The sequence below is a fragment of the Desmodus rotundus genome, chromosome 6 (genome assembly GCF_022682495.2).
Source record: "Desmodus rotundus isolate HL8 chromosome 6, HLdesRot8A.1, whole genome shotgun sequence".
NCBI classification, from domain to species: domain Eukaryota; kingdom Metazoa; phylum Chordata; class Mammalia; order Chiroptera; family Phyllostomidae; genus Desmodus; species Desmodus rotundus.
Genome location: NC_071392.1, coordinates 89,436,831 through 89,557,723, shown reverse-complemented (window position 1 = coordinate 89,557,723; position 120,893 = coordinate 89,436,831). Strand labels below are relative to the sequence as shown.

General features: G+C 49.6%; 3 protein-coding genes, 1 long non-coding RNA gene and 6 other non-coding genes across 12 annotated transcripts in view; 7 read left to right on the top strand and 3 right to left on the bottom strand.

Annotated features, from left to right (window-relative positions):
* Window positions 1-18,933: 18,933 nt before the first annotated feature.
* On the bottom strand, window positions 18,934-19,006 carry TRNAC-GCA (transfer RNA cysteine (anticodon GCA)). The gene has a single exon. It is a non-coding gene; the product is annotated as a tRNA-Cys (tRNA).
* Window positions 19,007-19,839: 833 nt separating this feature from the next.
* TRNAC-GCA (transfer RNA cysteine (anticodon GCA)) lies at window positions 19,840-19,911 on the bottom strand. The gene has a single exon. It is a non-coding gene; the product is annotated as a tRNA-Cys (tRNA).
* Window positions 19,912-30,378: 10,467 nt separating this feature from the next.
* ZNF746 (zinc finger protein 746) lies at window positions 30,379-50,148 on the top strand. 2 transcript variants are annotated; one of them, XM_053926441.2, is made up of 7 exons: window positions 30,379-30,662; window positions 33,534-33,833; window positions 33,956-34,037; window positions 34,956-35,069; window positions 45,557-45,748; window positions 46,237-46,362; window positions 47,436-50,148. In XM_053926441.2, exons 1-7 carry the CDS (start codon window positions 30,642-30,644, stop codon window positions 48,485-48,487), a joined length of 1,887 nt encoding a protein of 628 aa, XP_053782416.1. In that variant the 5' UTR covers window positions 30,379-30,641; the 3' UTR covers window positions 48,488-50,148. The 2 variants fall into 2 exon arrangements, with proteins under 2 accessions (XP_053782416.1, XP_053782415.1); XM_053926440.2 differs by having other exon boundaries at window positions 30,380-30,662; window positions 47,433-50,148.
* A 1,377-nt stretch (window positions 50,149-51,525) lies between these two features.
* On the bottom strand, window positions 51,526-57,033 carry LOC123480180 (uncharacterized). Its single transcript, XR_006656080.2, has 3 exons — window positions 56,938-57,033; window positions 54,817-55,005; window positions 51,526-52,865 (listed from the first exon to the last, which is right to left on the bottom strand). It is a non-coding gene; the product is annotated as an uncharacterized lncRNA (long non-coding RNA).
* A 17-nt stretch (window positions 57,034-57,050) lies between these two features.
* Window positions 57,051-81,499, top strand: ZNF777 (zinc finger protein 777). Of its 2 annotated transcripts, none has more exons than XM_053926691.1 (6): window positions 57,051-57,571; window positions 61,427-62,278; window positions 63,308-63,434; window positions 66,049-66,162; window positions 76,616-76,867; window positions 79,976-81,499. In XM_053926691.1, exons 1-6 carry the CDS (start codon window positions 57,467-57,469, stop codon window positions 81,127-81,129), a joined length of 2,604 nt encoding a protein of 867 aa, XP_053782666.1. In that variant the 5' UTR covers window positions 57,051-57,466; the 3' UTR covers window positions 81,130-81,499. The 2 variants fall into 2 exon arrangements, with proteins under 2 accessions (XP_053782666.1, XP_024420302.1); XM_024564534.4 differs by lacking the exon at window positions 57,051-57,571 and adding an exon at window positions 57,721-57,940.
* Window positions 81,500-95,401: 13,902 nt separating this feature from the next.
* Window positions 95,402-95,473, top strand: TRNAC-GCA (transfer RNA cysteine (anticodon GCA)). Its single transcript has one exon. It is a non-coding gene; the product is annotated as a tRNA-Cys (tRNA).
* A 1,121-nt stretch (window positions 95,474-96,594) lies between these two features.
* Window positions 96,595-96,666, top strand: TRNAC-GCA (transfer RNA cysteine (anticodon GCA)). The gene has a single exon. It is a non-coding gene; the product is annotated as a tRNA-Cys (tRNA).
* A 12,549-nt stretch (window positions 96,667-109,215) lies between these two features.
* Window positions 109,216-109,287, top strand: TRNAC-GCA (transfer RNA cysteine (anticodon GCA)). The gene has a single exon. It is a non-coding gene; the product is annotated as a tRNA-Cys (tRNA).
* A 1,949-nt stretch (window positions 109,288-111,236) lies between these two features.
* On the top strand, window positions 111,237-111,308 carry TRNAC-GCA (transfer RNA cysteine (anticodon GCA)). Its single transcript has one exon. It is a non-coding gene; the product is annotated as a tRNA-Cys (tRNA).
* Window positions 111,309-120,044: 8,736 nt separating this feature from the next.
* The window catches only part of ZNF398 (zinc finger protein 398), a 22,355-nt gene continuing 21,506 nt past the window's right edge, over window positions 120,045-120,893 (top strand). Inside the window, exon 1 of the mRNA XM_053926550.2 lies at window positions 120,045-120,244. Within this exon, the coding sequence (XP_053782525.1) occupies window positions 120,221-120,244 (24 nt within the window). The 5' untranslated portion in view covers window positions 120,045-120,220. The remainder of the gene's footprint in view (window positions 120,245-120,893) is intronic.

Below are 120,893 nucleotides of genomic sequence, written 5' to 3'. Positions count from 1 at the left end.
AGTCTCGGTGGCAGACAGGGTCCTGTCTCTGGCTGAGGAAAACTAAAATGCCAGGTACTCCTCCCCTTGAATATTAGGAAAACCTGTCTCTCTCTCTCTCTCTCTGCCCCCTTCCTTCAGAGTGTGGATTGGTAATATGGTCTATTGGACCTGAAGAAAATGAAAACCTAGGTAGTTGAGAGGATGCTAGTCTAGGAGCCCAGGTCACACGGCAGAAAAAGTTGAGTAAATTTTGCCTGAAGTCCTCTAGGGCTTCCTGTTGAGTTCCCATGGAACCCTAGAAGTGGCTTCAGGCCTGGATGGCTAATCTGAGCAGTTTAAAGAAAGCAAATAATTATTAGCTCAAGTGTCACTCAATATGGGCTAGAAACCCAGAACTTTCTCTGACTAGACTGAGATAACCTCTTATCTGCTGTCATGGAATACCTGAAGTAGCTGAAAATAAAGATAAAGGCTACCCTAGCCAGTGTGGCTCAGTTGGTTGGAGCATCATCCTGTAACCGAAAGGTTGCAGGTTTGATTCCCAGTCCTGATACGTGCGACCCCTGGTCTGGATGCTTGTGATCCTCTGTCCTGGGGTGAGGCCACTAATCTATGTGTCTCTCTCTCACACTGAAGTTTTTCTCTCGCCCTTCCTCTCCCTCTCTAAGAAAGCAAGTGAAAAAAATGTCCTCAAAAGAGTGGGACTTCACAAACTGTAATGTGGATTTATGAGAGCATTTGGAAAGCTTAAATTATACCAAATAACCTACTCTGAGGAACCTTCCTTGCCAACCAAGCCAGCTCCTTCTTCCTTTCTGAAAGCTGAACGGCCTGATTGAGGGGCTTTCATTGCAAGGGATCACCTCCCCACTCCTCATTGTCTCTTCATCTAGAGTGACAGAAAGACCTCAGGTGACCCGAGTACCAATTACTGAGGGAAAGACTCACACACCAGAACAATTGCAAACTAGCTAGTTTGTATCAAAGAAAACCTAGAGAACACATGTTGGTCTGGATTCTCAAAGTATTTCATGAAGTAGGAAGGTGTAATTTTAAGTAAGTCTGAATTTATTTTTATGATTGTACCCAATTAACATTCTATTTAAAATATCACAGCTACAGCAACTGGGATAAACCTGTTCACTCAGTTGTCGACTTGAACCAGGATTCACAGGAGGCCAGTTCTAAAGGCATTTTGTAGTGCTAACAACTCCTTGGTGTGGTTAGCGCTACTTGGTAGGGAGAATCCACAGCCCCAGCTGGAGAGGACTTATCACGCGTGACTTGTCCATCCGGTCAACCCTTCACCACCATGTTGAAAAATGCATGGGTGGGTAGAGCTTCCACATCTTTGAAAACATTTTAGTAGCTGTTCTCCTTAGATAGGGATGCTGGCCCAAGCCATTACAGCAGCAAGGATTCCCTGATTTCGGTGGGAACTGGAGGATCCCAGGGTGTCAGAGTTCGAGCAGTGTGATTCTGCACCCCCAGATGCACGTATGTGAGGTCTGTGCCTCAGAGAACTTGGCTGTGGTTGATTGGTCATGATCCTTGGGACTGAGAATGGGAAGCCCACCCCTATCCTACTCGATCTGCAGATCTAACACAAGGACTAGCACCATAGATTCCTGACCCCCCACCCAGTTCCCAGATCTGAATCAGTTCAGAGACCCTGCATCCCTTGGAAGGGAAATCTGAGTAAGCTAGAGAAAAGGACACTACCAAAATCTCCAACCATGGTTGTGGATCTTCCCCTTAGACTTCCCCAAAGGGTCCTTCAGCCATTTACCTGGAAACTCCGTACTGGGAAAGACAAATACCCACATATTTTAAGGCCCACTCAAGCCATTTTCAGTGGCTTTTCATAGAGACAGCCTGTCTTGGTTCATGCTTCGTACTTTTCTAAAATCTCTCGAAGGTTCACACACTCCAAATAAATAGCATCTGGCTTCTGTGTGCTCTACATCTCTTGCTAAGTGGCCCCAGGCCTGGCACTAGTGGCAATCAGCTTGGGTTCACAGCTTGGCCTCTAGGGCACCTCGAAGCCTATCACAAGTAGCAACTATCTGCAGATCGCTTTGTAGCTCATGCTGGATGCCCCAGGCAGGGCACAGGCAGCAGCTGATTTGGGGCTGCACCTTCCATGAGGGCCCAGAGCCAGCACACCTGGTGGCCAGCTTCAGCCCACGCTGGAACACCACACCACCACCTCCACTGGAGACACACTGAAGAGGTGGACTAATTAGACGCCAGAGTCCCACTGAAGTAAGTTCTGCTCTGTGGAATCAGCCCGTGTACAGCAGCTTCTCTGCTGTGGTCACAGCTAGTCCTTGCAGCCCATTGGCCTGGGGGTAAATGCCTCCCACTGACATGCCAACAGCACTTAAGGCTCAACTACAACAGGAAGGTGCACACAGCCCAAACAGGGGGCACAATCAGAGGGCCCAGGTCAGGGGAGGCTGCAGCACTGGGCCTTACAGGATACCTACCACATAAGGCCACTCCCCCAAGATCCGGAGACGTAGCAGCTCTACCTAACATCCAGAAGCAAGCACAGGAAGACAGCCAAAATGAGGAGACAAAGGAACACATCCCAAATGAATGAACAGGACAAAACTCCAGAAAAAGAACTAAACAAACTGGAGACAAGCCATCTACCAGATGCAGAGTTCAAAACACTGGCTATAAGGATGCTCAACGATCTCAGTGAGAACTTCAACAAAAAGACCAGAAACATAAAAATGGAATTAGATAACATAAAAAAGAACCATTGGGAATGAAAACTACAATAACGGAAATGAAGAATACACTAGGAGGAATCAGCATCAGATTAGTGGAAGTATAGGTTGAACCAACATTTTGGAAGACAAGGTAACAGAAAATACCCAATCAGAACAACAAAGAGAAAAAATAATTTTTAAAAAATGAAGATAGTTTAAGGGACCTCTGAGACAACATGAAGCATAATAATATCTTCATGATAGGGATACCAGAAAGAGAAGGGAGAGAGCAAGGAATCGAGAACCTATTTGAAGAAATAATAACTAAAAACTTCCCTAACCTGGTGAGGGAAATAGACATGCAAGTCCAGGAAGCACAGAGAGCTGCAAACAAGATGAATCCAAAGAGGCTGCTCCAAGACAATTCATAATTAAAATGCCAAAGGTTAAAGAAAAAGAGAATCTTAAAAGCAGCAAGAGAAAAGCAGTTAGTTACTTACAGAAGACTCTTATAAGACTGTCAGCTGATTTCTCAATGGAGATGTTGCAAACCAGAAGGAACTGGCATGAAATATTCAAAGTGATGAAAAGCAAAGAAGTACAACCAAGACTCCTTTATCCAGAAAAGCTACCATTTATTATTTTTTTCACTTAAAATCCATTTTATTCATCTACATGACAACATCTGTTGGAAGTATAATGACCTAATTTGACAGTGACATCTACCTGTCCTAAATATTTAAGTGGAAAGTGATGTATAACACAGTAATTTGTTTTTTTTAAATATTTTTGGATATATTTATTGATCATGCTATTACAGTTGTCCCATTTCCGCCCCTTCACTCAACTCCATCCTGCCCACCCCCTCCCTCCCACATTCCCCCCCTATAGTTCATGTCCATGGGTCATACTTATAAGTTCTTTGGCTTCTACATTTCCTACACTATTCTTACCCTCCCCCTGTCTATTTTCCACCTATCATTTATGCTATTTATTCACTGTACCTTCCCCCCCTCTCTCTCCCTCCCAATCCCCTATTGATAACCCTCCATGTGATCTCCATTTCTGTGGTTCTGTTTCTGTTCTAGTTGTTTGCTTAGTTTTCTTTTGGTTTGGTTTTAGGTGTGGTCGTTAATAACTGTGAGTTTGCTATCGTTTTTACTGTTCATATTTTTGATCTTCTTTTTTTTTAGGTAAGTCCCTTTAACATTTCATATAATAAGGGCTTGGTGATGATGAACTCCTTTAACTTTACCTTATCTGAGAAGCACTTTATCTGCCCTTTCATTCTAAATGATACCTTTGCTGGATACAGTAATCTTGGATGTAGGCCCTTGCCTTTCATGACTTGGAATACTTCTTGCCAGTCTCTTCTTGCCTGTAAGGTCTCTTTTGAGAAATCAGCTGACAGTCTTATGGGAACCCCTTTGTAGGTAACTACAAACTTTGTAGGTAGCTGCTTCTAAGATTCTCTCCTTCTGTTTCATCTTGGCTAATGTAATGATGATGTGCCTTGGTGTGTTCCTCCTTGGGTCCAGCTTCTTTGGGACTCTCTGAGCTTCCTGGACTTCCTGGAAGTCTATTTCCTTTGCCAGATGAGGGAAGTTCTCCTTCATTATTTGTTCAAATAAATTTTCAATTTTTTGTTCTTCCTCTTCTCCTTCTGGTACCCCTATCATTCGGATGTTGGAAAGTTTCAAGATGTCCTGGAGGTTCCTAAGCCTCTCCTCATTTTTCCAAATTCTTGTTTCTTCATTCTTTTCTGGTTGGATGTTTCTTTCTTCCTTCTGGTCCACACCATTGATTTGAGTCCCAGTTTCCTTCGCATCACTATTGGTTCCCTGTACATTTTCCTTTGTTTCTCCTAGCATAGGCTTCATTTTTTCATCTAGTTTTCGAACAAATTCAACCAATTCTGCGAGCGTCTTAATAACCAGTGTTTTGAACTGTGCATCCAATAGGTTGGCTATCTCTTCCTCGCTTAGTTGTATTTTTTCTGGAGCTTTGAAGTGTTCTGTCATTTGGGCCATCTTTTTTTTTTTGTCTTGGTTCTTCTGTTACTTTAAAGGGGCGGAGCCTTAGGTGATCACCGGGGCAGGGTAATGCTGGTTGCTGCGCTGTGATGCTGAGCTGTACGTGGGGAGGAGCCGAGAGGGAGCAATGCCGCCAGCCCCACTCTCCACCAGATTTCAGCCACTCCCTCGGCTACCCACAATCAAATTGGGCCCCTCTGGTGCTGTTTCCTGAGTGGGTGGGCTTGTGCACACTCTAGGCCCCTGTGGGTCTCTCCAACGACCTCTCCTGTGAGGCTGGGAGTCTCTCCTGCTGCCGCCCCAACCCCCATGGGCGTTTTCAATCAGAGGTTTAAGGCTTTATTTCCCCGAGCTGGAGCCCTGGGTTACGTGGTCTGCTTCGCTCCCCTCCCATTTGTCCGGTTTATCTGTGCGCGAATGTGGGGCCGCAGGGTCTGCTAGTGGTCAGACTGCCCCGTTAGTCCCACACTCCGCCAGTCTCGGTCTCCGATGGCCACGTGAGTCCTCTACGCCCCGACTGCCCGTCTCTGCCCCTCCTACCGGTCTGGATGTATGTTTCTTTTTTATCTACTTGGTGTCGGACTTCCTTGCTGTTCAATTCTCCGTCAGTTCTGGTTGTGTGAGGAGGCGCAGTGCGTCTACCTACGCCGCCATCTTGGTTCTCCCGAAAAGCTACCATTTAAAACTGAAGGCAAGTCAAAAAGCTTCCCAGACCAAAAAAACCCACAAAAAAACAAAAAAACAAGCCTAAACTAAAGAAGTTCGTCACCACAAAACAAGTATTACAAGTAATGTTAAAGGGTCTTTTTTTTAAGAGGAGGAAAAATATAAAAATATGAATAATAAAATGGCAATCTTATCAACAATTGCTTTAAATGATCCAGTCAAAAGACGTGGTGGCTGAATGGCTGACAAAGCAAGACCCTTACATACGCTGTCTACGCGAGACTCACTTCATATCGGAAGACGCCCAGACTAAAAGTAAAGGGATGGAAAAAGATATTTCATGCTGCAGGTGCCACCCCGCAGGGTCAGAACTCTGGGCTCAAACCCCCAGTGCCCCCCACCCCACCACATTTGATCCGTAGTTCCCCTCGACCAATCCTGCGCCTCGCTCCCAGTCTGTCCTCCCCAAGGCTGGCTGCTCCCCAGGGACTGGGACTCCTCTTCTTTCCCCTGCCCCCATCAACTGTCCAGCAATTTTGCAGTGCCTCTCCCCCTCTGCTTTCTGGGAGTGTAGCCAGATCCAGTGCTTCTTCAGGCTTACCTGTGGGTCTTTTCTCTGAGGACACCCCGCCAATTTTTTAACTTCCTAAGATATCAGAAATCCTGTAAATGGCATTAGCCTAAGTGTACAACTCAGTGAAATTTTTCATACTTACCTATATGAGCACATATATTTACATATACTTGTCCATATATAGGGATGTATATATATATCCATGTAACCACCATCCAGATGAAGATAGAGAACTATTTCCCGCTCCCTGGAAGTTCCCTTGGGTGGGGTGCCACTGTTTGGAAGTGAATCTGGATCTACAACTGCTGGTCTTTGTGTATGTCTGTTCAACTTTTAAACTCTGGGGAGAGGGAGTCTGATTGACATAGGAAGGTCAAGGGGCAGGGTTTTATATCAGAGGCCACTGGCGGCCACCCCTACTGGTGCTGTTCCTAACATGGGAGGGTGGTCATGAGCAGGGAAACCCCTCTAGTTGGTGTCTGACCAGAATCTTTCTGTCACCAGAACCTTTCCTGTGACCTAATTGTCTTCCATAGAAACCTGTCCTTTGACTCAGAGGAAGAACTTGGGGAGCTCCTGCAGCAATTTGGAGACTATAAAATATGTCCTCGTTGTCTTGCATCCAGACACAGAGCATCCTACAGGTGTTTGCTGGCAGCTAGTCAGGCCCTACAGGGCAATGAGAGCATAACGTGTGCCCTTCTGAGGGGTCCACGTTCAGCTCAGGGTCTGTGGCCCATCGAGGCTGCAAGAACATTCTCAGGTTGCCTTCTGTGAGGTCAAATTCAGCATCTGTCATAATTTTGTCTGAGCTTTCAAAACCCTCACTTATTTACTTCAGGGTAAAGAATTCCATTTGTTGTTGTTTGAATTTCAAATGTGATAGCGTCTCCTGGGTATTAATCCCCCCACATCGCTTAACATTGCTGGAATCTTTCCTAGTTTGTGTCTGTTACAGGTGGAAGCGAATAGAAACTTCGTTGGGGGGGGGCGGGTAACAGTCAGAAAGAAAACTAAGTAACGGGAGTGCTACCTTAGTTTTCTGTGGGGTTTTTCCCCCTAAAGCTGTTTCTTTTGAGCGTCCAGGGTTGACCACTCATTTCAGTATATTGCTGTTAGGTAGGCATCTTTTCAACCCCTTCTTAATCTTTGATTTCATCCATTGTGGTCGTTCTCCTAACGCCCTGAATTCTTAATTCATTCTGATTCTTGAGTCCTTTGCGATCTACCAAACACTATGAACCCTCTTCTCAGAAAAATGCCCCTTCTGAGGGTTTGTGGGCTCTCTGAAGCCTGTCCATGGATTGTTAACCAAATTCTAAATCTTCTGATTTTCCAAGCTGGTGAGACCTGAGCATTTGGGGGGGTTCACTTAGCTAAAAAAGATGTACATGAGGCCGTATGGTGGAAAGAAAACGGGACTGCGTCCTGGAGATTAGGGGTCCCATCCCAGCTAAGCCACAGACCAGCTGGGTGATTGTTCATAAATCATTTAACCACTTTGGGGTTCAGTTTTTTTATCTGTAAAACTAATGGGTTCACGTAGAATAATCACTTAAGGTGCCTTAGCTCTGATATTCCATTATACTTCTTGGACCATCTCCATTTCCAGCATGTTTTTCTAAAATTGGGCAACCAGAATTGCATAGAATGTTCCAAGTAGGGGAGGATATTGCTGTACTTGGTGGTGTCTTTTGTCTCTTTCATGCATCTCTTCAGTTGGTCTGCTGCCATTTATTCTTTTTAGTTTTAGTTTTAGAGAGACGAGAAGGGAAGGAGAAAGACAGGGAGAGAAACATCAATGTGTGGTTGCCTCTTGCATGCTCCCTAATGGGGACCTGGCCCGAAACCCAGGCATGTGCCCTGACTGGGAATCGAACTGGCAACCTTTTGTTTCTAAGGGCCACTGTCAATCTACTGAGCCACACCAGCCAGGGCTGCTGCCATTCATTCTGAATAGGGAACAAAAGATCAGTGCCCTAGTAGCTCCAGGACATATAATATTGTTTTCATATATGAGGGAATACTAACAAAATATTATGAAACATAATTCTTTTTGGGGGGAGTTTACCATAAGGTGAACTTTTCTTCTTTGCTTATAAAAGCTGCTTTTTCTCAATAGCAGAAATTAGGGTGAGTTGACTGACCCCTCATCTAACCCATGAAAGGTGTCTGTGGAAATTCTGGAGCACAAGTTAAGCATTGAGCTTAGCCCGGACCAGTGTGGCTCAGTGGGTTGGAACATTGTCCTGTAAAGTGAAAGGTCACAGGTTCAATACCCCATTGGGGCACATACCTGGGTTGTGGGTTCAGTCCCAGCCTGGGCACAGCAACTGATTGTTGATCGATGTTCGTTCACGTCGATGTTTCTCTCTTTCTCTTCCCTTCCCCTCTCTCTAAAAATAAATAAAATCCTAAAAAAAAAAAAAAAAGGATTCAAGCACATGGGTTCACTGCTATATTCATTGGACAGAGGCCTTTTACTCCAAGAAGCAGGTCTACCCTTGTCTAATACCTCACCCACCTCTTCTGGAGCCAGGCCCAGGGGGCTGATCTTGGGGGTCAGGGCAGGAGTGGCACCCATTTCCCCGCTGCTGCACTTCAGGTGTACAACTTTGACCTCTCTGGGGTCCAACTTCAGTGGCTTGGTGGAGGCGCCTGGTGTCGGATGACCCTGGACTCAGGAAAGCTGCATCTGCCATGAGCCAAAAGCCGAGAAGGCCCAGAAGCTGTGCTTTGCTCCTTAGAAGAGCGTTTTGTCCCCATTCAGGCTCTGCCTGTGCTCAAGTCCCCAGAGCCCTGTACTGAGCTCGCGGAGCCGCTGTCTGGGACAGACTCTGGTCTCACCAAACCTTGGTAGACACTAGGAAGAGAGACCTCTCCCTTTGCCCCACGCCCCTCTGCACCCCTGTGTCAGCACGCTTACCACAACACTGTCCTGCCGTTGTCTATCATTTCTCCCCCCAGACTGAGCTCTTTGGGGGCAGGCGTCATCCTGTGGTTCCAAGGCCTGGCCTAGTGCGTGGCCCCGAGTCATGTGCCCACTAGTATTCACCAGCAAGAAACATGGCCAGTGTTATGAAGCGGCTTTGCTCTGTTTCATCACCATAAACTTGTCCTCGGTATATCGACTGCCTTACGCCATTGCTTTCATGAGTGATTCTGAAGCTGCTGACTTTAAAAAACAGTTCAGGTGGCTTTATTTGTGGCCCACACTTATGTGCGTACTGCTCTTTCTGGGTAAAAGTGCTCCTGCCCCCTGCCTCCGTTTCCATATTCCTATCAAACATGCTTCCTCCAGTAGCACGCCCGCCCCTCTCAGGGAGAAGGCCTGGTTATCTGTACCTGCGTGAACTTCCTTAAACTCCCCTGTAGTTTTTTTACTTTGCTTTATCTGTGGACACGTCTCTTGTCTCTGTTGGGGGCTGGGATAAGCCTGAAACAGGCTGATACAATCAGACTTGAAGGTTGCACCGGAATAACAGGATGCTGCGGTCAGGAGCCATAGAAACCCCCCCCTGGACATGCAGCTGGCACACCAATCAGTGCCTTGATCACGCGCCCGCCATGCACCCCCTGGCCAATCGCAGGCTAGAGCACGCTTTGAAGCCACCTATCCACTGCACTTTCTCTACTGCCCTCCTCTATATAACTCCCTCCGTTTTGAAATAAATTTGCAGCTTGATCAGAATCCTTTGTCTTGCTGCCGTTCTTTCGCGCCTCCTGTCCCATCCCTTTTCATCCGTTGCAGGTATATCGGCGGACCCCGTTGACTGCCTCGCAGGCCGAGGCAACTGGCGCCCAACGTGGGGCCCCGCTGATCGCCTGTGCGGACCGCTGTCCCCTTCGATCGCAGCGTTTCGCCCGGCTCGCCGCCAGCGTTTCGCCCGGCTCACCGCGACTACCCGACCGCGCGCCGGCATTCCCTGACGACCCCCGTTCCCCGACAGCGGCATTTCAAAGGTAAGACCCAACCATGGGACAGGCATGCTCACAACATGATTTGTTCGTTGCTCAATTAGAAGAATCTCTCAAGGTGCGCAAGATAAGGGTTCGTAAAAAAGATTTGAATTCCTTTTTCACTTTCGTTTTTAAAATCTGCCCATGGTTTCCTCAGGAGGGTAGCATTGACTCCCGCCTCTGGCACCGTGTAGGCGACTGCCTAAATGACTATTATAAGGTTTTTGGCCCCGAGACTGTCCCTATAACTGCCTTTAACTATTATAACCTCATAGCAGACATCCTTAAAAACCACAATAATTCCCCTGACATACAGCGCCTTTGCAAAGAAGGGCAAGAAATTCTCCGTAGTCACTCCCCGGCCCCTTCAAAAGCCCCCTCAGTTCACGGCCTCCCCGACGCTCATGCTGACTCGCTTTCGCGACCCCCCTCACGAGCGCCTTCAAATTGCCCTTCTGTCTCCATCCAAATAGATACAAACCCTCCGGCCCCTTCTCTGCACCCTCCCCTTCAGGAGTTCTATTCCTCTGCTCCACCCCCCGTTTCTCAGGACTCCGGCGACCAGTTAGATCCCTCTGAACAGGCAGAATTAGAGGACGAGGCCGCTCGCTACAATAATCCTGGCTGGCCACCACTCGTGGCGGCAGTCCTTCCGCCATTCAAACCGCCTCCTTATAGTACCTCTCACGCACCTGCCGCCGCCATTTTGCCTTCAGCGCATGGCGCGTCCGCCATTTCACCCGCGGCGGGCAAGGCACCCATTACCTTGCCCCTGGCGGCCACCGCCGCATTCACTCCGCTTCCAAAGCCTTTCCTTCAAGAGACCCTCACTTTCATCCGAGATATTAAAACCATTGCCAAAGAATTCTCCGCTTTTACGATCAGTCCCCCTCCCCACGAGACTTTAGCATTCCCAGTTACTAGATCCCAGACTCGCCCAGACAGGACCGAGAACGTAAATAGTTCAGCTGCGGCTGCAGCTACCCCCCTTCCTGACAGTGACAACCCCGAGGACTCTGACAGCTCCCCTTCTGATATAGACGAAGCAGAGCCCAGTACAAGAGACACTGCGGCCCCCCAAACTTATTTCCACACATATAAGAAACTTAGTCTTAAAACATTAGAAAAGGTCAAATCTGCTGTAACACACTACGGGCCCACAGCCCCCTTTTCCCTCGCCCTAATTGAAAATCTTAGTGAGCGCTGGCTCACGCCCAATGATTGGTTCTTTCTAGCGAAGGCAGCGCTAAGTGGAGGTGACTTTATTCTTTGGAAAAGCAAATATGAAGACACCGCTAAACAGTTTGTTCAGCGTAATATGCGAAAATCCTCCTCTAAAAATTGGACCATACTTAAATTTCTTGGTTCCGCCCCCTACCAAAGCAATGAGAAACAAGCTCAATTTCCCCCCGGACTTCTAACCCAGATCCAGTCCGCGGGTCTTAAAGCATGGAGGCGCCTTCCACAAAAGGGCACCGCAACCACTTCTCTTGCAAAAATAAGACAGGGCCCAGATGAGCCATACAGTGATTTCATAAGTCGTTTACAAGAATTAGCTGAGAGGCTCTTTGGCGCGGGCGAAAGTGAAAACGCTTTCGTTAAACACCTAGCTTATGAAAATGCCAACCCCGCTTGCCAAAATGCCATCCGCCCCTATTGCCAAGGAGAGCTCTGTGACTATGTTCGCCTCTGCTCCGGCATCGGCTCTGCCCATGCTTTCGGACTTGCCATTGGTGCCGCCTTACAAAATTTTATGCCCCCACAGCCGGCGCGCCCCCCTAATCGCCTTTGCTACAACTGTAACCAACCTGGACATTTTTCCCGAGCCTGCCCCCAGAAGAGCCAAAATCAGACTCAAATTCGGATCCAAAACCCAACAGGACCTAGTACTAATAGTCCAGGAGCCCCTGCCACAAAATGCCCTCGCTGTAAGAAGGGTTTTCACTGGTCCTCAGAATGCAGATCTAAGACAGACATCTATGGACAGCCCATTCCCCCAAAGCAGGGAAACTCCAACAGGGCCCAGCCCCAGGGCCCCATTCCGGGTGTGAACTCCGGGGCTACACAGTTCACCCCCCAATCACTCCACCCACGGATCCCTGCCCTCCCAGTAATCAATCACGCCGCCACATCACAGACCTGTGGAGGGCCACAGCAGGCAGTGCAGGACTGGACCTCTGTGCCGCCACCGACACAGTACTAACTTCAGACAACAGTCCTCTAATAGTCCCCACCGGCGTTTTCGGGCCCCTACCGCCTAACACTTTCGGGCTTATCTTCGGCCGAGTCAGTTCCACCCTACAAGGGATACAAGTCCTCCCTGGCATTCTAGATAATGATTTCGAAGGACAAATCCAAATTATCCTTTCCACCACTTTAGATTTAATTACCATCCCCAAAGAAACTAGGTTAGCCCAAATAATCATCCTCCCCCTTCAACATCTTAACTCCAATTTTCAAAAACCTTTTCGAGGGTCAAGCCCCCCTGGCTCTTCAGATACATATTGGGTACAACAGGTCACCGAGGGCCGTCCCTTACTCGAACTCAGAATTAATGGTAAAGCTTTTTCAGGTATTATTGACACAGGAGCCGATGCCACTGTTATTTCTGAGTCTCAATGGCCTCGAAATTGGCCCCTAACCATAGCTGCCACACATTTGCGTGGCATAGGACAGTCTACCAATCCACAACAAAGCTCTAAAACCCTTAAATGGGAAGACAATGAAGGAAACCAGGGCTTCGTGACCCCGTATGTACTACCTAACTTGCCCGTTAATCTATGGGGGAGAGACATTCTCGCCCAAATGAAAGTAGTCTTGTATAGCCCCAGTAACGTTGCTATAACTCAAATGCTAAACCAAGGATTCTTACCCGGCCAAGGGCTAGGGAAAAACCATCAAGGCATCACTCAACCCATTTCTATTAATCCAAAGTTTAATAAGACAGGTCTAGGATATACCCAAAATTTACCCTAGCGGCCATTGACAGTCCTGCACCCCATGCAGATAAAATATTATGGAAATCCACTGACCCTGTATGGGTTGATCAATGGCCCCTTACTCAGGAAAAAACCCTCGCTGCTATTACGTTAGTGCAGGAACAGCTTGCGGCAGGGCACATTGAGCCTTCTAATTCCCCTTGGAATACCCCTATTTTCATCATCAAAAAGAAATCTGGAAAATGGCGTCTTCTGCAAGATCTCAGAGCCGTCAATAAAATTATGGTCCCCATGGGAGCCCTACAGCCTGGTCTCCCTTCACCTGTTGCCATTCCTGCCAATTATTCTAGATACCCAAACGACAGACATTTTGACAGCCACCCATCGGGCGCTAAATATTTCCAACCCTACACTAGCTCAAGATTGCTGGTTATGCTTAAGCCAAGGCACCCCCATGCCTCTAGCTGTCCCCACCAACATATCAGCCCTGAATATCACCGAACAAAATTGCACCCTCAGCATACCCTTTAGAGTTCAGCCTATGCTTTTTTACTCCTCCCCCTGCATCTATAAGAAATTACAAAATAATTCTTTTGATATTTCTGTTGGTTTTGCTAGTTTTACCAATTGTAGCCACACGCTTAATTATAGCACATCCCTCTGCCCTGGTCCAGGATGAGCATTCATTTATGGTAATAATTTAGCTTTCACTGCCTTACCTGCCAACTGGACAGGGCTATGCATCCTAGCTGCCTTATTACCTGACATAGACATCATCCCAGGAGATGAGCCTGTCCCCATTCCTGCTTTTGACCACTTCGCAGGACGACACAAGAGAGCCTTAGCTATTATTCCCCTGCTTGTTGGTCTAGGAGTCTCTGGAGCAGTAGGTACCGGAACTGCAGGATTAGGAGTTGCAGTTCACTCCTATACAAAACTTTCCAAACAACTTGTCGATGATGTCCAAGCCTTATCAAGTACTATTACTGACATTCAAGACCAGTTAGATTCCCTAGCAGAAGTAGTCCTACAGAATAGACGAGGTCTAGACTTACTCACAGCAGAGCAGGGAGGCATTTGTTTAGCTTTACAGGAACGATGCTGCTTTTATGCCAACAAGTCAGGCATCGTCCGGGACAAGATCAAGATCCTTCAAGAAGATCTGGAAAGACGACGAAAAGCTCTGACTGAGAGCCCTTTCCTTACAGCCTTCAACGGACTACTCCCCTTTCTTCTCCCTCTCCTTGGGTCTTTAATAGCTATCATTCTCTTCCTGACCTTTGCTCCCTGGGTTCTCAGGCGCACCACAAACCTCATCCGAGACCAACTTAACTCCCTTCTTGGCAAACCTATCCAGATACATTATCACCAGCTAGAAATGAATGAACCTGGCACTGACTCGCAGCGTCTTCTCCGAGAATGTCCTCGCGCATAAGCTCCTTTTTGCACCCCCACCTCCTACGAGAACAGTATAACTCTTGGCATTATACTTTACATATAAATTGTAATGGATACCGCTAGGTGCAGAGCAAAGCATCGCAAGGAGAAGCTACCCCAAAGGTGGCCCTGCCATGTCTCCTGAGAGGCAAGTTGGCTTGCATAGAGGTCAGCGCCCCAACCCTCTCCTCCGAAAAGGGTGCTTCAGAGCTCGGGACGAGCTCAGGAGGAGCCAGACCACTGCCTCCCCTAGCCGGTTAATGTCCACTCCTCACCTTAAAAATGAAAATAAGGGAGGAGATGTTGGGGGCTGGGATAAGCCTGAAACAGGCTGATACAATCAGACTTGAAGGTTGCACCGGAATAACAGGATGCTGCGGTCAGGAGCCATAGAAACCCCCCCCTGGACATGCAGCTGGCACACCAATCAGTGCCTTGATCACGCGCCCGCCATGCACCCCCTGGCCAATCGCAGGCTAGAGCACGCTTTGAAGCCACCTATCCACTGCACTTTCTCTACTGCCCTCCTCTATATAACTCCCTCCGTTTTGAAATAAATTTGCAGCTTGATCAGAATCCTTTGTCTTGCTGCCGTTCTTTCGCGCCTCCTGTCCCATCCCTTTTCATCCGTTGCAGGTATATCGGCGGACCCCGTTGACTGCCTCGCAGGCCGAGGCATGTCTCCATTAGGCTGTGAGGGCTGAAGGGCAGATGCTGTTCCTTCTGTCTGTACCCTCACCGCTTCGAAGCAGCGACTGGCCCCTAGCAGGTGTACACGCGATCTTGGTGTATCGCTGTGCCTGTCCCAATTTTTATGGTGAAAAGGACAAAATGACACAACATTAATTTCACATGAGTCTTCTTTTTCTTTTTTTCACTTTAGTGCACCATAAATCTCTTCCACCTTTTATGCCTTCCTTCCTGCAGTATCTCCCTCTCTCTCTCTCTCTTTTTTTTTTTACTGTTGCTTCATTAATTTCTTCTCTAATGCTCTTTCTTTCTTTATGCAGATTCGAGCTTCTGACCTAAGACATTTTCCTTTTCTGAGGAAATTCATGTAGGTTTTTTTGCAAGGCCATGTCTACTGGTGACAGATTTCCTTAATTTTTATTTCTCTGAGGATATCTTGATTTCTCTTTCACTTTTGAGAGATAATTACACAGGATCTAAAATTCGAAGTTGGTGACTTCTTTTCCCCCAAACTTTAAATATTTCACTCGAGTGCCTTCTTGTTGACATGGTTTTTGAAGAGAAATGCAATGTAATCATATCTTTGTTTCTCTGTAGGGAAGGGATTTCCCCCCCTCTGGCTTCTTTCAAGAGTCTCTCTGTATCTTTGCTTTTCTGCAGTCTGATATAATTTGCCCAGGTGTAGATTTTTTGGGTACTTATCTTGTTTGTTATTTGTCGAGCTCCCTGGATCTGTGGCTTAGTGTCTGTCTTTAATTTTGGGAAATTCTCAGCCCTTTTTGCTTCAAATATTTCTCCTGTCCCTTTCTTTCTCCCCCTGGTATTCCCACTGTATACTTGTCACACCTTTAGAAATTGTCCCATGCTACTAGACTTTCTTTTCCCTACTGTCTTTCAAGTCCTGTGCATGCAGTACGTGCCCCCCATTTCTACACATGGAAAGGGAAATGGTTATTTTATGCCCCCACTCAGTAACCACTTGTTACCATATTAGGGCCTGTGAACTACTTGTATTCACTCTCCTGTAGTCTCTGTCTTTCGGGGCATGGGGGGGGAGGCCGGTGGAGAAATCCCCTTTTCTCACCAAGCTCACATAAAGCTGCTCTTGTGCTGAGTGTTGCCGGCACATACGCTTCACCCAGAGACCAGATGGTGGTCTCTCGTTTTATGCAGCAAAAAGTGAAATCTAAATCCGTAACTGGTGAGCCCCAGCAGGAGCATCCAGAGCTTGGAACAGACCAGCAGGACAGCAGCTCCAAACCGCTCATGGGAGCAAAGCAAGGCCCCCCCAGAGCAGAAGGGGAAGGTGGGCTCTATCTCATGGCCAGGGTTCCAGACCAAGGCCAAGTGGAGCAGGTGGAGCTGCCCAATGGGAAGAAGAGGAGAAAGGCCCTGGCACTAGCCTCACACTGAGGCCCCAGATTCGGTGAGAGGCAGGACGGAGGCATGGAACAGTGGCAGGCTTCTGTGAAGACTGGTTCTTCTCAGCTCCCATCCTCTTTGTGGCTTTTGTGGGGGTGACAGGGATGCTTTGTGCCGTGTCAGTCCCAAGGCACAAGCGGGGGTGTCATTCCTGGACCACACGGCGGCCAGAACAGGACTGGCAGAGGGGGCCTCAGAGGACCTTCCCAGGGTGGGCTTTCAGGCCCTTCTCCTCCCCTACTGAAGAGCTTCCTCCTGTCCAGAAGGCCGTCTGTCAGCGGAGGCCCGCATGCCTGAGGTTCCCCTGCAGTCTCTGTTCGGGGCAACAGGTCAGCACTATGAACAAAAGCCGGTCACACTCGTGCACACAAACACGCACACTGGTTCCTTTAGACCCAGGAAGCTCCACCCCCTTCCAGACCCTGCTGGGTCACCATCTCCACCTCCAGGCCCTCACCAAGTCTGTCCCCAGAGGTGGCCCAGCTCCACCGTATTAACTTTATGTTGAAAACCCCTCTTCACCACGAGAAGGGGAGCCCCTTACAAGGGCAAGGGATGGAATGTCATGACTAGACTTCACTCACCTTTGCGTCCCTCCAAGTCCTGCCCCCTTGCTCAGCACAGTAAGTATTTGAGGAATTTAATTCAGGGGGCTAGTTGCTTTCTGGGTGTTGTCTCGGGGGGAGGGGAGGCTGTGGGGCCAAGGGCTTCTGGGAGGACCCTGCGGGGAGGGGAGTGGGCAGCAGGGAGAATGAGCTATTCTCCATGGGCAGGCTGCCTGCTTCCTCCTGCCTGCTCAGGATGGCAAAGTCATGGGTGTGATTTCAACACTGAAAAGGTATGTTCATTCATCTGTTGGGTGACAGGGTATATACTTGCCTAAATCTTAGACTGCAGACTGATAGATCTCTGCTTCTAATCTTTATGCCAGCTACTTACTCTTAATTGTATTCATTGACCCGCTGTTAAAAGTCTTGATCCCTGTCCCCAGGTGGGTGGGTAAGAGTGACGGAGATCAGGGACCTTCTGGGCAGACGCGAGGTTCCAGCTCGGAGTCCTTGCCTGACTCGGGAGCCCCTGGCCTCTCCTCTCCGGATCCCTTGCTCTCCCCAGGGGGGAGGGGGTCTGTTTGAGACAACAGCCCTCATTTCCATGCATTAATAGACCCAGAAGGCCTGCAGGAGCCAGAGAATTACTTAACCTTGGAAATGGGAGAAACGGGAGCAAAAAGAGAAAAAGACAAGCCAAGAGGGAGCCTGGGGGAGCGTTATAGGTTGACCTGGTTCAGAGGAAGAAACATGGCCTTGACCCCGCAGCTGTGTGAGACCTAGACCCTGAGCAGGGCACACGGGGCCCCACAGCCTACCTTACCTGGTCCCCCCACGGCACCCTCTGTTGCTGTCCAAACATACCAGGCACCTCCACACCCAAGCATCTACAGACCTAGCGCCCAGGGCCTGACACCCCGGCCCTTCGGAATCAGGGAACACGCCAAGCAGAGGTTCTGACTTGCTCCCTTGCTCTTCACCAGGCACAGGGAGGTTCGGCTTTCTCCACCAGAACTACAGACCTGGGCTGGCCTGGGCCTCTGTTGCCACCATAGGCCAAGGGGAACAGGCAAGGTCAGGCGCAACCTCGCTGCCATCCACCGCGATTCCGTCCTCTCCGTGTTTAAAGGAAGTTGCAGAGGGTGGTCTTTCTCCTTCAATGGTCTCAGAGTCCACAGACTGAAGTGGGCTGTTAGTTCCAAATGTATGAGCTTAATATAGATTCAGCATTTTTATTACATAAATTGGCCTGTGTGGGAACAGTCCTTTAGAGACTAGAAAAAAATGCAGGTTGTATAAGAAGCCCTGTGAACTCCCTTCCCGGTCAGGAATGAGCTTATACCTGATCCCAGCACCTCTGTGATGGGACCCGGAGGGACAGCACCCTGCTACGTGCTGCTGGCCTGGTGCTCACGTCCAGAGGAAGGAACAACTCCGCATCCACGAAGACCGAATCACTCCCTTCAGCAGGCACTCTCTGAACAGTAAAACAAGGGCTCACACAGCCCCCATCTGTTTATTTACCTGAGGGTAGTAACAACTCACATTTGAGTGCTAAGTATTGTTCTAACTGCTTCAAATTCTCACACACACAGAGAAACCTCTGAGCTGGTGTTATTATTAACTCCCTTTTTATAGATGCAGAAACTGAGGCACAGAAGAGATTGAGCAACTTGTCCAAGGTGCCGCTCTCTAACTCACCCCAGTGGGCATCGGGTGTTTGACCCTTAGAGTCAAAACCTGATGTTCCTGGGAACTTTGAGCTGCTCAGGTTGCTGCTATGCAGGGGACAACCCCTGCCCAGGTGGCGTTTTGTGAGTCCCTCAGTATGACCCGATTGTAGCTCTCCTGACATGCTCAGCCTCCTTCAGGACTTCACCTGCAGTTGTGCTTGGCTGGGGATGCAGGGTGGAAGGTGGGATGCTGAGGGCAGCTGAAAAGACTATTCAAAAACCACACATGAGGGGGCACCCGGATTTGAACCGGGGAACCTCTTGATCTGCAGTCAAATGCTCTACCCCTGAGCTATACCCCCTTGGATGGTAATATAACCTAATTGATACCTTTCTTCTGTGTGGTAACACTTGACTCTGCAAAATTAAGTGACTGTTCCTCTCCAGGACTGACTTTCTAGAAGCTGCCAGACCAGCTTATAATGACACCTTCCCTCAGCTCTGTAGCTTTCCTGGCCTCCAGCCCTGGGTGGGGTCATCAGAGAGGAAAAAATGAGAGAAGCTGCCTGCAGGAACCCCACCCCATTTCCCACTGCCTTTTCATTTTAGCCCACAAGCAGGCTAACCACCCCCAATGCTACCCACCTACCCGGACTTGCAGCCCTTCACCTTTCCTCCTTCAGCGAGGACAGAAATGGGCCCTCAGGCAGTGTCACAGAGCTCCAGTAGTTGGGACTTGTAGGAACAACCCTGCAAAGTCCCTGTCTCCCTTGTCAGAGTGGCTAAGCCAGGCTCTGGGCCTATGAGGTTGAAGCAGGCGTGTGAGTGAGCGCTGGTGTGGAGAACCCATTCCCCGGAGGGAAGTGTGGATGCTCTGGTTTGTCTCTGAAGGTCTGGGCCGCTCCACTGCACCACATTGTTGGGGCAGAAAGGTGAGCGTGGTCAGTTGGGGTTCCCATTGGCTGCCTGTTCCTGCGAAGTACCTGAGAGTCCCTGTCTTCTCTTTGAGGACCCAACAGAGCTGAAGGAATGAGATCTATACAGAAGGGGGAAACACCAGATGCCAGAATGAGTGCAGGGAGACCTGGGAGCGGCCACCCACCCAGAAGGAAATTGGGCGAGGTCTCTTTCAAGAAGGGTCATCATGGGCATGGATGAAAGGAAACTGGAATATGAGCAGGAAAACCAATAGTGAAGGGGGAACCCGGATTTGAACCGGGGACCTCTTGATCTGCAGTCAAATGCTCTACCCCTGAGCTATACCCCCTTACCTGTAATATACTGCTAATTAAATACCTTTTCACCTGTGTTGCAACACCCACACCTGTGCACTAAAACTCCTATTAATTCTTAGAAAGTTCTAGACATGTGAAAAATTTGCCTTACAGTAAAATTAGTGATTTTGATGCCCAGAAAACTTTGCTCACCATCTTTCAGGCTCATCGTTCTCAGTATCACTTCAAAGGCACCTGTTTGGAAACTCACTGTGTACCTTCCCTTCCTTCCTCTCCTGGCAAGCTCCACCCCGCTTAAACTTGGGCAGCCCTCTACCCCTGTCCCACCCCCTCCCCTGGGGGCTCCTTGGCCCATCTCTTCCTGTGCTCTTCCTTCCTCTAACAATGCTACTTCTTGGCTTTTGGCAGTGTCTTCACTGAACCCAGGAAGCCCAGACAAATGACTTGAGTAATTTGGCTCGAGAGGCCGCAACTCCCATCCTAGGGCCCAGGTGGCCACCCAGCTGTCCCCAGAGACCTCAGAGCAGAAGGTTAGCACAGCAGGTACTGTGCACAGGAAGCCGGACCAGAGGTGCCTCCGCTGGGCGAACGCTGGCCTGCAGCACAGCCATGAGGACCTAGGAAGCGAACCAAGCCTTGCCAGCTGACAGGAACACGGGATGGCAATGCCGAAATCAAAGGATAGAGAAAAGACATCCGCCCGAAGGGGCCCGGGAGGCCAGCCACCCTCCCAGTGCTGTCCCTCAACAGTAGGGCTAGTGCAGCTACCACATATTATACTTGGCTGAGGACCCACGGGAGCAGTAGCTGAGCAGAGGGGTCACTGTCTGTCAGCTTTTCTCACCGGCCCCGCTGTGGTCCCACGCCAGGGCCAAGAGAGACTTGGTTTCCCAGACTCCCCTGTCCCTCAGTTGGCCACCTTGCCCTGCTGTAGGAAGGTTCCTTAGTGACTGTGTTCCATCTTCCACCTCCCCCTTCTGGACTGTTCCTCCTCCCAGCTCATTCTACAGCTGTGCAAGCTCTCATTTCTGTAGTAATTCCCTCATGCAATAACACTTGGTGGCGAGGCTGCTCCGATTGAACAGTGACTGGCACATCTCACAGATTCATTGAATTTTTCATTCGTGTGTAAAACATACAGAAAATCCACAGATCATAAGTGTTCGGCTCTGTGAAAATACTCCATTCAGATTGAAAGATGGAACATGACTTGAAGGTGGATGGAAATAAGGGGTGTACACGCTTCCTTCTCTGTGTGTACACGCTTCTATAGCCTCAGCCTCAGAATCATTCTAATGTTTTACATTGCCAAAAATCAAGCAACATGTATGAGGAGGTAAAAGTAAATATAAACAAAAACCAAAGCCCTAACATTGATAACACAACCACAAAGAAGAAAACACAGTGGTAGATATTCTAAGGGAAAAGAGGAGATACTGAGTTACAATGAGAGATTGAACTCGACTTAGTAAAAGTTGTTTTGGTGTAACTGACAAAACCTATCTTTGAGTAAAGAGTATATACTTTGATATTTCGGGGATTCTGACTGAGACAGGAAATGTGAATATAGAATGCAGAAGGGCAAGGAAGCACTGTAGAGTTGGGCTGGAATTGTAAGTAGCTGTGTGAACACACGTGCCCTCACACACACGCGTGTGTGCACATGCCCCCCCCCACATCCGCACACAGGTTTCCTAACTCTGTTCTTTGAAAGCGGCTAGAAGTGAGGACTCAGATGCAGCGAACACTCCTAATGCCTGTATTGTGGTTGCTAAGTACCGTTCGAAGGAACCAGGCAGCCTTGGAGAAATGGCCGATTCCAGGGCAAGAAACCAAAAAGATAAACCACAGGACAACCTGTGCCAGAGAGTTAGCTAGAAAGTGCTCAGTCTGATGGGAACGTGCCCGCGGAGCCCTGGGCCGGCCGGAAGAGGCTCCCCACAAGCTAACGCTGGGGCAAGCTGAGCGTCAGAACAAATAGGATGGGAATGTGCTGTGTAATTCATGAAATGAAAGAATCCACAAATCCATATTAATAAGTTTCTCTTTTAATTTTAGGTGGAGAAAGGGAAGCTGTTCTTTACAAAGAAGTCCACTAAAGAAATGTGGAAGGAATGACAGAAATATAAAATCACCATTTTATAACCATCCTTGTAAAAATTGATTTAGGTAAGAATCATTCAAGTTTTGGGGAACAGGATGTAGCAAAATCTGTCAAACGCCACTGAAATTGAATAACCAAATCCAACTGTATCAATGGTAGAACAAATTGACATCATTGCCTCTCGAGGTAATGCACTGAGAAGGTCGTGTAGTCACTTTGCTAGAATATTGAACTTAAAAAAAAAATCTATTTCTTTTTTTTAAAGATATTATTTATTTACTTGTAGAGAGAGGAGAAGGGAGGGAGAAAGAGGAAGAGAAATATCAGTGTGTGGTTGCCTCTCGCATACCCCCTACTGGGGACCTGGCCTGCAACCCAGGCATGTGCCCTGACTGGGAATCGAACTGGTGACCCCTTGGTTTGTAGGCTGGCACTCAATGCACTGAGCCACACCAGCCGGGGATGAACATTAAACAACAAGGAAGCAATCGGACAAATCCTCTTCTCCAAAATTAACCACTCTCGACTTTCAACACATTTGTTGGCCTGTTTTTGAACTCTTTCTCCCAATGTTGTGTTTGGGAGATCGGGCCCTCAGGGACCTTCTGCAAAACAACTAGCTCTGACCTTTCGAGAATGTCAATGTCATGAGAGAGACTAGAACACTCGAGAGCCGCTCTAGACTAACGTGATCTGAAAACACAACTACCACACACAATACGTGAGCCTTCTTGGGGTCCTGTATTGGAAAGCAAAGGCAATCACCAATGACATTATTGGGACAATTGAGACATACCCAGGGTGGGGCAAAAGTAGGGTTACATTGTGAGTACGTAAAACAGAGTTTATTCGCTTACTATGTATTAGTTATTGTCTTATTTTCCATATGAACAACCGTAAACCTACTATGTAGAATATAGATTGTGTAGTAGATCAGTGATTTTCAACGGGTGTGCTGCAAGAATGTTTAAAACATGCAATGCCTGACTACTTAGTCAGGGGCACTGAACCTCTTTTCCCATAGATGTCAAATAGAAAAATGACGACAGCCAGCACACCAAGAGCCGCCTGGTACGGATGCCCTGTCTTGACCCATAGGTATATAGTTCATATAATAGAGTTGCATCTTTAAAAAAATATGTATGTTTATTGATTTTAGAGAGAAAAGATGAGAGAGAGAGAGAAACATTTATCGTTTGCTTCCCATTGGTCTGTGCCCTGACTGGGAATTGAACCCCCAACCATTTGGTGCACAGGACCATGCTCCGACCAACTGAGCCACACTAGCCAGGGTGATAGAGTTGCACCTTCTTGATCACGGTGCATAAGGTTGCATCTGATTGGTTAATTCTTGGTACCAGAAATCTTTATATATAATATAGGCACCTGATTCTTTTTGTTGTTCATTTTTTTTCTTTTTCTTAACACTTGATTTTTTAAAAAGTCATGTTAGAACAAAAAAAGGTAGGCAATTACTACTATTATTTTTTTTGTAAGTCAATCAAAATTACATATTTTTTATCAAATCAGCAAACATATAGTATTTTTTTTGTGAGCCATAGCATTTTAGCAGTTAATTTATGTGTGCCAGAAATGAAACGGGTTGAACATCGCTGTGATAGATGGGCAGATTGCATCGCCGATAAACTTCCTGAGTGTGCTGTGGGTAGGCAGGGGGGCGCCTTAGTTCTTAGAAAATACATGTTGAATATCTAGGGGCGCCAGGATGTCTTCAACTGACTTTCTAATGATTAAGAAAGTTGCTGGCTTTTTGAACATCCATAATCAGTGCGTAGTTATCCACAGAACATTCATGTGATTGAGATTAAGCTGAAATCTATAAGGATGGGGCCAGAACGGATATTGTTCTTTAAAGTGAGACACTGTACTTAGTGTCTCATTCTATTAACTTAGTATATTCCACTGTTTTTGAGGCCTTTAATTTTTCTCAGTGATGTTTAAGTTTCCGTAGAGAGATAGTTTTCATCTTTGATTATTCTTATTCCTCAGTAGTTGATGTTTTAGGTTTTTAAAAAAATTTTTTATTGTTATTCAATTACAATTGTCTGCATTTTCTCCCCATCCCTCCACCCCACCCCAGGTGTTTTAGTTTTTGTTATTATAGAATTGTTTGAAAATTTTCTACCTTTTAAAAAATTTCTGTCATTCCTTTCTGTATTTCCACCTGCTTTGATTTGAATCACTTTCCTTCTGCCTTAAAAATTCCCCTTTTATTCCCTTTAGTGAGGGTGTGCTGCTAACAAATCGTTTGTTCTCTGCTTGTCTGGAAGTGTCTGTATTTTATTTTCATGTTTGAGGAATGCTTTGGGGGTGCAGCGTTCGAAGTTGGCTCTTATCCTCCTTCAGTGCCTTAAGGTGTCCTTTTGTTGTCTATTGGCTTCCATCTTCTTCTGTCGAGAAGGTAGCAGTAGGTCTTGTTTTATGTTCCTCTGAAATGAATTTGTCCTTTTTATCTGGTTATTTGTGATGTTTTCTTCTGGTTTTAAGTTAATTCACTGATGGGCTTAGGCATGGTTTCCTCTTAATATATAATAATTGGAATTGGAATTCTTGCAGCTCTGGCTTGTCTCATTTCATTCGTTTTGAAGAACTATAGGCCATTATCCTTTTAAGTATGGCTCCTGCCTCTTTCTCCTCTCCGTCTGGGCTTCCGGTTACGTGTGTGTTAGACCATTTCACCATGCCTTGTGTTCTCCTTTAGGTTTCCTGGATTTTCCATTCTTTTGTCGCTCTGTGCGTCAGTACGGATATTTTCTTCTGCTTTCTCTTCCAGTTTAGTAATTCCTGCTGTGTCCACTCTGTTGTTAAACCTATCTATGGAGTTATTTATATCATAGAATTATTGTTTGATTCTTTTTTCATTGCATCTGGTTCTCTACCAAAGTTATCCATCTTGTCCTGTATTAATCATATTTAAACTTATCAATCCCAGTTAGTTTAAAATCTACGTCTAGTAACTTCACTCTCTGGCTCTCCTGTGAATTTGTATATATTGTCTGTGCTTCTCTTGATTTCAGTTGGTTTTATCTTTTTGCACGCTTGGTTGTTTTTGATTAAGTTATTGGCCTTCTATTTGATTTTTTTTTTTACCCTCACCGAGGACATTTTTTTTTCACTGCTTCTAGAGAGAGGAAGGGGGAGAGCGCGACATTGATCGGCTACCTCCCTATGAGCCCGGACACACCCAGGCTGGGGATCTTGTACACCAGGACGAGGCACGTGTCCTGACCGGAATTGAACCTGCAACCTTTTGGTTACAGGATGACACCCCAAGCAGCTGAGCTGCACCGGCCAGGACCAGGCCCTCTGGCCCCCTATTTGAAAGCCTGCAGAGGTATTCTGAGGCTCTGTAAGATGCTTTCCTCTGCCAGAGAAGGGTTCCTTTTCCCTCCCTCCGGCTGGGTGGGCGGTGCAGTAGCTGAGCTCAGGCTGCGAACCATATCCTTCCCGCTGAGACTTCGGCGTTTCCGAAGCCGGTCTAGCCCTGCAAGGGTCCAACCTGAAGGTTTGACATGTTTGTTAGGGCCTCTCTTTTTGGCAGCTGTGACTCCAATATTTGTCCCCTCGCAGTGACTCACCTGGACTTTTGTCCTTACTTCTTGGCATCTGCCTCCCTCCTCTTAAAGCCGCCGTCCATAGATCTCCAGAGTAATCTTTCCAAAGGCCTCTTTTGGTCTGTACTCCCTGCTCAGAACCTGAGTTACTCTGCACTTCCTAAGCCAGGGGTTTTCAAAGTGTGCTCTGTGGAAATTCTGTGACTCCACCAGGGGAGGTGCGGAAGAGGTTGTGCTCCGAGGGGCTTGTGAAACTCCTGCTGCCCCCAAGGTCCTGCCCAAACAGAGCACTTCCTCCCCGATCCGATTTCCACATTGCACTTCTCAGGTTTTCATGTGAAGAAAGGGGCTCAGAGCTAAAATTACTTAACAGTCCTTGACTTATAAATAGAGTGTAATTGATGAGCATGATGTGCTGGGTTATTTATCATCTGACCTCAGTCTCATCACCACACTTGAGACGTTCAGATTTCCATCTGGAAAGTTCCTTGCCCCACCTAGTCTGCCTAGCAAACTCCTCCTGCTGACCCTTCAACAGCTCAGTGCAAGTTGGGTGCTTTGAGAGGCCCACCCTGCCTCCCAGGCCAGACATCAGGCTCTTCCTCCCCTCCTCTGAGTGTTGTCCTCACACGCATCCCCTCCCCGCTGTGGCCCTTCTCAAACACTGAGCTCCTCTGAGCAGCGGCGCCGTCTCCGACCACGGTGTTAATCCTGAGCAGTTTGAATCAGTGACTGTACGAGCTTGTTTTCCTAGGATGGTTGTAATTTTAGACACTCTCTTTTATTCAGATGTGTCTATAAATTGTCCCAGATTTTTCTCTATTTCGGGTCCAAATTACATCTCCCAGACTATCTCTTAGCACCAATAAGTATCACAGAAACCTTTATTATACTAAAAACGCTGGGGTTTTTTGTTTAGAAAATATGGTCACCCTGACTACACACTTCATGCCGTCACCAGGCCGAGGATCTGGTAGGTACTCAGTGCGGACTTCTTGACTAATTTCTCCTGAGTTTTGTCCCTAGCCAAGCTAGAAGGGACTCGGTGTCCCTATGAAATATTCTAGTTTCACCTGGCTGGCCTTTGAAGTGACTGGCTTCCCCGCCGAAAGCCATAGGCAGTGTTGTATTCATCCCAAGTTCATCAAAGATCGACAGCTCAAGGGTCAGCCTCATAAAACTCAGAATCGCTTGTAAATATGAGTCGGAGTCAGTAACGAGCTTGTTTCTATTCTAATTAATAATGGCGTTGCTGGGCGGGCCCTGTTCTGCCCAGGAAGTGCTCCTGAATGTACATGGTGAGAAATCTAATTTTTGTCACCAAAACCCTACTTTCAAAAGCTGTGAAAAACTTAGTTATGGGCAAATTCAATAACCTTAGTTATTGAATTTAAAAAAATAAATCAAAAAACAAACTCTGATGCTCGTTTCCTACGTCTGGAAGTTTCCATCTTTGGAGTTAGCTGGAAGTAAGAGCTGCCTATGATTCTCATCTGATGAGTACGCCTCATCTGTGCTTGCTCAAGGTGACCCTACTTCCGCCCTGGGGAGCCCAAGCCTGGAGCCTTCCCCTCGGCTGACCCACCTGGGAGTCAGTCCTTCATTCCTGAGGCTTGAAGCTCAGGGGAGGTTCAGGGGCCCAGGGACGGGTCACTCTCTGAACTATTGTCAGTCATTGACACCCTCAGCATAGGCAAGTTTTGACATCAGCATAGCAGAACTGAGCTATGGAAGGTTCTGGAATGCCTGAAGGGCAATCACGGATGCCAGGGCTCTGACACTTCCTCCACACATTTGCCACAGGGCCATGTAGCCCCTGGCTCTCTGAAGCCCCATCAGGAGCTTCCCTCCAGGTTGGCCGAGGGTGATGCCATCGGAGTGTTTCTGCGACTGAGGCATGGAAGGGAGGGAGGGAGCAAGAGAGGGGTCTGACCACAAGTGCTGGTCCAACCGATCCCCAGGGTTCAAGTTCACCAGCCTGCTCCCCAGGCCCTTCTAGGTGAGCTGCAGACCCTTGTGACCACCCACCTCAGGAGGGTGAGGGAGGTGGAGGGCAGTGGTGACAGACCAGAGGAGAGCGGTGAATCCTTGGAACCCTAGTTCATGCCACCACCTATCACAGTCTGTTAAGATTTGTGCTGAGTAAGTACTTCATGTTCGGCAAACCTGCCCTGTATTAGGCACCAGAGGGAGAGAAGAAGAGTAAGGAACAACCCCTCTTCTCAAGAAACGTATAAGCTATGAGGTGAGTTGGGACACTATTCCTTTGTGTTAACGTTTTTTTAAAGTGCCAAGTGAATGGTCCCAATACAAAAAGTTAGGAGTTGGCCAAGACAGAGTTGGCTGCAGGCTTGATTGGGGTGGTGGGGTTGGGGGGATGGGGCTCCATGGGGGTTAGGGCATGAACAGGTCTGGAAACAGTGGGGGCCCCAGATGGGTAAGAGGAGGGGAAAGAATAGAGGAAAGGCGTGGGAGTGGGAATTCTCATGCCTGCTTAGGACACAGGCTGGGCCACAAAATTGGGAATGGTGGGAAGACCGTGGATGGAGGTGTTGAATATCAGCCCAGGGGGGTGGGGGCGGTCTTTGCTCTTTTTGCAAACAGAGGCTGGAAGGCCAGCTACCAGGGGTGCTTTGCATTGGATCCTGTCTTAGGTGGAAGGTTGGGGGAGGCATTGTTTCCCAGACTTGGCTGAGCATCAGAGCCCCACCCCCAGCCCTACCCTAACCCAACCAGAAGCTTGTTAAAAATAGACCTTTTTAATTTTTATTTTGTATCAATTTTATTGTTTCTCAGATACCCAGTCAAGCTACTGGTGCTCTTTATTTATTTTTTAAAGATTTTATTTATTATTTTTAGAGCGAGGGAAAGGGAGGGAGAAAGAGAGAGAGAGAAACATCGATGTGAGAGAGAAACATTGATCATCGCCTCACAGAGACTCCCTGACCAGGGACTGAACCCATAATCCAGGCTTGTGCCCTGACAAGGAATCGAACCAGTGACCTTTTGCTTTGTGCCATAACACCCAACCGAGAGCCACGGCAGCCATGGAAAAAAATAGACCTTCTTTTAAGAGAGCTTTTCCCTCAATACTCAGGACCCATCCTTATTTTGATTCAGTCGTTCTGGGATGGGATCCAGAAATTCGTATCCTTCACAAGCTTCCCCAGAGACTCTGATGGAGCCGATCTGAGAAGCTGCTAGGGTTGGTCACTTCTACCCCCAAACGGCCCTGGCTTATATCAAAAGCTGAATTTTTACAAACTCACATCCCGGAAAACTAGCTCTTCTCTCTGATCACTTTATTTCTGTCACAGGTGCCCGCTCCCTCCCATCAGACTCAGCACCTTCTCACTGTCCTGGAGGGTTTTTTTTTTTTTCCCCTGTGAAACGCACATGCAGCTGGCTACCTCCTCTTATTGCAGCTTCTTGACAGTCCCCTCAAATCTTCCCCTTCCTTTCTGTTCCCGCTCCTGCTACCTTTGGTCCGACCTGGTCTCACCTCTTGCTTGGACTGTTCCAGTAGTACGCTTTTGACTAATCTCTTATCCCTCCTGCACTTGCCTTCAGCGTCCTTGTCAATCCCTGGGAGCCGAGGGCATCAGAAAATAGCTGGGCCGATATCATTGAGGGAAAACACACACACGTGCAGGGAACAGACCTCCCACAATAGTTTGTATAAAGTGACCCCCCCCCACCCCCACTCCTGGGGAGACTGCACATTTCTACACTAACAATGCATCCGGGGTGACCCTTCTGGAAGTTCTGCCCAGGCTGAGGAAGAGTAAAAGGGGGGCACGTTAAGATCCTGCTGATAGACCCCAAGCCGGGCTGAAGCCTGGGGCACGTGGCGCAGGTTCCTCTTCAGGAAGCAGCCCCACGGAGAGGAAACGGAAAGGAAGTGCATCCTTGTGACCACAGGGGGGCCCCCTTCAAAGGCTCCTCCCGCCCTCCGACCCTGGTTCACCTTAGGAGTTTTTCCAATTTTATTTTTTTCTCTCCATCCTGTTTAAAAATACTATTCTTGGTACTACAAACTACTATAAAATGTTGTTATTACAAAATTTTAAAATTTGAAGAAGGGAGAAAATGTGTAAAACTGGCCTGCGGTCTCGCTGTTTAAAGACGACTCCTTGACTATGTACTTTCAAACTTGTCATTTTATATACGTATATTCATTTTAAAAAATTTTAAATGGGATCATTCTGGACTGGCGTCTCTTAAGATATCAGGAACATCTTTTCATTACAAGTTCTTCACCAAAATAATTTTAAGTGATGGTATTGTGTTCCACTGGTCGTTCCATTAAAAATATTTGTATAGGTTATAAACACAGTAGAGAGAGTTCTGAGTGGCTGCCTACCGGCGTTTACCGAACTACGTTTCTATTGTTGGGAGAATTTTTTTCCATTTCAAACCAAAGGTATTTGTGAGCAGCAGCTGCCAAATAAGCAACGACACAGTAACAAGCTCTAATCGCCTGGCAGGACCTAAAGCGGCAGGTGCGACGTGGGCGGGTCCCCGGGGGGTCGCAGGGGGAGCGGCCGCGGTCACCGGGGGAGGCCCGGCTGGTCCCAGAAGCCGGGCGATTCTTCTCGGTCACCGGGCCTCGCGGGGCGCGGGGTCCAAAGTCCGAGGCGCTCGCGAGACGCGCCCAGCGACAGGTCGGGCGCGAGGCCGGGGCGGTGACTCTGCGCGCGCCCGGCCGTTTCCGCGGGGTTCGGGGATCCGGATCCAGGGGGTCGGCGGACCGCAGGGCGGGGCGGGGCGCGGCGGGGCGGGGCTGGCGGGCGCCTGCCGTTCGCCTCTCGGGCTGCAGGTGGGGCTGTGCGGCCGCGCTGCCTCCAGGAAGCCTCACGGGCCTGCGCCGGCTCCCAGGATGCAGTGTGGACCGGCCGGGCTCTGACGGCGGCGGCGCGTCTGCGGACCGAACGGCGCGGGCCGGCCAGCGAGGAGCGCGCGCCGCGGACGGGCACGGCAGGCCGAGCGGGCGGGCGGTGCCTGCGGAGAGGCCGGAGCCGGCCTGCGTGGGGCCGCGCGGCGGCGGCGACTTCCTCCGGGCTGGGCCGGACAGCGCAGGGCCATGGCCGAGGCCGCGGCTCCGGTAAGGGCGGCCCGCGCGCGCACGGACGCGCGGACTCGGGGCCGGGGCCCAGCACACGGCGCCGCAGGCCCAGGCGAGGGGGTCCGGGGGCCGGGCCGGGCCGTCGGGCCCGGGGCCGCGGCGAGCGGGGCGTGGGGTCCGCCGGGGCCTACGTCACCCGCCGGCCGGGCCCCCCAGTCCGGGCTGAGGCCGAGCGGGGCGGAATCTGCCGTCCCCGCTCCAGAGGCCGCCCCGTGCCGAGTTCCTGCAGCGCTCTACGGCTTCCTGCCCTCGCCCCACCCTTGGGCCCCTCATCTGGGCGGACACCCCCACCCTCCCCGCGTCTCCTTTCTCTGCCCACCGCTCTGCTCTGTGTTCCCTACCCCCCAGCTCCCCCCAGCGGCCTGGTGGCACCTGGATGGTGTCCGGTGCGGCTTGGATTCCGCAGACAACCAGTACCGAGCGCCCAGCTCGCTGGGGTTCGGGCGGAAGACAGCTGCCCCCGTGTGTAGAAACAAGCACCGCACCAGCCCGGTTAGGCATGATTTTGTCCTCGCAGCAAGCCTAGAGGCACTCGCTCTTTCGTCGTACGAAAGGAGAACCCGAGGCCTAGAGTAGTTAACTTGCCCAGGATCGCACAGCTAGAAAGTGTGTGAAAAGACACGGTTGCTCTGTGTTCGGGAGCACACTGCCTTGGGACAGCAGGCAGGTACACAAGCAATAACAGGGCGAAACCGACGGAGCCCAGTGCTTCCTGCCTCGAGGTGGTGCGTGCCTGGGAGGCAGGGGACGGAGAGGGCAGGGGCCGCCCTCTGCAGTCCGCACCCTTGTGGGCCGGTGCCTCTGTGATTTGAGCTGGGCTCTTAGGCAGGGCTAGGATTTCAGGTGGGGAGGACGGCCCCGGGCTCAGAGAGAACCACGGAGGTGCCAGCAGGTTCAAGGAACAGAAAAAAGGTGCCCTTGCACCTGGGGAAAAAAAAAAAGGCTTTGGTGGGAGGCTGCGGGAGAGTTGGAAGGGGTTTGAATGCCTGGACTCCCATCACATGGTGAGGAGCTGTTGAGGGATCTGGAGTCCTCAAGCCCAGAGTTTCATGCTTCCCTGGATGGAGTCAGGTGACAACCTCGTATTGTCCAGCCACCATTTAGTAAGGAGCTGGGCTTGAGCAGGAAGTCAACCTCTCCCACCAAGTGATGTAAAGGCCCTCCATGGGGCACCCTGGCCCTGTTAACGTGGTAAGAATACTGCGTGCCTTGTTGTTTATAAAGTAGGAGTTTACTCAGAGGCCCTTTGCTGCAATGCAAAGATTGTTGTGACCGTGGCCAGGTGCCCTTGGAGGCCTGAGTGGGACTTTGGAGGATGGGGAGCTGGGTGATGAAGTGAAAGGGGAGTTCTGGAGCAAACTGACTGGGGCACGGAGAGGAGGTGCCAGCCCAGCGTGGTCTGCACAGCCTCGGAAGAGCAGGCGTCCCACACACATCCAGTCGGTACAGCTCTCTGCCTGTCCAGCTCCTCCGTCCTTTGAGATGCGGCCAAAGCCCGCCCTTAGGTTAGAGGTCATTTCGTCCGGTCTGCTCCATCCTTGACAATACTTTTCAGCCCCTGCTCAACCTCTCCTCCTGCCACTGTTTCGTGAGGTGCCTGCCCATGTGCTGGTGCTCTGGGGCTTTCCTTGGGTGCATCCACGCCAGTTCCTGCAGTCACTTTTTTATTTTGCACACAGTCACCAGCCATTTGCTCAGGAGTCACTTCCAGAATGTTGTAGTGAACCCTCAGTCCTCAGCCACACAGGGAAAAGGCGCGAATAGTGGGACCCAATCTCTGACATGAGGGTACGACCTTCCAGTGTGGTTGTGGGTGAGTCAGGTGGTCTGGCCCCTTAGGGTCCCTCCCCAGCTGCCTGTCATTCAAGGCACTGCGTGAACATTGCGGAGACGGGGGAGTCACTGCTTGGGGAAGCTCCATGTCTGCGGGACGGTTGCTGCACATGCCAAAGTCCCAACTGATGGCCTGTGTCTCACCTTCTCCTCCAGCCCATCAGGGTGTCACTGATCCTGGGGCAGCGAGAAGAGTGTCTGAGACCATAACCCTCCCTCGGGAGGAGAAGTAGGGATAGTGAGAAAAAGTCGGAAGCTCAAAGGGCCTAGGGGACTCAAGTTGTACCAAAAAAAAAAAAAAAAGTCTAACTCTTGGCTTGTGGAGATTTGCAATAATGGTGATTTTTTTAGTTTAGGGGGCGGTGGCTGGGGAGGGGACAAAATCAGATTGTCCTGTGGGTTGAGGAATTAATTATTCGATTTTAATCTTTATTAAAATGAGACACGCGCTGCTTGTTTAAAAAGCAGTTGAGCAATGCTCTCGTTTGTGCCGTTTCAGTGAACCGGCTGGGTTTTTGTTTTGTTTTGGGGTTTTTTGTTGTTGTTTTTTTGCTAGGTCATCATTAGTAGACAGTTCCTGTGTGATTACGAGGGGAAGTGCTGGCTGGGCTCTAGGAAACGTGCAGTCTACCATTTTTCCACTAAAACACCCAGTAGTGCTCAGTCACCATTTGTTTAGCAGAGTCGCCTGGGGCTGTCAAAGGGGCAGGACAGCCTTCAGAGGTCACACAAGTAGACTCCCGAGGTAACTGTAGGGTGGTGGACGCCCCCTAGGGGTCTGCACAGCGTGTTGCAGAGGCCTGTAGCGAGAGCAGCCGCCAACTTAGGTGTTGCCTAAGACCCCCAGAGGTGGGGCGATGGCTAGGCTGACACCTGGCATGTGGCATGTGGCACAGGACGTCCCTACTTTGACATATGGGCTCCCGCCTGCAGCCCGGGCCTCCCACACCTAGGGCAGCTGGGCTCCTGGAACTGGTGGAATGATTGATGCTGGTCTTCTCTCTTTGTTTCTGGAAGATTTCTCCCTGGACAATGGCAGCTACAATTCAAGCGATGGAGAGGAAGATCGAATCGCAGGCTGCCCGCTTGCTCTCCCTAGAAGGTCGAACGGGGATGGCCGAGAAGAAGCTGGCCGACTGTGAGAAGACGACCTTGGAGTTCGGGAACCAGCTGGAGGGCAAATGGGCCGTGCTGGGGACGCTGCTGCAGGAGTACGGGCTGCTGCAGAGGCGGCTGGAGAACATGGAGAACCTGCTGAGGAACAGGAACTTCTGGGTCCTGCGGCTGCCCCCGGGCAGCAAGGGGGAGGCCCCCAAGGTAAGCCAGGCACCTGGGGTGGGACGGTGGCCAGGCCTGTAAGTGCAGGTGAGCATGCATGACTCCCGAGGCTCCAGGTGCCCGTGACCTTTGATGACGTCGCTGTCTGTTTCTCGGAGCAGGAGTGGGGCAAGCTGGACGAGTGGCAGAAGGAGCTGTACAAACACGTGATGAGGGGCAACTACGAGACGCTTGTCTCCCTGGGTGAGGCCTAATACTCTTTCTCTGTTCAGTGTGGTTTGGGGGAACTGCAGACCTCTCTTTGCATGCCGGTGGGTTTTCTCCCAAGGACATAGAAATCACTAGAACCTTGGACCATACAGAGACTTATCTCCTCTTCCTAAAGCTCTGGGTGACTAAGTTGAAAGCTCCCTTCCACCCGGTCAGGTTCGTGGGATGCCAGCCCCAGGTGGGGTAGCCCCCTCCTGACCAGGGGTGGAGCATGGCTGTTTGTGTTCTCCTGCTGGGACTTGGAGTGGAGAAAGCGCCTGAAGCCCACCCATATTTGAGAAAGACTTTCTCTCTTTAGCCTCCTCTTGCTGAGCGTTGGGGCCTGGACTGTGGTGCTGCCCTGGGTCCGTGGACAATGTGGGCAGGCCGTGCTTCTTGCAGCCAGCGCCGCCTTCGTCCTCAAGACTTTGCTCCCCAAGACCGCACGGCTGCTGTGACACTCCTCATGTGATCCCCCAGAGGGGCTGGGCTCTTTCCCAGCTGGGCTGATTTCCTCTTGGGGTGTTTCAGTGTGAGCCCAGATCTGGAGGCAGTAGGGCCTCCTTAGGGAGGGTGGAGTGGGTGCCGGTGTGACGTTACAAGTGAGTTTGCAGAAACACTCAGTGTGGAGACTGTGCCAGTGTCTCCTCGCCTCGGCACAGTGGGCCAGATGGTCCTGTGTCGTGGGGCAGCGGCATCCTGCCCTCCACCCGCCAGGCGCACCTCTCTTCCAGCCCTCAGTCATGACACCCAGAAATGTCTCCCCGGGGACAGAGTGGCCTGTGCTTGAGACCGCTGCTCTGTACCAATCAAGAAATTTAGTTGCTTGGCCACTCTCGGTTTCCCAGGCTGCCTGTCCCCAGTTCTGGATGGAACCATGTGGCAAACACTAACCCTGATGTCTCTCCTCAGACTATGCCATCTCCAAGCCTGAGGTCCTCTCCCAGGGCGAGCAGGGGAAGGAGCCGTGTGGCTGGCGCCGCACAGCCCCCAAGGTTCCGGATGCTCCTGTGGACCCCAGTCCAGGTGAGGGGCTTGGTGGGGGCCTGGGAGACCCCAGGTAGTCTGACAGAAACAGGGAAGTAAAGACCAGAGAGGGTGTGGCCTTCTGAGTTTTGTCCAATATTTACGGCCTATCCCTGGTTCAGCTGACACTCGGAATAGGTCCCAGTGGGGAATCAGGCAGCACACCCAGCCTTGCAGGGGAGAGAGCCGGTGGTTCTGAATCAGGGGAAGCAAAGGACGGACTTTGATAGGGAAGGCAGGAGTGTATTAAAGGCGACACTTGATTCACACATAGCTCCCTCCAAGAGCCACATCTCATTGAAATTCCTCAGTCGTCACAGAACATTAACCCACTAGCCGCGTGTTGGCCACACTTGCGCGATGATTAGAGCCGCAGAGTGATTGAAGGTGGGTCTGGATACCAGATATCACTGTCTCAGGTTTTCCTACAGCCAGTCAGCGCCTTTGAAAGTTAAGGAAAGGACAGGTGGATGCGAGGGACAAACCACATGACTGAAGTGAGGCCCTGGCCGGGTTGGGGGGTAAATGACAGGGAGACCCACCTCCTCCTCGTCTGTCCCCCATGCCTGGGCTTCCCCTGCATCTGAGCACCTCTGCCGCTGAAGAGTCTGGCTGTGTGCCACTCGCAGTAAATGAAATGTGTCTTCCCTGTTTGCTGTTTCCTCGCGATTAGATTTTCCCTTTCCCAAGGGCAGACGGCACACAGAGCCGGCCACACTGTCAGCAGTCAGAGCACTCACTGGCGTGGCTGCCGAGGACGGCCTGAAAGCTAGAGGGCAAAAGGACAGAAAGAGGGTTGGGATGTGGGGGCTTGCCGTCTCTCAGTTGGGGAGGCAGGTCCAGGTGGGCTTGTCTGACCACATTTAGAACACATTGTGTATGGGGGCCCCTCTGGTTTGCACACCACTGTTACTGAGGGCATGGGGCCCTGGGACCAGGGTTGCCGCTGGCAGGACCCCCACCGTTCCCTGCCCTCTAGTCTCCTCCACCTTGAGCACATGGTCCAGAATCCCATAGGGCCTTAATCCCCGCCCACCCTGTCCAAGAAGCCCAGACCTCACTCACCCCCCTCTCCTGGCAGGTGCAGCCTGTCAGCCCTCCTCTCCAGCTCCCACCTCCCACCTCCCACCTCCCAACTCCCAACTCAGTCTCAGCAGGTCCAACCCTCTGGCCCAGCCTGGGCTCTGGGCCCACCAGCATCGCTCCTGCGCACACAGCCTCAACTCCCTTGCCCCATTTCTGTCCACTGTAGTTGCCTGGCCAGCTGTGACCCTGGTTAAACCTGTCTGCCCTTCGGCACCAGCTCCACAGCAGCCGAGTGTGGCCGGAGAAAGCCCCACGTGCTTGCCATTTCTGCCCTGGGGTTTGGGGGTGCTGGGCCGTGTCTCCTCAGTCCACTCCTCAGTAGTCAGAGGTCGGCTGGCAATGGCCCACAGGCCAGGTCACCCATCATCTGTTCAGAATAATTTCTGCATCGAAAAGACATGATTTAATTGAAAAACGAAACAAAACACGGTCACAGTCCTCACCACCCCACCTGCCTGTCTGCCTGCATCTGTGCCCAGTTCTCTGCTTGCGCCTGTGGCACACTGTCCGCTCTCCAGCCAGAGACCCTCCCCTCCACCCCGGGCACTCGTCTCCAGCCGGGCCTCCTTCTCAGGGACCCAGTGTTCCCCACCTGCCTCTGCTCACCTCCCCAGCATCCACCACGCTCCTTCCCCTGGAGCCCCACCAGCTTCTTTGCCCCACTCTGTGCCTCGCTCCCCGTCGCCTCCATCCTCTCTTCCCACTGTTCAGGGGCTTCCATGAGGCTAACAGTCTACCCCCTGCCTGCCCTGTCGGTCACTCGACTCCTAGATGCACTGTGCCTGCCCTCCTGGTCTCCCCCACCTCCCTGGCCCCACCCTTTGCTGTGTCCTGCCACTCTTTCTGACCTCCCTGTCCTCTTGGCTTAAACGTGACTTTCCCTCATCACCCTGTTCACAAGTGCAGCCCCGCCTGAGACCCAGGAGTCCCAGTTCTCCTTTCCTGCTCAGTTTCATGACAGATGCCTCATCGTTGTTACATGTAATATTTACAGATTATTGTGTATATTTCACATTTATTTACAGCTTCACGTATGTCTGGTTGCCCCCCCATTAGAATGTAAATTCCAAGAAGATAGCAACTTTTATCTGTTTTGTTCATATCATTCTGAGCACCTACTGCCTAGCACAGAGTAGGGACCCAGGAAATGTTTGTTAATTGTATGCTGCGTTTTGTAATTTAAAATATGTGTGTGCGTGAAAACCATTTCTGATACAATTTAAAGTCCATTTTAGGTCTCGGTCTCATTTGTCCCCTGGCTCACCATTGTCCGCAAGCTGGTGGTTATTCTCCCCACCCACATTTTAAAACTTCCGCCATGTACACGTGGGGCCATAAGCAATCAAGCATGTGGCTTTCTGTGTCTTAAAACTTACATGAATGTTGTGTGTATCACACCGTATTCTGTATTTCAGATCTGTCTCTCTTGATGCACGTAGATGAAGCTCCTTCATCTTCACAGATGCTTCATGTCCCAACAGCAGCTACGTTTCAGTGTCGTCCATCCCCCCACTGAGTGTGCTCTGGTTTTGCTTCCTGGCGCGCGGTGCTGCAGTGAGCGTTCCTGAACCTGCCTCTGTCAGTGCGCTCATGTCTCCGTAGGGAGTAGGCCCACAGGTGGAGCCTGCTTCTCTGCAGGCCACAGCCTCGCCCGTGGGCACCGAGCTGGCGCTATCGCCCAGCCCCTAGGAAGTACCTGTTTCCTTACATCCCGGCCCACGTTTCAGAATTAGATTTTTGCCAGATGAATCATACCTTGTTTTAGTTTGCTTTTGAAGCTGAGCATCCTTTCCACAGGTTTATTTGGTTTCTTCTCCAGCGACATGTCTTTGCCTGTTTTCAGCTATTGTTTTCTTTTGCTTGTTGATTCAGGACTTGTGTCGGTTCTAGACGCGAACCTTCCTTTGCACTGAGATGCCTTCTCCCAGTCTGTGCAGGTCTTCCGTTCTGTAGCCTCACGTGGAAGTTTAGATTTAGGGTCGAGTTCTCACATCAGTCCCTTCCTCTATGATCGGTGCTTTTCTGTCTTAAGATACCCTTCCCTACCCCTCCCTAGCTCAGAAGGACATCCTCCGGTATTTTCTTATAAAGCTTTAAAAGTTTCCTTTTCACATTTAAGTCTTTAATCCACCTAGAATTAATTTTTGTGTAGATTGCACAGGAGAATTTATTTTTTTTTCTTCACAAGGACATCTGATTTTCCCACAAAGTTTGTTGTCTATTCTGTCTTCTCTGCGATGATGTGTGAGTCCAGTTCCATCCCGAGCAGGCTCCCCACGGGCACACGTGGTCTCCGGGCACCGTCTGCATCCGGGCCTCTGCCCGTCTCTGCGCCCACACGGACTGCTGGGGCTTCCAGGGAGCCGCGCATGGAGCAGACCCAGCCTCCCTGCTCGCTCTTCGAAACTTCATATGGCTATTTGCGGACCTTTGTTCCATGTGAATTGCAGAATCTTTATGTCAGGTTCTCAGAAAATCCCGTTGGAACTTCGCTAGGAGTTGCACTTTATAATCTTGTTTCTGGAGAATTGCCCTCTGCCTGGCACTGAGCCCCTCTCTCCACGGGAGGCTTTTCTCCCGAAGGCCTGTGTGTGCTCCGCAAGTCCTCACAGTTTCCTCCTGAGAGTGGTCATTTGTGCTCTGAGTGGGATTTTTTCAATCAGTTACATGTTTCGAATCGTTAGTACGGGCTTTGTTTTACAGGAGAGAAGTTTCACTCTGCTCTTTAGGTTTAATGACTTGTCTGTTTCTGTTCCCTTGGGTTTTTCTGTCCACAGTGGTACCTCCACTGAGGACACTTTGGAAACGTCTGTCACTTCCTGTCTCTGGCGTAGCCGTCCGGCCGAGACCGTGTTGAGCAGAGGGGTGGGAGCTGCCGTCTGTGTCTGTGGGTGCCTCTAGAGCTTTGTCAGGAAGGACGCTTTTCGCCGTAGACTTTGAAGATTCTCTTAGCTTAAATGAGCCTACTGCCACTGCTAGTTACAGATTTTGTGAACACGTGTTATATTGGATCAACTGTTTTTTAAAAAATATATTTACTGGGTATTTTATGTAATGTGAAATTACATACAGAGCAAAATTCAGGTAAAGTTTAGGGAAGGACAGTAAAAAACCACACTCATGGCACCCAGCATAAGAGACAGGTCACGCCGGGACCCTTCCAAGACCCCATTGTCCCTCCCTGGCCCCGTGCCCCAAAAAACTCAGAAACAGATGCAGTCGGTCTCTTGCTTTACTTCACATTCCTATTTCCTGTGTTCTTATTTCTGAATCACGGTTAGTTCTGCCCGATGTTGAACTGTATGTGAATGAGGTCATACCATATGTATTCTTCTTTAACTCGCATTTCTCACTGGACGCCATGCTTTCGAGAGTCAGCCCTGCTGGTAGCGCAGCCGAAGTTCGCTCACTGTCACTCGCCCATGGTGTAGCTTCCTGTCCTGCAGCTGTAACCCGATGCATTTATCCTCCTCCTGCGGATGGGTGTTTGTGTTGTTTCTAACTTTTTTGCTTTTAAGAACAGCGCCGTTGTGAAAATTCTCACGCACGTGTAAAAGTTTCTCTAGGTGTAGACCCGGGAGTGAAGTGCCAGGTCGTAGGAAACCTGCCTGTTCGACTTGTCCAGGTAACGCCCGAGTGTCCTCGGAGGTGGGGGCCCGGTCCACGTGCAGCAACAGGCCTGGGGGTCCCCACGGCTCCTCCTCCTCCTCCGAACCAGCCCCGGGAAGGCCTTCCCTTTCAACCTCTGCCCGGCTGGTGGGGTGACGCTGGTTGGAGTTTGCAGTTGGAAGCGTGCGCTTCTCCTGATGGTGGAGGTGGAACGGTGTGTCCCGGTGAGTCCCGGTGACGGGCCACTGCTCCCGCCTCCTCTGGGAAGCACCTGTGTGTGTTTGGTCCGATTTTATTTTCGGTCGTCTTCTCTCCACTCATCGATTCGTAAGAGTTCTTTACATATTCTGAATTTAGTCTTTGTGTCAGCGATGCGTATTGCTCATTTCTGCATTTATGGTGCGTTTTCAAGGACAGACGCTTTTTACTTCAATAGACTCAGGTTTGTTTAATAGTTTTTATCTTTATGGTTTCTCCTTCTTTTGTCATGAAAGTTAAGAAATTTTTCCCTTATCTCGAGGTCGTAACGCACCCTCTCATATTTTGTGCTAAATATGTTGCCTTCTGTGCCCAGGTTGTGAATCCATTGGAATGGATTTCTGCAGCAGCGGGGCACTGGGACCCCAGATCTTTCCCTGCGCTCTTCCGGGGAACCTCTGAAATCACCTTATCAGGTTCCCTGAAAACCCAGGTGTGATTGCGGCCACATTGCATTCATTCTGTTGATCATCTTGGGTAGAGTTGGCCCCTTTACTCTGCTGGGGCTTGTTACCTCTAATTATAAATCCCTCCATTTAACTCACCTGTGACACCCGATGACGTTTTACAGTTTTCTCCAAAACGGGTCTTGCACGTTTCTTTGTTAGCTGTAGTCCTAGGTTCCTTGTATTTTGTAGTCACTGTTGTCACCAGTGTTTTCTGTCGGAGGCTGATGCGGGCTCGGAGCCCCGGGCACCACTCCCCGGGGCATTTTCTCCTGCAGCCCTGCTCCGTTGTGTAACATCCTGCTCTCTGCCCCCACCAGGGGGCCCACCACTGACACGCCTCGTCGGGGAGTTTGGGAGCAAGGGTTGGACAAGCCCAGTCTTGCCCATCCTCCTTCCCTCAGGCAGCTGGCCACCCCCAGGGGACAGGCCGTCTCTGCCGCTCTGCCGGGGACAGCCCCTGACCATGGTCCAGCGGGTGACTTCTGATCCAAGGGTCAGTGTTGGAGCCCCTCTCGCCCACAGACGAAGGCTTTGCCCTCAGTCATCAGTGGTAACGGTCGTTACCCTCACTGGGCTTCCTCCCCAATACCACGTCTCTGTCGAAGTCCACAGCAGAGGGGAGGGAGGGGTGGGTGAGGGGGGAATCACGGCGACAGACGGAGAGGACTCGGGGAACACACGGTACAGCGGACAGGTGAAGTGTTGTAGAACTGTGCCCCTGAAACCTGTGTAGTTTTATTACCCAGTGTCACCCCAGTACATTCCATGAAAAAGAAAAAAAGGTCCCTGACAGGAAAATGGTTAGTAGTGTACAGTAACACAGTTTTCTTCCATTTATCAGTAGTTCTGTCTAGGAACTTGCTGAAGTTCTCATTAATGCCCATAACTTTTCTAACAATTGTCTGATGATTCTCAAATTTTCTGAAACTATCATCATATCTAGGAGTCCTGAGAATTTTTTGTTTCTTTTCAAATCTTTATGATTTACTTTTTCTCTTGTTTTCATGCACTGGCTGAGAACTCCCAGAAAGTCCTTAAATCGAAGTGATAGTAGCAAGTATCCTATTGGTTTGTAATTTTAAGGAGAGTGCTTTTCAACTTGGCACGTCGAGTGTAATGTACAGCGTAGGGCCATCAGTGCCCTCTGTCAGGTTAGAGAAGTTTCCGACATCTGTAGGTGAGTAGATGTTTCTAACTGGAACAGCTGTCGAATTTTCTTGAGGGTGCCCTTTGGGTGTCTATAGAGACGGTGTGGTTTTCCTCCTCTACGCTGCCGGCACGGCCTTTATGTCGTGTGCTGACACTGAGCCGGCCTTGCAGTCGTGGCGCAGACCTGACGTTGTCCTGTCCCTGTCACTACGGTGCTGCACTTAGTGCTGATTATCTTGTTGGGGACTTCTGCATCTTCGTTCCTGGGTCAGGCGTGTGACTTGCCTTTCTCCAGCGGCCTTTGTCCCTTCCGGGTGGTAGAGGTAGCCGCGGGATGTGTGTCCTCTGCTTTCGTTTGCCCGGAGCATCGGTGCCGTAGGGAAAGTGTCCACTCCTTGAATGTCCAGTAGAAAACACCAGGGAGACCGTCTGGACCCAGAGTCTCCTCCGTGGGGCAGATCTCTGCCTACGAGTTTAAGTTCTTCCATAGTCATGGGACTACTTCGGTTTCCCGTTCCCTCTTCAGTCAGTTTTGGCAAGTTACCGTTTTCCTGAGGAATTTTTCCGTGTCCTCAGAGTTCCCATACTACTTGGAGTAACATTCATAATACTCTCCTTATCTTTTTAATCTCTGCCGCATCTATAATTATGTCCCTGTTAATTCTTCATATCAGTTATTGGTACTTCCTCTTATAATTTTGCTAGAGATGTACGGGTTTAATATTCCCTCCAAAGAACCAGCTTTTGGCCCCTGTAGTCTGTCTTTGCTCCCTCTTTTGTTCATTTACACTTCCCTATTATTTCCTCTCTTGTCCTTTTTAGAAGAAAAAAGGTTTTGTTGTTGATGTTTTTCTTTCCTAACACCTTGCATTATCTGCTTGACCCACTAATTTTTGACCTGTCTCCTCTTTTTAATATAAACACACGAGGTCATAAAAAATTTTCTGTAAGTACCACTGTAGATGCAGCCCATACTTTTTTTCAAGGATTTCGTTTATTTATTTTTAGAGAGATGGGAGGGAGGGAGAAAGAGAGGGAGAGACACGTGTGAGAGAAACATGGATCGGCTGCCTCCCACACGCCCCAGGCTCGTGCCCTGACCAGGAATCGAACCTGCTGCCTCCCAGTTCGCAGGCCGGTGCTCAGTCCACTGAGCCAAACCAGCCAGGGCGCAGCCCACACATTTTGATAAACAATACTTTCATTAGCATTGGGTTTCAAATATCTTCTCATCTTTTCATTGTAATTTGTCCATAGAGCGAGTCTTGGATTATTTAGAAAGTATATATATAAAAGCATAAATATATATCTTTATATATGTAAATTTTAGTATGTAAGGTGAGTTTGGGGCTATCCATTACTGATTTGTAACTTAATAGTGTTATAGTTAGAAAACTGGTGCGCAGAGAAGAATCCTTTTGGTTTCTTTAACGTGCTGCATGGCTTGAAAAGCTGGTGTTTCCCTTCTCTCTTCTGCTTCTGTCCATTCGATCGCATTTGTTAACAGTGTTGTTCAGATCTCCTGTAAGCTTTAGTCAGCAAGATTCATCAGTTACAGGAGGAGGTATGTTGAAATGCCCGACAAGGAAGGTGGATTTGATTATTTCTCCTGGAGTTCTGTCAGTTTTGCTGTATTATTTTGAAGCTATGTTATTAGATGACAATTTTAGAATTATTTTCTCTCTCTGGTCAATTTGCTATTGTGCTGTAATCCTTTTCCGCTCTTCTATGAATATTTTCCTTTTTGAAGCCTATTTCATCTGCTGTGGTACAATACTATTTTTTGACCCCCTCGTTCTGGCTTAGTGCGTCTTTCATTGTTTGACGCTGCTTTGCTTCCTTCTGTTTCAGGCCTGTCTCTGGGAGACAGCGTGGAGCCACGGCCAGAACAGCCAGGCTCCTCTGGCAGGGCAGGTCTCCGCTCTGTTTTCCGAGTAGTCCACGGGGAATGTCACAGGTTAGACGTGAGACGGGGTCTCCAGCCTGTCCTGCTCGAGCCCCAGGCCTTTCACAGTCCTCTACCCTAGATGCACGCCATCCTCTATGGCCCAGGCAGTAGGGCTATGGCCCGGAGATGCCCCGCGGTGTGCTGTGGACGATTTAGGCTTTCTTAGAGGTGCTGGCCTCTGTTTATTTTCCTTACTTTATGTCGAGGTCATCGTGCTTAAACTTTTATTGTATTCTTCCTACTTTACCCAGCATCTTTAGCTACTCCATGCGGGGAGGAATTTCTCTGCATATCTAGCTCTATGCCAGAAATTGAAAATCGAATGCCACTTGTCCATCTGTTGAGATCATTTTATTGTTTTCTCCATTAATCTGTTAACTTTGTGAGTTATGTTGCTGTGTCTTCCAGGGTTAACTTGTCCTTGAGTTCTCAGGATAAAGTCATTCGTTCATAATGTATTGTCTCTGTTTTGAAAATCTCTTACTAGGTTTGACTTGTAATTCTTTCGTTAAGAAATCTGGCGTATCTCCTTACACGGGAGATTATCCTGTATTTCTTACATCCTGTCCTCACGTGTGCAAGCAGAATCCCACCAACAGATGCTTCCCTCAGGGTTTTGAAGACATTTCTCTATCTTCTGACGCCCTGCTTGCGGATGGAAATCTGCTTGCAGTCCGAATATCATTCTTTGGTACCTTTTAAAATTTTATCTTTGCTCTTACTCCATTTCATAGACCATCGTCGAGGTTTATAATTTTTATTTCCTACTTAGGAATTGGTGTGTTCCTTCAGACTGGTCTCAGCACCTTCGATTTGGGAGTGTTCTCAGCCATTGTTTCTTTACATATTCCTCTTTCCTCATTGCTCTCTCCTCTCCTCCGATGCCTACCAGCCTGGGTGGGAGCTTTTCATTCAGTCCTCCATGTCTTTTACTTCCCTCCCATTTTTCTTTCTTTCTTTCCTTTTCAACCTCAGTGCTGTGCTGTGGGTTATTTTCCTAGGTTCATCTTCCAAGTCACCAGTTTTCTCCCCAGCTACGTTCAGTCTGTTGTTAAACCACCCAAGTTTTTCGTTTATTTGGTCACTTTTAGAATGTGAAATATATTTAGTTCTTTTTCAGATATTCCTGTCCTTGCCATAGAGATTCTGTTCCTTCCTTCATTTCTTTGACTGTTTTAGACACTTATGCCACAGTATCTTCCAGCTTTCTCTTCTTTCTGTAGTTCTCGGGAGTGCGTTCTGCTGGGACTGCCCTGCTGCTCGGCTCCTCTCCTGGTTTGTGCGTTGAGTGTCTGAGTAAGGGCCCCTGGTGGGGTAGGTTGCCGTGGTCCTCGGTCAGCCTTTCTGTGAATTTCTCAGGTGGGGTCTCTGCACCGTGTGGGAATTCAGTGTGGGCACAGGATTCTGATTTCTCGTGGGTGGCTTTCCCACCCTGGCCCTGGTCCTATAGGCTCCTCAGGTAGCATTTTCCTAGTCCCCACTGCCTAGTTGGGACAGAGTCTCGGGGTGCCTGGCTCCACGCAGGCGGCTCAGCTCCACTCTCGCCTCACTTGGACATCAAAGCCCCAGCCCCTGAGGCCGGCATCCTGTCCCAGCGGTCTCCTGGGTCACTCGGCTCCCACTGCAACACTTGCTTTGACTTGGTGTTTTCTCTTTGATTCTCGTATCTAGAGTCTCTTATGCTCGCCTAAATGTGGACGTGCGTTCAGAGTGAGAGCAGGAGCTCCGCAGGGCGGCTCGGTCTCCCCCGTGCACCAGTGGGCTAGCCCTGAGCAGGCATCCGCGTGTTCCTGCACGTCCCAGCCTCCCCACGTGCTCAGAGCCGTGCCCTGCCTGGGAGCCCCTGCAAGCCCTGTTGCCCTCGCTGTCCCTTCCTACTGGGCTCTCTTGCTGTGGGGCCTCTGAGGTCCATTTCCTTGGCCGGCTGTGGTCCACCCCAGGGCCAAGGGGCCCTACTGCTATGTGCTCACACACTCTCCCTCTCTTAGGCTCGGCACCACCCGTTCCTGCCCCTGACCTCCTAATGCAGATCAAACAGGAGGGTGAGCTCCAGCTCCAGGAGCAGCACGCTCTGGGGGTAGAGGCTTGGGCGGCCGGCCAGCCAGATATTGGGGAGGAGCCGTGGGGCCTGAGCCAGCTGGATTCCGGAGCGGGAGAGGTGTCTACAGATGCTGCCTCTGGTGAGTGGCTCAGACGGGGAGCAGATACCAGGAATTCGAGGCAGGGACCAGGGCTGGCCCAGGCCTTGGCGGATGCAGTTCTGGAAGTCCGCGAGGTGGGAGCTCTGGACTTGGGAGCTCTGGCCTGACTAGCTTAGCAGTTCCCCACCTTAAGACAGGGACTACACCAAAGGACACCTCTGGGCCCTTCTGGGTTCCGTGACGCTCTTGTCCTGGTGTTTCTCTGCCTCACCTTCATCGGCTACACTTGTGTCTCGCCCCCAGCATTGGGCATTGAGACCACCAGTTGCCTCGTATTAAGGAGAAGCTGTATGAAATGAGTTGGTGACCTGTGGCCTTTTGGTGCCTCCACTGAGACGGGAGCAAAAGAAAGCGGGGTTCAGGAGCGGTGCGGTTGCAGGGCTCGTGCAAAAAGCCAGGGTGGGGTCCCGGGGGTTTTTCTTCTGCTTCCATCCTCTGACCCACAGGCTCTGATCTCTCCACTGCAGGAGTCCACTCCAGCTTCTCAACCACTATCCCACCCACTTCCTGGCAGGCAGATCTTCCCCCGCACCACCCCTCCTCCGCATGCTCAGACGGGACCCTGAAGCTCAACACAGCGGCCTCCACGGAAGGTACGGGTGGCAGAGAGAGGGCAGGGAAGGCTTCCGTCTGTCCTGGAGGCTGCCTCAGCGCAGGCCTGGCCCTTACTTGTGAGCTGGCCCGGCCTGTCAGGTGGCGGGCGTTTAGGGGTCAGTGATGTTAGGACTCTGCAGTCTGCCCTTTATCCCATCCAGGTTCCGAGACTTGGACAGCCCTCCTTGAGCAGGTCCATGTTCCCAGCGGTTCTTTTCTCATGTTGACCGGTCAGTCCTTATAAGCTGATCCCCTGAGAGGATGTACCTCCTGCCCAGGCTCGGAGCCTGGCTCCTGGCAGGCATAGAAACAGCCAAACCAAGCCAGAGCAATTCTTAGATATTGGCGCTACCAAAGGCAGGTGTCCAAAAGCCAGAATTGGGTAGAAAACTTTCAAATTTATGTATTTCCTATTTACTTCTGTTTTGAAGACCCATTCATTATCTGTTACTTTAATAATTTGTTATATTTTAGCACTCCAAAAATGTGCTAATAGCCTAAATCCCTGATATAATACTTCAGGAAGTGAAATTCAAGTGCATTTATATAATTTTTACTGTTTCACTAATATTTTCAGCATTAGCTACCTGGTCATATATATTACATGCTTGCTGCGTGCGACAGCATGTGAGGTGCCTTCAGATACAGTATCCGGGTAACCCTCACGTGCCCTACGACTGGCGTGTTCACAGGTGTGCTGTTGGTTAAGAAATTACCCTGCAGCGCCAGCTGGTCTGTGGGAAGGAAGGTGTGGTGCCATCGCAGATCCACCTGAGCCCCAGCCCGGTGCCTTTGCCCCGCCTGTACATTGTTACTGGTGGTCAGAGTGCCTTCCTCAAGGTCATTCTCAATTAGCCTTAGCGGTCAAAGCAAAAATGGAACTCGATGAGCAGCTGCCATGGTGGTTTTCCTTGCAGTGAAGGCTCTAGAACAGGGGTGTCCTCAGGGTTTGAAGCAGATACATGACCGCTGGGGGCGCTGTGCAGAGCTGGATCCCCAGGTGAACCATTCATCCTTGCTGTGCGTGGGGAGGGGCCAGAGTGATACCTGGGCTTTCTGTCTTTCTCAGCAGATGTAAAAATTGTGATCAAAACTGAAGTCCAGGAGGAGGAGGTGGTGGCCACCCCAGTGCACCCTACTGACCTAGAGGCCCACGGGACCCTATTTGGACCAGGCCAGGCCGCAAGGTTCTTCCCCAGCCCTGTCCAGGAAGGCGCCTGGGAGAGCCAGGGCAGCTCCTTCCCAAGCCAGGATCCTGTGCTGGGGCTCAGAGAGCCCACCCGGCCAGAGCGGGACCTGGGGGAGCCCAGCCCCGCCGTGGCCCAGGATGAGACCCCTCCGGGGGACTGGCTCCTTGGGGGGGTCCGGTGGGGCTGGAATTTCAGGTGCAAACCTCCTGTGGGTCTGAATCCGAGGACTGGGCCTGAGGGGCTCCCCTACTCCTCCCCTGACAACGGAGAGGCTGTGCTGGACCCAGGCCAGGCCCCGAGATCCTTCAGTGACCCCTGTAAATACCCGGGCCGGACCAAAGGCTTTGGCCACAAGCCAGGCCTGAAGAAGCACCCGGCCGCGCCCCCTGGCGGCCGGCCCTTCACCTGCGCCACGTGCGGGAAGAGCTTCCAGCTGCAGGTGAGCCTGAGCGCGCACCAGCGCAGCTGTGGGCTGCCCGATGGGGCGGCGGGGGCGGCGGGGACCGCACGGGACGGCAGCGCCCTGCGGTGCGGGGAGTGTGGGCGCTGCTTCACGCGGCCGGCCCACCTCATCCGGCACCGCATGCTGCACACGGGTGAGCGGCCCTTCCCGTGCACGGAGTGCGAGAAGCGATTCACTGAGCGCTCCAAGCTCATTGACCACTACCGAACCCACACGGGCGTGCGGCCCTTCACCTGCACGGTCTGCGGCAAGAGCTTCATCCGCAAGGACCACCTCCGCAAGCACCAGCGCAACCATGCGGCGGGCGCCAAGGGCCCGGCCCGGGGCCAGCCGCTGCCGCCCCTCCCTGCCGGCCCTCCGGATCCCTTCAAGAGCCCTGCCTCCAAAGGACCCTTGGCCACCACAGACCTTGTGACCGACTGGACTTGTGGCCTGAGTGTCCTGGGACCCACCGATGGCGGGGACCTGTGAGGCGCCCCAGGATGGCCAGGGCGACCTCAGCCCTCTGACCCCTGAGGGCCGTGAGTGTAAAAAGTCCCGTTTCCTAACGTCGGGGTGGTGGCAGACGCAGAGGCGGGAGTGGAAACGGGGAGACCAAACCCCCAAGTGGCCGAACTGATGGCTGGCGGGAGAGAAACTGTCAGACAATACGGCTTCCGCCTCTGAACAAAGTGGACTTCTCTGATTGTGACACTGAGCACCATAGAATTTTAAGTAATTTAATTATGAAACTTTTTTTTTTTTTTTAATTCTTGAAGAAGCTGGAAAATAGTCGTAGTACCAGTTTAAACTTTCTAGCATACTTTTGGTTTCCGGAGCGTGTGTTTATGCTGTGTCGTTACCAGGTCTGACGGTGAATGTGCTGGAATGTGCTAGAAGGGCGGCGGGCCGGGGACCTAGTGAGGATAGACTGGCAGCTCCCCTGTCCCTCTGGCTCCTAGGGATGGGATGGAGGTCTCCTGGTAGCAGGAGGTCTGGGGGGTTGCCACCTCGCTCTGCCTGGGTCTGGGCCTGGGTCTCTATGCCACCTGGGAACTGAGGCCCACAGGGTGCTGGAACCCCAGCCTCACCTCTTCGGGGAGGAGGACCAGCCCGAGAGCAGCCAGCACCACTCCCAACCTGCCTCTCTGACTGAAAAGGCCCCCAACAGTGCTGGCCCTTCTGTTTCCCTGTTACTGGTCACCAGCCACCCCCACTCAGAAGGGAGCTTGACAGTGTCACCCCTTTGTGTGATTCCTGGGCCTCAGACAGGAGGGATGTGTGAAAACACAGTGCCCGGGCTGCAGAGGTGACCAGGGGGGCAGTGGGCAGGTCATATCTAGGCACCAGTGGGGCCCGAAGCGAAGCCTGGCCACCAGCCCTGCATGGGGCTGCTCTCCACTCCCGCCAGATGCTTCTGTGTCCTCTTTGTGTGGGGTGTTTTCATCGTCAAAATGCTTTCACATCGCATCTCACACAGTGATTGTCCTGTGACCTTGTGAAACACGCAGGGCAAGTCTTTCTCGTTAGAGACGAGGAAGTAAATTACTCAAAGGGGACACATCTCAGCCTCGCAGTGCGGGGGCTGGTGGGGGCTAGCAGTGGGGAAAAGCCTCAAGCCAGACACAGCTTACCCTCCCAGCGCCTCAGTTTGGGCAAGGAAAGCTTTTCGTTTTTGCCCTCTTTAGAAGATTGGTCCCCCGTGTGCATGAGCAAAATCATTGGGCCTCAGGCTCTGGCTGAGCCCCAGCCTCTCTGGTGTATGTGCCCCCACAAGGCCCGAGGGCCTGGGCCTGGGCCATGCCTGCTCCTTCTCTGCTGGCACACTAACATGGAGGCAGACACAGGTCCGGGTTTCTCCATGCTGCCACAGTCCTCGCCACGCAAGCAACCGTTCCTGTTTTGTCAAAGCTGCCGCTGGGTCCCTCATCCAAAATGGGTGACTTGTTCCCCGACCCCCGCAGAGGAGAGGCCAGGGCTGCTATTCACTCAGCTCCCCCGTGTGTACTTTTGTTAGGCGATAGACTAGTTAAGAAAATTGTTTCTATGTACTGTATATTTTGTACCTGTTTACACCTCTAATTGATATAACTGATATTTTGAAAAAACAAATGAGGAAGCGCCCTGTTAAAATAAAACCTAACCAGCACCGAGGTGGTTTGGCGGGTTCCATTCTTAGACCTGCGTATCTGGGGCTGATGTCTCTAAATGTGCCCCCCCCCCCCCCGGATGTGCGGTCAGCTCCCAGCATCCTCCCTAGGCACTTGGTCACTTTGGACCCCGGGAGTGACAGTCTCTAAGAGGTAGGAATGGGAGACTCCAGAGGAGTTTGACTCGGTGGAGATAAACTGACATTTGGAGGGGAAATCCAAACACATTCATCACTGTGTTTCGGAAGAGTATCACGGTTTATGTGACTTAGTCTCATCTCATGTACGTGGATAGGATGCACAGGGTAGGAAGGTCAGAAGCAGCGTAGAACATCACAGCAAAGACGATGCCAGATGTTTTTGCGTCTTCTCCTGGCCAGACCAAGGCAAGGAAAGGACGCGCGACACCCGTAATTGTGTCCGTGGTCCTGGGGTGAAGTCCACCCCAGGCCGACACCCACATTCCCACCACCCAGAGTTAACAATTGTTAACCCAGCCCTCGTGCCTTCTCTCACTCCCTTGCACCCATGTGCTCTGCACACCAGAACCCCTGGCCAGTTAGCGGTTCACCACGTGGATGACGCGGAAGCTTCTGGCTCGGCTGCACTTGCCAAGACAGAGCATGGGAGGAGAGGGCTCGGTGAGGGAGGGAGTCGAGTTCTGTTGCGGACAATCTGGAAGATGGGGGCCCGACACTGCTCCCAAACTTCTGGGAACCCTGGCTGGGAACCCACCCCTCTGAAGTGTCCTGCCTAGGCCAAAGCACAGTGGTTGGTCCCTTCCTGTGTTAGTTTCCTAGTGGTGCTGTGACACATTACAAGCTTTGTGGCTTAAACCAACGCAGATTCACCCCACGGCTCCGGAGGTCAGAAGGCCAAAATGAGCCCCGAGGAGCTAAAATTGAGGTGTCAGCTAGGTTGGCTCCTCTGGATCCAGAGGATCTCTGCCCCTTCCAACTTGCAGAGATGCCTACTTTTTAGCACAGAACGTGTGACCTTCGAGGTGGGGTTCCTCCCTTGTCCTCGTGTCCTGCCACATCCCCTGCGTCTCACCCTGTGGGGGACTGAAGTGTCTGCCCTTTCCTGAGCCCCGTGCTGCTCCATGTCTCCGCATATGTCCCTGCTGCAGACACCGCCCCACCTCGTCCCCAGCCACCTGGGGGCACTCCTTGCCCCTCAGTGCCGCCCGGCTGCGCCCAGTCTCTGCAGGTAGGACAGATGCCTCCCACGTTTCTCCGCTGGCCCTCGCTCAGATGCCTTCTGTCTTAGACTCTCTCCGACTCGCCTATGACACGTTCCTGGGTATGTGTATGAAGGTGTGTGTATAAAGTGAGGCAGCAGACTCAGGCCACAGGAAGGCTTTATTCCCTGGCAGCTATAAAAATGAAGTTCCTGATTTGGCGTAATCGTGAAACCTTGAGTACTGTACAATGTATACATGAGTGTTTAAAAACATTAACAGCACAATTCAGACATTAAATACACACAGTGAAATAATTTCTGTCCTTAAAAAGTTTTGGTCAAAAAGTAAAAAACGCACGTGTTGTGGATTGTATACCCTGAACACAGTCCTGATAAAAAACACCTGGAAATTCCAAATGGGCTGTGATAAACGTAGTTAAATATAGAGCTGAGATAGAAAGGAACACAGGGAAGTTCTCGTGAGCCAGAAATGAAGACAGAGTGGAACACCCACTCTGAGTATTCAAGGAGAGGCTGCACCTACCTGGAGCAGGGTGAGCAGAAGGGAGCATAGGCCTCGGGCCCCTGGAGGTGAGAAGCTGGAACTGATGCCTCTAGACAAAGTCTCTTGAAGGTGCTGTCTTCAGAAAATACTGAGCTCAGTAAAAATGCACCCCAGCTCCACAAGCTGTGTCCTCAGAGAGTGGATGCTAACACAGGCATGCAAGAGGTTTCCTGGGGAATGATGCCTCTGAAAGGTCAGAGGAGGAGGGAGGAGGGCTCTGCTGGCAAAGTCTCAGACCAGGGCACAGATCCAGCATCTGGGAAAGACGACGCAGGTCTGGGCAGCAGCTCTAACGAAGTTCCAGCCGACCGAACACGGGGTTCTAGAGCAAATGTCACCTGGCAGAGGAATCTTGTGCAGGGCAGAAAGGCCCAGGCCTCAGATCCCACCTGCTCCCTGGGCTGGGTGGGGCTGCCCAAGAAAAGCATGGCCTTAGCTAAGGCATGTCCTGAAGGCGTTAATAACTGGAACTGCCTGTTGAATCACTCCTGATAGCTGAATGGTAAGTTCTTGACTAGAAATCTGAGTGGCTTAACTCCACGGCTGCCTCGAGGGCAAAACGCTTATCTGTCTCAGGCTAGGCTCTAGGCAACAGAAGTAGACAGGACAGTATCTTCCTTGAAAATCCAAAACCACAGCCATTACCTCATGGGGCTGGGATTCAAACTTACCATTACCCACAGGGCTGATAAATTGGCATAAGAACTGGAGTTGGGCCAGTGCTTGCACTTGAGGTTTCTGGTTGAAGGGAACTCTGATGCAGGAGGGACCATCCCATAGTCCAGACCACAAGCCTGGCTCGCTGTAAGCTCACAACCAGAAACTGTGAAGCCCACAAGGAAGGAGTCCACCATTGGTGAGAACGCAACAAACAGCACGATCAAAAATCCTAGAAGTTGAATTCATGTGATCATCCAAAATAGAACATAACTGTTGAATAGCCTCCAAAGGTATAAAACGAACAGGGAAGAACCTGGAAGAAGCATGAAAAAGGCAAGGTAAACAGAAATCACCAATTTTTTAAAAAAGATTTTATTTATTTTCAGAGAGAGAGAGAGGGAAAGACAAAGAGAGGAAGAGAAACATCAATGTGTGGTTACCTCTCAAGCACCCCCCTAATGGGGACCTGGCCCGCAACCCAGGCATGTGCCCTGACTGGGAATCGAACCGGTGACCCTTTGGCTCACAGGCCAGTGCTCAATCCACTGAGCTACACCAGCCAGGGCAAAGTCACCAAATCTTAAGAAAAATCAAGATACTATTAAAACAATTTCTAAACATAAAATATATAGTCACTGAAATTTTTACAAACTCAATGGACTGGTGAAACGGTAGACCTAGGCACAGCTGAGAAGTTAGACGCAGAAAAAAGTTAGCCGGATGAAAGATGAGGAAAATACACAGAAGGAAGGACAGAGAGCAAAACGACAGCTGGAAACACACCCTTGTTACGACCACAGACCTGAAACACCTACATCTACTCAGACATTCGCGTCTAGGGAGAGATCGTGAGGACATTAGGGGAAAATTGCCATTTTTCAAAGAATAGTTGACGATCTTCAAGAATTGATGAAAGACAAACATAAAATCCTCAAATTCAAGAGAAACAGGTTGACATCAAAGGAAAAGCTACTAGATTAACAACAGACTTCTATGATGAAAACACAGAAGTCAGAACACGGGGGGTGACACATGTGAAGTGAGGGAGAGCAGCTCAGCCTCGGTGTTACACCTCCGTCCATCATCGCTCCCAGAGGAAACCACATAGACATTTTCAGAAAATAAAAACAGTATGTGCCATTCACTGAAAAACTACTGAGGACTACCCTTTGGGAAGAAGGAAGGAGGACATAAGGAGAACAGTCAGCAGAAAAATTTAGTCACCATGGGTAAATGGAACATGCATCGGCTTCATCAGACAATAAAGACAAAGTCAAGGGACACGACAAAGTGGAGCTAAAAGACTGAACAATCACACGTTAAGAAAGATGGGGCAGGATGTCAGTAAAAGCACCTCAGGGTCCTTGTGATTTCAAGGGACAGGCAGAAATATCGATTCCTTTTTAATGTTTTAACTGAAACATACACGTTTAAAATGTTTGTCATTAACTGCTAAGGGAACAGAAGCAGAATGGCTCCCAGCAGAGAAGAAAAGGGAATAAAAAAAACCTGACTAGGCCCTGGCTGGTGTGGCTCAGTGGATTGAGCGCTGGCCTGAGAAACCAAAGCATCACCGGTTGGATTCCCAGTCAGGGCACATGCCTGGGTTGTGGGCCAGGTCCCCAGTAGGGGGTGTGAGAAAGGCAACCACACATTGATGTTTCTCTCCTTCTCATTCTCCCTCCCTTCCCCTCTCTAAAAATAAATAAAATAAATCTTAAAAAAAAAAAAAGAAAAAGAAAACCTGATTAACCTAATAGAAGGTAGGAAAAAGGAGAAAGAGGCAAAGTATGGTCAATGAAGGCCACAGAATAAGATTTAAAATCCAAATAGATCTGTATTCACCATTTTATGGGAAGAAAATAAGCTCTTCAGTAAAAACAAAAAACAAAAAACCCTGTCAGATTATAAACTAAGCAAAAATTCACTCTATGCTTTGAAGTTTTAGTGTGAAACGCAAGGTCGGGGTGACGGTGGAACAACTTCGAACACACTAAAGCCACTGAATTGTACACTTTACACGGATGATTTACGCTTGGCGAAGTAAATCTCAGTAAAGATGCAATTTATTAAAAGCCAAAAGAATCCTAGATTAAAGACCTAACCGTGAAAACCATACAGGTTTTAGAATAAAATGTTGAGGGCTATCCCGAAGGCAATGGGGGAAGTAAGAAAACAAAAAAGGACAGGAAAAGCACAAACCCTGAAAAAGAAAAGTACTCGATTTGCTTACGTTTAAATATAAATAACGGTGCAACACCTACCATGAACGACGTTGAGAAGAGAGAGCGGGAGAAGATTTCTGTCCTGTGTACAGTCAGCAGCGCATCGCTCAGCTGGTAATACTCAGACACATCAAATGGAAGCTAACACCAGAAGGAGGTGGGGTGGATAACCTGTCGCAAGGTTACTCATGCACCGCAGGTGAAGTGGTAGAGTTTGTGTGAAGTAGGCTGTGAAAAGTGAAAGAGGTATATTGTCAAACTTAGGGCAACCATTAAAAATGAGGTGTAACTAATAAATGAATGGTCAAAAATAGAATTTTTTTTTAAATAATTCAAAAGCAGACAAAAAAAGAGGGGAGGTATCATCGAACACCTGGAACTCAGGAAAAACTACTAGAAAGATGGCAGAGCTAGGTGCAATCATTAATGACATCACATTAATGATATAATTAACATCATTAATTACATGAAGGGTTTGGTGATGAGACTAATATCCGGAATATTTTTTTAAAGCAGCTATAAATCAATAAGAAAGACTTCACAACGGAAATATTGGCAAAGGATAGGAAGAGGAAATTCACCGAGGAAGAATGCGTAGGAAATACGAAAAGATGTTCAACGTCCTTAATCATCAGGCAAACACAATATAGACACGGAGGGAAGTTGTGAGCTACTGGTTCACAGCCACTGTGCTGCCAAGGCTACTGAGCCCACTACCAGGGACTGTTGGCAGAGATGTGAAGACAGAACCCCACACACTGCTGGTGGGAGTGTCCCCAGGCACCCTCCCGCTGGTGAGCAGCCTGGGGAGCCCAGGGCAGGTGGAGGCGCTCCTGGCACCCAGGGTACAGGGAGACACTGGGCAGGTGTTGTGGGCGGCCAGTCTGTTTCCATTGCTCAGGGGCATGGAAAGTCCACCGGAGCTCGCTTATTTGAAGAAATACTATATAGTGGTTAAAATGAATCAACCAGATATGCTTGTTTAAACATGACCTGTATCTCGAAAACATAATGACGAATGAAAATAAAAAAGCGGATTCCAACAGGATCTGGACTGAACTGCATCACTCACACGAAACTGTAAACTACCAAAGCCAATGGAATGCACTGTTTACTGATAGAGGGAAGGAAAAGCAGCAAGACAGCTAGGAAGTCTGATCTCTGGGAAGGGAAGGGAAAGGACTGGGTGGCACTGGCCTTATCTCTATCTCTAAGTTTCCACTTTTAAAGAGAGAGCTGAGCCAAAAGGACACGGGGTCCTTCTCCTGTCGCCTCCATGCGGCTCACCCCTGACCTCCCTGGGGCCCCTTAGGTGAACAAATATATTCTACTCCCTACCCCCGGCCCCTTTAAGTTAGTTCCAGTTGGATTTTCATCACTTGTCATAAGGTCTGCCTGTACGTTCTTTTTTTTTTTTTTTTTTTTCCTTTTCATTTCCAGTTCTTGCCACCTGGAAGGTAGGTATTCCATAAATATGTGACTGAACCTGTCCAGGTAAAGGAGTCGCCAACTCCAGGTTCTACCATGCCTTTGGGGATATCTCTCGTGGGCAGAAAGAACACTCACAGAGGGGACGGAGACTGCAGCTTAGGGTAAACAAGTCTCTTCCCACTCGGCCTCAGTTTCCTTCCAAATGACGGGTCTGGACCCTGCGGGCCCCAGCACTCTAGAATTCTCGGAATTCTGTCCTTTCAGGTCACAAACACCACTCGGGCATTTCACAAAAGCACTCAACCCCCCGGCTACCCTTGGAAGCACAGCCCGCTTCCCTGGAACCCGGGGCTGCACAGAGCTGGTCACATGAACTGGGGCTGTCTTTGGTGTGACGGGTTTCTTAGATCCCTTTGTGAGCGCAGGTTTGAAAGGGTTCTGGGTTTGAGAGGAGCAGGGGATCCGGCGGGGGAAGGCTGTCGGAGCCAATCAAGCCGCCTCCAGACCCCACCACGTCGCCCAGGCTGCGCGCTCTTATTTCTCCTCGGCGCTCCCGCCTCTCGGTCTCGCCCTAGGGTGCCGGGCAGGCGAGGACCCCAGGTGAGAGGCCCGGGGGGCCCGAGGGTGGAAGGCCCGGGAGGTTCGGCCCGGGCTGCACGACGGGCCGGCCCGGGGCTCAGGGCGTGTCCGTCGCCGCCAGGCTGCTCGTTCGACACTGTTCGCTCCTACCGGCTGTAGATGGAGCTGTCTGGGTTCCTGCAGCCTCCGACGAGCCTCGGAGTGTTTCTCTTTAAACGGCCTGAGAGGGACATGCCTCCCAGGATGCAGTTTGTATCAACATGGCAGCTGCGGTGCAGCTCCCCTGCTGAAGAGGCGCCGGGACGGCAGCGCAGCTCGCAGCCGGGGCCGGGGCCGGAGCCGGGGTCGCCGCCGCGGCCGCAGAGGGGCCGCGCGCCGGCCGGGGGCCGCTGCTGAGGGCCGGGGCCCAGTTCGCGGCCGGAGCGCAGCCCGCCGGGCCGCCCGCACCGCCGCGCGCCCCGCTCCGACGCCGCCGCCGGCCTCGGCCGCTCCGTCCCAGCCCGCTCCGCACGCCCCGAGCAGGCCGGGCCCGACGGCCGCGCGAGCCCGGGCGGGGGAGGCAGGCCGGGCGGGCGGGCGGCGCCTGCGGAGAGGCCGGGGCCGGCCTGCGTGGGGCGGCGCGGCGGCGGCGGCGGCGGCGGCGGCGGCGGCTCCGGGCCCGGCCGGACAGCGCAGGGCCATGGCCGAGGCGGTGAGGGCGGCCCGCGCGCGCACGGACGCGCGGACTCGGGGCCCCGGGGACGGCCTGCGCGTCCCGGGCTCGGCGGCCCGGCCTGGGGTCTCGGTAAGGGGCAGAGACGCTGCGACGTTGGCGGTGGGGGGGTGGTTGGAGGGCTCGCGCGCCCCCGAACAGGAGGGGGGGCTGCGGGACGGGAGCGGGGCCGAGGAGCCGGCCGCCGTCCGGGCGAGGCTGCGGGGACGCGCCTGGCCTGGCGCGCACGCGGGCCGGCGGTGGGCGCCGGGGCGGCGCGCCTCGCTCCCTGCGGAGCCGGCGTTGCGTCCGTCGGGGTTGCCGCCGCACGTTTTCCGCAGAGCTCGGCCCCGCGGAGCCTCCTGCGGCCGGAGCGCGGCGCTGACGCGGCTCTCCCCATTTCGCAGAGCGGAGACACTGAGGCACAGACACCTGGCGGCGACCTGCCCTGCCTGCCCCAAGGTCACGTAGCGAGTCATCCGTGGCTCGGTGCCCGCGTCCCCACAAAAGCCTGCCTCCAGGGCCGCGGGCCTGGACGGGGTGGAGGCGGCTCTGGCTGGCGGCCTCCACGGAGTTACAGGCCTGGGCCCGGTGCGCGGCGGACGCGGCCCGTCGGGGTGGGGGAGGGGCGACGGCCGGGTGGGAGGCCAGGCAGCGCCCTGCCGAGCGTCGCCACCGTGGGGAGCTGGTGACCCTCGGACTCGGCGTCTCGGCCACCAGTCTCTGCGTGGGGAGGGTCCCCGGGCGAACCTCGGGTGTCTAGACGGATGGGGTCTGGGGAGCGGGCTCCCAAGGGTTTGGGGGCGGGTGTGCCTCTTCGGTGGGCCGTTCTTAGAAATCTGTCTGAAGAGCCCCCATGGACCTGCGCTCGGAGACGCAGCAGCCGTTCAGGGAGGGTTGCTGCATGGGAGTCAGTGCCTCGGAGCCTCAGTTTCCTGTTGTCCCAGGAAGGGGTCCGGCTGTATGGCTTTCTAAAGAGCCCTTCAGTTCTTAAATAATAAATAATAATAATAATCACCTCAGATAAATAAAAGTAAAATGAAGGTTTTTAAATGTCTACCTCCAGGCGTAGGTCTGCAGGGCCCCACATAATTCCGGGTGAACCCCACTGGGTCATACAAGACAAATGTCACAGCTCTCTTTAAAATCAGATATGTATGGCTATGTATTTTTCTGCGAATATGGCATGAACCCTGAAGACCCCGTCCTCTTAGGGGACACGAGATAGGGAGGGACAGTTAAATCCTATAAAATACAGTTCAGAAGAATTCTACTCCCCCCTCCCCAACAGTTGGAGAATACAGCTTATTAATCTTAGATGTAATATTTACTTCCTGCTCTGGGGCCACTTCTCTCTGTGTAGGGTAACCTAAAGCCCGTATGAAATGATAGGAAGGGGCTTTTCTTTGGGGGCGGGGGAGGGGACATGCTCCCTGGCCCCTCGACCCTCCATAGCCCTCCCGAGTCCGGAAATGGAGAGAGACGGTCTAATAATAGAAAGCAAAGAAATGGTCTTTTCCTTTGAGCTCTGATTAGACCAGTTGGTGAAGATGTCTTACTGTGCTGGCTCTATTTACTGTACTGGAGCTTGTTTTCATTGTTCTGGTTAAACCCCTGAGTTACTCAGGGAGACTAACTCGGCCCTGGGGGATTTTCCCTTCTTCCTACTAGTTGTAGGCAAATACCCTAATCCCCTCTGCGGATGGGGCCATCCTGTGCCTATTGTGTTACCTTACCTGAGTCTGAGGTTCCCATCGCTGAGGGCAGCCCAGTCATGTCCTCACACGGGAAGAGTTGAGAACCGGCTTAGTGGTTGTCAAGCCTTGGGGTTCAGGGGTCTGTGAATCCCTTGGCAGTGTTTGTAGAATTGTGTGTATGTGCCCACGTGCTTTTTTGGGGGGGAGGGGAGAATCTATAACTTTCACTAGGTTTTCAAAGGGAGCCCTGACCCCAGCGTTAAATAGAAATGTCTTTTCAGGGCAGGGCCTTCCACCTCCCTCACGAAAGAATCTCACAGATCTTTGTTTAATCTCCGAGCCTCTGAATGTTGGAGGTAAAAAGATTAGGTCACCAACCAGCTGCCTCAGAGCACAGATGAGGCGGGGAGGTGACCTGCAGTGTCAGCTGAAATCCTGGCCCAGGGGCCCGACCACTTTTGTGACCTTGGGCAGTTACTTAGCCTCTCCTGCCTGGGTGTCTTCGTGTGCTAGGTGTGGACCTAGGTGTGGACGACAATTCTGGTAGTCATTATGTCACACGGGGTTCGGGAAGATTAAATGAGATAACCCTTTAAAATCCTTAACACAGTTCAGGGGCGCATACCAGCTGAATACTCCTCAGCTAATTCCGACTCAGTTAGCAGCACCTCTGGTTAGCTCTCGAGCTGTTGTTGATTCATACTAACTCGATTCTTTTGCCCAAGTAAACTCTTAAATCTTTAATCCTTGGCTTAAAAATGTAACGGGGGTCTTAGTTAAGAGACCTATAAGTGAATCAGTGAATGAAGAAAAGAAAGAAGACGGAGAGAACTATGAATAGGTTTAGGTGATCTTTGGTAAAAAACTGAAGAAACATCATCAATTACCCTAATAATTTTTTCTCGTAATGCAACAGTATATACTGTTCGTTCATTCAGTGGCCATTTATTGAGCACGTACTATGTATCAGACTGGACACGAGGAATATGTTAACTTTCAAACAAGATGCGAATTGCTGTTACTTTAAAGATCTCTGGTACAGTAACTGGCATTCAGTGGATTCTTTGAAGGAAGCTGATGAGGAAATGGGCAAACATCGTTGTAGGAGAAATTCTGTTGCGTTCCAGTGAAGTTTTTGGTTGTCTGGATAGGGAATTACAGAACTCATTACGCAGATGTTGGCCTCACATCCCCAATGACAAAAGAATTCTCTCAACATGGGTGTGTCAAGGTGGGGAACAGCGACAGGGAGACTAATGGAAAACCCCCAAAGAATCAGCATTTCCATGGGTTCTAGTCCCTTCCAGTCCTGACACAAGGCACAGAACTTCAGCTCCGCCTCCAGCCCTTCTAGGCCTCCTTTGCTCATCCCCCACCTCACAAGCTGGAGGGAGGAAGCCAGACCACCAGAGCCGGACTTGCCTGTCTCGCTGTGACTCCTCTCCCCTTGCTCAGAGCAGAAACTAGCTGGGACAGCCCAGAAGGTCATGCAGCCTCTTCAGGAGGGGCGGGGTCCATACAACATGTGTCCAAGCCAACCCACAGCATAAAACTCAGGAATTTTATTGATAAGTCAACAATTCAGCTTTGATCAGAGTTGGGGAAACTTGAGGTCAACCCTTCACTCTTGGACAAAGTGGGAGGAGGAACACGGGCACCGTGACTGCCTGGGAATTCGAGTAGGAGCGGTGGGGCCGGAGGACTTACCTGTGAACTAGGTGAACACCGGCCCCCACCTGCGTTCACCTCCCCCCTCGCCAGGAGTCTGGGGTCAGCTGCAGTGCCTGGCACTGACAAAATTCTGCTCTGCTTTCCAGAGTTTTATTCTGTCGGATGCCCAGACACCTCACTGAGGGGGTGGGGTGAGTCATTACAATCCCCACGTTAGGGACACAGGACACAGGTCAAATGACCGGCGCAGACAACACAGTCAGCAGTAGGTGGGGACGGGCCTGGGAGCTAGTCGTTCTAATTCAAGGCTGGCACCCTTTCTCCTCTCTGACACCCCGACTCCTAAGAGGGTACCCATGAAAAAGAAGTTGGTTCTCCAAAGGTCAGAAGCTGGCATAACTCTCTTCTATTTGTTGTTAATGGTTTCCAATTGATGTCTGTGCACTAGGCTCTGTAAAGAAGATTCATATCCACAGAAAACATGGCTACCAATGCCCTTGTAATGTGGGTGCTTATCTTTGGTGTTTATTTTGCCAGCTGGAGACTGAGGCCTTCACTCCTGCCCTTTCCTTGACCACAGGTCCAGCAGCTCGACATGGAGACCCAACGCTCGTCGCCTCTGTCATTCCCCAGCGTTCTGCCTGAAGAGGCCCCACGGCAGGCCCCTGCCGGACCCCCCCGGGAAGCTCTGTTCCAGTCCCGCGTTCTTCCCCCCAAAGAAATTCCTTCTTTGTCCCCCTCTGTCCCCCGGCAAGGCTCCCGGCCCCTCACTCCCAAGCAAGAGACCTCCGGCCGGATGCCGCACACCCTCCAGAAGGGACCCTCACTCCTGTACTCTGCCACCTCTGAGCAAGAGACGCCGCTCCAGGGCCCCCTGACTTCCCAGGAAGAGACCCAGTATCCAGCCCCAGCTGCTGCTGAGCAAGAAATGTCACTGCTCTCTCACTCCACCCACCACCAAGAAGCCCCACTCCACTCCCCTGAAGTTCCCGAGAAAGACCCTCTCACTCTGTCCCCCACAGTTCCCGAGGCCGACATGGACACCCTGCTCCAGAGCCCAGTTTCCCAAAAGGAGACCCCCTTCCACATTTCTTCCGCAGCCCAGAAGGACACACCCCTCCCGACGGCGGAGATCACCCGCTTGGCCGTGTGGGCTGCCGTCCAAGCAGTGGAGCGGAAACTGGAGGCCCAGGCCATGCGGCTGCTGACGCTGGAGGGCCGGACGGGGACAAACGAGAAAAAGATAGCCGACTGCGAGAAGACAGCCGTGGAGTTTGCAAACCACCTGGAGAGCAAGTGGGTCGTGCTGGGGACGCTGCTGCAGGAATACGGGCTGCTGCAGAGGCGGCTGGAGAACATGGAGAACCTGCTGAAAAACAGAAATTTCTGGATCCTGCGGCTGCCCCCAGGCAGCAATGGAGAAGTTCCCAAGGTAACCCTGTCCCCACTGGGGCTCCCAAGGAGTGATCTGAATTAGGACATGTTTTAGGAATTTAGTTTAATGTAAAAGAAGGGGAAAGTGATGATTGAGAAAGAAAAAAAAATACATCAATACCCAGTTGTCAACATCGCTTTGCTAAGAACAGGGCACGTTACAGTAGAATTATTTCTCCTGTTGATAAAAGCAGAAGTTAATAGATCGGAGGAAGATCCTAGAGATCAGGGAGTGTCGGTTTAGCAGGGTGTTCAGTCCGTGATGTCCGAGAGGGCGAGAAGGCAGAGCAAAGGCCCCAAGATAGAGGTACTGAGGCTTTCCCGCCAGTGTCCATGAGTGTGAGTGCAGGCCACCACAGGGAGAAGGAGAACTCGCAGAAATATTATGTGGCTCTGTGGGGCTCAACGTTTTTATCAGTTGGCTTGCAAATCATGTCTATGCCAGTAGAAATGTGCTCTCGAGAGGGATCCCCCAAAAAACCTAGGAAACATTAGGTTTCAACATTATTTTCCAGAAGACTCTGCAAGAACTTGAATGTGGACCAAATTTCTTAATGTCCCTTTGTGCTGCTGCCCCTGGCCCCAGCCTGTGGGAAAGAACTCGGACTGTGTTCTCGGGGCCAGCACTTGTCAAATTTTGTTGTGGTCGGGAATCGCGTGGGGAGCTCACCAAATGCAGAGTCTGACTTATGGGTCTAGGGTGAGGCCCACGAGCCTGTGTTTTTAGCAAGTTCCCTGGTTGTGCTTCTGCTGCCGGTCTGCACACCATGCTTTACAGCAGGGAGGGGTTGTCCTGATGGAGGGGAAAAGGACCAGAAAAGACAAGGTCCTTATTCTGTGTGGCCCAAGCCTGACCAGACCCCTTGGTGACACCTCAGGGTTGTGCCCTTGGGCCTTTTCCCACTCAGGTCCTAAGAAGAGATGTTTGAACTCAGCCCGGAGGTGGGGGTTTGTTTCCTTGGGATTTGGCTTCGGAGAGCCTGTGACAGCCCTGCAGTTGGTCCCAGATGAGCTTGTGTGGTTTCAGGTCCCTGTCACCTTCGATGATGTGGCCGTCCACTTCTCGGAGCAGGAGTGGGGGAACCTGTCCGAGTGGCAGAAGGAGCTGTACAAGAACGTGATGAGAGGCAACTACGAGTCTCTGGTTTCCATGGGTAAGGAGAGCGCTTCCCTCGCTGGGGCTGCCTTGCGTGACATGACACTGGCCCGCAGTTCATGTGGAACCGCAGGGAGTTCATGTGGAACCGCAGGGAGTGCTGAACTCCAGTACTGCCGAGAGCCGAGAGCCGGGGAGACTGAACGTTAGCCAGCATAACAGATTAGAAAAACGCTCTCATCTGTCCACTGCCGCTCACCAGTGCAGCCCAGCTTGGGATTGCTCGTGAGGGGAGCCACTCCCCCCGCTGCCCACAGAGAAGCCACTGGGGCAAGGGGAGAAGGCAGACTCAGAGAGCAGGGGTCTTTGGCCTTTATGGTATTTTCCCCATGGACTCATGTATATTTTTAAATTACTTTGTCCAGCAAACTATTACTAAGCAAGTGTGAGGTGCTTTACAAGAATCATGTCATTGAATCTTCACGCCTCTCCATAAGGGAGCTAGGACAGGGGTGGGTACTCCTGTTTCACTGTGCAGGTGACCAAACATTGTCATTTCCTTTTTTTTTTTTTTATAGTTTTAACAAAATAGTTTTATTATGTTTTCAAACAACACAAGGATTTTAGAATCCTGTGGGTTATGTTTTCTCCCAAATGGCATACTGTTGCAATTTTATAAAATTCGTTGTTTGAATACAGTTGTCTCCATTTTCCCACCACCACTTCCCCCTGCCCCAACCTCCATGCTTCCCCCCTTTGCCTTTGTCCATGGGCATTGTCCTTTCTTGAGGGCTTATGTTCCCTACGTTCCTACCCCACTTGTGAAGAGAGGAACCTGTGACCCGGGGAGGTCCCAGGTCCCCACCAGAAAGTCACAGTTTCACTGAGATCTCTCGTATCCCAACGTCTATGGATTATTGTCGTCTTCGTTCAATGAGAGTATTTAAGGATGAAAACCTGGAAAACTATAATGTCCTATGTATCCTGTTCTCAGGGGAACTCTTTGGGTACACCAAAAAGTTTTAGAAGTATGAAGTACACTGCTGTGTACAGATCTTGATTCTTGCTGAAATTGTTAATTTTATACACATAGATCTGCTCACAGAGTAACTTTTTTCTTTCTAATTTGGTTTCTTCTATTTTAAAAAAACTTTTTTTTCTTTATTTATTTTTAGAGAGAGGGGAAGGGAGGGAGAAAGACAGGGAGAGAAACATCAATGTGTGGTTGCCTCTTGCATGCCCCCTACTGGGGAACCTGGCCCGCAACCCAGCCATGTGCCCTGACTGGGAATTGAACCCATGACCTCTTGTTTTGAAGTCCTGCGCTCAATCCACTGAGCCACACGAGCCAGGGGTCTTCTTTCCTTTTCAAAGTACGTACATACATAACTGTGAAAATTCAGCAATTTAGATTTCTTTAATAAAGAGCCACCCCCTTCCCACCAGTGCCACTCCCCAGAGGTAACCCCCCTGAGCCCACCAGCCCGCATGCTCTCTCCTCTGTTTTTGCACACATGTAAACATACACGCGACACGTGCACTCGTGCACACACAGTTTGTGGTTTGCACCAGCAGGACTGTTCACTCATTTCACCTCACGGTGGGTCACAGGCAGCTTTCCGTGTCAGCACACGTAGGCCTGCTTGGGTAGATGGACAGCCGGCGTGTATTGAGCAGCCGCTGGATTGTCCTCTCCCCGTCAAAGTGTTGCCATAAAGGCGCGCGTGCATCTATGCACTTCCGTGAGCGGTTCAGTGGCACAGATTCCCAGAAAGGGAATTTCTGCTTTCCAAAGATGGTGCACATTTACAGGAATACCACGGCCACTGCGATGGCGCCCTCCAGAGGCCGTATGTGTTTATGCAGCAGTACTCTACACTGCCTTTTTCCATACCCTCATGTTCTTCTGTTTTAGATACTTGTTTTATCTGATGACACCTCATTATTTTAGTCTATTTCTTGGATAATTAGTGAACTTGTTTATCTTTTCATGCGATCACTAGCCATTTGCATTTCTTCTCTGAATTGCCTGTTCTTATCTTTGCCTTTTTAGTTTTCACTAATTGTAGAGACTTTATATGTAGAATTATGGATATCAGCCCTTTGCCTTACATATGACAAATGTGTGTGTGTATGAATATTTCCTCCAGTGTTCTTCACCTTTTAACTTTATTTCCAAAGAAGTTTAAACTTTTTTAAAAAAGATTTTATATTTATCTATTTTTAGCGGGAAGGGAGGGAGAGAAACACTGAGAGAAACACACCCCCAGTGGGGAACCTGACCTGCAACCCAGGCATGTGCCCTGACCGAGAATTGAACTGGCGACCTTTCGGTTTGTGGGACAACACCCAACCCACTGAGCCACACTGGCTGGAGCGAAAGATTTTTAATATAAGGGAATTTATCAGTATTTGGTGTTACGGCCTTTAGATTTTATCATGATTGGCTTTGCACTTCATAAAATTTTAAACCTTTCATGCATTTGTCGTGAAAAACCTGAGCAACAAGACTGGTAGGGAACAAAGGGGCCAGTTTCCGTTGGTGGCAGGCAGTGCCCCACCACCAGTCCCCGCATGGGAGGACCCAGTATGTGCTTAACACAGGTGACGCCTTTGCAGCATCCAGTGCGACCTCACCCCATAACGTGTCTTCTTTCTTTTCTTCTGCCCAGACTATGCAATTTCCAAACCAGACCTCATGTCACAGATGGAGCGCGGGGAGAGGCCCACCATGCAGGAGCAGGAAGACTCAGAGGAGGGCGAGCCACCCGCAGACCCCAGTGCCGGTGAGTGGCTGCCGGGCAGCTTGGAGCGCCACCTTCTAGGTCTGTCCACGGGACAATGCAGAGTAGACCCTGGATGGACAGTTAGCCAGCCGTGTGCTGGAAGGCGGTCGGCCTGAGGTGCTAGGCCCTCCTTGATCACCAGGCTGATACTTAGGTTTGCTGTTGTGTTCCTTGTCTCAGGGAGTTTTGACACGATCAAGTGTCACCTCACCCTGCAGGAAACAAAACGGGAACTGAAAGAAAGGTGGTCCCTTGTCAGGGTGCCTGAGTCTGTTGGAGCCCCCCGGAGAGGGGCCCTGTCCAGGTCCTGCAACCACACAGCCGGGTAGGGACAGACGTGACCTTGACCTGAAACGTCCTCCTATGTGCGGAACAGTGTCTAGACAAGGCGTTAGATGGAGGCAGTAGAGAGGTGCCAGGTAGGACAGGCCATGTGACTTGAGTTCCATCCAGTGTCTGGCTGCCTGTGCTTGAACCCCGCTTGTCTGCTTGCCAGCAGGGTGGCTTTAGTTCCTTGGCCTTTTTGGAAGCCTTGTTTCCTCATCTGTTAAATAGGGCTGGTACTAATATCCGGGGCCCGATGTGGTGACTGGCAGGTAGCAGTGGCTCGGGAAACACCAGCTATGGTCATTCTGCGTGGGGTGTTGTCCCTTCCACACTGGCCGCTCAGTAGCCTGCACACTTACTCTGTGCTGCTTGCGTGGTGTGCAGCTCGTTTGGGGAGCTCCTAGTTTGGAATTGCCTTTGGACTTGCGTGACTCACCTTCAAGGTCGGTCTTCAGTGGAAGCAGATCCTTGTCCTTTGTAGCCAAACGTCATTGGTGATTGTGGAGGATAATCTCCTTGGGTCCACTGTCGGGTCTTGTTGTGAGAAAATGTCATGGATTCTGGGACCACCTATAAACTGGCTCCAAGGATGAAACATGCGGAGTCATGTCAGCCCCAAGGACTGAGAGCAAAGGTAACTTGTGGAGGAGACAGAACCCTGTGGAAAAGGAAGTGCCAGCATGTTTCAGAGAAATCAGTGTCAGGCCCCTCTAGGGCCTTGCCTGGAGACTTAGCTCGGAGGGAGAGGTGGGTCCTGAACTCATCTGGCAGACAGAGAAGACAGATTTACAAGGAGAAGGGAATGGAGGGTTGGGGCAGAGTGTGGCACGTGGTAGGGAGGTTCTTTTGTTCGAAGGAAAGTCTGTACCTGAAAAGTACGAGTGGTCATACCCCAAAAGAAGGGCCTTGTGGGAATGGAGTGATTCAGGGCAGAAGGAATAAGGCCGAAGCCTTGCAAGGTGAAGAACGCAAATGTGGGAGGGGTGATCTGTGGTTAAAACCCTGACATCCAGCCCTGTGTGCCAGTGTGGTTTTGTGGTCCAGCTGCTGCTTTTCTAGCATCTGTTTGAAAGGGCAGGAAGGAAAGTATTGGTCCCCTTCCTCTGCCCACTTGTCACACCCTCATCACAGATGGCCTCCCACAGACCAGGGCCAGAGTCAAGAAGCAAACAACCCAACTCACTGTGCCCTGGGCTGGTTTATCCTGGCATATGCATGTCCACGCTGGAACCTCTCTGGGAGGTGCTGGCCTCACAGGCTGCCTTGTGTGGCTGGAATGTGCCATTTGTCCCCCTGACCATCTCCAGCCACTTCGAGTCTGGGCTGGGAGGGATGGCAGGAGACAGCATGGGAACCACTGAGCCTGGGCTGGCTTTGAACTTGTACCTCTGTGTGACCCCAGAGACCCTGGCCTCTAGATAGCAGGGTTGTTCTGAGAATCTGCAGTGACCAGAGGCCTGAACATGCCCAGGATAACCTGTCCGTGTGTCTCCTTTACACTTACAAGGGTGGTGGCAGAGCCAGCCCTCAGCCAGACCCAGTGGTGTGATACCAAGGGAGAAAAGTCTAGAAAATTGAGAATCTTCATAGTTGTTTGCTTAAGGTGGGGATTGCTAAAGCCTGTCGGAAATGTTGGTGGGAAAGTAAGTTAATGATACAGAATTGGAAAATGTCGCTACAGTGTGAAGTCCAGGGTGTAAACAAAAGAGAGAAAAAATTGGATGCAAACATAGTAAAATCATATTTCTCAGTGCGTTGCAGAATTTTCTGAAGTGAGTGGATAATACTTTTTATTTAGTAAAAAAAAATTTTTTTTAAAGAAAGGACGTGTGAAGAATGAGTTTGAATGAATGATGGCAGATTGAATGTGTGTTGACTCTGTTCTCCCCCAAGTCCTTCTTCAACAAGAGCAAAGGGACTTTCAGGAGAAAAGACAAGGAGACAGCGGCAGCCAGATTTAGGAAGCCTGAAGGCAAATGGCTGGACGGTGACTGATGAGAAAGCTGCGTCTGAAATTGGCGCTGGGGGCACTGCGGGGAAACCTGACTTGCACTCCACCCCACCCGCACTCAAGACTCAGCAGTTAGTACCAGAGACTCCAGGCGTCTTTGGAAATGGGAGTAAAGGTGAGGCTAAAACAGGATTCGTGGAACATCTTTTAAAGAGGCCTTTGAAGGCACTTCCCCCTCTGTTACTTCCCCCCAATTCTGGCCTCTGCTTCTCCCAGCCCCAGAAGAGGACCAAGGCGTAGTCGCTGGAGCCTTGAGGTGAGCAGGAGGGTGTAAGGATGTGGGCACCAGGCACAGTCGAGGGTAGGGTACCACGTTGGAAACCAGGGGACAGTGAGAGTTGAAATACAGATCTTGAGATCTCCAGCATACTTCCCTAACTTGGCTCCCAAAGTGATGCTGACTTCCAGGATTAAAATCCTCAGGGCAGGATATTGTACGAGTTTTCTCAGGAGACCTTTGGGACCAGCCAAGGCATTTTCCAGCGAAAGGACCCGCAGAAGTCCTCCTCCCAGGAGGTGCACCGTCGACCGGCTTGCCCTGAATGCACCGAAGTTTCTCTTCCCTTCTGAGTGCTCCACTTTAATAAGAATGGACAGCAAAGGACTGTGAGGCATTCGGGAAAAGCCTCTCACCTACAGAGACAAAAGGGGAAAATGCAGAAAAAAACCAAATTTTGAGGAAACAGATCATGCAGAGAGGAAAACAGAAGTGTTTAAAGACAGGCCGGCACACAGAATCCTAAGAGAGATGCAAATGAATGCATCCGTGACACAAGAGTGTAATGCTTATTAAAAAAAAAAAAAATAGGAAGCAAGTCTTCGAAATTAAAAATGCAGTAATACAAATTAAAAGCTCAGTAGCAGTATTAGAAAATAGCATTAAGCACACGTTTCATAAAATAAAGCAAAAAAGGCAAATAAAGAAAATAGGGAAAGAACAAGAAAATTAGAAGATGGAAATTCAGTGACCAGAAAATGGGACTATTGGGGAAGAAAGAACAGAAAAACCAGGAAGGAGGAAATTAGCAACAAAATAATTCAAGAAAAATTTCCAGTTACACCTGAAATTAACATAATATTGTATGTCAACTGTAATTGAAAAAATAAAAATAAGAAGTAGTAAAAATAGCCCTGACTGGTGTGCCTCCGTTGGTTGGAGCATTATCCCGTAAACAGAAGGGTCTCGGCTTCAATCCCCAGTCAGGGCACATGCCCGGGTTGCCGGGTCGGTCCCTGGTTGCGATGCGTACGGGAGGCAGCCAGTCTTCCCTCACACCTGTGTTTCTGTCTCTCCCTTTCCCTTTCTCTGCAATAAAAAACTACATAAACATAAATAAATAAATAAATAAAATTAAAAATAAATTTTGCAGAGAGAAAAATCCCCAGCACCAAACGACGTGGCTTTCCAGATTGAAAGCGCCCACCAACCGCCCAGAACAATGGACGGAAATAGACCCACACCTTAGATACCGCAGCCAGAAATTTCAGAGCCACTGAGGACAAAGGAGATTTTGCAAGCTTCTGGAGAAAAAAAAAAAAAAAGTGGGTTCACATGAGGGAGCAAGAATTAGAATGGCTCTGGACTTTCAAGCAGTATTGCTACAAGATAGCTACAAGCAATATTGGAAGCTACGAGATAGTAAAGCAATGCCTTTAAAATTCTTAAAATGTAAAAATTGGAAAACATTGTCCAACCATTCTGGAAGGTGATGTGTACTCAGATTATTCCAATTAAATATGAGTGAAATTGAGACACTTCGAAGTGTTCACAGTCTCCTATGCACCCCCATTCTCAACATGGGGGGTAAAGCCAGAAAGAGGCGTTAGGAGTCCAACACAAGAGAAGTGAAGGAACCCCGCTGGGGTCGAAGCCCGAAAAGACAGCTGTGCACCTGGTGGCAACCTGGAAGCCAGGCTGGAGCACGCTAGAAGGTTCCGGAAATGTTTGCTTCAAGTAGATGAAATTGAGAAATACCCAGTGTGTTTGCACATTTTGAAAGGAGAGGTACATACAGAGCAGGGTTGGGGAAGAGGCCATGACAATTAATAAGAGTAAGCCAAGCAAAAGAAAAAAATTACAAGCTCCCGGGAAAAGCAAAAAAGGTTTACAGGCACAGAACTGTGCTTATAGTGTCCTACATGGTTCGGTTTAAAATAACATTTACATAATCTAATAATGCGAACACCTGATATCGATCCAATCAGAATGGCAGACTGAGCTGGAAGGATCAGGGATCTGGAAGAAACGTGGATGGACGGGGAAGAGGTGGTCCTCGCCGGCAGCTCTTGGAAGCCAATAGATTACACTTAAAATTGAAAATTCAAGGAGTAGCCACAGAAGTATGTTATTGAGAGTTATAAAGATAAATGACAAAAAGTCCGTTAGGAGAATCAAAAGTGATTGCCTCTGGAGGCCCCGTAGTAAGGGCTGGGGGGGAAGGATAGCTTTTTAAAAACAGGTTTTGAAGGACTGTTCAACCCTCTGACCTCTGTGCATATATAACTGTTAAAAGTGATTTTAAAAGCTAATACACCAGAATTTAAAGCATCGTACAGGAAGTGCAGCCATGAGAAGGTTGGAGAGCCAGGGGTGGGCTATCACATCTCTCCTTCTAGCTGGTGGAGAAAGTTAATGTGGCAACACCGCTTTTTACTCTGCAGTGAAGCGGAGTTTACCAAGAAGGACAAACTCGGAGAGCAAAAGCTCCACGTCATTCTCCCACAAGAGCCCACAGTTTATTCCTTACACACACACACACACACACACACACACACACACACACACACACACACAGCCTTAACGTTGTAAGTAATAAATCAGTACATACTCATTGTAAAAGAAATCCAGACAGCATAGAGGTATATTGTGGGGCAGCTTGTTTGATTTAATAATGTATCTTTGACGTCTTTATGTGTCAGACACATCAATCTGTCTTGTTTTTTTAAGTGGCAGACTACAGTGTGCTGTGCACTGACTTTATGATTTACTTGAATCAGCTCCCATCGCTGTATATGTGGAGTGTTCACAGTTTCAGTGCTTCATTGAAGGACGTTCACAAAGAGATCTTCGGGCGCTTGTCTGAGACTTACTTGGAAGCGGGTTTTCTGAGTTGAAGGATATACCCGCTTAAGAATTTAATAGCTACTAGCGAATGGCCTTCACAACTGTCTTTCCAGTTTGTACACCTTCATCTATGCAAGAAACTACCTGTTTCCCCACCATCCTTGGCAATAGTAGGTAGTATTTATCTTTTTTATTTGCCAGCGTGATGGGTAGAAAGGACAATATTTTGGTGTTTTTATCTGACTTCTATAAGAGTGAAGTTGAGTATATTTTTATACCCTTATTGATCGCTAGTATGTCTTATTTTATGAGTTGCCTTCTGCCTATTGTTCTTTCGAACTATTCATCTTTTTATTATTGATTTGTAAAAGCTTCTCAGATATTAAGGATATTAGTTCTTCTGTGTTTTATGTGTGTGAACATGCTTCTGAGTTTGTGCTTCACCGTTGGGTAGTGTTTGTGCGAGGGACAACTGTATGGCGTTTGTGTGTGTTCAAATTGAACGATTCTGAGTTGCCACGTGTTCAGACTTACCAGCGTCTGGGCTTCACAGCGAGTACGGGAATACTTACTCGGCACATTTTATTCAGTGCGCGTTACAATCACAGGTCTTGCGCCTGTGAGCTTTTCAAAGTTCCATAAAAGTATTTCAAACCTGGAATAAGATATTTTTTTGTTCCAGAAAATAAAGAGGAAATTGCAAAATATGAATCATTAAATGTCTAACTGTCTACAAATGTAACCTCACATCAGCTTCATGAATGATCAGATTCAGTGTTCATGAACAGTTGATAATTGGCAAACGAGTCACAGGACAGGCTCTCCCATCTCACGGAAGTTCTTATGGAGAAACGTGCCGGCAGAGGTTAAAAAACAATCACAAATGAAGGAAGTTTCCTGGAGCCAAACAACATCAAGGCAAAACTACAAAAATTATTTCCAAAAACTTTGTAACAGAAGAGCGTGGTTGACACAGGCCGGGCACTTGGACTGCGTTTGGACGACTGAGCAGACAGCCTCCCTGGGGCGGGGGACGTCTGAAGTCCCTCAGGACCCCGCACAGCCTGTGCCTCAGCTCAGAGCTGAAAAACAAAAAGAAAGAAAAGGCTGCATTTTTATCTAACACTAGTGTGATTTTATTATTTATGCTTGAATTTTTGATTCATCGGTAATTTATGTTGATGTGAGAGATGGGAGGGCAGATTTTTTTTTTCCTCCTACTCAGGAAGCCAGTTGTCTCGACGCCATTTCTTTAAAACTTTTGGAAAAGCTACCTTTGGTCGTAAATTATGTTCCTACAGTGTATGTATCTTCTGTCCATTTTCGAAATGGGAGAACAAATTGCTACTTATAAATGCAAGTTGGTTATCAGTACTCCTTCAAAAGTTGTTTGGTGGGAGACCTTTTTGGGGAAGACAGCTAGCTTCTCTACTGTCTAACCATTGGGGAAGATGTGTAAATGCATGGATTCAGTGTCAGAGAGGGACAGAAAAGAACTTGGGGTTTGGGGAGGAGCACAGCTGGGTCTGCTGAGCATACTTTTCGAGGTTTGGGGGAGTGGGCTCTTGAAGGAGGGGCAGGTATTGGAAGGCAGTGCTGGTCAAGCCAGGGCAGCCAGGCCACTGATGTGGCGTGGAAGGTCCATTTTCCAGGCCCTAGTCCATCTGTTCTCCTTCATACAACCCCTCAGTGAGAGTGCACAGCACATGCGCCCCCCTGGAATGCTGGTCCCCATCTCCTGCCTCCCCCACAATTACAAAGTAAAAAAAAGAACAGGTGCCTCCACCCATCTTGATCTTATCATGGAGCGGTTCTCTGAAGTCGGAAAAGCCCTCTGGTGACAAAACAGGGACGACCTCCAATGTCAGGGTACACAACCAGAAGTTCACTGCTGGGGCGGAGGAGCTGAGTTCTCTTGCAGGTTTGATCATTAGCAATACTTTGCTTTCAACAAAATTGAAAGAGAAACGAATTAAGTTGTCAGCTAACAAGTCATTAAAAACAATTTTTGAGATGTTCGCCGTGTGCTTTTCATGGCATTATAATTCAGAAGTTCAAAGAACCGGGTGATGATTCCCTAACGAAGCTCCCTCCAGCCCCTCCACATATCTATGCAGATGAGTTTACCCACTACTTTTATTTGTAAAAATGAAAAATAGGAATAGATTGGGTTGCGAACTCTGTCTCATTTAAACAGTGAACATATTCATTCTCAGATAAAGTGAACTAATTGGGGCGGGGGTGGGGGCAGGAAATCCCTATCCATCCTTGTAAAAAGATGCATTTCCAACCAGTTTTTTTTTTTGTTTTCTATCTTGAATAATTGTTTATCAATCTACAGTAGTACTAACTAAGGGTGACTTAAGCCGGGGGAGGGGTGGGGAAACGGACACTTAGAGTCCTCTGGTTGTTGGAAATGAAAGTAAAATTAATCTTCCACTGTGCACACACAGTTTTGTGGTAGATGAGTTGATCGGTAGGAGGCTTCTGAGCATGAAAACGTGTTTTATCAGGATGGAATTCTGTGGGCAAAGTGGGAATGGAAATAGAAGTTCAAGGTGGAAAGGAATGATAGAAAAATTTCAGCTGTCAAAGAAGAACTTGTTCGTGTTTTTCTTAAGCGAAGAATGGTGGGTTTTAAATTGCTGGGGTCCTTAGATTCCGTTGGCCACCTTCAAGGGCGATGGAAGAGTTTTTTTTAAAACACCAATATTTACAATACTCCAGAAATCACATCTTTTGCAGTTATGGAAGCATTTTATATGTTTTTTCAAAAGGTGCAGAGGATACGTAGTTTTAAAAGCATGTTTTAGGGAGGAGGCAAGCAGCAAAGTGTTTCAAGGAGTTTGTCAGGAAGATCTTCTTCTGATGCTGGAGTCGTGGTGGTGTTCGTGGCTTTAGTGCAGAGACAAGGATGGAGGACAGAGAAGGAAGGGACACAGCTTTGTGAAGTGCAATTCCAGGGGATTTAGGTTGGAATCGGGGGGGAGAGGGGAGACACTGCTTTTCCTGAGATCAGGGAGGGAAGTGGGGTTAAGTGGCAGCCTTGAGCTAGAGCAGGGCAAGTCCAAGAGGTAGGTGTGGACAGAGACTGGGATGCAGATGACTTTGCACAGGGAGAAGAGACCTCTGGAGGCCCAGTTTGGAGGGAGAGTACACAGCATCTGCATTTAAGGCTGGGCGAGGGGATGCAGCCTGGGAATCCTAGAGTTGCTTTGTATAGTGTGTACTCGCAGACGGGCTGAGTTGGCCAGTCAGAGAGAAATTCAAGGACTGCCGTAGTTCCTAGCGGGCCTGGTCAGTGTGCTTTCTCAGCCATGTGGATGGTCCACTTGACTCAGGAATGGCGAGGAGGATGTCAGGAGAACACGGGGGAGGTGTCATGAAGGCGGGCCTGTCGGCTTGGTCCACTGGTTTTCTGGTTTCTTCTTTTTCCTGCATTGTGCACGACCGTCGGACACACCGTAGGATTTATCCGTTGTGTTTATTGCCTTTTGTAGACGTATGAGCAGAGAGCTCCGCTTTACTCGCCGGCCTCTCCCGAGCCATCGGGACGCCGCGTCGCACGTAGTGTCAGCTCAGTAAATGTTGAGGAAGCGCTCAGTGAATGCACGGATGAGTTTACGCATTGTACGTTTATAGTTTATAGTTAACTATAGTTTATAGTTAATTGAAAAGTGATTTGCAGCTTGGAAGGGGGTTTGTGTTGGCACAATTCAACCCATAGGGGAAAAAAATAAATTCCAGGTGTAGTTAAGGCCCAAGTATGCATAATTGAACAATTAAAACCCTCAAATAAAATCTAGGAGACCAGATGAACCATCTGGGATGGGGGAGACCCTCTTAACTAAGACAGAAAACCCAGGGGCCGCAAAGGGAAAGGGACACACCTGACAATATGAAAACGTAAACGAATTTGTGCGGCAGAAGGTAACAGAGTCAGCCGACTAGTGATAGACTTGGGAAGTACTTGTAATGTTGGTAAGAAAAAATAGATTATCTCTAATACAGAAATCCAAGGACTCTCACAAATTGAACAGAACACAGTTGACGTGGAATCAAACCTAAAAGATCAAGAAATAAATGATATTCAGATAACCCTACTCCAGGAGGTGCCATGAAAGGGTCATGAGTTACCCTCCTCACCCATCCGAGTGCGGCAAGATGTGGAAGAGCATCGTGTCTGTCGCTGGCAGGGATGTGGGGAAGAGGCTGCTGTCTGGCCAGGCTGGTAGAAATGTGAATTTGCCACAGCCTTATTGAAAAGCAGGCTGCGGGTGTCCCTCAGAATTGAGAAAACACAGACGGCTTTTGACTTTGCAGGGCTGCTCCGGGAACTTGTGTAGAAATAAAACCCCGGTTGTGTAGTTAGAGGTAGGTATAAATAAACAAATGTTTATTGCAGCCTTGTCCACGGTGGCGAGAGACTGGGAAGGAAACGTGCGTATCCTGCAGGAAGGGACCGGTTGGACCCATTACAGTGCCCTCACCGGGTGCCCACGCAGCTCAGAAAGGGAACACGCGTTAGCCCCACAGAGCCGGAGTGCAGGGATCGCCACGAGATGTTTTAGTGAGCCAGGGAACAGACGGGGCTATGCACAAGGCAGTTTTGTTTTCTTAAACCAACACTGGTCAGATAATAAAAACATGTCAATGTGAATGTGTTATAATAGATAATTATATAACTGAAGAGAAAAATACTAGGTTAGTTAGAGGGGTTACCTGGGAAGGTTGTAACTGTTTAACTGTGTGATGGGAAGTGAGGGGACAGGGAAGGCAAATTAAAGAGAAGACAAGCCCTGGCTCAGTGGACTGAGTGCCGGCCTGCGAACCAAAGGGTCGCTGGTTTGATTCCCAGTCAGGGCACATGCCTAGGTTGTGGGTCAGGTCCCCAATAGGGGGCACACGAGAGGCAACCACACATTGATGTTTCTCTCCCTCTCTCTCAGCACCAACTCATTTTCTTCGGGATCTCTAAATTAAGGATATTTGAAATGTAAATTCTAGGGCAGGTGGAATGAACATGTTCTGGGTTCTTCTGTCCTCCTCAGCTCACGACGGCATCGTGATTAAGATCGAGGTGCAGACCAATGACGAGGGCTCAGAGAGCTTGGAGACGCCGGAGCCCCTGATGGGCCAGGTGGAAGAGCACGGCTTCCAGGACTCGGAGCTGGGGGACCCGTGTGGGGAGCAGCCCGACCTGGACATGCAGGAGCCAGAAAACACGCTGGAGGAGTCCACGGAAGGCTCCGGCGAGTTCAGTGAGCTCAAGCAGATGCTGGTGCAGCAGAGAAACTGCGCAGGTCAGTTGGGGCGGGGACACCAGTGGGCCAGCAGGTGGGACAGAACCCCAAGCACAGCCTCAGGTGCGTGGTTTGTGGGCATCCGTCTCCGGGTGAGGGAAGAAGGTGTTACAGCCAACCACTAGGTCAGATGGGGACCCCTCCTTCTACAGGCAGGAGAAGATCCAATGACAGTGACAGAGCTAGAACTTCCCTGTCCTGACAGGTCCGTGACTGTTGTTATGTAACACTAGCAGCCTTACCTGACTTGAAGGTTTCAGCCCTCAGAGAACATGTTTTTTAACATGACTGACTGCACTTTTCCTGGTAGAATCGAGGCATCATCTTTGTTTAGTTGTAAAATCTCAGGGTCACCATTCTGCACACTCGTGAGTGTGAGGAGAACAGTGGGGAAGTGGGCCTGCACAGCCCAGCCCAGGATGCCTTTTGTGGTTGTTTTCTGATGCTGAATCAGCACACCTTCCTGAGCAAAGCCCTGCCTCATCATCATGCTGTCCTTTTTTTTTTTTTCATTTTAAAAAATACTTTTATCCATATGAGAGAAAAACATTGATCGGTTGCCTCCCATACATGCCCCAGCTGGGGACTGAACTTACAAACTAGGTATGTGCCCTGACCAGGAATTGAACCTGCAGCCCTTTGGTATAGGGGATGACGCTCCAACCAACTGAGCCACACCGGCAAGGGCATGGTGTCTTTCTTAAACACACTGTTAGACCTAGTTGGCTACTCTTTTGTAGAGGAGCTTTATAGCTCTATTCATAAATGAAATGACCCCGAACTTTGCTTCGATCAGTCTCATCCAGTGTTGGAAATGGGATTGTACTGGACTTACCATACGAGCTGGGAAGCTTTTGCTCTTTTTTTTTATATTCTGAAAGTAATGTATAAGATAAGAATTAAGTGTGTTCCTTGAATATTTGGTAGAACTCACTTGTGTTTTGGTTTTTGTTTGGATATTTTGCTTATGTGTGAAAGTCATTAACCATGATATCAATTTACATATTACTTATATTTAGAACTATGTCCACATCCATTTCAGTTAGGTTTTTAAAAGCATTACATTGATTTTTAAGCATAATATCTATAGATAATTCCTCTGCAATTTGCCTTTCTGCACTTAGTAAAATATGGACATGATTCTTCGTCCAAAGATGTGGATCTGGCTCCTTATTTTTAAATAACTGCATGATATTTCAGAAGTCTTTTTAAACATACCACATTGTCTTTCACAAAAGAATAGTGCAAGACACGAGGCAAATTGTGAGTAGATGCTAAATTAGAGCTTCATAGTAGAAATTCCAGGTGGTCTTCTGGCCAGTCCCCATTGATTCTGGTGGAACCTGAGAAGATTACTGAGGAGTCCTTTTGGGATTTTGAGGCCTGAACTTTAGGGCCAGATGTTCCATTCTGATTTCACTGAGAAAAAACAACTCTGATGGCAAAGGAGAGTGTGAACCTTCCAAGGCCCATACTTCCCCCTTTCTTTCATAAACAACCCTGGAAAAATACCAGGGCAACCAGTTACCAACGTCGGAAGCTGCTTCCTCCTTCCCTATCTTTTAAGCATTGCGTTCCTAGGACCCTGGGTCGCTCCTGCCAAGGGTCCTAGCGGTACTGAGGCAGCGTGGCGTAATGGGCAGAGGCCTGAGCTGGGACTCAGCTCACCTCTGTTAGGACGTTAACAGTGCCTTTTATTGGAGTGGTAGGAAGTCGCAGACACGGCCAGCTTCAGTCCTGTCAGGTGAGGGCAGAGGCTAGGTGTTCCCCAAATGGCCCGCTCTGCAAAGGTCTATGACTTGACTTTACCTGGAAACATTGCCCGACATCTCCAGGCTCGGGTGCTCCCCGTCTGTGAAATGGGGATTATTCTTGCTTGACGTAGCCTGTAGTAAGACTGCGGATATGAAAGAGAGAACAGGTGTGAGGTGTGTTGAAAAAGGTCTCCTTTGCGAGTAAGAATTCCACAAATGCAGATTGTTGCTGTGTCTCCCATCTCAGAGGCGGGCCCAGAAGAGTGAGTGACTTCTTCATGTCACACAAAGTCGGTCAGTGAGACTAAAAATGGAGTCCCCCATTAACAGTGTTTAGGGCATACCAATAAGTACAAGGCACCTGAGAAAACTCAAACAGGTGTGTGTGGAAGGCCACTCCTTTTTTCTGGGTTGTAGGTCCTCCTGGGCCACAGAACACACAGCCTTATTTAGGTCCTAGAGGGGCGGAGGGAGGGCATCCGTCCGTGGGGGTGTCTGTGGCCCTTGCACTGGGGCTTGTGGGAAAGGCAGAGGAGGCCCCCAGCTTCGGGGTGGCAGCTCCCTGTGCAGGTGAGATGCCGCATGGGAAGGCTGAGTTCTCGCGCCTGGGGAGGTGCACCAGCCCAGGCTGTGGGCTCAGGAGGCACTGCGGGCTGCAGGGGGGATGGTCAGGGAAGGTTTTAGGGAGTAGAGAGGATTCGAGCCAGTTGTTCGTTGACCAGCACGACTTGGAGACGTGGAAAGGAGGGTGAGTAAAGGCACCTGAGGAGAAATGCCCTCAGTAGAGTCCATGAGAGATGGAGCCCAGTGGGATGGAGCTGAGTTCAGGTTGAGGAGACCTTGGGGAGGGAAGGTTGGCAACTTGGTGAGTCAAGACCCTTTGGATACAGGGGGAAGAAACCCAACCCCTCAGTAAAACGAAGAACTGCTATTTGTGGTCTTGGATAGCCACAGGTTCATGTGTAGGCCAACCTCAGGCACCTGGCTCTGGGGTCCCCCAGGAGGGCTCTGTGCTAGTGTGCTTCCCTGCTGGTTACTGCTCACTAGCAGCTCAGACAGTGGGCACCTGAAATACCAGCTGCCCATCACAGGGACCCATCTCCCCTGCGTCCTCTGTGTCAAGTTCCAGCAGAGGGTCTGGGCTCATTCCTGAACCAAGCAGGCATGTTGTTACATGGCCAACCTCATGGGGGTGGGTCTGCAGGTGGCAGGGGGTGTAAAGGAGGCTTTTCCCAAAGGAAGGAATTCGGGGACAGTCTGCAGTGCTTGTGGGTGAGGATGGAGCGCTGGTTATCAGCGCTAGGCAAACCTAACTTCTTGCCGTCTCTCCTGTCCCTGCCTGTCCCTGGAGCAGAGGGGATCGTGATCAAGACCGAGGAACAGGAGGAGGAGGAGGAAGAGGAGGAGGAGGATGAGCTGCCTCAGCACTTGCAGGACCTCGGGGAGCTGTCTGGGAGGTACGAGGCCAGTATGTACCAGACTCCGCTGCCTGGGGAGCTGTCCCCCGAGGGCGAGGAGAGCCCCCCACCCCTGCAGCTAGGAAACCCGACAGTGAAGAGGCTGGCGCCTGTGTCCCACGGAGACCGGCACATGAGCGACAACCGGGGCTCCTCCAGCCAGCAGCAGCGGAACCGGCGCGGGGAGCGGCCCTTCACCTGCATGGAGTGCGGCAAGAGCTTCCGGCTGAAGATCAACCTCATCATCCACCAGCGCAACCACATCAAGGAGGGGCCCTACGAGTGTGCAGAGTGCGAGATCAGCTTCCGGCACAAGCAGCAGCTCACGCTGCACCAGCGCATCCACCGTGTCCGCGGAGGCTACGGGTCACCCGAGCGTGGGCCAAGCTTTGCCTCCAAGCACGTGCTCAAGCCGCGACCGAAGTCGCCCAGCTCGGGCAGCGGCGGTGGCCCCAAGCCCTACAAGTGCCCGGAGTGCGACAGCAGCTTCAGCCACAAGTCAAGCCTGACCAAGCATCAGATCACGCACACGGGCGAGCGGCCCTACACGTGCCCCGAGTGCAAGAAGAGCTTCCGCCTGCACATCAGCCTGGTCATCCACCAGCGCGTGCACGCGGGCAAGCACGAGGTCTCTTTCATCTGTAGCCTGTGCGGCAAGAGCTTCAGCCGCCCGTCGCACCTGCTGCGCCACCAGCGGACTCACACGGGCGAGCGGCCCTTCAAGTGCCCGGAGTGCGAGAAGAGCTTCAGTGAGAAGTCCAAGCTCACCAACCACTGCCGGGTGCACTCGCGCGAGCGCCCGCACGCCTGCCCCGAGTGTGGCAAGAGCTTCATCCGTAAGCACCACCTGCTGGAGCACCGGCGCATCCACACCGGCGAGCGGCCCTACCACTGCGCAGAGTGCGGCAAGCGCTTCACGCAGAAGCATCACCTGCTGGAGCACCAGCGCGCGCACACGGGCGAGCGGCCCTACCCCTGCACGCACTGCGCCAAGTGCTTCCGTTACAAGCAGTCGCTCAAGTACCACCTGCGGACCCACACGGGCGAGTGAGCGTGCCCTGCTGCCGCCTGGCCTGGCAGCCACAACGCCCAAGCCCAGCCGGCGGGACGCCCCCCCAGCCCCTTTGCTGTGAGCCCCCCCCTTTTGTCCCTCCTCCCAAGGACACAGGGGTCCTGAGACCAGGTCGCTTGCTGCCTTGTTTACCCGGGGCCCCAGGGGGGAGAGCGTGGACCTGGGGAACCCTTTCGGGCTGTTAATTTCCTTGACAATAAAACGGATGAAACCAATCAGCACGGGGGGAGTGATTTGGCTGGCCACGTGGAGGGGCGGTGCAGGGCCACTTAGTTGGGTATAGACCTTTATAATTACCTTTTGGATACTGTGGTTCTATTTGATAATAATAGAGTAATTTTTAAAAGACGAGCGTTTCCTGTTTGCCGTTTTTGTTTGGTTTTGAAGGGGAGGGGTTAAGAAGGTGGCCAAGGGACATCACGTGCCTAGTGTCAGTGGACAGGTTTTCTTGAGACCCCCCTTTATGTGCTCATCCCCTCTGTTGAGTGGTGAAGGGTGTGCAGATCCCACCGATTATAACATCGAAAAGAGAGACAGGATGTAGGCGCTTGAAACAGTGAAGGAGCCTGTGGAAGTGGAGAAGCTCTGGGCGCCTCGGTGTTGGAGGACAGTGGGAATTCAGAAGGGAGACAGGAAGAGGGACTGGTCTGGAATGGGCTGGAAAGATGGTCCCACAGCAAAAGTGGGCGCTTCCCACAGGACCAAGCAGCCTTCCTACGTAGCTAGCATTGTGGCTGGGGAGGGGCAGGGCGGGGGCAGGGAGGCTTAAGGAAGGGGTGCAGAGGGCCTCCCTGCCAGTCTTTGGGGAAACCACAAAGGGCACCATTCTGAACATTTTTTATTTGTTCGTTGCACCAAAGCTGCTCTCTTTAGATGTGTTACATGCACGAATGCACCCTGGTTCCGCTAGGTATTCATTAATAATCGCCATCCATTGAGGCCTAGAGAAAATGTTACATTGCCCACAGAGCGACTGACTCTCACTCTGCTCCTGGGCTTGGTAGTGACCCAGAGAGAATTCAGGCAGTTTGAAGGGACAAGTCAGGGAGGCTAGCAGAGTGCCCGCCTCAGCCATAAGCACTGGGAGGCTGGGCCTCTGCTGAAGCAGAGGCTGACCTGAGAGACAAGAAGGTAGACAGACTAAAGTCATGAGTCTGGGGAGGGGAGAAGGTGACAAGAGACACTTAAAGGAGAATTAGAGGGAGGATATGTTACATTATTGTCTGAAAGGACCACAAAGGTCACGAACCCCACTCCTCTCCTTACAAAGGTACATAAACAGAAGCACAGGGAGGGGGAAGTGATGCCCCAAAATCTCACACTTGAAAGGATGTGACTTCTCCATTTACACTGAACATTTCCAAAAGGATGGTGGGCCATCAGGGCGGGCAGGCAGCCAGGGAGGGTCAGATGCCTTGGCTGGCACCAAGGGCCGGAGTGGAGGCCAGTCTGGGCCCTGATCTCCAGAACCAGCTGGAGAGGAGAGTCGCATCCAGGAGCAGGACTTCCGCGCAGTAGACACTGGGTGCCAAGCCCATACGCACTCTGCTGAGCATGGGAGGAGGAGACTGCAGGGTCAGGACAGCGTGTCCCTGCAGGGGGTCTGTGGGCTGGGAGGATTCCACAGATGAGGAACACCTTTTGGGGGATTCTTAAAGGCGAAAGTGTGGAAAGTGGGCTCCAACGGGTGAGGGAGCAGGGACTGATTTGGAGACGACTTGTAGGGAGAAAGCAGGGTCAACGAGGTCGGCTTGGAGTGGGTTGGGGGTGCAGAGGGATCTAAGACTTCCAGACTGGAGTTTGAATTTGACCTTGTGTGAGAAACCGCTGAAGATGCCTGAGCAGGAGTGAGCACCTGACACAAGTAGACAGCAAGGGACTGAACATGATGGAGAAGGAGCCCAGCGCGTTCAATGGACAGGTCACGACAATGGCACTGCAGGCTGGAAGTTCAAGGGTGGCGGGATGGAGAGGGAGCAGCTCTTTTGAACGCCAGGGTATTTGTAGCCTCGAAGAGAGGTTAGCAGAGATATTTTGGAAATACTTGGGGGAGGCCCATCACTGCCCCAAATCTTGACTCCTCCTGGAGCGTGAGAACCAAAGACTTGAGTTCTAACTCCAGTGAAAGACCGTGGTGCTTTGGTTTGGGGTGAAATCCAAGGAAGAAACTCAGCAACTTCATCTGTTACGCAATTACCAAGACTGGCGCTTTCGAGCTTTCTTTTTCTAGGCCCCTGGTGTCTGAAGGATTCAGTGTAGTCAAAGACTGCAACTTCTTAGGTGGAGTTGGGCTGTCAGGGCGTCTCTGTGCCCCTGTGCCCCTTCCTGGGCTCTAACCCCGTCTTCAGGCCTCTTCAAAGGGCCCAGCACCCTGTACTCCAGTCGTCCCCTTCCCCATCCAGAGTCCTCGATACCAACACGACTCTCCCTCCCCACCTGCTGTCAGTTCCACGGTGGTCCGAGGCCAGCATCTCCGAAGGGCAGTCACTGAAGTACGACAGCCTCTGGAGTCCAGCAGATGGGGATTTCAACTGAGTCATGTGCCCTCGCACAAACCAATGAACAGAACACCAACTTCCGCACCTGTTCAGTGGGGAATGACAAGGTTCGCATTGTTCTGAGGCTTAAATAACATAATGAATAAATATGTAGCAAAAGCCCTGGCACCTACTTGGGTTTCGACAAAAGTTGAATAGAAGCTAAAATTTCATTCTGAGCTTCTAGCTAATGACAGCTTAGTAAAAACAGAAGTTTACGTAGGTTGTGGGCTGGTGGTGTATTTTAAAAGAACGAATCGATGAAAAGGAAATTTCCCCCGGCAGGCAGAAGTGGAAAATTATTTTCATGTGAGGAAATTCAACTCAAACCACATGGGCAACTACGCTGGGTCGTGATAGCGGAGTATCTACTATCTCCCATCTGGGGCAGGGTGGGGGAGTGGCTCACCTCGCAGCCATGTGCCCGTTTGCAGCGGGCAGCACCCTCCTTGCTGGGTACCTGGTACCTTTTCACAGTGCTGTCCCAGGGTGCCCTTAATCTAAGTAGAAAGCCAGACTTTCAAACTCCTAAACCTCCAGTTGCCACTGGCCCCGTGGAGTTGTGTACCAGAAAGAATAATCGCCATGTGCGGAGTACCTCCTGCTTTTGAAGACTTCGCACGCCTCCTAACTCTGCTGTCTGCATCGTTTTCACTTGTTTTCCAGGTGAAGGGCTTGTGGTTCAGAGAGATTAAATAGGCCCAAAGTCACACAGCAGCCAAATGGACAGGTCATGTCTGTCCTGCTAGAGCCAGGGTTGGAATTCATGTCTTTTCGACTCCCAAGCCCACGTGCTTGGCCACAGAGTCCTTTTCCGGGGATCTGAGTGGCTATTGAAAACAGGAAAACCAGCACCTCTTGAAAATTTCTCCATTTTATCCTCAGACTTCTAAATTGAAGACAAAAAAATTAAAGGAAACAATATATGAAGCAGGACATGCTCTGTGCCATGTGTTTGTCAAAATTATGAGTGTAGTAAGAACATTTAAAAAAAATCAGAGTCAAAAAAGGCCTCGGCATCCAGCCTGTGGTGTCACAGCTGGGGACACGGAGATGGAGAGGAGCAGGCTGCTGGGGCCACCTCGCTCGCTCGCCCGCCTGCAGGGTCAGCGAGGGCAGCAGGGCGAGCACCTGGCACCTCGGGGGAGGCTCACTGTCACACTGCCACCCATACTTATTTATTTATTTATTTATTTTTAAATTTTTTATTGTTATTCAATTACAGTTGTATGCCTTTTTGCCCCATCCCTCCACCACCAATATTTATTAACCCGTGTGTGCACAGCATTGCGCTGGGCGCCACGGAGAAACACAAAAGGGTCAGGAAGCCCTCCACTACCGTGACCACACCGAGAACTGCTGGAGATTCCATGGCCTAATTCTCTAGACTCGGCTTTTGGGAGTCTGGGTAGCCAAGACTGTCCTGGGGACCTGTGGGTGGCTTCTGTGCAGATAGGGTCACACCTCCTTTTCTCCGTCCCTCCTGTTACAGAAGCTCTCGCTAGCCAGGTGTCTACGGGGACCTTTCCTGAGGCAATGTGGTAGCTGCTCCTCAGATTAAGGGATCAGGGCCCGAGGCCTCTGGGCCCTGTTGTTGCCAGGGCAACGGTGAGTCAAGCCAAGGCCTCTCCAGCTTTCTGGAAAGTGTTTTGGCTGCTGAAGCCTCTTGCTGCTTCCCAGGCATAGTGGGAACTTCTAGATTTAAATTTAAAAATCCATTCTACATTTGCGGCTTCTAGCTGGGTTCCTTGAATTGAGTATTTTGTTGTTAAAACGTAATAGAATCTAACCCTTTTATTTCTATTTTCTACAAAAGGTAACTCCAGACTAAAAGAATTTTATTTTAAAAAAATGAAGGAAGGAAGGAAAGAAGGAAGGGAGGAGAAAAAGAGAGGGAGAGAGAGAAAATGAAGAAAGGAGAGTTAAACCAAATAGTGCTGATTGGCCTTTTGTGAAAACTCCCAGGAAGTGGGCAGGCCCTAGCCTTGAGGTTATTAGGGATGATTGTCATCCTCGCTAGGGTTCACTAGGTCCTACCACGTCCCAGGCACTGTACTGAGTTAATGCTCACATACCGTGTTTGATCTTGTGACAACCTGGGAAATCATATACCGATGAAGTTCGGAGAGATTAAGCAATTAGCCCAAGGTCACCTGGCCAGAATTTAAACCTAAGTATGTGCTGTTCACTGCTCTTATATACTGCCTCCCAGTTTCTTCAACATGGATCCTTAATTTAAAAAAAAAAAAAAAAAAGCAAGCCTTGGCTGGTGTAGCTCAGGGGATTGAGTGCAAGCCTGTGAACCAAAGGGTTGCTGGTTTGATTCTCAGTCAGGGCACATGCCTGGGTTGCAGGCCAGGTCCCGAATGGGGGGTGCATGAGAGGCAACCACACATTGATGTTTCTCTCCCTCTTTCTCCCCTCTTTCTCAAAATAAATAAATAAAATCTTTAAACACACACACACCTCCATGCTTTAAAAAAAAAAAAGGCAAAACAGCACTGTTTCTCTCTGATGGGAGCTCTGCCTGTCCCGTGGCCACTGTGTGTAAGCTCTGGACCCCGCTGAGAGTAGACGGCTCGCTGGCCAGCCGGCCCAGCAACGTCAGGACTGTGACCCAGGTCTCCTGACCAGGAGAGAATGGATTGGCTGGCACCAAGCACCACGTTAGCCCCCTGTTTTGAATTGAGTCCCTCTCTTCCGGAGGGACTTGGGGAAGAGACTGTCTGTTACAGCAAGGGGCTCCCTTTCTGTGTTGGCCTCTGATGTTGGGGCCTGAGAAGCCACTTGACAGCCAGAGAAGAAGCCGAGTAAAGGAGAGTGTAAGGAAAATGCACTTGCACTCTAATAAAATAGCACTTAAACCCTGACTTGAAATCTTTCAGGCTTATACTACCTGTTGGGGTTCCCACCATTTCTTCCTCCACTACCCCAGGAACGTACTCCCTGCTTCTCTTTATAAAATAATATCCAAGGTCTCTAACTCAGGCTAGAAGGTAGAAGCATCACTACTGTTTACTAGCCAGGTAGGATAATAGGTGAATTTTAATGACAAAATGGACCAGTGAAAATTACCCTCACTAGTAACGTTATTTAAATAACGAATGTCAGGGTAACAAACTGCTCCCGTTTAGAATCAGTACAGTCCAGTACACGTGTAACATTTGGAGGAGCACATTCAGTCAGTTCTTTATTTTCAGGATACACGGATACTAAAGTTGTGCCCTCCAAGGATTGAAACTGATTGGATTTAAGATCAATTTAACTAAAGAAATTAAACAGGTTATGAATTGGGACATTGAGCATGCTTCCACTGAAGGAATGGTCCAAGAATCACAAGGCTCCTTGATCAAATTTTCAGCAGGTAAATTATTTATGCAAATTCTAAAATCTAAGATGAAATTTTTATGTCTGTATCATCCTCGTTGCATTGACTTTCATCACTGGACATCAGCACATTAATTTTGTCCAAAGGTAAAGGCCATAAGGTAGTTGGCATAGTTACCCCCAGCAGTTTAATAACAAATGGCCCACTGAAATTATTATTATTCCTTTCCCATGTTAACCCAGTGGTTTCCTTTGTTTATCTTGAAGTATCGCTGCCTTACCAAGCCAGAGGTTTGTGATACATTTTGAAATAAGGTTAGAAAAAATCAAATCTCATATGTTTCAGAGTACCACTAGAAAAGCAAGTCAATACCCAAACCCAAGCACACCAATCTCCAGTACATTTAATTCAAACAGCAGACACGTGAGAAGAAATAGACATGTTTTCCTGCGCAAATCTCTTCCAGTTCCGCAGTCTGGGGACAGCATAACCTTTATACAAACTTGCTTGGGTGTTCATTTTACCAAAGCGGCTAACCCAGGTCATAACTGCACAACAGAATTTCAGAATTAATTTAAACACTTTCCCCCTAAATGAAAAGGCTGCTGTTGGATTTTTTCTTACTGCAAAGGAATTTCAGAGTTCTAAACAATAAAAACTTATCTTAGAATTGAATGAGTCCCTTAGTTCTTCAAGAGACTGTATCAAGCTTTGGCCATAAAGGTAACAGAAGAAATCGTTTTATTTCCCCCCAAGGATGCGGACTTTTAACCATCTCCACACCTCTGAAATTCAGTGGATGATTAGAATTCATCCTTGCTCTATAGAAACTCAATCTCTACTAGTATATTTTAGAATCTCTTTCAGATTCAGGACACAAAACCTTCATCAAGTTTACAATGATCAGCCAAATTTTCTGTGCTTCATGTGTCAGGGTTTTCAAGCTTTTATTTTTAGCCTAGAATGTCTCGTTTAAATAAAACCACTTTCAGAAGCTACATATGTAAAATAACTGGAGGCACAGGGGCTGGGATTAAAGAGGGTGGCAGCTAAACCCACCTGCCTGGCCGTCCCCTTCCCTGAGGGGGTCTCAGAGGAGGAAGCCGATTCAAACCCTCTGCCCTGGCCAAATCCTGCCCGCCCTTCTCCCTTGATTTAATTTTCCCCAATCTCTATCCAAACTCTGTATGTTTAATTTATCCTCAATCCTTTGATAGGGCACAGGATTTCTTAAGTTTATTTCTTCCTTTTAGGATATACCTGCATCTCGACTCTCTATAACCTCTCCATCCCCGGGCAGATGGTCTCAGCAGACAGCGGGGAGCCCTTATAACCTCACCCGTGAATCTAGCCAGCTGACACCCACCAAGAATCCCTGGAAGGCTGGGGAAATAGCAGCACAGATGTCCAGAAAAGCCCTGTCAGAAGCTACAAGGATCCCCAAAGTTATTTTTTACAGCAAAACACCTACACTGTGAAGGCAAGGGAAGATTCGAGTAGCAAGTTACAGCCAGACAGGACCCTGGGCCACACAACCTAACTGCGGGCAGCTTTGAGGGTCTCCCTCCCTGCTTTCCTGGGCTTGACGGGCACACTGGGTGGCATATGTGCTTGATGTCACCAGGGGCGGGTTTCTGTTCCCCTACTTGCTCCTGGGTCTAGGCCCTGCAAAGTACTCAATAAATCTTAAGTGAATGGGCAAAAAATCCACAGATAACAGTGCAGGAAGAAACACGGGTAGAGCCCCAAATCTCTACCCTGTTGAGTTGCAGATGACTTTCTTCATTAAAGCTAATCCAAAAGCTTTCAAAGATGTAATAAAAATGTATTTTATCATTCCCTCCAATATTTCAGCTCAGATATTAGGTACAGCCCCAGGGTCAATACCGAATCCTCTTACCAGCCGCAGAGTGCCTGGGGTGATGACACAGGTCCCCTGGACTGCCAGGCCTTTGAAGGAGGGTCAGCCAGGCTCCTGAGAAGGCGTCCAAGGGCGGGCGGGCGGGCGGTGGAGCTAGGCTGCGGGGAGATGGAGCCGCTGGCACGTCCCTGGCATCCAGGGCGCCCTCCCCGCGGTGCTTGGCTGGCTGCGAGTTGTCACGTTCTGACTGGTATGTTCGCGCAGACCTTCTTTCGGTTTAAGTCGCCTTGCTCCGCAGAGCCTTCCTGCTCCCTACCGCAGCGGCGCGCGCACACCACAACACTGGGGCGTCGGGACCCCCAGGAGGCGACCACCCTAGTCTCGGGTCCCCAGTCCTGGAGGTCCCCACGGGGACAGCCTTGTGCTGTCGTCAGCCGCCCCTCGCCGACCTCCTGGCTCCGTCTCTTCCTGCCTGAGACTCCATCTACCCCCTCAGTGCGGGGTCCGAGTGAGCACCTGTGAAATGGGGGCACACCGTGTCTCCCAGGGGCGCGGTGGGCGATGCTGCGGGACGAAGGAGGCTGGGATTGATAACCACTATAATTTTTTTAATTGAAAAAATATATGTCTGTAGATTTATATTTTAAAGAACTGTGTATGTGCTTTGTAAATTTAATTTTTAACGACTTGAGTTTTTTAAATTCTTCGACCGGAGCCTCCCCTCGCCATCCCGCGGACCCGCGGAGCACGCTCTGGCCCCGCCTCCCACCCGGGGCCTCGCTCCCGGCGCCCGCGCCACGTGGGGCCGCCGGGCCGTGCTGCCCCCTGCCGGCCGGAGCCGGGAGGCCCGGAGGCCGGCGCCGCACCTGGCCGCCCGCGGCCGCTCTAGGAACCCAGGCCTCTCGGTGGTGGCGCGGGGTCGCCTTCGCGCGCCCAGGAAGGGGCCGTCCCAGAAACACCCGGGGGGGCCGCGCGGTGGCCCTTCCCTCGGGGCCGTCCCGGAACCGTGCTGCTGCGCCCCCGAGGCCAGCCCTTTCTCCCGCGTTTTCTTGTTTCCTCCCGCGCCTGGTCGGATGGGGCCCGCGCTTTGTGCAGATGCGAGGCTGGGAACCTGGTGGTGTGGACACAAAGGGAGGGCCTTAGGGTTGGCTGTGCAGGGTGCGACAGAGCGCAAAGCAATGCCGGAGTCGCGGGGACCAAGAAGGGAGGGCCCCTGTAATGTACCCGAGAGTCAGGCTTTATAAAACCCTTTCCCGGGCAGCAGTTCATTTTAGCAACTGCCCTCAAGCTCCGGTCACTTAAGCCGGTGGCAGATGCATTTATCCCACGTGCAGGTGGATGGACCTTGGGAAGCGCCCCGGACCTCTTCTGGCCTTGAAACATTTTCAGGTGTTTGTCTAGTTATGTCCAAGAGGTGGACTTGCCGTGTCAAAGGATACGGACTTTTTTTTTTTTTTTTAAGGCTTTTGGTGCGTATTGCCAATCCCGCCTCCAGAAGGTTCCCCAGTTCATATTTGTTCTCTGGTGGATACCTGCAGCCAGAGATGAGAACTGGAAAGGCGGTCTCTTGGGGAGGGGGGGGGGGGTAGGCGCTGAGACTTGGGGTTAAAATCCGGAACATCCTGAGGGCACCCCAAGTCCTGCGTGCCTCTCCAGCCCTATGTTGGGCTGGGTATTAGTTAGTTTCCCTAGGGCTGCCGTCGCGAAATACCACCGACCGAATGGTCTTACACAACAGAAATTTATTGGCTACAAGTCCCAAATTCAGGTTCAGTCAGGGTTGGTTTTCACTAGAGGCTCTGGGGGAGAATTTGGCCGATGCCCCTCACCCAGCTTCTTCCTTGGCTTGGAGACACATCACTCCCGTGTCTGCCTCCATTGTCACCTGGCTTTTTCCTTGTGTGTCTCTATCTCTGTGTCTCTTATAAGCACAACAGTCACATTGCATTAAGGGCCCACCTACTCCAGTATGACGTCATTGTCATTTAATTCATTACATCTGCAATGACCCTGTTTCCAAGTATGGTCACATTCTGAGGATCCTGAGAGGACTTAGGTGGGAAGACACTATGTAACCCACAGGAGGTGGTGTCCCCGATTCCAGCCTCCTGGACTTCTCACCACAGTCCTGGCTCCGGCTGCACCCATGCTGCCTGGTCCTGGGCTAACTTCCTTTCCTCTTGCAAGGGGTTGTGGAAATGTCACTTCCTCAGAGGAGCTCTCCCAACCCCACAGGCTAGGGTCACTCTGCCCTGTTCTGTGGGCGGACGGCTCTTACCACGATGGTAGTTGAAGAGATATCTGAGGGACAATGTGTCACACTCCCATGTGCCACCTCTGCTGGAATGTCACCTCCATGAGGGTAGGAACATGGCCGACTGGATGAATAATTGCAAACCTAAATTTGCAGCCAAGGAGGCTTATGGAGTGACTCGGAGAGCCTGTCACGACAGGACAGGCCAGAGATGACAGATCCTGGGTCAAGTCCTCTGCAGAGAGCCCATCAGGAAGGCCCCTGTACCTGGAAGGAGACAGGTCCGCATTCAGTCCAGGCTCCACCCTTCCTGACGTGGCAGCGGAATATAACCTGCCGCTGACCATGCATTGTCACCAGCCACACCTCTGCTGATGCTGTCCTGCTCTGTCCCTTTCCTGCAGCCACACTGGTACTGCTTATGTGCCACAACCCTGCCTAGTCGGCTCCTTCCTTAAAGCCTTGGCGATCATTCTACCCACAGCCTGGAATGTTCTGCATCCAAATTTGTCCATACCGGGTTCTTATCAGTCAGACTTCAGCTTAAATGGTCTCTTCCCTGAGCACCCCATGTCACCCCCACCATCTTCCATCACACCCCCCCTGCTTTGTTTTCCTAAAGTGTTTTTAAGTGTCTGCGACAATCTTGTCCACAGGGTTGTATGTGTCTGCTCCCTTCACCCCTCGGAACAGAAGCTCCATGTGGGCGGGTACCTTGTTTGTTTGCCTCACTCACCGCTGAGTCCTCAGTGCCTCCCATCCAATGTGGGCTGCAGTGGGTGTGGACTGTTTGTTGAATGAATGAAAGCTACCAGAGCCCCTGAGTGTCTGTTTCTTCCTCTGTGGAAGGGTCGGAGGTCATCTTAGCTACTGTGTGGGAGACAATGGTTTTACCAATGGTTCTTAGGCAGCAGAGGTCCCTACACTGCCTCCAACATAGTAAACCCTCAACGTATCTGAGCCTTTATGAGTATCTTCGGGTGGCACACATCCTAACCTGGAGCGGGGCCAGATGGCAGATGAAGCTCTGAGGCTGTGTCCTCATCTGTAAAAATGGAAATAATTATTCCTTTAAAAGCTTGAATGAGTTCTATGTCAATTATCATGCATATTTCTCAAATGAGCATTCCATGGATCTTTTCTGTCACGAAGCAATGACTTACTACTTCCGTCTGTAGGAAATGGTATTGCTTGCTATTCCTAGAGGGGAATATGCTTAAATGTGTAGGATTTATTGGTTTTTCTTTTTTTTTTTAATTTGAACATTTCACCTAAAATGTCATATGGTGTGCTTGAGTGTGATATTGTTATGTTACAGAATTACATGTGTATGATTTCATAATAAGGTTTTGTAATAAAAAGGCATGTTATTTGTGCTGGATTTTATAGATATATATGTATATATATTTTTAACCAACTGTGTCTTTTTATTTTATTTATTTTTAAATATATTTTATTGATTATGCTATTACAGCTATCACATTTTCCCCCCTTTATTCCCCTCTACCCTGCACATTCCCACCCACATTCCCCCCCTTTAGTTCATATCCATGGGTCATATATATAAGTTCTTTGGCTTCTACATTTCCTATACTATTCTTAACTTCCCCCTGTCTATTTTCTACCTACCATTTATGCTACTTATTCTCTGTACCTTTCCCCCATCTCTCCCCCTCCCACTCCCCCCCACTGCCCCCTCCTCCCTAACCCTCCATGTGATCTCCATTTCTGGGATTCTGTTCCTGTTCTAGTTGTTTGCTTAGTTTGTTTTTGTTATTTTAGGTTCAGTTGTTAATAGCTGTGAGTTTGTTGTCATTTTACTGTTCATATTTTTGGTCATCATTTTCTTAGATAAGTCCCTTTAACATTTCATATAATAAGGGCTTCATGACAATGAACTCCTTTAACTTTACCTTCTCTGGGAAACACTTTATCTTCCCTTACATTCTAAATGATAGCTTTGCTGGATACAGTAATCTTGGATGTAGGTCCCTGCTTTTCATGAATTCGAATACTTCTTTCCAGCCCCTTCTTGCCTGCAAGGTTTCTTTTGAGAAATCAGCTGACAGTTTTATGGGCACTCCTTTGTAGGTAGCTCTCTCCTTTCCTCAGGCTGCTTTTAAGATTCTCTCCTTATCTTTAATCTTGGCTAATGTAACTATGATGTGCCTTGGTGTGTTCCTCCTTGGGTCCAGCTTCTTTGGGACTCTCTGAGCCTCCTGGACTTCCTGGAAGTCTATTTCCTTTGCCAGATTGGGGAAGTTCTCCTTCATTATTTGTTCAAATAAGTTTTCAATTTCTTGGTCTTCCTCTTCTCCTTCTGGCACCCCTATGATTCGGATGTTGGAATGTTTAAAGATGTCCTGGAGGTTCCTAAGCTTCTCCTCATGTTTTTGAATTCTTGTTTCTTCATTCTGTTCTAGTTGAATGTTTCTTCCTTCTGGTCCACACCATTGATTTGAGTCCCAGTTTCCTTCCCATCACTGTTGGTTCCCTGTACATTTTCCTTTGTTTCACTTTTCATAGCCTTCATTTTTTCCTCTAATTTTCGACCACATTCAACCAATTCTGTGAGCATCCTGATTACCAGTGTTTTGAACTGTGCATCTGATAGATTAGCTCTCTCTCCATGCCTTAGTTGTATTTTTTCAGGAGCTTTGATCTGATCTTTTATTTGGGCCTTTTTTTTTTTTTTTTTTTTTTTTTTGGTCTGGGCACACCTGTTATGTAGTAAGGGGTATATCCTTAGGTGTTCACCAGTGCAACTGAGGTCGCTGAGTTGTGACGCTGTACGTGGGGGAGGGGCCAGGGAGGGTACAAGGCCGCTTGCTCTGCTCTCTGCCGGTTTTCACTCACTTCTCCTGCTACCCACAAGCAAAGTGGGCCCTTCTGGTGCTGATTCCCAGGTGGGTGATTTGTGTATGTTCTAGGCTCTTGTGAGTCTCTCCAACTCTCCTGTGAGGCTGGGAGTTTTTCTCTCCACCGCAACCCCCACAGGTGTTTTCAATCAGTGATTTGAGGCTATTTCCCCATACTGGGACCCTGGGCTGTGCGGTCTGTCTCGCTCCCCTGCTGTTCCTCCCAGTTTATCCACATGCAAATGTGGGGCCTCTCTGCCTGGCTGCCTGTTTCCACCTGTCTCCACCCCTCCTACCGGTCTGGATGAATGTTTCTTCTTTATCTCCTTGGCTGTGGGACTTCCATACAGTTCGATTTGCTGTCAGTTCTGGTTGGTTTTCGTTTTTAAATTTGTCGTGGTCCTTCTTTTGGTTGTGCGAGGAGGCACAATGTGTCTACCTACACCTCCATCTTGGCCGGAAATCCTTTATTGGTTTTTCTGATTTTGAAAGTAATACATTTTATGCTATAAAGTTGGAGAGTGTAGATGAGTAAAAAGAAGAAAGTTTAAGGAGTCGCCCATAATCACCCTATTTGTTTTTAGCCTTCGTCTTTACACCATGGCGCAAACAAGGCAGGTGCGAGTGTTTCAGAGAGGAACTGCGCACCCGCAGGGGCCGCCAAGCAGGTAGGCGGTGGCTGTCTTTCATTAAATCTGCACGTGTGCTGTGGCGGACCTGCGGGTCTGCCTCCCAGGGGCTCGGTCCTTGGGGCTGTTTTCAGTCTGGTGTTTTAGTAGATGGCCTACTATTTCCTAGGACAAGTCCTCCAAAGCCACGCTGTTATGGCCACAGTTTTCTTGGCTTCCAACATCTGTTTTGTTTGGGGGAGTAAATGCTCCACCTTTGTTGACGAGGCCTGCTTTTCCTTCATATCTCAGTTCAGCAGTTTTAAAAAGACACAACTTGAACTGGATGAAGGACTAAGGAGGCCTGGGTGGTAGGTGAGGAGATTGGGTGGGGAGTAGGGCAGTGAGTGACGTCAGAGAAGAGCGGGAAGAGGTGGGGTGGGGCGAATAAAAGAAAAGGAGGGCAAAAAGAATGGATGGATGAAGGAAAGACAAGTAGACGAGATGGGCCAGGCCCTCAGACCGAGAGCTTGGTGTGGGGAAGGGCTCCAGACTGCCTGGATTTTCTCACCTAGGTAATGGGAGGATCCCTGGCCCCTGCTGTCTCCTACTGTGAGCTAGAGATTGTGACCAAATCATCCATTCACCCAACTTGGGGAAGAAAGTGGGTCGGGGTTCCCGTGAGAAAGGCCGGTTTGGAGTGACAGTGAGACGTGAAGCAGGAGACTCAGAGTCTGTGAGGGTTTATAGTGTCTGGGTGTGGCTGTGTGAGTATGGAGGTGTGAGTGAGAGAACATACACAGCTGGGGGTATAGCTCAGGGGTAGAGCATTTGACTGCAGATCAAGAGGTCCCCGGTTCAAATCCGGGTGCCCCCTATGCATCACTTTTGCCTGGACTCCAGGATCCCACCAGCCTTCCCTGGTCGCTGTGGCTCCAGCATCTCCTCTAGAACGAAGTTGGGATCACCCTGTCCTGCTGCACCGTGGGTGCTCTCCCCTCCTGCCTCTGTGCCCTCTGTTGAGAGATGTCTTCACATTCTTATTTCATCCTCACAGGAAGCCTGCAAGATAGGTGTTTTCATCAGTGGTCCTCACCTCACAAAAGAGGAAACCAAGGCACTTCTAAGATCAGTGACTCCTGGGGTGTGACGTGCGGCATGGTGACTTTGGCTAACAACACTGTGTTAAGTGCTTGAAAGTTGCTGAGAGAGTAGACTGTCCAAGTTCTCGTGGATGTTAGCTAGACTGAAGTGATTTCTTTTTATTTCATTATTTTTCCCAGTTTTATTGCGATATAATTGACACATAACATTGTAGAAGTTTGGGTGTACAACGTGATGATTTCACATATGTATACATTGCAAAATGATCACCACAGTAATAAGTCTTAACTTTTCTCTGTGTGCTAGTTTATACATTTTCGATTCTGTGGCACATGAAGGCATTGTCATATAAAAGCCAATGAATTCGCAAACTTAGATCACTTCAGTTCAAGTGCTCTGAACTCCAGAAGCCCTTCTCAGGGTGCTTGCCAGGCTCTGGCTTCAGTCCTCTGTCTGCTTTTCTGGGCAACCCCATTATGAAAGGGGGCGGCGTCTGCAGAGAGGTAGGGGAAGAGGGACTGCTGGTTGTCACAGGGCAGGGAGAAGGGCTGGTGCAGAGGCAGAGCCCTAACACCCATCCTCAAGGGCAGCTGAGTCGAGGCAGGATGAAGGGGTGGTCATTGACTTCTTGATTCCGTTGCTTCCTCTTTGTGATTGGGGGCAAGTTGCTTCAGTTCCCTGTGTCACGGTCATCTGTGATGAGGGTGGTGATGGTGGTTGTCATCCAGGTAGTACTACCACAAATCATTTTTAAGTTCATTTATATGAAGCTCTTAGAAAGTTTGCCTCACTTGTTATAAATGCTTAATAAACATTAGGTGCCATAGTTATTACAGATGTCTTGGGTGTGGCTACCCAATGGAGAAGTCCCGAGAAGGCCCATTCATTCCAGCAGGGGGTATAGCTCAGGGGTAGAGCATTTGACTGCAGATCAAGAGGTCCCCAGTTCAAATCTGGGTGCCCCCTATAATTATCCCAAATTTCCCTTTGCTCTGCTGGGCTTCCTGGTGACGTGTATGTTATGCTACCATTTGTGTTTATATAAAGAGTCAGGGAGAGCCCATGCTTTAACGACTCACATCATCTGGCTCAGCTGGTTGAAGACTCATCCCAGACATCAAAAGTTCTCAGGTTTAATTCCCAATCAGTGCACATACCTAGGATGCAAGTTCAATCACTGGTCCAGGCACATACAGAGGCAACCAATCGATGTTTCTGTCTCTCTTCCCCTCCCCACTTTCTCTCTAAGAACAATAAAAACATACCCTCAGTGAGGATTTTTTAAAAATAAAAAGAAATTATTAACATGGGTTCCCTCCAGGGGGAGGCTTGTAAGATGAGTGAGAGGGAGAATTTTCACTGTATAGTTTTTTCCATTTTATTTATTTATTTATTCTTAAGATTTTTGGGGGTTTAGATTTGCAGAGACTGGAGAGGAAGATAAAGAGACTTCCCATAGATCCCTGCCCCCACCATGTACACAGCCTCCCCCATTGACAGCGTCCCTCACCAGAGTGGTGCATGTTCCAGTGGGAGAGCCATTGGCACGTCATCGTCACCCAAGTCCATAGTTGACATTAGGGTTCTCTCTTGGTGCTGTGCATTCTGTGGGCCTGGACAAGTATAATGACATGGAGTCATCAGTACAGTGTCACACTGGACATCGTTTCGCTGCCCTGAAAATCCTCTGTGCTCTGCCTGTTTGCCTCCCCCAAAACCCAAACTCCTGGCAGCCGCTGATCTGCTTACTGTCTTCATAGTTTTGCCTTTTCCAGAATGTCACACGATATGTAACCCTCCGCAGATTGGTGTTTCTCACTGAATAATACACAGGGAGGTTTCCTGCGTGCCTTCCCGTGGCCAGTCTGCTCATGTCTTTCCAGTGCTCAGTGAGGCCCCGTCGTCTGGATATAGCATGGTTTGTTTACCCACTCACCTGCCGAGGGACAGCTGCTTCCGCCTGCACGGTTCTTGTGCCTTTTGAGCCTTGTGACATGTGAATTCTGGGATTTCAGTGTTTCTCTTTTACAAATACAAATGAAAATGTAAAATAATCAAGTTGCATGAGGCCTCCCCCACTGAAAGTACTGGGGAATCCAGCCTGGGTCTCTTTGGTCTTTTTGCTTCCTGCTCTGTTTTGCCGGAATCTCGAGTCTGTGATGGGCACTCAGGCTCACTCCTCGCCCAGGTCTGTCGGGCCACGTGGAGGCAAGCAGTTCCCCAGGGCTCTATTCCCCCGGGGCTGAGCCCAGGACCTTCAGCCAGGCCTTCCCAGTTCTGCTGGAGGCCTCCCCAGAGACTGTTCTGTTGGGAGTCTGCCTTCTCCACAACTTGGACCTGCCTTCCCATCTGGGGGCTCCAGCCAGCACTTCTCCAGTGAGGCCCACCTCCCTCCACCTTGCAGACAAATACAAGTCCGTCTCGGACACTGGGCCTGACACCTACTTAGGCAGCCCACCCAGCCTGGCAATTTCATTTTACTTGTGCGAACACACACTCACAGCACACAGAAAACAAGGAAACTCTCCAAGACTGCTGGAGCCTCATTCCGTGGGCATAGGAGCCAATGGAACAGGCTCCCAGTACCCAGACCAACTACAGTTGATGGAAACACATAAAACACGCATTTAAAAAATCCATTGATTGAGAACCAAGATGATGGTGTAGGTAGACACAGTGCGCCTCCTCGCACAACCAGAACTGACAGAAAATCGGACTGCAAGGAAGTCCGACACCAAGGAAATAAAAAATAAATATTTATCCAGACCGGTAGGAGGGGCAGAGACGCAGGGCGGAGAGGACTCGCGTTGCCATGGCGGGACCAAAACTGGTGGAGTGTGGGATGAACAGGGCAGGCAGTCTGACCACAAGCAGACCCTGCGGCCCCACATTCGCGCACAGATAAACTGAGAGGGCCGGACTCAGAGTGGCAGAGAACGGGGCAGGCAGAGCGGTAGGTAGCACCCCGCAGCCCCACATTCGTGCACAGATAAACCGGGACAAATGGCGGGGAGCGAAGCAGACCACGCAACCCAGGGCTCCAGCTTGGGGAAATAAAGCCTCAAACCTCTGATTGAAAACGCCCATGGGGGTTGGGGCGGCAGCAGGAGAGACTCCCAGCCTCACAGAAGAGGTCATTGGAGAGACCCACAGGGGCCTAGGGCGTGCACAAGCCCACTCACTCGGGAACCAGCACCAGAGGGGCCCAGTTTGATTGTGGGTAGCAGAGTGAAAGATTGAGATCCGGTGGAGAGTGGAGCGGGCGCCATTGCTCCCTCTCGGCCCCTCCCCCATGCACAGCGTCACAGCGCAGCCACCAGCATTACCCCGCCCCGGGGAACACCTAAGGCTCCGCCCCTTTAAGTAACAGACCCGCCAAGACAAAAAAAAAAGAAAAAAAAATGGCCCAAATGACAGAACACTTCAAAGCTCCAGAAAAAATACAACTAAGCGAGGAAGAGCTAGCCAACCTATTGGATGCACAGTTCAAAACACTGATTATCAAGACGCTCACAGAATTGGTTGAATTTGTTCGAAAACCAGATGAAAAAATGAAGCCTATCCTAAGAGAAACAAAGGAAAATGTACAGGGAACCAACAGTGATGGGAAGGAAACTGGGACTCAAATCAATGGTGTGGACCAGAAGGAAGAAAGAAACATCCAACCAGAAAAGAATGAAGAAACAAGAATTCAGAAAAATGAGAGGCTTAGGAACCTCCAGGACATCTTGAAACGTTCCAACATCCGAATGATAGGGGTGCCAGAAGGAGAAGAGGAAGACCAAGAAATTGAAAACTTATTTGAGCAAATAATGAAGGAGAACTTCCCTCATCTGGCAAAGGAAATAGACTTCCAGGAAGTCCAGGAAGCTCAGAGAGTCCCAAAGAAGCTGGACCCAAGGAGGAACACACCAAGGCACATCATAATTACATTAGCCAAGATGAAACAGAAGGAGAGAATCTTAGAAGCAGCAAGAGAAAAGGAGACAGTTACCTACAAAGGACTTCCCATAAGACTGTCAGCTGATTTCTCCAAAGAGACCTTACAGGCAAGAAGGGGCTGGCAAGAAGTATTCCAAGTCATGAAAGGCAAGGACCTACATCCAAGATTACTGTATCCAACAAAGCTATCATTTAGAATGGAAGGGAAGATAAAGTGCTTCTCAGATAAGGTCAAGTTAAAGAAGTTCATCATCACCAAGTCCTTATATATGAAATATTAAAGGGAGTTACCTAAGAAAAAGAAGATAAAAAATAGGAACAGTAAAAATGACAGCAAACTCACAGTAATTAACGACCACACCTAAAACAAAAACAAGAGCAAACTAGGCAAACAACTAGAACAGGAACAGAACCATAGAGATGGAGATCACATGGAGGGTTGTCAATAGGGGAGTGGGAGGGGGAAGGAGGGAAAGGTACAGAGAATAAGTAGTATAGATGATAGGTGGAAAATAGACAGGGGGAGGGTAAGAATAGTGTAGGAAATGTAGAAGCCAAAGAACTTATAAGTATGATCCATGGACATGAACTATAGGGGGGGAATGTGGGAGGGAGGGGGTGGGCAGGATGGAGTAGAGTGAGGGGGGGGAATGGGACAACTGTAATAGCATAATCAATAAATATATTTTTTAAAAAAATCCATTGATTCATTATGGTGTTTTTTTTTAAAGCTCCCACTAGTTGGTTCTGAAGTTTGTTGCTAAGGCATCAATTTATCCTTCTGAAACCTCATAAAGAAAAGTAAGGAATCAAGCATTTGTTCTACACCTTCTGTATTAACTATATTCCGACAGAACCAGACAGTCTATCAAAACAAATTGAGTTAATAGAGATCGAGAATTAGAATAAAACCACGTGCAACTCCTAATGAACTAGAGGGTGTAAGTAAGTTCCACCGATGCCTGCCAAAGCTGTGAGATGGCGTTTGACGGGGAAAGTTATAATGCGGTTAACAACACCTTGGCACACCAGCTGATCCCGAGGAGGGCACACAGGTATTTGGTTAAATGTTATTTTGGGGTGTGTTTGTGAGGGTGTTTCCGGATGAGATTAGCTGTTGTCTCCCATTCAGCGAAGGCCTGAACAGAACAGAAAGGCAGGGGAAGGGCGAACTTGCTCTCTGCCCGTCTGCTTGAGCTCAGACAGCGGTCTCCTGCCTTGGACCAGAATTCCCACAGTCAGCCCTGGTCCTCGGGCCTTCGGGCTCTGACTGGAGCCACACCGCTGCCTGTGCTGGGGCTGCAGAGGGCAGGCCACGGGACATCTCAGCCTCCATAATTGCATGAGCCAGTTCCTTATTCTCTTCTCTCTATCTCTATATAGATAATATACCATTATAAATCATTGGTTATATAAATTCTATATGCATATAATTAGTTATATAAACTCATATGTATATAGTTATACCCATTTATATATATATATATATAATTGGTTATATAATTGATCTATATACAATCAGTTATAAAATCATACATAGTTATACCAATTTATATATATAATTGGTTATATAAATTATATATGTCTATGTATAATCAATTATAGAAACTCATATAGTTATACCAATTTATATATATATAATTGGTTATATAAATTGTATCTATATACAATCAGTTATATAAAACTATGTATATATGTGAATATATATAATTTGTTCTGTTTCTCTGGAGAACCCTGACATATATATGCTGGATAGATACCACCACTTTTTTCTATATTTGAGATTTTCCATAATAAAAGAAAAGCTTTCTTTCTCATAGATACATAGTTTTATAGACAACGAAGGAACCTATGCTAATTAAAAACTACCGTTTTCATTTCTGGCTCTGGTTTGGTTTTGCATTTTGCATTAAGAAATTGAATTGGTGTTTCTGGGGGAAACTCCTTACCCGTCTCAGTGCCACGGAGACAAGCTGACATTTCCAGAAGCGACTTTGCTGAGAAGCAAGGATAAACGCAGGCGCATACTCAGAACCAGTCCCCGTGGTTTCTGGCTCATTAGCAGCATCACCAGCATCAGTAGCAACACAAGGCTCGGTGACAAATGAGGGGCACCTAGGTGGGCACCAGCTGCTAGGCCAGGTGGACTCCTGCCTTGCGCGTTTGGGGAAGGGCACTTACCTCCGCTTCTCTGGGGCCCTCCCACTTTTATTTATATTTGAGATGAAACTGGAGGGTTCTATCACCCTGTAAAAGTGAAACTAGACTCAGCCCCCAGTGGTAGGATTCCCCATCAGAAGTGACGTGGAAAGACGTGTATGAGCAGAAACCCTCCAAGTGACTTCCCCAAAGGACTGTCAGTAAGAGTGAGCTGTGCCCTAATTAACTGTATCACAGCCAGACAGCCTAACGCCATGGGGATGAACTGGTATCTCCCGAATATCGTAGAAGGGAAATCAGACAGGAAGGAACTGGCTGATGTTTCATCTAATGCTGCCTCGCAGACAGAGACCCGATTCAATCTGTGTTGTAGCAGGAATTCTTGCAACATGATTGCAAGTTTCCATTCTGGAGTTAGACTGTCCCAGGAACCGAATTTCTGTGAGCTCCCCCACCTGTAAACTGGGGACAATCATCGCCCCTTTCCAGAGGGTTGATGTGCGGACAAAAGGAGATAGCTCATGGAAAGTGTTCAGTGCAGAGTCCTAGGGTGACCCCGCCACAGCTGTCTTGGAAGGGTGGTGAGGAGTGGAGTCATGGAGGGGGGATGGAGAGACAGGGGTTCTTCCTACAGTTGAGGTGTGGTGGGACATAGCGGAGATGGTCACCAAGCCTCCTAGGGCTGCTATCCGGCCCCTCCCCATCCAGCCAGGGGCTCTGCCTGTAACCCCACTAAGAAGGGACAACCCTGTAGAATGTAGTGTCAGCTTTCAAATGCCAACAGTCTGCGTGCTGGGTGACTCAGGAAATAAGACTGGCACCAGAGCAGAAAACATTGTGCCAGAATGGGACAGCCACATGGGACGTGCTGATGCTGGCAGTGCCAGGGAACAAAGCAGGAGATGCCAGGGGGCACCAGCATGAGACCAGAAGGTCCCGCACTCACAGTGTGACTGAGACGACATGGAGAACCAGTGCCTACCCACCCATGGCTGCGGTTCCCTGAAAGCCCCTTCAGAACTCGGCTGCAACACGGGGGAAATTATGGGGTTTCTCAGGGGGTTGGGACATTAGATTTCTGCCACTTAGCAGAATGGGACACAAATCAGAGGTCACCGTGGTTTGTAGAAAAATTAAGTTAAAATTAAGTTCCATACCTTCTACCCCTCCGTTGGTGGACGGAGATTTGGACACACGAAGTGGGTCACCAAGCCGAGATGGTAGGTGGAGGAGAAAGGATGTGCGTGTTCAGGACACGGAGTGACAGTGCTCAGTAACCTGCAGGGAGTGAGGACACCGAGATTCCAGGCACGGGGCATGTGGATGCTCTGGGCTCTCCAGAACAGACAGTATTTTGGAACACGAATAGTTCATAAAAATTTTCTGGGCCTGAGAAAATACCCCCCAGAGGATTCAATTCCATTTGCTCTGGCTGCAGCCTCACTAAGCAACCCTCTGATAGCTCATTTGGTTTCCCGGGTAACCTGGAGGGCATCCTGGCTTAAGGATTGTCTTGGAGAGCCTGGTGAGGGAGATCTTGCAAGCCAGGTCAGACCAGGGTCAGTGTCTGGGGCTGCAAGTCTGGGAGCCACACTCCACACCTGGGTGGTTGTGCCAGGTCCCAATTTTTGGACACTTTTCTGAAGACGATCGTTAACACTCCAGTGAGGGGCTGAGTGAACGTTGTAACGTGGCAGGACCGTGGAGGTGGGGGTGAAGAAGTGCAGGGGTGAGCACAGGAGATCCGCCAGCACTGAGTTACCGCTGAGGACCACTGCACTGAGCCACCATTCCAGGGGATGGCCTTGAGCCTGGTATGTTCACTTTTAGGAATTGCTCCTAGGGAACTAAAGAGACTGGGCAACGAAGTGTTCATCTTCAGCAGGGTCTTTAGAATCCTGAGGGAAAAAATCATCTGCTTGCCAGCACTCTTAACACCTTATTTTTTAATTTATTTTTTTTTTTAAAGAAAGGCAGACTGCCACATGCCGGGCCTCATGGAGACTTAGAAGCTTGACAAACCTACCTTCTCCTACAAATGGACCTCAGGAGCGTGTATGGAGGTTCTAGATCTTCGGATACCCTTGGCCAAAAAACTGTCCTTTACCAGGGTAGGCCAATCTCACTTCAGAACAATCTAAATTAAAGAGCAGAAATCTTGCCCCGTAGTACCACATAACCGAGAGAGCCTCAAACAGATGCAGAGATGGCTCGGGGTTAGAGAACGTATAAGTGCAAAGCAGGGGCTCTTTGAGGTCCGAGCAAGGAGGCTTGGTGTCCAGCCCAGGCCCCTAGCAATGCTGACATCTAGATTTATCCCTGCCCATTCCTCTTCCTCCAAAGAGTTGGGCTACAGCTTTTTCAGCCAGGTGCTTTCCCTGGGGTAAGCCAACTGCTGAGAGCCACTGATAGGTCCCAGGCCTTGGTCCCTGGGGAGGGAAACCAAAACAGAGAGTGGAGATGGAGGAAAAGGAAGGAAGGAAGGAAGGAAGGAAGGAAAGAGGAAAGGAAGGAAGGAAGGAAGGAAGGAAGGAAAGAGGGAAGGAAGGAGGGAAGGAGGGAGGAAGGGAGGAAGGAAGGAAGGAAAGAAGGAAGGAAGCAAGGAAGGAGGAAACATCTTAGACATTTTAAAAAAATATTTACTTATTTTTAGAGAGAGGAGAAGGGAGGGAGAAAGAGAGGGAGAGAAACATCAATGTGTGGTTGCCTGTCATGCGCCCCCTACTGGGGACCTGGCCTGCAACCCAGGCATGTGTTCTGACTGGGAATCGAACCAGTGACCCTTTGGTTCACAGGCTGGCACTCAATCCACTGAGCCACACCAGCCAGGGCAGAAACATCTTAGATACTAAGAGAATGGGTAGAATTCCTCCCGTAGCAGTCATAATCACCATAATAACTATAAACATAAGTGCACAGACCCTGAGAAAAGGGAGCAGCTTCTGACGGGTGTGGACGTGGTTGCTCAGAGCAGCAGCTCACTCAGCTCCCCAGAGAGACACATGATGGTGAGAGCAGAGCTTGGGAAAGACTGCAATTATGAAAGTGTCTTACTAAGAAAGGATAATGCTGAGGGTATAGCTCAGGGGTAGGGCATTTGACTACAGATCAAGAGGTCCCCAGTTCAAATCCAGGTGCCCTCCATGCCATTTGACTTTCACTCCAGTAGAAGTGTAGCTCCTCGCTCTCCCACAGGCCCAGTCTGGTGGAAGGTAAGTTTCCAGCACGAGTTAGAGACTGACGTGTCTCTTCTGTGACCTTCCTCGTGTCTTTCATTTTTGCTTCCTCAGCCATACTCATTTGCCGGAGCGGTAGAGGACGTCTGTCCTGGGCTTTCTCTGTGTTTCTCAGGTGCCTATTATTACCATCCTGATTTTATTTGTTAACGCCAAGCTTCCTTAAAAAAAATAGGATCTGATGCAGCTTGCAACAAAAGATGCAATAAAAGTCCAACTGATCGAGCAGGTATAAAAAGGCAAGGGCTGACATATATGAGGCAGTGCAAGTCACAGAGACAGAAAGAGTCCGGGGAACTAGGGGCTGGAGGCGGGAGGAGGTGGAGTCGTTCGTCAATCGGAACAGTTTCGGTTGGGGAAGATGACACATTTCTGGAGGTGGATGGTGGTGATGGTCCCACAACATGATGAATGACTTAATACCGCTGAACTGTGCGCTTAGCAATGGTATGTGTGTTCTCCCACAGTTTTAAAAATTGAAGGAGAAAGAAAAAGCAAGGTCTGAATGTTTAGGAGAGGAGGTAAGTAAATATTCTTGAGCCCAGGTTAGGAGAAGCTACTACTGCTGAATACAAAGCTTATCTCTGAGCCTCCTGGTATTTGAATGGAAGAGAGAACATAGTAACTCGTCCACTGAGTAGAATGTTTCATTGTCTCTGAAAAAGAGCAGGTATTTACATGACAGGTGTTTATAGAAGCTCCACTGGAGAGTCAGCAGCGACTGCCAGGGCAGAAGGCACAGTCACACCAGTTCACCAGATCCAATTCATAGTCCCCTACAGTGGCACAACCTCATGACCCTAGTAACTGGCCACATTTGATCCCTTTTACAAAAAGGCAGAATAGTAGACCGGGTGGCATATAACAACAGAAAGTTATTTCACACAGTCTGGAGTTTGGAAAGTGCAAGATCAAGGTACTGGCACGTTCTGTGTCCCGGGAGGACCAGTTCCTGGTTCGTGCACAGCTGTCTTCTTGCTGTGTCCTCACGCGTCCAAAGAGACGAGAGAGCTCTTCTGGGGCCTATTTCACAAGGGCACTAATCCCGTTCCTGAGGATTCTACCCAGGGACCCAATCACCTCCCAAATGACCCACCTGGACACATTAATTTGGAGATGCCACAAACACCCCGTCTGTAATACATGTTTGTATGGCCCAAGAAAGGATTTTTAACGTATGCCCTAGATCACAAATTATAAAGGATAAATTTGATATCAAAATTAAATTTTCATATGACAAGAAATTCCTTGAACAAGAGACGCTGGATTTTGCGCCCACGTATGATGGAGAATGGGTCTGGGCCAGAGTATCAGCCATGAAAAGGTCGTGGAGGCCTGGGGCAAACACGGGGGCACACTGAACACTCCTGAGCTGTCCGCTTCAAAATGGCTTAGACGGCAAATTCTGCATCTTTCTTACTTCAACTTAAAATTTGAAAATTATGTTTATAAGAAGAATTTCTTTACATAAAAAAAGGCCAAGAAAAGAATAGAAAAAAGGTTGAATAATTCAAAGAAGAGGTTTTTTATGACAAATAAACCTATGAAAAGATGCTCAATTTTGCTAGAAATGAGGGAAATGAAAATTAATTAAAACAATAGAGAGGCATCATTTTCACTCCCCTCCCAAAACCGAGGACACATTGAGATTTAACTAAATCAAGAGCTGGTGAGGGAAATGGTATTTTCATCTGCTCCCAATGGGAGTACAATTGGTACACTCAGTATGGAGAAAATTTTGGCAATAAAAATCGTAAGGCAGAATTACAACAATTACATAACACTGTAATAGTAACATTAAAAGCGAGCGTACAATCCAGGAATTTCATTTCAGGGAAGATCCCCCGGAGAAACTGAGGCAGAAGTGCATCAGGGGACGGGTACAAAGATGTTCCCTGTGGCCTCATTTGCAAAACAACAGGAAACATTCCTAGTCCGTCCATTCACAGTGCAATAGATAAATAAAACTTTTGCACTCCTATAATGTACTCAAATAAAGCAGTTACAGGTAGCTTCAGCTGAGAGTCCAAGATAAAACAGGTACAGGCACCAAAGGCAGGAGTGAGACAGAGCGCCCTGTGCACCTCTCAGAGTCCCGCCTGGTGATCAGATTACTCACCTGCCCCTAGGTGTGACAGCGTCAGGTTGCCGGGGATCAGCGAGTATTGTGCAGACACTTTTCTGGCCAAACTGTGTTGTGAGGACCACTCCTCAGTAGAGGAAGAGTTGGGGCATTCTCCCCTGACATTGAGCCTAGGGAAGGGGCTCTGTGGGGTCCACTAGAGGGCTGGGTCCCACGTCCTGGGGCTGGGGTCTGCAGTGAGTTGTGTCCAGCCCTGCGGACAGAGAGGGGCCAGGCCACTCTCTGGAATCATCAGGTGTCGCCCAAGTGGGTGGGAACAAAAGGCACACAAAGGTTTCCTGGGCCACACAGGAGAGAGGCATTTGGGAGCAATGTCAAACTCTCTGCAAGAGGACAGGGTCATGGACCCCAACCTCTTTCTGGGACACAGATCCCGGAATGCCAGGAAAAGAATGCAGGACCAGGCCATGGAACTGGTCCGGTGTCCCAGCAGAGGCCTCAGATTGCCCGAGGAAACGCCCAAGGCGTAATTTCAGACATCCTCCAGTCCAGAGAAAACAAGCCTGTCCTGCTACAGAACTCAGCCAGTGAGAGCTTTCCTAGTGCCCTTTCCTCTCCCCCTTCCCTTCCTTCTCCCCGCCTAAACGCTAGCGTTGGATGCTAGGTGGGGACAGGGAGACGGAGGACCATGTCCCAACTCTCCCACTTCTCGGGGAGCACAGAAGTTGAAGTCAGTTTCGGAGTACTGGTTATTGCCTGGGACAGGATGTTCTGATGACAGAATTCAGACGGCCACCCCGGGGCTTTCTGTTGCCCAAGAATGATCGTTGAAGTCACCTGGAGAAGAGAAAAGTTTCAAGGGACAGCATGAGAGGCAAAGATGAGGTTGTTCTTCTTGTGACTTCGTGAGGATTCGGAAAAAAACGGATCACTCACACATAGCAGTCAGAAGGTAAAATGGCACAGCCATTCCGGAAAACAGGGTGACCAATTCTTACCAAACCGAATGTGCACTTATCACACGTGATGGCTGGCTGGGTTTATGTGTTGCCTGGCCTGGGCCAGGGGGTGCTCAGATTTTCACTACTAGCAGGTCGGACACTACTCTGGGTGTATCTGTGAGGGTGTTTGTAAGTGAGATTAAGTGTGAGGAGGCCCCTGTGACCGGGAACCCAGCCTCCTGCCCACAGCCAGTGAGGAGCACAGCCCTCTCTCCAGCAGCACGTGAGTGCATGTTCACAACTGAGACTGGTTTCCCAGCCCCAGGCGAACCCCCAGGTGAGCAGCCCCAGCTGACAGCGCATCTGCAAGCTCCTGAGAGACCCTGAGCCAGAGCCGCCCAGCAAAGCCACCCCCAGATTCCCAAACCTCTGAAACTACAAGATGGAATGAAGATTTGTCATCTGAAGTTGCTAGGTTTTTGGTTAGTTTGTATCTAGGACAGAGTCCCTCTGCCATCAATGCCCTAGAACCTCCCAATCCTCTGAACCTCTTGGGGAAAGCACAAGGAAGACAGGCATTTGGAGATGAGAGAGAAAGCCCAAGAAACCATTTAGAAAGTGTATGTCATCGTGGATTGGAGGGGATGGCTAAGGAAGAGCCAGGAAGTGGCCGTGAGCAGTGAGGACAGGGCACACGGGCCAGAAAGCAAAAATCAGAGCTGAAGTTCAAATGCACCGCCTTAGAGATCGGAGCCCGTGCTCCCCAGAGGTACTCCCCAAGCTTGCAGGACTTGGGAGGGAGGTGGAGGGGCTCGTCTTGGTCCCACACTGTGGACAACTTGAAAGTAACCTCAACTGATAAGCAGGTGAACAGTCTAGTCCTGGCTCGCGGATCATCAACTTGCCTCTGGGCTTCATCTTCTGCCTGATACACCAAGCAAGGTACAAATTTTGCTGCCCTGGATGGAACCCTCAGTGACCTTTCAAGCTGGTGCTCAGAAGAGATGGTGCCCTTCTGGAAAAAGAGAATAATTATGGCCTAAGAGTTGCAAGTACAGTTGAGCAGGACTAGCAACTCTGCTGAGTCAGAGTCAACAGCCTGTGTGTGAGTGGAAGTGTAAAGTATATTAATTACCCATCACTGTTAATAAGAGGGGGTATAGCTCAGGGGTAGAGCATTTGACTGCAGATCAAGAGGTCCCCGGTTCAAATCCGGGTGCCCCCTCTGAGAGACTCTTTTCCTCCTTGAGCTGAACTGACCAGTTCTATGGAGACCGCACTCTAGTCCCCATACAGGAGGAGGCTGGCAGGAGCCTTTACAGCCATCCCTTCTGATTCAGGACCCACTCAGGCACTGGGCACAGCCTTGAAGGCCAAGGACAAGACCAAATGCATCCTTAATGCCTCCATCAAGGGTCTGTTTCCTGGGACCCCAATGGGACCAACCTCAGTACTATCCAGGGTCCAGTCCAGAGACAAAAACTGAGCCAGTTCTTTCAACAGGATGTAATATAAATTATTGCTAACCAGCATATCAATGTCCTCTAGCTTCTGTGACAAAGTACCACAGTGTGGGTGACATAAACAACAGAAGTGTAGCATCTCACAGTCCTGGGTGCCAGAGTCTGAAATCGAGGTGTCAGGTGGGCCGTGTTCTCCCCCCGAAGGCTCTAGAGGAGGGTCCTTCCTGGCCCCCCTCCGGCTTCTGGTGTTTGTCAGTGACCCCGGCCATCCTTGGCTTGTAGTTGCATCACCCGGGCTCTGTCTCTGTCTACACATAGCTGTCCTTGGCCTTGAGTCTCTTCTCTTCTTATGACACCCGTCACATTGGAGTAAAGACTCGTACTATTTCATGTAATAGGTAACAAATCCCACTAAAGACCCATACTATTTCATGTAATAGTTATCCCACTATTTTAGATAGAGACAGGAAGAGAGAAAGAGAGAGAGAGAGAGACAGAGACAGAGACAGAGAGAGAGAGAGAGAGAGATGCCAATTGTTCTTGTACTAGTGATGCATTCATTGGTTGATTCTTGCATATGACCTGACTGGGGATTGAACACGCAACCTTAGCATATCAGGACGATGCTCTAACCAACTGAGCTACCCAGCCAGGGCCGGTTCCATCTTTGACAACCCTTTCCAAATGAGGGCACATTTCTGCACCCGGGGGGCTAGGACTTCAACATATCTTTGGGGGCACACAGTGCAACCCACAACCACTAGGACTCAGACTGAAAGGGCAGAGAGGGAAGAACAAGTGTCACGAAGGGAGTTTCTGCAGAAGCAGCCAGCACCCTGGGGCTGGGGGACACACAGAATGGGACAAACATGTTAAACCTTATAAGCGTGGGGAGCCTCTCTGGGATCAGGACTCTGGTCCCGAAGTAAGGGCTGCTGTCCCTGAGGAGTCAAGGCAGACAGACCTGTGAGCACCACCCTGCCCATGGCAGTCACTGCTGCTGCTGGGCGGGCTGTCACTGCCAGGGGACACTCCCAGGAAGGAGCCTGAAGCAGGTGGGAAGGAACGAGTGCTCCTTCCTGCTCCCGCCTTCCTTCTCCTTCGGGAGCCCTATGGGCAGGACCAACCCAGAAGCTCCTGGCAAAGGAGAAGCCTGGTTCCTAGAGGCCCTGACCCAGCAGCACCGAGCAGAGCACAGAGTGGTGGTCCTGGAGTGAGAGACTGTCATTTCTTCTGTCGTTTTTCAGACATTTCCCCATCTCCCGCAGCAGAGAATGTGTTGCTATGTGGAGATCTGGGGCATGGGAGAGGGGACACCTGCGTCTTGGTGTGTGGCCTTGTGCAGGGAGCTCTGGTCTGTACCAGTCGTGTGTGACCCGTCTTTGAGGGACTCCAGGCTGGGTCCGGCCACAGGGACTTGGAGTCTGTTCTCAGGTGCTCAGCACAGACCCACTACACAGATGGGACTGTAGGTCCTTTCAGCTGTCAGGGGCTGCTCCCCAGGTTACTGCCCCCTCCAGGGCCTGATGGTGGAGAGACTGTGGAGCTGTGGGAGGAGGGAACCTGTCACTTCTTCCAACGTGGGGGGATGAGTTAGCAGTAAAGCAGGTCTGGCAACTCAGCCAAGCCACGCAGAAGGGCCACCTGGGGCAGAAGCTCTGGGTGTGGCTGCACAGGGAAAGGATGCTCATCGGGCCTCACTGGTATGGCAGGGGGTATAGCTCAGGGGTAGAGCATTTGACTGCAGATCAAGAGGTCCCCAGTTCAAATCTGGGTGCCCCCTAGCATTTTAGTCTCTCGAGGTCACAAAAGAGCATCAGTTTTCTCTCCTCTTGCTGAATCTGGTCTCTGAACCTTCCTGCAAAGGGTGAAGAAGCAGGGGGACCCTTCCCACCCAGAGCAGGGCTGCTTTGCTCAGGTGATGTGTTTGTCCAAGTCCTCTGATCTTCCCACTGTCCCCTCGCCTGGTCCCCTGCTCTCCAATGTGAATGTGATCTGCCCGGCTGAGCCTGAGGACTTGGCCTTCACTGTAGCCAGAGAGAAATCTGAGATCACCTGTAAAGGAACAAGAGTTGGACTGCTGGTTGGCTTCCCAACAGTTGCCATGGAAGCCAGAGATGGTGCAATGCCGCACTGCATGTGTTGAGAGGAAAAAAGAGTCAGCTCTGAATTCTATTCCCAGCTAAACTGTCTTCAGGGACAGACAGAAGCTGAGCGTTCACCACCAACAGACTCTCACTAAAGGGAATTCTAAATATACACTTTTGAGAAAAGAAAAACGATCCCAGGTGGGAGGTCCGAGTTACAAGAAGGAAAGTTGAACAAGGAAATTGTAAGATACATAGGTAAATCTAAAAATCACTGATCATATAACAATATCAATGTCTGATTTACAAAGTTTTTTAAAGCAAGAACTGGCCGCATGCTCCTCCTGTGTTCAGCCAGCACTGCCTGCTGGGCAGCATGAGCGGCCTCTTAGGGCGTGCCCTGCTGCGGAGGCTGTTGTGAGGCCCATGTGGGTCCCCTGCCTGCTCGTGCACCCGAGCATGGGTGCCAGAGAGTTTCCTTGCTGAGCACTACCGAGACCTTCAGGGGAAGCCCTTCTACCCTCCTACCCAGCCCGCATCAGCTCCATGAGCTCCAGCCCTTGGTGGCCATGGTCTGGGGAGGCCCCAGTGTGGTCTACTCATCAAGCGTCATGGTAGGACACACTGACTCAGCTGAGGCCGCCCCCACCCTTTCTGCGCCATTCGAGGACACTTCAGCTTCCACATCAGCAGGAACGTCATCCATGCCAGCGACTCAGAAGTGGAGGCCCACAGCAAGATTCAGCTGTGGCTCCAGAGCAATGAGCTGGTGGACCCAGCAGAGAAGTCCACCGCAGCGGTCTGCACGCAGCCTGAGCCTCAGGCTGCCCTGGGCTGTCCCCACAGCAACCCAGGACCAACTGCCTCTGTCCACAAGAACTTGGGCCCACCCCTGTGCTCTGCTCATCTGACCCAGACCACCTCCCTGCTGTTTCAAAAACGTGTAGTTTAAGCTCCTCTCCTCCAGAGGGGAGACATTAAAAGTCATTATGCTGTGGAAAAAAAAAAAAAGGTAGAACTAAAATACTGGTTAACAATGACGTAAGGAATGGGACATAAGAGTTCAGTGTAATTTGGGAGGATGGTAAAGAGATTTATTAACTTAGACTTTAAAATTTTATATGCAGAAATATCTAGGATACCATTTATTTTATTTTTATCTATCTATATATCTATATCTATATCTATATCTATTTTTTTAGGGAGAGAGGGTAAGTGGAGGAAGAAAGAGAGGGAGAGAAACACCAATGTGAGAAAGAAACATCAGTTTGGTACCCTGATCAGGAATTGAACCTGTGACCTTTCTCTTTGTGGGATGATGCCCAACCCACTCAACCAGCCCAGTTAGGGCCAGGGTATCATTTTGAAGGTTGTGGTTTTGCCGAGTTAAAGACAGTAAGGGAATGCATGGTTTACGCTAGTTGTCTTGCCAAACAGTCATTACTTCTAGAAATTTGTTGATTCTTTTAGATTCCTTATGTACATGATCGTATCATCTAAAAAATTCAAACATTTTGTTTTTCTATCCATTCCTTATATATTTTATTTCCTTTTCTCACCTTATTGTATCCATTAGGACTCCAGTATAATGCTGAATAAGGAAAGCTTTCAATATTTCACTTTAAGTCCATGTTGTGGACTTTACTTTTTTAAATGGTCTTTACCAAATTGAGGAATTTTCCTTCTAGTTTGCAAAAATAAAATTATCGTGGATTGATGCAGAATTTTATTCAAAATCCCCCTTTTTCAAGCTGTTGAGAGCATCATATGCTCTTTCTCCTTCTGTCCATTATCAAATGGTGAATTACATACATTGCTTTTTATAAAACTAAACACACTTTGCATTGTAGATGTAAATCCAACTTGGTCATGAAATCCTATCATTTTTATACAGGGCGGGCCTAAAGTAGGTTTTCGGTTATGAGTACTCAAAACAGTGTTGATTCTTCCTTTACATTTCTTTATTTATTGATTTTAGACAGAAGAAGGGAGAGAGAAAGAGACAGAGAAACATCGATTTGTTGTTCCACTGGGTTATGCGTTCACTGGTTGATTCTTGTATGTGCCCTGACTGGGGATCGAACCCCCAACCTTGGTGTATCAGGATGAAGCTCGAACCAACTGAGATAACTGGCCAGGGCTCAGTGTACTCTTGCACTACTATTTATTAATAAATTGATTATTTGCCATAGGAAAGACTCTAAACCTACTTTTGCCCATCCCTCTGTATTTAGTTACATTATAATTGATCTAATTTGGACCTATTTTAGGAGCCAGATTGGCCTATACATTTTTTTATACTGCCCTTGTTGGGTTTTGGTGTGAAGATAGTGTTTTAGCTATCTTCTGTAAATAGAATAGAGTTAGCGATGTTTTAACCCAATATGCATATAACCCAATAAAGGCAAAGACAATCTTTGCCTTTTAATCTGGGGCATTCAATTTATTTACTTTTAATGTAATTGCTGATGTATTTGTATTCACATCTACCACCTTATTTTGTGCTTTCAGTTTTTATCCCTTTCCTGTTTTTCTCTCTTTCTATTTTTATTTGATTGAGATTTCTTTATAACGTCCTTATTGTCCACTGCTAGTTTGAAAAACCAAATGCTAATTCTTCTATTTTCATGGTTATACTAGAAACTCCAAAAGCTGGTGGTTAACCCAAAACTTTACCCTCCTCTCAGATAATCCAGGCTTCTTACAACACTTTTAACTTTTTTTACTTCCCTCCCTCTGGCTCATAGGCGTTCTTGTGATTCCAGCGCCCCGTGTGCTTCTTTGGCGTCCTTTGTTCTAGCACAGTGGAATTCGCTCTAGGCCCTTAGCTAGTCCTGTTGTGAGCCTCCAAAGCTGCTGGAGCCCCTTCCTCGTTATCAGTGTCCCGAGGGCTCAGGATTCCTCCGCGGGGCTGTAGTTTCCCCAGAGCTCCCCCTCTCTTCCTGCCTACGAGTGTTATCTCCACGTATCCACTGTCCTTGCGGCCAGTGGCTGTTTCTCCCAAAGCTGCCACTGCATCTTCAAAGCTGGGGGACATGTTGTTTTTCATATGTATACTTTTCCGTTCCAGTTTGCACTCATTATGATTCTGTACCAGTTTCAGGTATGCGGCACAGCAGTTAGAAAAGCTGCACAGAGTGGTCCCCCTGCTGCTTCAAGCCCCCAGCGGGCCCGTCCATGGTTATTACAGTGTTACTGACTCTATTCCCTCTGCCGCACTTCCCACCCCCGTGACTGTTGGTAACCGCCAGCCTGTGCTTCTCATCCCTTCCCCTTCCTCACCCGGCCACCGGCCACCGACTCCCCCCCCCCCTCCCCGCCCCCCAACTGTCAGTCTGCTCTCCGTATCCGTGAGTCTGCTACTATTTTATTTCTTTGTTGTTTAGATTTGTCTTTGTCTGAATTATTTCACTCAGCATAATACCTTCTAGTTCCACCCATGCTGTCGCAAAAGGTAAGATTTCTTTCCTTTCTTTCTTTTTGTGTGTGTGTGGCTGAGTAGTATTCTGTTGTGTAAATGTGCCACAGCTTTCTTATCCGCTCATCTGTTGATGGATGCTTGGGTTGCCTCCATATCTTCACGATTGTAAATAATGCCGCAGTGAACATAGGGGCGCATACACGTGCCTACATTCTTTAGAACTGGTGTTTGGGGTTTCTTTGGATGTATTCCCAGAAGTGAAATTGTTGGGGGTTTTTATTATTGTTGTTGTTGTTGAACAATTACAGTTTTTATCCTAATTAAGTTTCTGGGTTTATAATTCCTTTTACTGGACACTTGTATGACGTTCCCAAAGGACCAGAAAGGTGAGTGGGAAAGGCCCCACTGTGGATCATACACCTGGTGGGTAAATGGCAGCTGGTCTCTGCATGTACCTGCCCTGCTTTCAGAAGAGAAGAAACCCCAAACTGGGAGGGAGGCAGCTATTTTTGTAAGATTCTGCTTAGCTCCCTAAATCATCCCTACCAGGGCAGTCCCCACGTTCTCCACAGGTAAGGAAGCTGTTTTCCTACGTGGCTTCACAAGAATCTTGCCCCAGGCTTTAGGTCTCCCTGAACCAGCTTTAAATGCCGCCAATATCCCCAGAGTGTTTTCTGTCTGACATCAGCTAGTGCTAACCCCCAAGGCAGTGAGCTGCCGGAGGCAGAGCCTGAGTTTTACAGTGGGGAAGACCTGCAATCAGATGTTGCCTCTACCAGCTGCCATCTTTGTGACGGCAGGCGGGTCTTCGGCCGCTTCGGGCCTTTCGAACCTTATTTTCCATATCTTAAACATGGGTGTGTCTAAGAATTGCTCTACAGAGTTGTATAAAACCATGTACACTGTGCTTTAGGAGCAAGTTGAAAGATGTTCCCGGTCATTTTGACACTATATAATTTTTGCCTAATATGCTGGCTTTATGCTGAATCATCTGCAGGAAAGTAAAGCAGGACCAAGATCAGGCCAAGAGAGTAATAAGACTTGAGAGCTCTGGCTGGTGTGGTTCAGTGTATTGAGTGCTGGCCTCTGAACCAAAAGGTTGCTGGTTCGATTCCCAGTCAGGGTACATGCCTGGGTTGCAGCCCAGGTCCCCAGTTGGGGACAACCAATCTCCCATTGATGTTTCTCTCCCTCTCTTTCTCTCTCTCTTTCCCTCTCTCTAAAGATAAATAAAATCTTAAAAAGATGAGAAAAGAGAGCGAAGGGCCAAGGAGACTTCAAGGTAGACAGAAAAAGGTGCCTGTCAGCATAGTGGAAAATCTGAGGCCAAGGGAGGCCAAGGGATGTGGGAAGCAAAGCACAGGGAAAGAATAATAAATGTCAATGGAGACAGACAAAAGGAAAAAGTAAATATGTCCATTGCTAATAAAATAGAAAATAATTTCAATCTATTTACATCACATAAATAAAAAATGATTTAAAAAATTTACAAATGACATCCATAATACAAGAAGCACTTAGAAATCTTCATCTGCAATCACAGTAATGTGATCAGTGCGCAGCTGCGGGGTCTGCAGGTTTGCCCGGATGAGAGCTGCATGCCCCTGTGGTGTCCTTCGGCTTCCGGCTCTGCATTTGGCAAGATTCTGCTGGGTCTCTGTGGCTTTAGCCTTGGCCTTTGCAAAGTGGAATAGCTGAGTGCTCATTGTCCTTTCCGGCATCTCAGACTGAACGTGAGTGATGACGGCAACTGGATAGATTTCCATTGGGTCCCGTCAGTGCAGCATCCATCTGCAGTAACAGAATCACGGCATCTGCAGTTACTGTTACTCTCTGAATACCTGCATTCTGGGTTAGGGGTTCCAAATTCTAGCAGTAACTTGAAGCGCAAGATCTGATGATGGACTTTTTATGTCGAAATGCTAACAGTCTGTTGAAGTGTATATGATTGTATTTTTAACATTGCAAAAGTAAAATGCTATAATAATTACTGAAGGTTATGAAAAGTGTTAATTCTGTGGAATAAATGAGAACTTCCAAATAGTTCAATAAATATATGAACAGTTAATGTGAATATTGAGAGAATGTTATCCAGATAACTTTAGAAAGAACGTTGTGGTTTTTTTTGAGCCTACAGATGTTTATAAAAATGTAAGTATTACTACAGGGAAAAATAATAAAAGTTCTATTACATCATAATTCTAATTATTGTAGAGTAGTTTGTTGCAACTGCATTCATAACACTAAATAAAATAGTCTTTAGAAGCTGATGTTTATTTAATTCTGTAATTATTAAATAAATACTTAGTCATTTAATTATTTAGTCTGTGAATCTTAAAAAAGAAAAGTCCTATTTTGTGATTTTTTACATATCAGGAGGACAAATTAAAAGTAGAATATTAATTTGCCTTTATGGTTTGAAATGAGAATATTAATATGGCTACTTCAAAATTTCACAAGGAAAAAATACTCATGTACTGTATATCACATGTATGGTAAATAATTTTTGATTGAAACATAGTTAAAAATAGAGAGAGCATGAAAAAAGTTGAGAGTTTAGATAAAATGAGATACCCCAAATACATTTGTTCTCTCTAAACAATTAAGTTTACAAGAAGGTTTTTAATAAGACAATGCCTCATGGTTTGGGATCTGTGAGGTTAATTTTGTTTTAAGCTTATAGAAATAATTGCTACAGACTGATAACCATTTTCAGCAGTTGAAAAAAAAAGGATTTTTTGAGATTTACCCAAGCCATGAATTCTAAATACTAATTTCCTTTAGAAAAATTTATAAAAACTTTTTCCTAATTTATATTTGCTGTGTACAAAAAGATTAATGAAGTTATTACATATGCTGTCACTGGGTCTGGTATCTATGACATGTGGACATGAAGAATAAGCCTGAATTTCTTAGGTTTGACAACATAAAGGAGTAATGATTCATTCAACCGTATTTCCACTTTCCTTACTTGACGAAAGATTCCTGGGTCCCACACACGGGTGAAGCTGACTGCAAGTAATATTTATGGAGTGCAAAATGAGTCAAGAGAAATGCATGAAGTTGTTTTTGACCATGGAGCAAATACGGTGAAGGCCAAGAGCACCGCATACTATAATTTGTTTACTCCCTTTCGTTTTGTATTCGGGAACAGATATAGCTTTAAAAGATGTAATAGAAAATAATTGGTCGTAAATAGAAAGATTGTCGACCACTTCCACCAAAACCAAATTATATGATACACAATAGATTTTGAAATTATCGTGGACATACACAAAATATTTAAACAAGACGAAACAGCAGCTCTTAGATCCTTCAAAGGCTTGTAGAACAAAGAGAACCTTAACTTTGTGTTTTCCAGAGAACATTGCATAGTAAGACTCACTAATGACTAATCGTTGCTTGCACAGAGAGCAGGCGGTAGGAACTTGCTGAATAAACTGATGTGCTTACAGGGTTCCTGCTGAAAAGATTTCCCTTTGATTCTGCTCCAGTGAGGATGCTATAATTTGTGTGCCTACAGTAGGGAAAGCTAAGATGCAGGTGAAAACTTCTATTACTTTAACTTGAAAACCAATTAAATTACTTCATTTTCACATTTCTAGGTCCAAACTTTAAGGACAAATTTTCCCCCTAGTGATATGTATAGTGGCAAGAACAGACAAAAATATTAGAAATTGGAAATAAAAAAATATGAGTGCAACAACCTTAAATTTACTTCTGAAAATAGGTATCTTTTTGAAACAGTGCACAAAACTTCAGTCTGTGAAATTGCTTCAATGAAATGCCATCACCATCCAAAAATTTTCAAGACCAACGATTAAAAGGGAGTGAAGTCTTTACCTTAATAAATTCCTACTAGAGGAAGGACCATTCAATAAACTGGTAGCAATGTTACCATATTATACTGGCAGAACCAGCCTTGCTGGCCCATGAAGCCAGTTGAAAGGATCTTATTTAGTGACGTCCCTGTTTAATGGCCATAGAGGTATGCAGCAGTTGACTACCTACGTTTTTTAATAATAAAATTATAAAAATTAACGTTCTTTCCGAGAAAATTCAGATCCCCCCCCCCTTTTTTTTCTGGATGTTCATTCTGTCATGGTGATATTCTGATTCATAGAATTGCGATTTTTAATTGCCAAGCATTCCTGTTGACCAAAACATACACATTCAGGGAGATCTCAACTCACATACTGCAGGTGTAGCTACTGCCTAAAATAGCTTAGAATGCAGGTGCCCCGACAGGATGGTTCTCATACTTTTGTGATTTATGTACTTTGTCAGGGACATTGGCTTGATACAGTTGTTGACATACAGGTTTGGGAGACTATGATTCACGTTCAACTTGTTTGAAAAGAGAACTGTGCTAGTAACTCCGGGTGACGTGGTTGTCAACCCTAAACACAACCTCCCCTACAGAACGAGGGCTTCTTTCCTGACCATTCATTAGCACAGACCCAACAAACTGACCTCAGTGATCAGGCTGTAAGGACAACTGTACAGTAAGTTTTGATCCTAACACGGATCACGTGGGTCGTGAACCGATTCATTAGGCACCTTCCAGTTTCTGGAAATGACGAACATCCTCTTCATCAGAGCCGTGGGCCCCTCTGGCACTCGTCCTAGCCCGCAGGCTCTCTGGCTCCCGACCTCCGCACTTCGCTCACTTCCATCTTTCTGAATTGGGCTGCCTCCCGCCCCAGCACCTCCTTTCGGGCGGTGCCTGTTCATTGGGCCTCCTGGAAGAAACACTCCCCGGACGAGCCCTGGTTGGGGCTGGGCCCTGAGCCGCAACCTGTTGAGCGCTCTCAGGTGTGGGAAAACAACACACTCGTTTGCTAGTGCAACCGCCGTGCACGAGCCGAGCCAGGCCAGCCGCCGGCAGGTCCGCTGGGCCGGCAGAGGGCGCGCTGCGCGGAGGGCGGCGGGCGGCGGGCGGCGCGTCTAGGCCGCAGCCGTGCCTGGCGTGCGCTCGGTGCCCACAAAGCGCCAGCTGAGGGACTGCTGCGGGCTGAGCGCCGCTGAGCTCCTCCGTCACTCGGGCTCCACCTCCGGCCGGCCGCCCCTGCCCCTGCCGCGTCCTCTCGCCCCCAGCAGCCGGGCCCGACGGCCGCGCGAGCCCGGACGCGGAAGGCAGGCCGTGCGGCGGCGACTACTGCGGGCCGGGCAGGACAGCGCAGGACCATGGCCGAGGCGGCCCCGGCTCCGGTAAGGGCGGCCCGCGCGCGGACTGCTGCGCGCCCGGCAGGGTCTGGGCGTCTCGGGTTGTGGTCCCCGGGCCGGCAGGAGGGGAGGAGGGCAGGAGGCCGGGCCTGTCAGGCGCGGGGCGCAGCCCGAGCGACCGAGCACCGGCGCCCCCGGGGCCCGCCGGCCGCTGAGGGGCCTGGGACCCTGACGCCCAGCGCGAGTGTGGAAGGGTTGGTCCCCTCCCGCATCCTGAGGCCCCGCCCTCGGTGTGAGGCCCCGAGCTCCCCTGCCGATCCGAGGGTTCCCGCGAGCGTAGGGTGGTGGGCTTGGTGTGTCGTTTCCATCGACCGTTCAACAGCTCTGGGCGCGAGATCGCTCTCGGCGCGGCCCCTCTGAGCCTCGCACAGCCACAGAGGCGGTGTGACAGTGACAGGCGTGATCGAAGGACTGCGGGGGGTCAGGGATTCCCCAGGGCCCAGCACGCGACAGTGCCGGACGCACGGGGGCCCTCCGTCAGTGCCCTGGGTGGGCTTACTTTACGTGTTTATTCACTCAGGCGGTGGTGACTGCGGGCCTGTGGGCGCCAAGCCCTCCGCCAGCTGGAGGGCTGCAGGTGACCGTCCCAGTCTGGGCACACGAGACCCAGGCAGCGTGAGCAGGGACTAGACAG

Excerpts from the sequence above, each read along its gene's own strand:
- ZNF746 (XM_053926440.2), top strand. The coding sequence starts at position 30,642 with ATGGCCGAGGCCGCGGCTCCG. Across the intron at positions 34,038-34,955 it reads CGAGACGCTTGTCTCCCTGG|ACTATGCCATCTCCAAGCCT; the intron begins GTGAGGCCTAAT and ends GTCTCTCCTCAG. Across the intron at positions 46,363-47,432 it reads CACAGCGGCCTCCACGGAAG|CAGATGTAAAAATTGTGATC; the intron begins GTACGGGTGGCA and ends TGTCTTTCTCAG.
- ZNF777 (XM_053926691.1), top strand. The coding sequence starts at position 57,467 with ATGGCCGAGGCGGTGAGGGCGGCCCGCGCGCGCACGGACGCGCGGACT. Across the intron at positions 57,572-61,426 it reads CGGCCCGGCCTGGGGTCTCG|GTCCAGCAGCTCGACATGGA; the intron begins GTAAGGGGCAGA and ends CCTTGACCACAG. Across the intron at positions 63,435-66,048 it reads CGAGTCTCTGGTTTCCATGG|ACTATGCAATTTCCAAACCA; the intron begins GTAAGGAGAGCG and ends TCTTCTGCCCAG.